This window comes from Bufo gargarizans, chromosome 4 (assembly GCF_014858855.1).
Source record: "Bufo gargarizans isolate SCDJY-AF-19 chromosome 4, ASM1485885v1, whole genome shotgun sequence".
In the NCBI taxonomy this organism is placed as follows: Eukaryota; Metazoa; Chordata; class Amphibia; order Anura; family Bufonidae; genus Bufo; species Bufo gargarizans.
Genome location: NC_058083.1, coordinates 286,910,342 through 287,032,099, shown reverse-complemented (window position 1 = coordinate 287,032,099; position 121,758 = coordinate 286,910,342). Strand labels below are relative to the sequence as shown.

At 44.7% G+C, this 121,758-nt stretch overlaps 1 protein-coding gene across 3 annotated transcripts; it reads left to right on the top strand.

The window, feature by feature from the left end:
- The first annotated feature begins 14,984 nt into the window (after window positions 1-14,984).
- On the top strand, window positions 14,985-65,111 carry SNX3 (sorting nexin 3). 3 transcript variants are annotated; one of them, XM_044289374.1, is made up of 5 exons: window positions 14,995-15,288; window positions 58,351-58,446; window positions 63,210-63,334; window positions 63,833-63,967; window positions 64,070-65,111. In XM_044289374.1, exons 1-4 carry the CDS (start codon window positions 15,127-15,129, stop codon window positions 63,936-63,938), a joined length of 489 nt encoding a protein of 162 aa, XP_044145309.1. In that variant the 5' UTR covers window positions 14,995-15,126; the 3' UTR covers window positions 63,939-63,967; window positions 64,070-65,111. The 3 variants fall into 3 exon arrangements, with proteins under 3 accessions (XP_044145310.1, XP_044145309.1, XP_044145308.1); XM_044289373.1 differs by having other exon boundaries at window positions 14,996-15,288; window positions 63,833-65,111; XM_044289375.1 differs by lacking the exon at window positions 63,210-63,334 and having other exon boundaries at window positions 14,985-15,288; window positions 63,833-65,111.
- Window positions 65,112-121,758: the final 56,647 nt, after the last annotated feature.

The following is a 121,758-nucleotide window of genomic DNA, read 5'->3' as shown; positions in this document are numbered from 1 at the left end:
TAACAACACTTTGTATTTATAGGAACAGCCAGTCAATGCCTTCCTACTACCTGTTTCAATCTTCCTCACAACGTTGCCATTTTTTTGCTTTTAGGGTTTCTATCAGGAAAGTATGATTTATGGTGTTTTTCTTATTTTGTTTTGCCACATGGACAATGAAGAACATCTAATAGTAAAATGTTTTTGGGGTAGAGTAGATACATAGCTAGATAATTGGATGGATATATCTTCCAGGTCTCCCACACTATAGGTAGAGATGTGACAGAAAACTGGTGCCAGCTCAGAGATAGCCGACCTTACAGGTGAACAGAAGAGCAGTCAGCTAGCCAGGTCAAAATCAGGAGAGCAAGTAGAAGCTATATCAGCAAACAAGTGGTTCAGCCTAAGGCTACATGCACACGAACGTTGTTTGTTTCCGTGTCCGTTCTTTTTTTTTTTTGCGGATAGGATGCTGTCCGCATCATTATGTCCGTTCCGTAGCTCCGCAAAAAAAATAGTGCATGTCCTATTTTTTTCTAGTTTGCGGACAAGTATAGGCATTATTACAATGGATCCGCCAAAAAAGCGGATCCGTTAAAAAAACGGATGCCATACGGACGACATCGGCAAAACACATACAGTCGTGTGCATGTAGCCTAAAGGTGGACTCACAGCCAGAATATTAGGCCGATTATCGGGAAAGTTCCTACGAATGCTCGTTCCTGATAATCTGTCCATCTAAAGGTAACTGAAGCTCACCTAAACAAACAAAATGCTCGTTCATGGGGTGAAATGATCATTCCCTTACGTCCTACCAGCAGCACAGATGGGGTTAACTGCCCCCCGTGGACTGGTAGGACCGGCGGAATGTTTAATGAGCCCAAAGAATAAACCAATAAAAGAACTCCAGCTCCCTTAAAGGGAGGGGTTCATCCCCCAGCCCACCGTGTTTTTTTCTGTCCTTTGGACAGGTGGACTGGCGAGTTTTACTCTCTCCTTGTTGAGAATTGGGGACGTTTTTTGACTCTTAGAGCCATGAGTGTTCCCCTTTTTTTCCAGTTGTTAGTGCGCTTATATTTGCGCCTCATTTTCTGCAAGTGGATTAGTTCTACTTGCCTCGGTCTCCCCCTGTGAGTCGGCAGCGCTCCGCTGCATGGCTGGTATGGGCGCCGCCATGACCGGAAGTGACGCGGGCCTAGCCGCGGCGTCACTTCCGGTCCCTCGGCCGGCCGTTCGGTCCTGACTGCAGAAATTCAGGATAAAGTACCGGCCGGTTTTTTTTCTTTCTCCAGGGGGGATGGAGGTGTGGTGGTGATCACCACTTATTCATTAACCTTCTCTTTTAGGGAAGGCTACAGCTGATGAATGGCAGTATCGTTAGGGGGAGGATTATTTTAACAAAGACCACTCCCCTGGGCGGAGCTACTCTATTTAAGCTCCCTGCTTCCATTCAGTCGGTCTCTGGCTGCGCTGCTCTTACAAGCAAGCTCCAGAGTCTCCTGCATTTCTGTGATATTTCTCTATCCAGACGGGATTTTTTTGCCTTTCAGAGCTTATTACTGACTCCTCTGGTTCGTGCTCCTAAAAATCATGGAGGGTTTTTCCCTTATTTCTTTTAGGATGTTTTGATTTTTTAATTGTTTTCCCTTTCTATTTTCAGCTATGGCCTCTCCCCAAGAGCCCAATCAGCTACGGAAAACAGCTACCAAGAGGAAACACCTGGCTTGCTATGACTGCAATACGCCTCTTGATGAGAGCTGCCCTTTCTCCAGGTGTGACAGTTGTCGTTCCACCACTGCTACTGAGCCTTCGATGCAGGACATGTACCAGTGGGCCAAAACTTATGTTGACGATTCCATTCAAGGGGTCGTACGTCTCCTTAATGAGAGGCTACCTGTTCCCTCCCAAGCTCCTATGGAGGTGAGCGGGGGCCCCGATAGGCCTTTACCCCTTTCTGTGGGGTCATCTTCTTCTGAGGAAGAAGAATCGACTTCTGGCTTTTTTCCACCGGAAAAGACTCAGAAGCTTCTGAGGTCCATCAGGTCGGGGGACCATGATGTTGACGTAGGGGAGTCTTCCGATCCCGCCTACCGGACCCAGCGGGTCTTTAGGGCAGATGAGACCCTTCTCTCTGTGATGCGCACAGAGTGGAAAAAGCCGGAAAAAGGCCCAGTCCTTACCAGGAAATTCAAACAAATGTTCCCAATGGCTAAACCCTTAGTGGAATCGTGGGGTTCCATTCCTAAGGTGGACATGGCAATTGCCAAGTTGTCCAGGCGCACTCTGGTTCCTGCAGACGATGGGTCTAGCCTGCAGGACCCTCTAGATAGAAGGACAGAGTGCACCCTTAGACGAGGTTACTCGGCTGCCGCCGCTTCCGCCTCGACTTCCATTGCTGCCACAGAGGTCTCGTCCTTCCTCAGAGCCAGGTTGAATCAGATCCAGACGGATGTCGACCAGAGTGTCTCTCGCGATGATATCCTCGCTGCCTTCAAGTCCGTCAATTTGGCCATGGACTTCCTATGTGACACAGCCCAACTTCAGTTAAAGTTGGCAGCCAAAACAATGGCTTTAGTATCTGCCGCTAGGAGACCTCTGTGGCTGAAACCTTGGAACGCAGATAATGCGTCCAAGTATAACCTCTGTGGGCTCCCCTTTGAACCTGGCCGTCTATTCGGATCTGAATTAGACACCATTATGGAGGGTCTTTCAGATAAAAAGGGGAAGAGTCTCCCCCAACAATCCTTTCGAGGCAGGGGTAGACAAGCCCGCGGGGGCCGGCCAGGACAGCAGGTTGGACGCAGAGATTGGGGGGGGCCGCCTAGAAAATTTTCTAGGCGCTCCCGTAAACCCACCAGGGAGGCAAAACAAACCTCCTGACTATGGGCCTCTCTGAGGCTCTTGGATAAGCCCTGCTATCCCTGTCGTTACACTTCTGGTTTTTCCCGTACCCCTTCTCCACCTCCCTCTAAGGGGGCGTCTTTTATCCAGACTCTTATGGGCCCAAGAAATCCCGCATCCTTGGGTCCAAAATATCGTTGCCATAGGCAATCTAATAGACCTTGTTTTTCTCCCCCCAGGAAGACTCATTGCTACTCGCAGTTTTTTGCCGGCCAGACAAAGAATCTTGGAGGTCTATGTTCAAGACTACCTTTCCAAGGGAACCCTGGAGGAGGTACCGGCAGGGGAGAAGGGTCTAGGGATTTATTCTCCAGTATACCTGGTTCCCAAGAAGACGGGAGATCTTCGGACGATCATAGATTGAATACTTCTCAATCCCTTTTTAAGGAGGACCAGATTCCACACGGAAACTATAAGGTCGGTCAGCCACCTCCTCAGCTCTGGGGAGGTGATGGCCATTCTGGACCTCAAGGCTGGGAAATTTTTCACGATCACGGTCCAGATACTAGGAGTAGGCAGACATCTCCAGTTTGCCGCCCCTCCCTTCGGAATCTCGTCTGCCCCCCTGACCTTCACCATGGTCATAGTATCGGTAGTGGCAGCATTGAGACTCCAAGATCTGACCATTGTCCCTTACTTGGACATCTGGCCTCTACTTTCCCATCTTCTTCATGTCGCATTTTTTCTTCTGCTCCACCTAGGTTGGATTGTCAACTGGCTGAAGTCGAACGTGAGCCCTTCGACTTCTATCCGTCATCTAGGATTCTTAGTCGACTCTCTGGAGATGTCCCTCCAGTTGACACCAGAAAGAAGAATGCGGATACAGGACCTAGTAAGGGTCCCTTATGTACCACAACGAGTCTCCATATGGACCCTCATGAAGATGGTGGGGCTCGTGTCAGCGACTGTGGATGCAGTCCCTTGAGCTTTATAGCACCTCCGGCCCCTTTAGTCGGAGGTCTTAAACAAACGGAACGGCAGCCCCCTGGGGCTAGATTCCCTGTGCCCCCTATTCAACCAGTCCCAACTTTCCCCCACAGGGTGGTTTTATCTACCACAGGGGAAGTCTATGACCCAACCAGCTTGGCTCATATTGACCATGGACGCGTCCCTAGTAGGCTGGGACGCTCATATAGACGGGTCCCCAGTTCGGGGATCCTGGTCTCCTCAGGAGTGGCATCTTTTTTCAAATCTCCACGAGATGTGTGCTATCCGGCTAGCCCTCCTTCACTTCGCCCCTCAGATTCGGGGCAAAGCAGTGAAAGTCCCGTTAGACAACAGGACTGTCGTGCTTTATATAGACAAGCAGGGAGGCACAAGATTCTTACCCCTTCCGTCTGTGATCGGGGTAATTCTGCGGTGGCCAGAGCTGAACTTATCCCATCTATCCGCCACTCACATCTGAGGCTCCTTCAACGTCATCACGCACCGCCTAAATTGCGGCCTATCGACCATGGAATGGTCACTACATCCGGAGATCTTCAAATAGTTAGTCCTCAGATGGGGGATGCCATAGGAGTATCTCATGGCAACCGAGTTCAACGCCAAGGTACAGAGGCTTTGTTCCCTAGACAGGGAGGACAACCCCCTGGCGATAGGCGCTCTGACAACACCGTGGAGGTTCAGGCTGGCGTACATCTTCCCTCCCCTTTCCATGATTCCGAGGGTATTGATGAAAATCCGTCAGGATCAGGCCTCGGTAATAGCCATCATACCATTTTGGCCCAAGAGATCCTGTTTTCCCAGCTCATTCAGATGAGTCGGGGACAATATTGGAGACTCCCCCCGGAGCAGACCCTGGTGTCATGGGACACGCATCTCTGCCCAGATCTGCACAGACTCAACCTGACAGCCTGGAGGTTGATCAGTCCCTTCCCAGAGTGGATGGGCTCTCTGAGTCGGTCCTGAGAACTTTATCGCATTCCAGAGCAGAGTCTACTAAAAAGGCCTACTCCCGGATCATGAGGATCTTCACCTCTTGGTGTAGCTCCAACCAGGTGGCGTTTGCAGATCCGCCCCTCGCAGCGATCTTACAGTTCCTTCAGGATGGGATGGACAGAGGTCTCGCCCCATCTACCCTAAAGGTCCAAGTGTTTGCCATCTCGGCCTGTCTTAACAGACCATATTCTCGGGACCCTCTCATCAAGCGCTTCCTTAAAGGAGCGGAAAGATTGAAGCCTACAATACTGAAACCCGTCCCTCAATGGGATTTGTCAGTTGTTCTCAGGGGGCTAGCATCCCCCCCCTTTGAACCCTTGGAGGAGGCAAGTTTTAAATTTTTAACACTTAAGATGGTCTTTCTTCTGGCCATAACTTCGGCCAAAAGAATTTCGGAGCTACAAGCTTTCTCCGCGTTATACCCATATACCATGTTTCTACAGGATAGGGTCCTTTTAAAATTTCTACCTTACTTTAGACCTAAGGTTTCAACCTTTCAGAATATTAATCAGGTAGTCTCTCTACCTGTATTACTCTCTGCCTCCTCCTCTGATGTCCCAGTGCGACATCCACTGGATATATCTAGATGCCTTCAGATCTATGTGGATAGATCCAAAGAATTCAGGTTGGATGAAAATCTCTTTATCCTGTTTGCCGGTAAGTCTAAAGGCCGTAAGGCGTCTAAAACGACTATTAGTCGCTGGGTCAAGGAAGCTATCAGGGAAGCTTTCACCTCTCAATCCTTAGATCCTCCGGAGTTTGTGAGGGCCCATTCTACAAGGGCCGTAGCTACCTCTGTTGCGGAGAGAAGTCTTCTCCCCCTAGAGTTGATCTGTAAGGCAGCTTCCTGGAGCTCTGAATCAACCTTCATCTCCCATTATAGGATTGATGCTAGGGTATCAGAGTTTTCGGCCTTTGGGCAGACAGTTCTTGCTTCTGCCGAGCATGAGGACCCTCCCTAGGGGATTCTTCTTGCTATCTCCCCATCTGTGCTGCTGGTAGGACGTAAGGGAATCGTTAATTTCTAACGATAATTTGTTTTCCCTTAGTCCTAACAGCAGCACACAAATTTCCCGCCCTAAAGCATTTTTTTCTTGTGATATACACGGTGGGCTGGGGGATGAACCCCTCCCTTTAAGGGAGCTGGAGTTCTTTTATTGGTTTATTCTTTGGGCTCATTAAACATTCCGCCGGTCCTACCAGTCCACGGGGGGCAGTTAACCCCATCTGTGCTGCTGTTAGGACTAAGGGAAAACAAATTATCGTTAGAAATTAACGATTGGTGCGGACACCTCAGCACTTTGCTGCCCAGTTGCAATGATTTTGTATGGGGACGAGCCATATATCACGAAGTAGGGGGAGGGGAGGAACACCAGAAAGACAACAGAAGGAAAATTACCAGGAACTAGGCCTCAAGACTAGGGAAAGGAAAACGGTAACCACCTAGGAAACCCTAAACCTAGCCCTGACTCCTGTCAGTATGACTAGGCTCTGAAGGTGGGAATATTCATACACCGTAAACCTAGGCCCTAGTAACCCTGAATATCCCTAGGAGTGACAGGGTCTGAGACTACTGGTACCTTCCCAGATAAACGAACCAGCATCTCCCTGAGGCCTAGTAAACAACAAGCAAATGGGAACAACAAAATGCAAAGAGAAGAACACTTATCTTCAATAGAAAATGAATGAGCAGGAACTCAGATGAGAACCACACACCAGCTCTTCCAACTCCAGGCAGATAATATCAACCTCATGGTAAGAAGTGTGAGTCTAGACTAAATAGAGGAGCAGTAATGACCACAAGCTACACCTGAGACAAGAGGTGTGGTCATTACCAACAACAACACTGCAACAAGTAAAAACCGAGAGGCTGTCAGTCTCTCAGATCTTATAACTTCTGTCACGGTAGGGATCATGACACCCTAGCACCCGCAATCACTCGTCCTCATACAGTGGAGGTGATTGCTGCTTGTAACTACAGCACTTCACCTCCACTTAATGAGCAGCTGACTGTCGGGAAGGAATCGACTTCCCCTCTGAGCCTGTAAATGAGCCTTTAGCCGGTACATGGAGGATATTGGGTGATGTTAAATACTTGTATTAGAAAAGACAAAAGTATTATAGCAGTAATACCTTCACTGGCTAACCATTCACTTCAATGGGATGGCTTCCTCCTGTTCAAGTGAATGGGGACGGCTTAGTTGTAATTACACCTGCTCACTGCTACAGTTTGCGACGGCTAGCAGGTAAACAATGAAGAGAAGGCAGCGCTTGTATTAATGCTGCTTTCTCTTCAAAAAGAGATTGGCGTGGGTGACAGGAGTTGGACCCCAAACAATCTGATACTGAAGACCTCAATATAAAAAAGTGGACAGCCCCTTGAAAGAAGATGATGCCCATAGATCAATGGCAGAAACAGAACGTCGGTAGGATGAAAGCCAGAGAGAAGCAATGTAGAAAGCATTGTTGCCTGCTTGGTAAATGTGTAACACAGTTTAACCAGAGTACTTAACCATTGCACAAAAAGATTAATCTATTGCTGTGTTTGTCACAGGGTTGAAACAGAACAATTAGGAATTAGTTATAATAGCTGAAGGGAAAAATATGCCTTGAAGCAAACCCAATGGGAAAATTTGAACTACAATGTATATTTGTAAGTTGATCGTCTTAATGATTGCCATTTAAATGGGTCGTCTAGTTTCAGAGCTGGACCCGGACATAAGTCCCCTTTCACTCATTTAGTATGTATTAGTGGAGCCTCCACCTAGCATACCCATGTGAAGCCCAGTACATCACTGTAAAGAAAGTAAAGAAAAAGACCTTGCCCTGCGCTACGCAGAGCAGCGCAAGGGGGAGCATCGGAGCAAGAAATGCTCCGATGCTCCACTCATACATGCTAAATGAGTGAAGGGGAGCTTATGCCCAGGTTCACCTCTGAACCCAGAAAACCCCTTTAATAAACCTCTGTAACTACTGTAGTACCAGAAAACCCATATAACTTCTTCACGCAATCTGACATACATTTACATTATTACCATGGACTAACTCGCTCATTACAGCCTGTTTGTATGTCAAGGTAAGTTGTGTGGGTACACCTGCCATCTACATAACAACCAGCAGGGGCTGATTGGGAACTTAAAGTGGCTCTGGAAAAAAAACTAAAAGTAGTCCCATGTTGTAAGTGGGTCCAAATTAACAGAGGGCAAAACAACAGAAGTAGTCGGGGCCAGCAATACCGTAGTACAGAACAAAATACTGCCCGAGCAGAACCAAATACCACAGTGCAGCACAAAATACTGCCCCAGCAGAACTAGATACCACAGTGCAGCACAAAATAGTGCCCCAGCAGAACCAGATACCACAGTGAAGCACAAAATACTGCCCCAGCAGAACTAGATACCACAGTGCAGCACAAAATACTGCCCCAGCAAAACTAGATCGCACAGTGCAGCACAAAATACTGCCCCAGCAGAACCAAATACCACACTGCAGCACAAAACACTGCCACTGGCACCACGGTATAAAACTGTATCATCGTCCTGAGGATGGCAATACTGTTGAATTCAAGAGGGCACTGTCACGGAAGGTGTACAGAAAATTAGAAGACACAAAATGAAGATCCGACTGACTGGATCCAAAACTAAGGAACAAAAGGGAGAGCCCTGCAACAGACATGGCTCTCTCCCTAACTGCTCAGCCTATGCAAAAATCTCAATGGTAGATGATCGCATATCCTCGTACCTCGACTGTATAACACCTGAACACCCTATAATAGTGAGGGGACACGACCACTGGCTCCCTACACTTGATACGGAGGGAGTCAGGGTCACCTGGGATCCAGCAAACAGGAGAACACAAATGAATGAACAAAACTTATCTGTAGAAGACTCAGTAGTAGCATCAGCATGCACACACTCCAGGAAGTTGTATAAACCGCAAAGTGATGCAGTATTGGAAGGGATTTAAAGCAAACCTGTCACCATGATTTTGCGCATAGAGCTGGGGACATGGGCTGCTAGATGGCCATTAGGACATCTGCAGTACCCAGGTCCCATAGCTCTCTGCGCATTTATTGTGTTAAAAAACAGTTTGATTGATATGTAAATGACCTGATATGAGTCCTGTAGCCGGAGATGAGTCAAGCGGAAAGGAGCCCAGCACCGCCCCGCGTCCTCCGAATCTCCTCCTTGCTGGCTGACGTCACAGAGCTGGAGCGCCGAAATCTCGCGATGCGCAAGCTAGCGCATGCGTAGTTCGTTCCCTGTGCTGATGCCAGTACAGGGAATGAACATGATGCCGACATCGCGAGATTTCGGCGCTCCAGCTCTGTGACGTCAGCCAGCAAGGAGGAGATTTGGAGGACGCGGAGCGGTGCTGGGCTCCTTTCCGCTGGACTCATCTCCGGATACAGGACTCATATCAGGTCATTTGCATATCAATCAAAACTGTTTTTTAACACAATAAAAGCGCAGAGAGCTATGGGACCTGGGTACTGCAGATGTGCTAGCGGCCATTTAGCAGCCCATGTCCCCAGCTCTATGCGCAAAATCATGGTGACAGGTTCCCTTTAAAGGGATGCAATCAATGCAACTACATGACAGCTGAGAGAGGCTAACGAGATGAGAAAATGAAAGCAAAACAAAAGGAACCTCAAGGAGGAGGTTCTGAAGGACGTCTGTCAGAGCTTCTCAGATGTCTGGTGGTGACAGGCACCTGCTGTTGCTGGCCAGGTGCATAAATGCCTGATGCTCCTACATTCATTAAAGCTGAGAACATCAGATCTTTATGTACCTGGATGGCAGCCATAAGGAGGGCTCTGACTGCCCCCTTGGCAACGGCCCACCAGGAAATTTCCCTCTATGATCTATGGCCAATCTGCCCATGACAAAGATAAATATTACAAGTAATTGAAGCTAAATGAGTTGGTCATATGTGCTGGAAACAGCTTGTAAAGCCACTTAGTAATACAGTGTTATTAGGGGATCTGATATCCTGCTCTCTATATTGCTTCCCCCTTGATTAGTTCAGTCTTCCTTACTGTCGATACAGAGCTCTCGTCCTGAAATGGCTGCAGATGGTGGGGCATATGACCAGACTCATCCATCACCAGCCTCCATTAACTATAATTGCGCATGGGAACAGAACATGCGCTGTACAGGGTAATCCAATAGACACGTCTGGTCACATGCCCCTCCATCAGTTGCTAATTCAGGACCAGAGGGCTATGCTGATAGTAAGGAAAATGTAAGTAATCATGGGGGAAGCATTGCAGAAAGCAGGAAATCTACTGAGCGACTTTATGTGTTATTTCCATCACATATGTGGAAGTAAAGAACCTTAGTTTTTTCCTCCTCACCTTCCAAAAGCCATAACTTTTTTATTGGGATAATATTTTGATAAATCATTAGATTGCTTCTCTCATGTACTCCAATGCATTAGCACTGAAGTGTATGAGAAATACACTATGCTCCGTGGAGGACAGAAGCTGCCGCACACTGAATCCGGTTCCCTCAGTTGCCGGGGTCATGTTTGACCATGGCATCTGAAGGGTTAAATGTCCACGATCAGCATTACCACCGGTCGTGGACATTAGTACCGGGTGCCTGTTGTTTAAAACAACAGGCATCCGGTGGCTATGGAGTCAACTCTGCTCGCGAGCAGACACCATCTTTAAAGTTCCAGCCAGCAGCGTACATGTATGGTGCTGGTTGGAAAGGGATTTAAAAAAACTAAACCCGCCATGTATTGAGCTCTATACACCCCTTCCCAGCATTATGATGTACATGTTTGTCAAATATCAGGAAGAGGTTAATAGTTTCTGTACATGTGGTTTTACTTCAAATTGATTTTGCAATACATTTTTTAGATGCACAATATAAGTATAGCAAAAAAGAGAGAATTAGGGTGTGTTCACACATACACTCAGTGACAAAAAATAAGGCACCAAGAAGGAGTTGTTGGAATGGAATGCTGCTTTCTATGTGTGACTGTAATGATGATACATGTACGGGATTACAATATTAGAATGTACTACTCACAGAATACCACCCAAATCTAAAATGTAGCCTTGATTTAAATTACAAAAATTACCCCACAATTGATATAAACAATAATAATCAGTATTTCACAATACGGGATGGGACAATATCATAGGCAGGGTAGTGGTGGTCAAATGGGAGCCTTTCTCTGATTCTCACCCTATACTATATAGCCCTGCCCCCGATAGGGGCGATCCCGTATTCAGGAACCTCCTAATAACCCTTGGATGGCCCTGAAGACGGATTATAGAGGCAGACCAAGATAAGGTGCCATAGAAGGGGTCTAGTCAATGACCTACTTTAAATGCACAAAATAATGAAGGCTGAGTACATCAAAATTAATAGTTGCTGAATACAAAACAATGAATGAATAGATGCCCAATGTAATTTCTGCAATATCGGATTATATCCTTATATGCAAAAAGACATCTTCAATTTCCGAAGATAGTTACATTCAGAGTATAGGTCCCTTCATACCAATGTGTTTCACCCAGTACATGGAATGGGCTCATCAGGGGACATCAATGCAGTATTTAAATAAGCATCAGAGAATTTTCGACCTAATGTTCAGCAATTTTGTCAATACCGATTGGTCATTCGGCAAAAAATAAACAATAATACGGTTGGGCTAGTGAGCCAACGCAAACCCCCCCAACACTTAGTGCCGGTAAATGAATATATAAGTATGTTGATATAGGATGCAAATTAGATATTACTCAACCAATTATCGTCCAAATAAAAGGTACTTGTGTGCCCCATATGTTTAACCCAAAGTGTTAGACCCCTTGCAGACGAGCGTGTCCGGATTAGGTCCAGATGCGTTCTGGGTGCATTGCGGCAAACCCGCGCGAGTAGGTACGCAATTGCAGTCAGTTTTGACTGCGATTGCGTTCCGTTGTTCAGTTTTTATTAAACTGAATGTGGTACCCAGACCCAAACTTCTTCACTGAAGTTCAGGTTTGGGTTCGGTGTTGTGAAGATATAATTATTTTCCCTTATACCATGGTTATAAGGGAAAATAATAGCATTCTTTAATACAGAATGCTTAATACAAGGTCAATTGAGGGTTAAAAAATAAATTAACTCACCTCCTCCAATTGATCGCGTAGCTGCCGGTCTCCTGTTCTTTCTTCAGGACCTGTAAAAGGACCTGTGGCGACTGAGTCACTGAGTCACTGAGCTCATCACATGATCCAATCCAATGTGATTGGACCATGTGATGTGAAGTCACCACAGGTCCTTTAGCCGGCAGCTCATGATTAAAGAAGTAAGAAGAGATCGGTAGCGATGCGATCAAGAGGAGGAGGTGAGTTAAACATTTTTTATTTTTTAACCCTCAATTGACCTTCTAGTAAGCATTCTGTATTAAAGAATGCTATTATTTTCCCTTATAGCCATGTTATAAGGGAAAATAATACAGTGAATAGACTTTCATCTTAGCAACCATACGTGAAAATCGCTCCACATCCGCACTTGCTTGCGATTTTCACGCAGCCCCATTCAGTTCTATGGGGCCTGCGTTGCGTGGAAGATGCACAATATAGAGCATGCTGCGATTTTCACGCAACGCACAAGTGATGCGTGAAAATCACCGCTCATGTGCACAGCCCTATAGAAATGAATGGGTCCGGTGAGGGTGCAATGCGTTCACCTCATGCATTGCACCCGCGCGGAAAACTCGACCATGTGAAAGGGGCCTTAGACAGGGTAGCCAGCCAGTGTGGTTGCTGCTCGGTAGCATAAGCGGGCCGCTCTGACATATTGTCTGTGTACATCGTCAGTCTGTATGGTCGAGTGGACAATATTAGAGTGAAAAGATACGTATATTGGGGAAAAACTGTACAACTGGAAGGAGGCTCTAGTAGCCCATTAGGTCGCCTCTCACCTGGACACAAGATGAGATACAGTTGGGTATGGAGGCATACAGGTTCTGTATGGTATCCTGCAGCACATTTGCCCACAGATGTCACAGCTGGGCCTGTAGACCCTACACACTGATAGGTTGCTGAAGCTGGTGTCCCTGCTGGTCTCATAAATGCTGGATTGGTGATAAATCTGGTGCCCGGGCAGGTCAAGGAAGTGTAGTAATCTGAAGGAGATATTCCTGGGAAACCCTTGCTGTCTGTGGATGAGCATTATCCTGCTGAGAAATGCCAGTTGGCAGCCCTGCCATTTAAGGCAACACATGGCCGTAGGATGTCCTGCACATATCGCTGTGTCCCTCATATACTTGTGGTGACTGACTGTCGTACACAATGGTTCCACAGATCATCAAACCAACAGTTGGGGCACTGTGGCACTCCACAGCAAAGGAAGGTTTGAAGCTCTTACCACAAAGCATCCATACTTGAACACGACCTTCATTGGATCCAAACCTGGATTCATTGCCTAAGACGATACAGTTCCAGTCTGTTGCAGTCCACTTTTCTCGTTAAAGGCACCACTGCAAATGAAGGTGACTGTGGCTGGCTGCCAATGGCAGGACACGTAATCAGCGCCATGACACCAAATTTCTTTCTGCTAAGGCTAGTCTTACACAAGCGTTCCATCGTTTCGGCAGGATCTCTGGATCCACCACCACCAGATGTTGCCTGGATGCATGCCGGCCCCATTACCTATAATGGAAGTTGATAAAGCGAGTAGCTTGAAGACATCTGGGCGGCAAACTCTGCAAAAATGAGTCGTGGCCTGGAGAAGTCAACTATGATGGATGGAAAAAAATAGAAAAGAGAAGACCTCTGAAGGAGATGTCACCTGAAAGTAACTAAATAACACTGTTATTCCTCCCATGCTACCAGAACACAGTGTGGATTTGTATGCAGACAATCTGAATGGAAATCGCATCAAAAACATGATAAAAAAATGCACATAAATCTGCACTATTTATTGTGTTTAAGTGCTATTATAGGTGCAGATTATATTAACAGTCCCATTGAAATCTGTGGAGAAAACCACTCAATATAAAGGCTTGTTCACACGACCGTTGCCCCTCCGTTGTCGTATTGCGGCCCGCATATGGGTTCGCAATACACGGGGCACCGGCTGTGTGCATTCCACATCACGGATGCGGACCTATTCACTTGAATGGGTCCGCAAATCCAGAGATGCTGTGCGGAACGGAACCACTACCGGAGTGCTTCCTGGGGTTCCGTGCCTCCGCACCGCAAAAAGATAGAACTTGCTTTATCTTTTTGCGGAATGGACGGATCCCCATGCGGCTGGCCCACGGTTGGTGCCCGCGGATTGCAGACCGCAATTTGCGGTCCACGGCACAGAGAGGCAACAGTCGTGTGAACGAGTCCCAAGGTGCAGAATCCCACAGACAATTGACAGGCTGTGGATTGTAAAATCCTCACAGCAGGTTCGTTTCCGTACATACAAAACATGCAAAGTGTACGTGAGATTTAGCACATTTCATGCACTTTGCTGGTACTGTATTACGCTGCGGTTATTCTCTGTGAATATCAATGGGGGAAAAAAGCCACGCAATTCACAACATCGGCACCTGTACACCGCAGCACGGTTTATACAGATTTTGCTGCGTTTCTGCACCAAAATCCACACGTGTTATATGTGGTTTACTGCAGATCTCGTCCTTTGCATTGAAAGCCCACACAAACCATTGACAGTCAATTTCCGCCCCGTGTAGATGATTTGCGGATTGACTGCGTGCGTGTGCATATGGCCTAAGGGAATTCATAGTGTCAAAACCGGCATGCAGAATTATTTTTTTCTGCTAAAAAACCCGAACACCTAAACTGATACGGAACACATATTTTCGTTTTGTTTTTGAACCAGTGTTTACCAGAATGTACACTGCATTTTCTGCATGTGGTTGTTGGTGCGGGTTTGCGCCAAAGAAGCACAAACATGTACCGAGCTGTTTTTGTACGCTTCCCATTCTTCTTTTTTCCACATAAAAGTGCTGCTTCCCATCGAAATGAATGGAAGGCTGTTTTGAGGTGTCTTTAGAGCTGATTTTGAGGCGTAAACGCTCTGATAAACTCAGTGTGAACTGGCCCTTCACAGTACGCAGCTCTGCCCTCAGCTCATGACAGACAGGAGGTACTACTAGCCCCTCACTCCTCAAGAGCGCGCTTATAAGCACGTGACCCCCGCGCGTCACGTGTGCAGGGCCGCCCGTCTTGTGCGCGCTGCTGCGTTCCTGTCACCTGACTGATCACGGCCGCCACTTCCGGCAGCTAACTGGACAGCGCCACATTCGTTTCGCCTAGGTCAGCAGCGTTCGTTTATCTGTCCCCCGTGACACATGGCTGAAACCGTGGTAGATACCCGCCGTCTGCACAGCAAACCGCAGAATCTGAACGACGCGTACGGTCCGCCAAGCAATTTCCTGGAGATAGATGTCAGGAACCCACAGACTGTCGGGGTGGGCCGAAACCGCTACACTACCTACGAGGTCCGGCTGAAGGTGAGGAGAGCTCGTGCCTGTCAGGGTGTGGAGGGCCCTGTACATACATGTCGGTATATGGGTAGTCATGTGACTCCTCTGTGGTCTGTCTGCTCCCCCACCCCTGTCAGTCCTCAAAGTGGCCCCCATACAGTACCATAACCAGGCAAAGGACATGAACAGGGCACGGTGCCACCCAGCATTCTCAGGTACAGAGGAAGGGAGCCTATGGGTGCAGCTGTATAGTGTATGTACACAGCTTCATTTGTCAGTGGTGTTTTCCTGACTTATGAACTGAACATTATGTAAAAAAGACATCTGACCGGCGTTATTTCATTTGCGTCAGGATGTCTAGAGATGGACGTGGGTATGTTCTTGTCTAGGGCAATGTATAATGGCTGCCATCCTGCCCCTGAGGTTATCAGTATCCTAGTAAGATACTGCACATAGCCCGCCTGATTCTTCACAAGGGGCCAGTCACACAAGCGTATTCCGGATCTGTTATTCGCATGTGTCATGGCCAAAACACAAGTTTAAAGGGTTGTCTGGCCTTGGGAGTCTCCGAACATAGAAAAATCTCACAATCGCCTGTCTGCAATCTCAGTGATGTTCCATTCCTGGTCGCAGGATCGGGAAGTGGCTTGGTCACAGTGACTTGGACACTACGTCACCAGTGAGTCTTGTGATTGGCTCCAGTGGGAGTGGGACCTAACCCTTTCCTGGTCCTGCGGGCGCAGGAGGACCACAGGCAGGTAAGTGGGGTTTTGTATGTTCAGGAACCCACTGGACAGCCTGGGCTCACAACTAGCATTGAGCGAACTTGTGTTTTAAGTTCGGCGTCCAAGGTTCGGGTTATCGGAGAATCCTGTTCTGGATTCTGTTACCACGTACCATAACGGAATTCTATGACGGCATGCACCACGGAAGCCTATAAGAGGCATTGCGTATTGGCCCGCATACACGTGATTGAGATTTCGAGTATTTCTGCTGCTGATGTGCCGTCGATCCGCTGGAGAATTGGCTAATCTGCAGCTTTTTCTGGGAGTAATTCCAGACTGATGACAGACTCCAGTCACTTGCTTTGGATGTGGAGTGTCATTGGATTTGGTTTTAGGTATGATATCCCCCTGAAGGGCGTATTGACCTGCCCAGTATTCAGGCAATACGAGAGCCAATGGAGGATAAACATGTTCATTGGCGCTCCTTTTCTCTGGTCTATTACACAGGCTGATGCAAAGTGGAGGCGGAGGAATGATCACTACCACAGTCATTCATCCCTCATTCTGTTCTATTTGTGATCGGCAGCACACTCCTGATGACACAGGGATTCTAATGAAGGATGCCTATCAGCCTATGAACAATTATACATGCCAATTATCAGCAACATGCTTTCCTATGAACCAGTGTTCCCGATAATTGGCTTGGCCCTAAAGCTGGCCATACACATTATACTTTTGATGTCCGAACCCGGCGGCACCCTAATGGGTTTGGGATGCTACCGACTCTCCCCCGACTGATGATGTAAGTGGAACCTTTTGTTCTCTGGGGAGATAAGCAGTCGCCAGAACTGTCTGGCAGCGTCTTCCTCCACCCCCCACATAAAGAGTTGTTGCGATACCAAATTTTTGATTCGGTTTCGATACCATGAAAAAGTATTGCGATACTCGATACCATTCGATACCACGCGAAAAAAATAAACAAAAAAAGCCACGTGCATTCCTCATTTTTAAAAATGGCGAATCGCGCAGTTTTTATTTTATTTTTTCTGTTCCGGCATTTACCACCTAGATTTTTTAAATATATTTTAATAGTTTGGACTTTTCTGACGTGGCGATGTAATATGTTTATTATTTATATATTTTATATGTGAAATTGGGAAAAGGGGGTGATTTATACTTCATATTTTAGTGGTTTTTTTTTTGTTTTGTTTTTTTACACTTTTTATTTAATAACTATTTCCCCCCTTAGGGGCTAGAACCTGGGATCTTTCGTCCCTTTTCCTATTCAGCCTGATAGATCTCTATCAGGGTGAATAGGACTCCACACTGTCCCTGCTGCTCTGTGCTTTGTGCACACAGCATCAGGGATGTTACCATGGCAACCAGGGCTTCTGTAGCGTCCTGGCTGCCATGGTAACCGATCGGAGCCCCAGGCTTACACAGCTGGGGCTCCGATCAGAAGCTGCCACTGCACCACCAATGAGGGGGAGGGGAGAGGTCCCTGTGGCCACTGCCACCAATGATTTTAATACTGGGGGGTTGAGAGGGGCCGGCGCACTGTGCCACCAATGGATTTTAATGGGATGGGGGGGTTGAGGGGGGGGGGCACACTGCACCACCAATGATAATTACCCCTTTATACAGGAGGCGGGTACTGGCAGATCAGCGGCAGTTAAGAGCCGCTGATCGCAGCTCCCTGTCAGGGGCAGGGTGCCGGCAATGCGATTCTGCTGCCGGCACCCGCCTCCTGTATGTATTAAAGACTGACTACTGTATATGAGTCCAGACTTTCACTATCAGGCCACACAGAGCGGCGCCCAGCGATGTCTCAGCACTCACCATTAGTCCTGGGCGCCGCTCCGTTCGCCTGCAGTGCTCCATTACTGTCTCCTGCTCCACATGCTGCTGATTACTATCGGAGCGATGGGAGGAGACATCAGATTCACTAGTGGGCGTTCCTTCTTCCTGGCTGTAGCGCTGTCCAAGCGCAGGGAGAAGGAACGCCCACTAGTGAAGCTGATGTCTCCTCCCATCGCTCCGATAATAATCAGCAGCATGTGGAGCAGGAGAGGAGACAGTAATGGGGCACTGCAGGCGAACGGAGCGGCGCCCAGGACTAATGGTGAGTGCTGAGACATCGCTGGGCGCCGCTCTGTGTGGAAATAATCCTATCATTGGTGGCGCAGTGCGCCCGCCCCTCCTACGCCCCTCTCTTCTCATTGCCGCCCCTCTCTTCTCATTGGTGGCAGCGGCAGCAGTACAGGGGGGAGGGAGGACAGCTTCCTTCTCCCCGTGCTGCTGAGAGAGAACATGAGCGCGCCGATAGCAGCGCGCTCATGTTCAGAGATACTAGACTGCGCAGAAGCGCAGCCCAGTATCGAAAAAACGGAAATCCCGGTATCGTATCGATACTGGGACAAAAGTATCGATTGGGTATCGAAATTTCGATACCCGCAACAACCCTTCCCACATAGCATTCATAAACATATTCTGTCGAGCTGAACATGTATGTGTATGGGCCGAACAATCAAATATTGTTATACAGCTAAAAAAGATATGAACCCGTGCAGGGGCAGTTTTATTTTATTGCATTGTTACTTATTTTCGGCTTAAAATCATTTTCTCAAAATTTCAACAGTTTCAGCCTAGCTACAGAGTATCTTAGTTTCAGTTTTACACTGAGTCCCGTCATATTGCCCATCTGACTGCCATTTATAGCCCGTATTCCTGACAGCTCACAGACACCCATTATAACTAAATTCATATCAAACTGTGTGATCAAGCCCTTGAAAAACAACATAGCGGGAACGGAGACACTCTGCAGCTAGGCTGACACTTAGAGGACCTGTCACCACACAGTGCAATCTGCAGGCAGCAGGTTATAGAGCAGGAGGAGCTGAGCAGAATGATAGTTTTGTAGCTAAAACATTCAGTAAAACCTGTTAGGGTACTTTCACACTATCATTATTATTTTCCATCGTAGGGGCTCAATACCAGAAAAGAACTGATCGGTTTTATCCCCATGCATTCTGAATGGAGAGCAATTCGTTCAGGATGTGTTCAGTTCAGTCTTTTTGACTTTGCAGGACGGAGATAAAACGGCAGCATGCTGCGGTATTATCTCCGTCCAAAATTCTGGAACACTTGCCTGAATGCCAGATCCAGCATTTTTTTCCATAGGAATGTATTAGTGCCAGATCCGGCATTCAAAATGCCGGATCTGTCCTTCCAGACCGAAAAAAAGGTGAAAAATACATAAATGCTGGATCCGTTTTTCTGGATGACACCGGAAAGACTGATCCGGCATTCCAATGCATTCGTAAGGCTACTTTCACACTAGCGTTCGTCGGTCCGCTCGTGAGCTCCATTTGAAGGGGCTCACGAGCGGACCCGAACGCAGCCGTCCAGCCCTGATGCAGTCTGAATGGAGCGGATCCGCTCAGACTGCTTGCAGCGTTCGGGTGTCCGCCTGGCCGCGCGGAGGCGTGCGGATCCGTCCAGACTTACAATGTAAGTCAATGGGGACGGATCCGTTTGAAGATGCCACAATGTGGCTCAATCTTCAAGCGGATCCGTCCCCCATTGACTTTACATTGAAAGTCTGGACGGATCCGTCCGAGGCTATTTTCACACTTAGCTTTTTTTTTGCCATTTTAATGCAGACGGATCCGTTCTGAACGGAGCCTCCGTCTGCATTATTATGAGCGGATCCGTTCAGAACGGATCCGCCCGAACGCTAGTGTGAAAGTAGCCTAAGTTGGCATACGGAACTGCTTGCCGGATCACACTGCCGCAAGTGTGAAAGTAACCTTACTCTGCATTTTCATGGTGACATGTTCTCTTTAACCCTTTAGGGCAAAAATAATTTTTAGCCCAGAATGATTGGAATGCAATCATAATAAAATTGCACCCCAACTATGTTTATAGTCTTTAATAGGGATGAGCGAACCCGAACTGTATAGTTCGGGTTCGTACCGAATTTTGGGGTGTCCGTGACACGGACCCGAACCCGGACATTTTCGTAAAAGTCCGGGTTCGGGTTCGGTGTTCGTCGCTTTCTTCGCGCTTTTGTGACGCTTTCTTGGCGCTTTTTGAAAGGCTGCAAAGCAGCCAATCAACAAGCGTCATACTACTTGCCCCAAGAGGCCATCACAGCCATGCCTACTATTGGCATGGCTGTGATTGGCCAGAGCACCATGTGACCCAGCCTCTATTTAAGCTGGAGTCACATAGCGCCGCCCGTCACTCTGCTCTGATTAGCGTAGGGAGAGGTTGCGGCTGCGACAGTAGGGCGAGATTAGGCAGATTAACTCCTCCAAAGGACTTGATTAACTGATCGATCTGCAGCTGTGGATCATTGAGCTGCTGATCCTCAATTGCTCACTGTTTTTAGGCTGCACAGACCGTTTGTCAGTCTCATTTTTCTGGGGTGATCGGCGGCCATTTTGTGTCTTGTGGTGCGCCAGCACAAGCTGCGACCAAGTGCATTTAACCCTCAATGGTGTGGTTGTTTTTTGGCTAAAGCCTACATCAGGGTGAAGCTGTGACACCAAGTGCATTTAACCAGCAATAGTCTGTTCATTTTTTGGCCATATACAAAATCAGGGGCAAGCTGCGCCTGTCACCAAGTGCATTTAACCCTCAATGGTGTGGTTGTTTTTTGGCTAAAGCCTACATCAGGGTGAAGCTGTCACACCAAGTGCATTTAACCAGCAATAGTCTGTTCATTTTTTGGCCATATACAAAATCAGGGGCAAGCTGCGCCTGTCACCAAGTGCATTTAACCCTCAATGGTGTGGTTGTTTTTTGGCTAAAGCCTACATCAGGGTGAAGCTGTCACACCAAGTGCATTTAACCAGCAATAGTCTGTTCATTTTTTGGCCATATACAAAATCAGGGGCAAGCTGCGCCTGTCACCAAGTGCATTTAACCCTCAATGGTGTGGTTGTTTTTTGGCTAAAGCCTACATCAGGGTGAAGCTGTCACACCAAGTGCATTTAACCAGCAATAGTCTGTTCATTTTTTGGCCATATCCCAGTCTAATTCTGTCACTAAATCCATACCGGTCACCCAGCGCCTAAATACTAGGCCTCAAATTTATATCCAGCTAAATCTGTCCCTAGTGCTGTAGCTGGGCGAGTTATTTAGTGTCCGTTCAAGCACATTTCTTGTTCTGGGTTGAAATACAATTCCCAATTTAGCAATTTCATAATTTAGTGGTTCCTGCTATATCAGAGCTCTTTGAAATCTATCCCAAAAAGGGTATATAATATTGAAGGTGCACATAGGGTCATTCAGAGTAACTTCACACACACCCGCTACTGTGTATTTCCAAGTCTAATTCTGTCACTAAATCCATACCGGTGACCCAGCGCCTAAATACTAGGCCTCAAATTTAATTCCCTCTAAATCTCTCGTTACCCACCGCTGTACTGTTGTTGCTGGGCAGAGTATTTAGTGTCCGTCAAAGCACATTTTTGTTCTGGGTTGAAGTACAATTCCCAATTTAGCAATTTCATAATTTAGTGGTTTCTGCTATATCAGAGCTATTTGAAATCTATCCCAAAAAGGGTATATAATATTGAAGGTGCACATAGGGTCATTCAGAATAACTTCACACACACCCGCTACTGTGTATTTCCAAGTCTAATTCTGTCACTAAACCCATACCTGTCACCCAGCGCCTAAATACTAGGCCTCAAATTTAATCCCTCTAAATCTCTCGTTACCGTTGTCCTGTTGTAGCTGGGAAAGTTATTTAGTGCCCGTCAAAGCACATTTTTTGTTCTGGGTTGAAGTACAATTCCCAATTTAGCAATTTCATAATTTAGTGGTTCTGCTATATCAGAGCTATTTGAAATCTATCCCAAAAAGGGTATATAATATTGAAGGTGCACATAGGGTCATTCAGAATAACTTCACACACACCCGCTACTGTGTATTTCCAAGTCTAATTCTGTCACTAAATCCATACCGGTGACCCAGCGCCTAAATACTAGGCCTCAAATTTAATTCCCTCTAAATCTCTCGTTACCACCGCTGTACTGTTGTTGCTGGGCAAGATATTTAGTGTCCGTCAAAGCACATTTTTTGTTCTGGGTTGAAGTACAATTCCCAATTTAGCAATTTCATAATTTAGTGGTTTCTGCTATATCAGAGCTATTTGAAATCTATCCCTAAAAGGGTATATAATATTGAAGGTGCACATAGGGTCATTCAGAATAACTTCACACACACCCGCTACTGTGTATTTCCAAGTCTAATTCTGTCACTAAACCCATACCTGTCACCCAGCGCCTAAATACTAGGCCTCAAATTTATATCCAGCTAAATCTGTCCCTAGTGCTGTAGCTGGGCAGAGTTATTTAGTGTCCGTTCAAGCACATTTCTTGTTCTGGGTTGAAATACAATTCCCAATTTAGCAATTTCATAATTTAGTGGTTCCTGCTATATCAGAGCTCTTTGAAATCTATCCCAAAAAGGGTATATAATATTGAAGGTGCACATAGGGTCATTCAGAGTAACTTCACACACACCCGCTACTGTGTATTTCCAAGTCTAATTCTGTCACTAAATCCATACCGGTGACCCAGCGCCTAAATACTAGGCCTCAAATTTAATTCCCTCTAAATCTCTCGTTACCCACCGCTGTACTGTTGTTGCTGGGCAAGATATTTAGTGTCCGTCAAAGCACATTTTTTGTTCTGGGTTGAAGTACAATTCCCAATTTAGCAATTTCATAATTTAGTGGTTTCTGCTATATCAGAGCTATTTGAAATCTATCCCTAAAAGGGTATATAATATTCAAGGTGCACATTGGGTCATTCAGAATAACTTCACACACACACGCTTCTGTGCATTTCCAAGTCTAATTCTGTCACTAAATCCATACCGGTCACCCAGCGCCTAAATACTAGGCCTCAAATTTATATCCCGCTGAATTTGAATACAATACATTGGGCCAAATAATATATTTGTTGTTGTGGTGAACCATAACAATGAGAAAAACATCTAGTAAGGGACGCGGACGTGGACATGGTCGTGGTGGTGTTAGTGGACCCTCTGGTGCTGGGAGAGGACGTGGCCGTTCTGCCACATCCACACGTCCTAGTGTACCAACTACCTCAGGTCCCAGTAGCCGCCAGAATTTACAGCGATATATGGTGGGGCCCAATGCCGTTCTAAGGATGGTAAGGCCTGAGCAGGTACAGGCATTAGTCAATTGGGTGGCCGACAGTGGATCCAGCACGTTCACATTATCTCCCACCCAGTCTTCTGCAGAAAGCGCACAGATGGCGCCTGAAAACCAACCCCATCAGTCTGTCACATCACCCCCATGCATACCAGGGAAACTGTCTCAGCCTCAAGTTATGCAGCAGTCTCTTATGCTGTTTGAAGACTCCGCTGGCAGGGTTTCCCAAGGGCATCCACCTAGCCCTTCCCCAGCGGTGAAAGACATAGAATGCACTGACGCACAACCACTTATGTTTCCTGATGATGAGGACATGGGAATACCACCTCAGCATGTCTCTGATGATGACGAAACACAGGTGCCAACTGCTGCGTCTTTCTGCAGTGTGCAGACTGAACAGGAGGTCAGGGATCAAGACTGGGTGGAAGACGATGCAGGGGACGATGAGGTCCTAGACCCCACATGGAATGAAGGTCGTGCCACTGACTTTCACAGTTCGGAGGAAGAGGCAGTGGTGAGACCGAGCCAACAGCGTAGCAAAAGAGGGAGCAGTGGGCAAAAGCAGAACACCCGCCGCCAAGAGACTCCGCCTGCTACTGACCGCCGCCATCTGGGACCGAGCACCCCAAAGGCAGCTTCAAGGAGTTCCCTGGCATGGCACTTCTTCAAACAATGTGCTGACGACAAGACCCGAGTGGTTTGCACGCTGTGCCATCAGAGCCTGAAGCGAGGCATTAACGTTCTGAACCTGAGCACAACCTGCATGACCAGGCACCTGCATGCAAAGCATGAACTGCAGTGGAGTAAACACCTTAAAACCAAGGAAGTCACTCAGGCTCCCCCTGCTACCTCTTCTGCTGCTGCCGCCTCGGCCTATTCTGCTGCTGCCGCCTCGGCCTCTTCCTCCGCCTCTGGAGGAACGTTGGCACCTGCCGCCCAGCAAACAGGGGATGTACCACCAACACCACCACCACCACCTCCGTCACCAAGCGTCTCAACCATGTCACACGCCAGCGTTCAGCTCTCCATCTCACAAACATTTGATAGAAAGCGTAAATTCCCACCTAGCCACCCTCGATCCCTGGCCCTGAATGCCAGCATTTCTAAACTACTGGCCTATGAAATGCTGTCATTTAGGCTGGTGGACACAGACAGCTTCAAACAGCTCATGTCGCTTGCTGTCCCACAGTATGTTGTTCCCAGCCGGCACTACTTCTCCAAGAGAGCCGTGCCTTCCCTGCACAACCAAGTATCCGATAAAATCAAGTGTGCACTGCGCAACGCCATCTGTAGCAAGGTCCACCTAACCACAGATACGTGGACCAGTAAGCACGGCCAGGGACGCTATATCTCCCTAACTGCACACTGGGTAAATGTAGTGGCAGCTGGGCCCCAGGCGGAGAGCTGTTTGGCGCACGTCCTTCCGCCGCCAAGGATCGCAGGGCAACATTCTTTGCCTCCTGTTGCCACCTCCTCCTTCTCGGCTTCCTCCTCCTCTTCTTCCACCTGCTCATCCAGTCAGCCACACACCTTCACCACCAACTTCAGCACAGCCCGGGGTAAACGTCAGCAGGCCATTCTGAAACTCATATGTTTGGGGGACAGGCCCCACACCGCACAGGAGTTGTGGCGGGGTATTGAACAACAGACCGACGAGTGGTTGCTGCCGGTGAGCCTCAAGCCCGGCCTGGTGGTGTGTGATAATGGGCGAAATCTCGTTGCAGCTCTGGGACTAGCCAATTTGACGCACATCCCTTGCTTGGCGCATGTGCTGAATTTGGTGGTGCAGAAGTTCATTCACAACTACCCCGACATGTCAGAGCTGCTGCATAAAGTGCGGGCCGTCTGTTCGCGCTTCCGGCGTTCACATCCTGCTGCTGCTCGCCTGTCTGCGCTACAGCGTAACTTCGGCCTTCCCGCTCACCGCCTCATATGCGACGTGCCCACCAGGTGGAACTCCACCTTGCACATGCTGGACAGACTGTGCGAGCAGCAGCAGGCCATAGTGGAGTTTCAGCTGCAGCACGCACGGGTCAGTCGCACTACAGAACAGCACCACTTCACCACCAATGACTGGGCCTCCATGCGAGACCTGTGTGCCCTGTTGCGCTGTTTCGAGTACTCCACCAACATGGCCAGTGGCGATGACACCGTTATCAGCGTTACAATACCACTTCTATGTCTCCTTGAGAAAACACTTAGGGCGATGATGGAAGAGGAGGTGGCCCAGGAGGAGGAGGAGGAGGAGGAGGAAGAGGGGTCATTTTTAGCACTTTCAGGCCAGTCTCTTCGAAGTGACTCAGAGGGAGGTTTTTGGCAACAGCAGAGGCCAGGTACAAATGTGGCCAGCCAGGGCCCACTACTGGAGGACGAGGAGGACGAGGATGAGGAGGAGGTGGAGGAGGATGAGGATGAAGCATGGTCACAGCGGGGTGGCACCCAACGCAGCTCGGGTCCATCACTGGTGCGTGGCTGGGGGGAAAGGCAGGACGATGACGATACGCCTCCCACAGAGGACAGCTTGTCCTTATCCCTGGGCAGCCTGGCACACATGAGCGACTACATGCTGCAGTGCCTGCGCAACGACAGCAGAGTTGCCCACATTTTAACCTGTGCGGACTACTGGGTTGCCACCCTGCTGGATCCACGCTACAAAGACAATGTGCCCACCTTACTTCCTGCACTGGAGCGTGATAGGAAGATGCGCGAGTACAAGCGCACGTTGGTAGACACGCTACTGAGAGCATTCCCAAATGTCACAGGGGAACAAGTGGAAGCCCAAGGCCAAGGCAGAGGAGGAGCAAGAGGTCGCCAAGGCAGCTGTGTCACGGCCAGCTCCTCTGAGGGCAGGGTTAGCATGGCAGAGATGTGGAAAACTTTTGTCAACACGCCACAGCTAACTGCACCACCACCTGATACGCAACGTGTTAGCAGGAGGCAACATTTCACTAACATGGTGGAACAGTACGTGTGCACACCCCTCCACGTACTGACTGATGGTTCGGCCCCATTCAACTTCTGGGTCTCTAAATTGTCCACGTGGCCAGAGCTAGCCTTTTATGCCTTGGAGGTGCTGGCCTGCCCGGCAGCCAGCGTTTTGTCTGAACGTGTATTCAGCACGGCAGGGGGCGTCATTACAGACAAACGCAGCCGCCTGTCTACAGCCAATGTGGACAAGCTGACGTTCATAAAAATGAACCAGGCATGGATCCCACAGGACCTGTCCGTCCCTTGTCCAGATTAGACATTAACTACCTCCCCATAACCATATATTATTGGACTCCAGGGCACTTCCTCATTCAATCCTATTTTTATTTTCATTTTACCATTATATTGCGAGGCTACCCAAAGTTGAATGAACCTCTCCTCTGCCTGTGTGCTAGGCCTAAATATATGCCAATGGACTGTTGCAGTGGTGGGTGACGTGAAGCCTCATTCTCTGCTATGACATGCAGACTGATTCTCTGCTGACATGAAGCCAGATCCTCTGTTACGGGAGCTCTCTCCTCTGCCTGGGTGCTGGGCCTAAATTTATGACAATTGACTGTTGCAGTGGTGGGTGACGTGAAGCCTGATTCTCTGCTATGATATGAAGACTGATTCTCTGCTGACATGAAGCCAGATTGTCTGTTACGGGACCTTTCTCCTCTGCCTGGGTTCTGGGCCTAAATTTATGAAAATTGACTGTTGCAGTGGTGGGTGACGTGAAGCCTGATTCTCTGCTATGATATGAAGACTGATTCTCTGCTGACATGAAGCCAGATTGTCTGTTACGGGACCTCTCTGCTCTGCCTGTGTGCTAGGCCTAAATATATGCCAATGGACTGTTGCAGTGGTGGCTGACGTGAAGCCTCATTCTCTGCTATGACATGCAGACTGATTCTCTGCTGTCATGAAGCCAGATTGTCTGTTACGGGACCTCTCTGCTCTGCCTGTGTGCTAGGCCTAAATATATGCCAATGGACTGTTGCAGTGGTGGGTGACGTGAAGCCTCATTCTCTGCTATGACATGCAGACTGATTCTCTGCTGACATGAAGCCAGATTGTCTGTTACGGGACCTCTCTGCTCTGCCTGTGTGCTAGGCCTAAATATATGCCAATGGACTGTTGCAGTGGTGGGTGACGTGAAGCCTCATTCTCTGCTATGACATGCAGACTGATTCTCTGCTGACATGAAGCCAGATTGTCTGTTACGGGACCTCTCTGCTCTGCCTGTGTGCTAGGCCTAAATATATGCCAATGGACTGTTGCAGTGGTGGGTGACGTGAAGCCTCATTCTCTGCTATGACATGCAGACTGATTCTCTGCTGACATGAAGCCAGATTGTCTGTTACGGGACCTCTCTGCTCTGCCTGTGTGCTAGGCCTAAATATATGCCAATGGACTGTTGCAGTGGTGGGTGACGTGAAGCCTCATTCTCTGCTATGACATGCAGACTGATTCTCTGCTGACATGAAGCCAGATCCTCTGTTACGGGAGCTCTCTCCTCTGCCTGGGTGCTGGGCCTAAATTTATGACAATTGACTGTTGCAGTGGTGGGTGACGTGAACCCTGATTCTCTGCTATGATATGAAGACTGATTCTCTGCTGACATGAAGCCAGATTGTCTGTTACGGGACCTTTCTCCTCTGCCTGGGTTCTGGGCCTAAATTTATGAAAATTGACTCTTACAGTGGTGGGTGACGTGAAGCCTGATTCTCTGCTATGATATGAAGACTGATTCTCTGCTGACATGAAGCCAGATTCTCTGTTACGGGACCTCTCTCCTCTGCCTGGGTGCTGGGTAGTGTTGAGCGCGAATATTCGAAAAGCAAATTTTTTTCGCGAATATCGCAACTTCGCGATTTCGCGAATATTTCGAATATAGTGCTATATATTCGTAAAAACGAATATTCGTTTTTTGTTTCCCCCCCCCCCCCCACAAAATTACAGTACACATATAATTGATTGTTTCCCAAAGGTCCAACAGCTCAGATCTTACTCACATTGCCTAGAAAGTGATTGAGGCGCGAATCTTCGTAAGGCGATTTTATTAGCGCACATGCGAATATCGGCACGTCCCAGAACAGAGGCAAAGGGCTTTGCATTCATACATTAGTGAATTGAGTTGCGAATCTTCGTAAGGCGATTTTATTAGCGCACATGCGAATATCTACACTTGTCCCAGAACAGAGGCAAAGGGCTTTGCATTCATACATTAGTGATTGAATTGAGCTGCGAATCTTCGTAAGGCGATTTTATTAACGCAAATGCAAATATCTACACTTGTCCCCAGAACAGAGAGGCAAAGGCCTGTGCATTCATATAGTATAGCACCATATTCGCGAATACGTAGAACTTCGTAAAAGTCGATTTACGAATATTCGTATTTTTTATTTTACTTTCCACCTTACAGATTACATTGATCTGTACTCTGTCAACTACTGTCATCACCCCCCACTGTATCTCGATTGATTCCCAAAAGTCTCACATTCCCTAGAAAGTGATTGAGGTGCGAATCTTCGTAAGGCGATTTTATTAGCGCACATGCGAATATCTACACTTGTCCCAGAACAGAGGCAAAGGGCATTGCATTCATACATTAGTGATTGAATTGAGTTGCGAATCTTCGTAAGGCGATTTCATTAGCGCACATGTGAATTTTGCATAGCATATGTATTATGCGATAATTCGAATTATCGCATATGCGAAATAATAACGAATTTGAATAATCGCGAATATTTTACGAATATTCTTTCGAATATTCACAAAATTTCGCGAATTCGAATATGGGACATGCCGCTCAACACTAGTGCTGGGCCTAAATTTATGACAATGGACTGTTGCAGTGGTGGGTGACGTGAAGCCTGATTCTCTGCTATGACATGCAGACTGATTCTCTGCTGACATGAAGCCAGATTCTCTGTTACGGGACCTCTCTCCTCTGCCTGTGTGTGTGCTGGGCCTAAATATATGCCAATGGACTGTTGCAGTGGTGGCTGACGTGAAGCCTCATTCTCTGCTATGACATGCAGACTGATTCTCTGCTGACATGAAGCCAGATTCTCTGTTACGGGACCTCTCTCCTCTGCCTGTGTGTGTGCTGGGCCTAAATATATGCCAATGGACTGTTGCAGTGGTGGCTGACGTGAAGCCTCATTCTCTGCTATGACATGCAGACTAATTCTCTGCTGACATGAAGACAGATTCTCTGTTACGGGACCTCCCTCCTCTGCCTGGGTGCTGGGCCTAAATATATGCCAATGGACTGTTGCAGTGGTGGCTGACGTGAAGCCTCATTCTCTGCTATGACATGCAGACTGATTCTCTGCTGACATGAAGCCAGATTCTCTGTTACGGGACCTCTCTCCTCTGCCTGTGTGTGTGCTGGGCCTAAATATATGCCAATGGACTGTTGCAGTGGTGGCTGACGTGAAGCCTCATTCTCTGCTATGACATGCAGACTGATTCTCTGCTGACATGAAGCCAGATTCTCTGTTACGGGACCTCTCTCCTCTGCCTGTGTGTGTGCTGGGCCTAAATATATGCCAATGGACTGTTGCAGTGGTGGCTGACGTGAAGCCTCATTCTCTGCTATGACATGCAGACTAATTCTCTGCTGACATGAAGACAGATTCTCTGTTACGGGACCTCCCTCCTCTGCCTGGGTGCTGGGCCTAAATATATGCCAATGGACTGTTGCAGTGGTGGCTGACGTGAAGCCTCATTCTCTGCTATGACATGCAGACTAATTCTCTGCTGACATGAAGACAGATTCTCTGTTACGGGACCTCTCTCCTCTGCCTGGGTGCCGGGGCCTAAATATCTGAGAATGGACTGTTCCAGTGGTGGGTGACGGGAAGCCAGATTCTCTGCTATGGAACCTCTCTCCAATTGATTTTGGTTAATTTTTATTTATTTAATTTTTATTTTAATTCATTTCCCTATCCACATTTGTTTGCAGGGGATTTACCTACATGTTGCTGCCTTTTGCAGCCCTCTAGCTCTTTCCTGGGCTGTTTTACAGCCTTTTTAGTGCCGAAAAGTTCGGGTCCCCATTGACTTCAATGGGGTTCGGGTTCGGGACGAAGTTCGGATCGGGTTCGGATCCCGAACCCGAACATTTCCGGGATGTTCGGCCGAACTTCTCGAACCCGAACATCCAGGTGTTCGCTCAACTCTAGTCTTTAACTCAACATTAAATTAAAAAAGAAACACAAAAAACTGCAATATTGCTAAGTTGTGGCAGTCAGATTGTGCAAGGTCCACTATCACAATGCTGAATATTGTATGATCCTGACTACAGCAGCCAGTGATATGGTTCTTATATCGGAGCCATCCACCAGTGATATCAGTGATAAATTGTATACCAACAGCTTGAGAGCCACATGCAGAGGCCTAGGAGCCATCTGCTGTTTGCAAGCCACTGGTTAGGCTGGGTTCACATCAAGTTTTTCCCATCCGTTTAAGGCTACTTTCACAATTGCGTTTCTATTTTCCGGTATTGAGATCCATCATGGGGTCTCAATACCGGGAAAAAACGCTTCCATTTTGTCCCCATTCCTTGTCAATGGGGACAAAATGTAACTTAACAGAACGGAGTGCTCCAAAATGCATTCCGTTCTTATACCGGAAAGCATGCTGCGGTTTGCTCTCCATCCTGGGATGCGGAGCAAGACGGATCCGGCATGACCCACAATGCAAGTCAATGGGGACGTATCAGTTTTCTCTGACACAATCTGGCACAATAGAAAACTGTTCAGTCTTCCGTTGACTTTCAATGATGTTCATGACGGATCCGTCTTGGCTATGTTACAGATAATACAAACGGATCCGTTCATAATGGATGCAGATGGTTGTATTATCAGTAACGGAAGTGTTTTTGCTGAACCCTGCTGGATCCAGTAAAAATGCTAGTGTGAAAGTAGCCTAATGTATATGTTAAACAGACGCCCCCTACTGATGACATATAGTTAAATATATATATATTTTTTTTTCCTGAACTGTATACGTCAAAAAGAGGCATAAAAACATGATGTAAACCCACCCTTGGTGCCACTGCTTTTGTAAATGAGAGCCAAACTTCATTTAGCCAGCAGTTGTCTCTCAACTCCTCATACTCATGCATGCTCGGCTCGGCCAAGCGTGCATGTGTTCTGAAAGGGAAGAAGGAAGAAAGCTGCTGCCAGACTCCTGTCCTTGGCTTATCTCCCCAAGAACAAAATTATTGGTTGGGCATTTGAAATCTAAGTGCCTGATCTTTGTCTCCCTTGATATCAGTCCTTGGGGAGAGTCTGGACACCTCGTTACTCATTCGGTGGCCTGAGGACATTGATGTGAATCATTGATTAAATTCAGCAGGAGGCAGACTGTAGGAATTGCCATGTAACCGCGGAATTATGGCCCTTTCCATTTTTGGCTTGTAGATGGCTGAAAGGGGCTGGACTTTGCTTAAAACGTTTTGGCTGAGCGTACTTAGGGCTCATGTGAAATACCGTATTTTTCTTCAGCGTGCGATCCAGTTTCATTTGGACAGATGGTGTGCTAACCCATAAATTCTTATCGGACGACCTGCAAATCCATCTTTTAGGCCTCTTGCACATGACCGTATGTATTTTGTGGTCCGCAAAAAATAGAGATGACGTCCGTGTGCATTCCGTATTTTATGGAACAGCTGGCCCCTAATAGAACAGTCCTATCCTTGTCCATTATGTGGACAATAATAGGACAAGTTCTATCTTTTAGTGGAATGGAGATATGGAAATGGAATGCACACGGAGTACATTCTGTATTTTTGCAGAACCATTGAAATGAATGGTCCCGCGAACTGAAACGACAAAAATGAAACTGACACGGAATTAAAAATACGTTCGTGTGCAAGATTAAACGGATCAACAAATCTCGGTACACGTCCTTTTGCAGCTGTAAATGGCACTTTTTATTTATGGGAGTGAGGTGGGAACAAAGTGGAATTCATATGGAAGCGAACCAAATGTCAGATATGGCTGTGTGCATGAGGCCTTAGGCTAGTGCTACACAGTGACACTGGTCGTGCGATGGCTGATGCAGCCAGGATGATCCCATAGAAATGAATGGGATCGCAGCCTGACTCTAAAAAAAACTCTCTCTGCAATCCCATTTATTTCGGTGCGATCACTGCTGCTCTGCTATCCTGGTCGTGGCTGTTGTCGAACTGTGTAGCCCTAACCTTATGGCGTCTTCACGGCAGATTTTGTTGCAGAAGTTTTCTGTGACTGAAAACCGGTTCCACTCGTCTGGATGAGATTTTTTGGCGGCAAGCCTCATTCAAGTGAATGGAACTGATGTTCAGACAGAGAAAGTTCTGCAGTGTGTGTGAAGGAACTTTGTCTATTGCAGACACAGCATTGCGGGAGGCAGTTTGCATTTGCCTTCCAGCCAGAGACTTGCCTGATCTAAGGTTTGTAGGAAAAAACATGTGAAATCAAAGGGTTTGTCTGACCCATTTAACGTAATAAAAGGAACGCCTCGTCTGTTTATCTGCGCTGGAGGTCCCATCTCTGCTGTTAACTGGAAGTTTGACATCCACTGTGTGATCACGTGCACCACTGCAGCCATTCACTGACCTCAGTTGTTACATGCCCTCTATTCCAGCATTGGGGGTTCTGGTTCCCTTTGGACCAGAAGTGTGACGTCCCATCTGTCCTCATGGGCCCATCTGCACCCATTCATCGGCTACATCCCCAAGCGACTTTTGACCACTAATGCCAGTGAATGGATGCAGAGGTGCACGTGACATTGGATGGGACTTCAGACTTCTGACTTACAGAAGCAGCAGGGGGTGACTTTATGTTGTTTGTGACATTGCATATCCTGGGTTGATTCTCTGGAAGATTTATTTCGGTATACTCTTTAACCGTTTCTTCCCCATTACCACAGCCTTATTATAGCTTGTTTTAGGCCATGTTGACACCAGTCATTGGATCCATAGCCTTACAGGGATTTCACAGGACATAGCCAAGGGTAAACTGAGATGATTTACCAACGTCTCATTTGTGTCTTCACCTTTAATATAAAGCGTGGAACTGTTTAATCATTAATTTCCTTCATTCCAGAGAACACGGCTCTGTATCTAGCTGTAGCCCCCTCCTCCCTCAAGGTAGTGCATAACCATGTGCATATACAGAGATATTTGATGACTGGACATGAACAGGTTAACTTTGGCTACTAGAGATCTCAGCTAGAGACCAGGTTGCTTGGTTAGTTGCTCTCACTGACCGCATCAAAATCTAGCCTCTCCCAGCAGAAGTGGGACTGAGAGCAGCCGTCATGTAACATTGCGGTGAGATTCTGAATGTGCCGGGGGTGGACGAGGCTAGTGTATGACTACTGGGAAGGGAGCAGATTACAGAGAGGCCTAGGTGGGTTAATGGAGAAAGTGCTGTTCCCATAGAAAGAAAGTTACTAATATAGTCTACTTCCCCATAATTCATGGATTGCCTGTTGTCCCAGAAGTTTGGAGCTTAGGGCTCATGCACACGGCCACGGTGTGTGTTTTTCTTCTTGCCGCATCCAGTCCTCGTTTTCACAGGTCGAATGTGGACCTATTCACTTCAGTGGGCCATCTGTATGTCTGTACCACAGCCCTGCAAAAAATATAGAGCATGTCCTATTCTTGTCCACTTTACAGACCAAGATAGCACTGTTCTATAGTTTTGTTCTGCAAACTGCAGAATGTACACAGTGGGTGTATCTAATTTGCAGACTGCAAAAGCAGCTACGGCTGTGTGCATGAGCCCTTTGTGTGCAGAGGCTATGTACACTGGTCATATTGAGATAATCGCCTCCCTAGAAGGTTGCCTCAGAGTATTGCGGGGTACGTATGTAGATTTGCAGACTGATAATGTGTAATATATCTCCTCTCACATGACCTAGTGATCACCATTTCATGACTGCTTACGTATGTAAAACATCTGTTTCAGGAAACTGAAGTGCTGTCCTCAGCTGTAAGAGACTGCGGAAGACCCATCTAGCATTTCTCTTAAAAGGCTATGGGGCAGCTTTTTTTTTTTTTTTTTTTTTTTTTTTTTTTTTTTTTATCATTGCCTTCTACGCATTTATTTTATCTTCATTAAAGGGCATCTGTCATCAGATTTGTACCCACTGAACTGTCTGACCTGTTGCATGTGCGCTTGGCAGCTAAAGGGGACTGTGTTGGTCCCATGTTCATATGTGCCCGCATTGCTGAGAAAATGATGAATGAGCCTCTAGGAGCAATGAGGGTGTTACCGTTACACCTAGGGGGTTCTGCTCTCTGCAACTGCACTTTGACAGGGCCAGGCAGTGGCAGTGTAAACTTATCAAACCTAGCCCTGTCAATTAGGGTACATTCACATGGCTATATAATTTTATCCGCATCCGTTCCACATTTTGCAGAATAGATGCGGATCCATTCATTTCTCTGGGTGAATAAAATGTGCGGCCAACGTTTAGTATGTTGTCCGCATCTGTATTTCCACATTTCTAGTCCGCAAAAAATATGAAGCTTGTACTACTATTGTCCGCACAGATTGGTCCGCAGCCCCATTCAAGTCAATGGATTCACAAATTGCAGATGACGTAAGGAATGGTTTCTGTAATTCATCCGTTTTTTACGAATCCGTTTCCGTATTTTTATAAGGCCTTAATTGTTTTTTTTTCTTTTTTTTAAATATTTTTTTCCTTCCGTTTTTTTGCAGACCAAAAAAAAACGGAAGACATACAGAACAAAAACGGAAGTCATTTGTCCACAAAATGCGGACACGCAGTTCCGTTATTTGCGGACTGCAAAACGGAAAGGATTACACACGGTCGTGTGAATGTACCCTTAAAGTGCAGAGGAAACGGCAGTTAGAGAGAGTAAAACTCTAGGTGTAATAGTAACGCCCTGTTGGACCTGAAGGAATGATTTACATATAGTAAAACATAACTTTTCTCAGTAATACGGGCCCATATGAACATGGGTTGATGTCTTCAGCTGCCAAGTGCAAATGTAACTGGTACCTATGAAACTGGCTGACCTATCTGCTGACAGATGCCCTCTAATACATCCATGTGCTTTTTGCATTTTTGGGGCTTCATAGAAATAAACGGATCTGCATGTGATCTGGAAAAAATGTGAATTGGGTTTGGAAGAAAATTATGATTGTGTGAATGAGGCCTAAAGAGGTTGTGCAGTGTTACAATATTGATGACCTATCCACAGTTTAGGACTTGTGCACGCAGTCATATGTATTTTGGGGTCTGCAAAACACAGATCCGCAAAAAATATGCATGAAGTCCGTGTGCATTACGTATTTTGTGGAACAAAAAAGCTGGCCCCTAATAGAACAGTCCTATTCTTGTCCATAATGCGGACAATAATAGGATATTTTTATTTTTTTGTTTTCTGGTATTGAGATCCGTCATAGCGGCTCAATACCAGAAAAAAACGCTTCAGTTTTGTCCCCGTTCATTGTCAATGGGGACTGAACTGAACGAAGCAGAATGCTCCAAAATGCATTCCATTCCGTTTTAGTTGCATTCCCATACCGGAGAGCAACCCACAACATGTTGTAGTTTGCTTTCCGTCCTGGGATGCGGAGCAAGACGGATCCGGCATTACCCCCAATGCAAGTCAATGGGGACTGATCCGTTTTCTCTGATACAATAGAAAACTGATCCGTCCCCATTTGACTTTCAATGGAGTTCATGACTGATCCGTCTTGGTTATGTTAAAGATAATACAACCAGATCTGTACATAACGGATGCAGACGGTTGTATTATCTGTAACGGAAGCGTTTTGCTGAACCCTGCCGGATCCAGCAAACATGCTAGTGTGAAAGTTGCCTAAGCTGTGATATCAGCAATTGTGAATGGTAGATCCGGTGTTGTCTGATCGATCTCTGTCTGGTCTAATATCTATCAACCTAATCCTGCCTGTAATGATAAGGAGATGACTGCTGAAAAGTGATCTGTACAAACCAAGAAGAAGCGCCTGTTGCCTTAGAGGCCAAGATTGTTTCAAGAATTCTTTAAAATATGCTTAAAGGGGTTCTGCAGTTTAAAACAAAAAACTGATCTATCCTCTGGACCCCCGCCAATCAGCTGTTTGAGAAGGCAGCGGCGCTGGCTGTAGTGCTTCGTCCTTCTCGCTGTTTACCACAGGCCCAGTGACATCACGACTAGTATCAATGGCCTGGGCGGGGCTAAGCTAAATTTAAGTGAACAGAGCTTGGCCCCGCCCATGCCATTGATACTAGTCGTGATGTCACTGGGCCTGCGGTAAACAGTGAGAAGGCCGTGGCCTTCTCAAACAGCTGATCGGCGGGGGTGTCGGGTGTCGGGACTGCAGAACCCCTTTAATATAAAAATATAGTTTAAACAATAGGTGATTTTCTGACGACCCTAGATTAGCAGTGAGGCAAGTTCTGTGCATGTGGATCTTGGATGCGCTTGGCTCGGGGTCCGCAGCGGCGCGCGTCCTCCGTTGTGCAGCTGTAGCACAGTGCGCTTCTTGCTTCACATATTCCACCTCTTTTGTTTGTTTTCCCAAGCTCACTTCTGATGCTCACTGCATTGAGATGCTCTTTTGAAAGTTAATTGGATATTAACATAAGCAATAAACAGTAAGCCAAAGTGAATAGCTTCTTTTTAAACTTTCAAACAACTATTTTAATGGAAATGTAAACCCAGCTGTATCAAGGCTACCTTGGCCTACTTGAAATGGCAGTATAAAAGTAGACTCCATGGTAACGGGGCAGCTTTATGTTTATGCCTATGACTAGTCAAGCAGGATGAAAGAAGCCCCGCAGTATTATTCATTATGTTCGTTGGCTTCTAAAAAGCATCCAGCAACAAAATAAAGTGCCACTTGACTCTCTTCTAATTTCCAGTGTCTTTTACTCTGTTTTTCCTTTATGTGAAGAGGTTGGGAGGGAAGGATTTTGGGGCCATGCAATTTGCGGTGACTTGCTGCAAGTTATAAACGTTATTTAAAAGCCATATTTGGCCATTTATTCCTGTGACATAGCCCACCGTGGATTATGATGTCACAGGCAACAGACTTAAACAGACGGTAAACTAATGGGGAGTTGGTCGTGCACCTCCAGGAAACAAAGAATGTCCTAAGCGAGATGTTGAGTGAAGAGGGCTTCAGAAAAGAGCTCCGATAGCTAGAGCTGTGTAATCCTGGCTCCATTGTTTCTGGCCAGCTTTTCCCACACTGGATCGTGTACTCTCCGACCAGCTCTGGAATGAGTTAGTGTGTTTCAGTACGCAGTATAAAGTTGTCAGAGCAGGATGGGGTCGGCGTATGAACGAAGCACATTTTTTACACCATTTCCAGCATGAATGTTAAAGGAGCTTTCTCATCTCCTAAAGTGATGGTGTGTTGCTAAAATATGCCATCACTTCGATTGGTGAGGGTCCACCAATCCTTTAGAGTGAATGGCATTACATTGCCTTTACTGATTGTCCCCTTCTACAGTAGCCCCCAACCTGACCAGGGAACTAGGCTGCAGCCCTTTTTTATTTGTATAGGGCCAATGGAGAGCTGTGTCCGGGAGCGACGGTGTGCAGGGAAAAATTAGGAGATGCAACTCTTTATTCTCAGGAACGGCAGGGGTTCTCATAGATTGAACCCCCTATCATAAAGTGATAGCATCCGGTTCAGATATGCCATCACTCCATGAATGGGGAAAAACCCTTTATTGCTAGTCTTAAATATTAATGATGACCTGCCCTCAGTATGTGACCGTTGGCGATCTTAACTCCCAACACCCCTGTCAATCCGCTTTTTGAAGAGGCTGTGGCGCTCTGCGTATAGGCCTCAATGCAGTTTACCAAGCACAGTGCCGTAGTTGGACAGCGGCTATGCTTGGTATCACTGCTCTGCCCCATTCACTTGAATGGGCTGAGCTGTGATGGGAAGGTCGAGGGTTCTGGGAGTTGGACCCCCACCAATCAGATTTTGATGACCTATTGACTTTTTTTTTTTTTGAGCCGATACTCTGAACTTTCTGTTCGATAGTCGATAATTTATACCAATATTTTATGTCATAATATAATATAGATTATATTAGTTGGTAGTCACTGAGGTGGTGGACATTTGCATTTGGAACTAGTATATTATAAATGTAAATTATAAATTAATAAAACGCTTAGTTGGTGGTCAATTTATAATAGTGCCAAATGCCAATTTCCACACCATCCCCCCCCCCCCCCCTTCTCACTGACTTTATTAACCCCTATCAGACCTCAGATGAATAAAATAAAAAAACTCCTCTTCATCTCCGGGTCTGGCGTCTCGCTCCACTGTGTTCTTAAGCCCACGCATCACTGTCACCTGACAGCGTGCAGAGTCAGGTCATAGTGCGTGCACTACGTCCTGATGCTGTACGGGATCAGGACAGTGCAGCACCGGCCCTATCAAAGAAGACCAGGGAGGGTGAGTATCGGAAGCGCTTGCTGCGCTTCTTCCCCGCTTCCGGACACCTTATGCATACTAGTGTGCGCTTCCATAATGGAGGCGCTCACTAGTATTCACTTTATACGCATTATCGGTATAGATGCCGAAACCGATGTCCAAAATATCAGTACGTCCGATAATCAGTCGATCCCTAGTAGTTACACATTTACAATATTCCAAATGAGTGCACTGTGAGCCGGAGGAAGAGTTGTGTGCTGCGAGAAGTGCGCTATGGCAATCTCTCCATGCCACATGCTGTGTTCCTAAATATAATAGTGACTAGGGCTGAAACGATTACTCTAATCGATTAACTCGACACAAAAAAAAAAATCCTTGCTGCAAATTTTGTGCCATGTGACCATGGAGTGAGAGTTAAGTGCTTGCTATTACTCACGCTTCATGGTCACTGACCCACTGGATCCTGACATACACATATTGTCAGGACACAGTGCACACACTATGACAATATGCTGTGTCACGTCAGGTCCCAGTGCAGCACTTGAAGAAGAGGATGGAAGATCTCTGGAGTGTCGGCAGTGCCCCTACAGGAAAGGTAAGTATTTTAGTTCACTGGCACTGTGGGGTGGACACTGATGGATAGTAGGAGGCGGAGTGGGGGAACTAATCGCACCGGGAGCAGCTGGTGGCATTGGAGGGGGAAATTTGGGCACTGGGGGGTGGAATGGCACTGGGGGAAGATGGTGGCACTGATGAAGGAACTAATTGCATTGGAGGGGGAACTGATAGCACTGGAGGGTAGGGTTGCAGGTATTGAAATTTCGATACCCAATCGATACTTTTGTCCCTGCGCCACCAATGATAGGACGACCTTTACCCACAAAAGGTAGTCTTTAACTTTTAATATAGGAGGCGGGTGCCCGCAGCAGAATCGCATAGCCGGCACCCTGCCTTTCACAGGGAGCTGCGATCAGTGGCAGTTAACCCCTCAGGTGTGGCACCCGAGGGGTTAACTGCCGCTGATTTGCTGTCAGTACCAGCCTCCTGTATTAAAGGTTAATTATCATTGGTGGCCCATCCCCAGTGTTAGAATCATTGGTGGCCCCTCAACACCCCCCCAGTATTAAAATCATTGGCGGCTCAGTGCCCCCTCAACCCCCCAATTATTAAAATCATTGGTGGCAGTGGCCACAGAGTCCCCTCACCTCCTCTCATTGGTGGTGCAGTGGCAGGTTCTTATCGGAGCCCCAGCAGTGTAATCCTGGGGCTCCGATCAGTTACCATGGCAGCCAGGACTCTACTGAAGCCCTGGCTGCCATAGTCTCCTCCCTGCTGCTGTGCACTATGCACAGGGCAGCAGGGAGAGTGTGAAGTCCTATTGACCCTGATAGATCTCTATCAGGGTGAATAGGACAAGGGATGAAAAAAATCCCAGGTTCTAGCCCCTAAGGGGGGAAATTGTTATTAAAAAAAAAAAAAAAAAGTGTTAAGTATAAATTACATATGTTTATTTATTGTTTATATATATTTTATATCAGATATTGCCTACTATTAAAGTAGAAAAAAATCTATGCGGTGAATGCCGGAACAGAAAAAAAATAACTGCACGATTCGCCATTTAAAAAAAATGCGCACTGCACGTGGTTTATTTTTATTTATTTTTTGAGTGGTATCGAGTATCGCAATACTTTTTTTATGGTATCAAAATCGAATAAAAAAATTTTGTATTGCAACAACTCTAACTGGAGGGGGAACTGATGGCAGGGGAGCTGATGAGGTTTTTATAGAAAACGTTCTTTTAATTAGCTTTTTCCTATTGGAGTACTCGCTTAATCATTGGATTAATCAGTAGAATACTTGATTACTAAAATAATCGATAGCTGCATCCCTAATAGCGACTGCTGCACCCCAACAAATATAATAGATACTTTGTCTCCTGAATACAGTAATGTCCTACTGTGCCCCCAGTAAAAGCAAAAATACATTTGCCCACGTCTGGCCACTGCAGGAGAAATGACTGGTTGTCCCCAGGCAATACCAGCTGAAGAACGGCCTTCCTCTGCTGGCGTTGAGGATATCACTTGATCCCGACAACCTCTTAAAGGGATTTTGTCACCTAGTTTTCGGTTATAGAGCTGCAGACATGCATGGCTAGATCGCCGCTAGCATGTCCGGAATATACCGAGTTTGCACATCGCAAGATTACGGCAATCTAACTGTGACGAAAGGAGGAGATTCGGAGGACATAGGCGGTGCTGGGCTCCTTCACAGGGGGGCGTGGCTGGGCACCAGGAAGGTACGAACAGCCCCTTGGGCTCCTTACAAAGCTCATTTATAAATCTCTAAAATCATTTTTTTAACAAAATAAAAGGACACAGCCCTATAGGATCAGTATATTGCGGACATGCTAGCGGCGATCTAGCCGTGCATGTCCGCAGCTCTATAACCGAAAACGAGGTGATAGAATCCCTTTAAAGCAGGCATCTCAAACTGCGGCCCTCCAGCTGTTGCAAAACTACAACTCCCAGCATGCCCGGACAGCCTACAGGTATCAGCCTACAGCTGGGCATTGTGGGAGTTGTAGTTTTACAACAGCTGTAGGGGATGCAGTTTCAGATGCCTGCATAAAGGGAACCTGTCAATTAGATTTTGTGTATAGAGCTGAGGACATGGGCTGCTAGATGGCCGCTAGCACATCCGCAATACCCAGTCCCCATAGCTCTGTGTGCTTTTATTGTATTAACAAAAAGATGAGATAGATGTATATGTAATAGAGGCTACTAACGTTTCCGGAGCCCAGCCATGCCCACTGTGAAGGAGCCCAGCATCCTCCGAATCGCCTCCTTTTATATATTCGTTTTTTTGACACAATAAAACACACAGGGCTATGGGGACTGGATATTGCGGATGTGCTAGTGGTGATCTAGCAGCGCATGTCCAATACCTAAAATCCAGCTGACAAGTTCCCTTTAAACTCCAGGAAATGCTGTCGGATGTAGAGCTTTAAATATGTTGACACAGAGCAACTAGTTATTGACATCCTGTAATTTTCATATCTTAGGGCTGAAGGTATCTGTAATGCACATACTGTCTTCATAAGTATATGGCAAGATGCAGAAGCTGGGAATTTCCAGTTTTGGTATAAAGTTAATGTGACTTATCTATGACAGCTATTTTTTTATTGACTGTACATAAAATTAACTCCTATAACTATTAATATGTCAAAAGTTCAGAATAAGGGAAACACATGGTAAAATGAGATGGATTGGCGCCTTTACCTCATTGCATTGTACACCTAAACTTGATCTGTTATTTCAGAGATTAACTTTATAGACTTCCGTACTCGGGTGTATGAAAATTCTTCTAAACCGTTTTCACAAGCTTGATCTTTGCAGGGTCACTAGAAGAGAGCAGCTAATCCCCTTTTTGTAAAGTAATTTGAGAGGAGCGAATTTGAAATGCAAAATATCACCTGCAGAAAACACTGAGCTGTGAAGACTCTCCATCCTTGGCGCGGGATGTTCTGGAGTTGAAGTCGGGTAAAAAGCCAGTAGAGATGTAATAGGAGAGACCCGATACCATTCTTAAGACCTTGCTTTCCTGCTGTGTGGGTGACCTCTCTTACGGAGAGAAAGCTGTTCTGCTGAGCTGCTTATGTCCAGGTTTGACTTCACCTTAATGAGGGGTTTGCTGCAAGTAATTAATCCCGACTCATGTTTTCACAGTTGGAGAGTTCAGTAATCCATAAAGAATGTGTGCTTGTGTTTAGTTTAAGGGTATGTCTTCATACCCGGGATAATATTCCAGGTTTGGTGTAATTTTAGTGTACAAACATGGGCTGCATGAAATGTGGTTAATTATCAATTGATAGGCACAATAAAACTGAATTCTACTGCATAGACATCATTTATCTTTCCAGAATTTTTTTTATTTTTTCATCTTGCAGCTAACCCATAGTGTATTGTAAGTTGTCACCTGATTCTATTTATCAGGTTAAACCTAAAGGGGTGTTCACATATGGGATATTTATGGCCGATCCACAGGATAGGCTTTAAATGTCCAATAGGTGCTGTTCCCACCTTTTGGGACCCACGTTTTCGCTCCAAATGGGCCCCGTCTCACCCAGCTGGGAATAAAGAGGTGGCCGTGCATGTACAGCTCTCGCCATTAATTTCAATTGCACTTCTGAAAACAGCAGTTTCGGACTCCTTGGCCATTCTCAGAAGTGCTATTGAAGTAAAATGCAGAGAGCTGAGCATAAGGATCCTCCTCTCTATTACTGGCAAAGGCCTCATGCACACGACCGTTGTGTGCATCCGTGGCCGTTGTGCCGTTTTCCGTTTTTTTTCACGGACCCATTGACTTTCAATGGGTCCGTGGAAAAATCGGAAAATGCACCGTTTGGCAGCCGCATCCGTGAGCCGTGTTTCCTGGCCGTGAAAAAAATATGACCTGTCCTATTTTTTTCACGGCCAACGGTTCACGGGCCCATTCAAGTCAATGGGTCCGTGAAAGAACACGGATGCACACAAGATTGGCATCCGTGTCCGTGATCCGTGGCCGTAGGTTTTAGTTTCATACAGACGGATCCGAAGATCCGTCTGCATAAAAGCTTTTTCTGATCTAAGTTTTCACTTCGTGAAAACTCATTTCCGACAGTATATTCTAACACAGAAGCGTTCCCATGGTGATGGGGACGCTTCTAGTTAGAATACACTGCAAACTTTGTACAAGACTCCCCCCTGCTGCCTGGCAGCACCCGATCTCTTACAGGGGGATATGATAGTACAATTAACCCCATCATATCCCCCTGTAAGAGATCAGGGCTGCCAGGCAGCAGGGGGCAGACCCCCCCCCCCCTCCCCAGTTTGAATATCATTGTGCGGCCCCCCCCCCTCCCCTGTTGTTAACTCGTTGGTGGCCAGTGTGCGCACCCCCCTCCCTCCCTCCCTCTATTGTTTTAATACATTGGGGCCAGTGTGCGCGCCCCCCCTCCCTCCCTCTATTGTTTTAATACATTGGGGCCAGTGTGCGCGCGCCCCCCCAACCCCCCCTCCCTCCCTCTATTGTTTTAATACATTGGGGCCAGTGTGCGCACCCCCCCAACCCCCCCTCCCTCCCTCTATTGTTTTAATACATTGGGGCCAGTGTGCGCACCCCCCCAACCCCCCCCCCCCCCCCTCCCTCCCTCTATTGTAATCATCATCGGTGGCAGCGGAGTAGAAGATTTTCATACTTACCTGCTTCTTGCTGCTGCGATGTCTGCGTCCGGCCGGGAGCTCCTCCTACTGGTAAGTGACAGGTCTGTGCGGCGCATTGCTGTCACTTACCAGTAGGAGGAGCTCCCGGCCGGACGCAGACATCGCAGCAGCAAGAAGCAGGTAAGTATGAAAATCTTCTACTCCGCTGCCACCGATGATGATTACAATAGAGGGAGGGAGGGGGGGGGGGTTGGGGGGGTGCGCACACTGGCCCCAATGTATTAAAACAATAGAGAGAGGGAGGGAGGGGGGGTTGGGGGGGCGCGCGCACACTGGCCCCAATGTATTAAAACAATAGAGGGAGGGAGGGGGGGGTTGGGGGGGCGCGCGCACACTGGCCCCAATGTATTAAAATAATAGAGGGGGGGTTGGGGGGCGCGCGCACACTGGCCCCAATGTATTAAAATAATAGAGGGGGGGTTGGGGGGCGCGCGCACACTGGCCCCAATGTATTAAAACAATAGAGGGAGGGAGGGGGGTGCACACTGGCCACCAACGAGTTAACAACAGGGGGGGGGGGGTCTGCCCCCTGCTGCCTGGCAGCACCTGCCAGGCAGCAGGGGGCAGTCATGTACACAGTTTTTTTGTATATTCTAACCTGAAGCGTCTCCATCACCATGGGAACGCCTCTGTGTTAGAATATACTGTCGGAAATGAGTTTCACGATGTAGCTCATATCCGACAGTATATTCTAACATAGAGGCGTTCCCATGGTGATGGGGACGCTACAAGTTAAAATATACCATCGGATTGGAGAAAACTCCAATCCGATGGTATAACAGAACTCCAGACTTTACATTGAAAGTCAATGGGGACGGATCCGTTTGAAATGGCACCATATTGTGTCAACATCAAACGGATCCGTCCCCATTGACTTGCATTGTAATTCAGGACGGATCCGTTTGGCTCCGCACGGCCAGGCGGACACCAAAATGACTTTTTTTTCATGTCCGTGGATCCTCCAAAAATCAAGGAAGACCCACGGACGAAAAAACGGTCACGGATCACGGACCCACGGACCCCGTTTTTGCGGGCCGTGAAAAAAAACTGTCGTGTGCATGAGGCCTAAGTGTAACAGGGCCCTGGTTCGGCTATACAGTATTTTTTGCTTTATAAGACTCGTCTAACCATAAGACACACCTTTGTTTTAATAGAGGAAAATATGTTGGGCTACATGCACACAAACGTTCGTTTTTGTGTCTGTTCCGGGTTTTTTTTATTTTTTTTTTGTGGATAGGATGCGGACCCATTCATTTCAATGGGTCCGCAAAAAATGCAGACCGCACACCGTGTGCTATCCGCATCCGTGTGTCCGTTCCGTAGTTCCGCCCAAAAAATAGAACATGTCCTATTCTTGTCTGTTTTAGCCATTGTTGCAATAGATCCGCAAAAAAAAGAAAAAAATGGATGGCATACAGATGTTATCTGTGTTTGTTTTTTTTTTGTGTTTTTTGTTTTTTTTAAAATATTTTTTTTATTTTATAATTATTTTTTTTTGGGGGGGGGGGGGAGATCTGTATTTTGTGGACCGCAAAACATGTAGCCTTAAGCTGACTTTAGATCGGACCCTCCCAATGTTAAGCAGATTTGAGATAAGACATGCAAATGCTATACAGGTGCAGCATTTTTCCTTAAGGGGTTGATCACTTTTCATTTGGCATATTCTTAGCTCTTAATCCGGGGCACACATAACTGATTAGCTGCGGATTTGCCATCACATCTGCACTTCTGCAGCATTGGACAGTACCAGCAAAGTAGACAAGAACTTCAGAGTTCTCATCCTAGTGCTGCATACAGTATTTTGGTCTTGAAATCCGCAGCATGGCAATTTATACAGTGGATTTTTCTTGCCAGTTTTACCTTTCTCAATGGAGAAGGTGAAAACTGCTGGCTTTTTCATAGCAAAAAGCACATGTAATGCCTTTTTTTTTTTTTTTTATGCAGTTTTTCCACTGGATTTTCCTTTGTGTGACCTTGGACTTAATCACACCACAGTGTACACTTACCTCGTGGTGCAGTGTAAAGTGTATGGAGCCGGCTCACACGCAGAGTCCTCTCCTTACACGCCAGGTGCCGGCTATTTAATGCAGCAAGCACCTGGCCACAATGACTGGTCACTTAACCCCTCAGATGCCTGATCAATAGCGATTGCGGTATCTGTGAGGTTAGGCTAGAGTTGTTGCGATACCAATTTTTTTTTTTGTTCCAGTGTTCACCAGATAGAAATTAGTTATATTTTAAGTTTTTAAGTTTGGACTTTTCAGACGTGGCAATTTGTGAGATGTATATTTATTTATTGTTTATATATTTTATATGTAAAATTGAGAAAGGGGGTGATTTATACTTAAAGGGGTTCTGCACTTTGTTTAAACTGATGATCTGTCCTCTGGATAGATCAGCTTCTGATCGGCGGGGGTCCAACACCTGAGACCCCCCGCCGATCAGCTGTATGAGAAGGCAGCAGCGCAGCGGCATTCTCACTGTTTACCGCTGGCCGAGTGACGTCACGACTAGTATCACTGGCCTGGGCGCGGCTAAGCTCCATTCCCTTGAATGGAGCTTGGCTCCGCCCAGGCCAGTTGATACAAGTCGGGACGTCACTCGGCCTGCGGTAAACAGTGAGAATGCCGCGGTGCTGCTGGAGCGCCGCTACCTTCTCAAACAACTGATAGGCGGAGGTCCTGGGTGTCGGATCCCTGCCGATCAGAAGCTGAGGATAGATTATCAGTTTAAACAAAGTGCAGAACCCCCTTTAATTTTTTTTTTTTTTTTTTTACTTTTTAAATTTTTTTTATTTAATAACTATTTCCCTCCTTAGGGGCTAGAACCGGGGATCTTTTCATCCCTTGTCCTATTCACCCTGATAGAGCTCTATTAGGGTGAATAGGACCTCAATCTCCCTGCTGCTCTGTGCTTTGTGCAAAGAGTTGACTATGGCAGCCAGGATTACGCTGCTGGGGCTCATATCAGAAGCTGCCACTGCACCACAAATGAGAAGGGGAGGGGACCCTGTGGCCACTGACACCAATGATTTTAATACTGGGGGTTTGAGGGGGGAGGGCGCACTGTGCCACCAATGATACTGAATCTTTAATACAGGAGGCGGGTACTGGCAGTAGATCACCGGCAGTTAACCCCACAGGTGCTGCACCAGAAGGGTTAACAGCTGCTGATCGCTGCTCCTTGTCAGAGGCAGGGTGCCGGCTATGTGATTCTGCTGCCGGCACCCGCCTCCTGTATTAAAAGTTAAAGACGACCTTTTATGGGTTCAGACTTTAAGTTAGCAGGCTACATAGAGCAGTGCCCAGGGATCTCCCTGCACTTACTATTCCTGGGCACCACTCCGTTTGCCCGCTGTGGCCCAGTTACCGTCTCCTGCTCCGTATGCTAATTACTACTTTTGGAGCAATGGGGAGGAGACATCAGCTTCTCTCCTGGGCGTTCCTTCTCCCTGGCTGTAGGGCTGTCCAATTGCAGCGCAGAACGTAACAGCCAGGGAGAAGGAAAGCCCAGGAGAAAAGCTGATGTCTTCTCCCCATTGCTCCGATAGTAGTAAATGGCATACGGAGTAGGAGACGATAACTGGGGCAGAGCAGGCGAACGGAGAAATAATAGTAAGTGCAGGGAGATCCCTGGGTGCCACTCTATGTAGCCTGCTAACGTAAAATCCGAACCCATGAAAAGTCCTGCTATCGTTGGTGGCGCAGTGCGCCCGCCCCTCTCTCCTCATTGGTGGCAGCTTCACAGGGGGGAGTGAGAGACTGCTGCCTTCTCCCCTTTGCTGCCACGCTCATGTTTTGTGATACTAGACTGCGCAGCCCAGTATAGAAAAAATGGAAATCCTGGTATCGTATCGATACGGGACAAAAGTATAGATATTTCGATACCCGCAACAACCCTAGGTTAGGCTACCTTCCTCAGTGAAATCGCGAGGCACTGATCGGTTACCTTGACAGCCTGGGCGCTGCTGAAGCTTCATGGTAATCTGCCTTCTAGGCTCAGCAAGTAGAGCCACAGAATCTGATTTCTATTATGGTGATTGGGACAAGGGCTCAAAAGATCCCAGGTTCTAGCCCCCTAATGGGGCTAAAAGTTATTGGTAAAAAACAGGTTGTTTAAAAAAAAAAAAATTGAGTCCCTCCTTCCAATTTTACATATAAAAATATATAAACAATAAAAAAATAAACATAGTTGACATTTTCTGACACAACAATGCCCATTATCAAAATATAATAATTTTCCTGCACGATGTACACCATAACAGATAAAAACTTGCGTTTTGCCTTTTTTTTTTTTTGGGTCACCTTTAAAACTCAAAACTTTGCATGTACTCAAAAATGGTACCAATAAAAACTACAGTTCATCCTGCAAAAGACATGCCCTCATACAGCTCGTGAACGGAAATATAAAAAAGTTATGGATGTCAGAAAATGACACTTCAAAGAAATGATTATTTTATTAAAGGAAACAAAACTATACAAATTTGGTATCGCCATAATCTTATTGATCCGCAGAATAAAAACATAATGTGATTTTTAGCGCACAGTGAACGCTGTAGTATCAAAACCTTGTCAGAATTGCGTTGTTTTTTTTTTTTTTTTTTTTTTTTTTTTTTTTTTTTTTATTTAACCTCACAAATAAATAATTTTTCTCATCTTTCAATACAGGACATGGTGAATTAAATGGTGCAGTTAAAACTATAAAAAATATAACTTATCCCGCAAAAAAATAAGCTCTCATATGTCTATATAAACAGAAAATGAAAAAAGTTATGGCTATTGGAATGTGGGGAGGAAGAAAATGAAAATGGGCCTGGTACTTAAAGGGGTTATCCCATGACTAATGTAAAAAATGAAAATCAGACATCATATAGTATATGACAATATTTTTCTAACAAATCTAGAATCAGCCCTGTACCTCACATGGGTCCAGAGATCTCTCCATTCATTGCTCTGCTAGATTTATATTAAGCTGGCAGCTCAAGGGGAGTGTCCTTTCTCAGGGGGCATGTCTTCTGTAGCTCTATCCCTATCACAGCTCGGGAGGCAGCTGAAGGATAAAACTGAGCATGTGCAACCTTCTCAGTGAGCCTGACAAAGAAAGAACAAACAGCAGGTGGCGCTATACAGATACATTTTATTGAAAAGTTCATGGGGAGTGTCTTTTCTGCTTCCTCTCAGGGGCGTGTCCATGCACTCCCAATCACAGCTCAAGAGGCAAGGATGATACTGAGCATGTGCGGCCTTCTCAGTGAGCAAGTCAACGAAATAAGAAAAAAACAGCAGATGGTTCTCTACAGATACATTTCGGTGAATTAGTCAGTGGCTATGCAAAATTTTTAATTACATGTAATTATAAAAGTATTCAGATACAGGTGCTGGTTTGAAAACTAGAATATTTTTTGTGGGACAACCCCTTTAAGGGGTTAATACACTGAAGTCTACTGGTTAGAGCATTTGCCTCCAATACAGAAGCTCCTGGGTCTAAGACTTGACACTAAAAATATAAAAGTAGAGCCAGAATAAAAGTTAAATAGCCCCCCCCCCCCTCATTGTGCTGACTCAAGGGGTTAAAGGGGTTTTCACATCTCATACATTAGAGGCATATCACTACCCCCCCCCCCCCCCCTGCAAAGTGAAGTTACGGCTGCCCTCCATTCCTTCCTATGGAAGTTCCGAAAATAGCCCAGGGCCGTGTATTATATAGAAAAAATGAATCAATAGACTGTTTACCTTTATAAAAACTCATCAGTTCCCCTGCCATCAGTCCCCAACACCCTTTGTTCCTCCCTGTGCCTTCAGCCCTCACCCACCCCAAGCCATGACCCCAGCATAGTGGCGCTGCTCCACAGCTCCTCCATTTTCTTCTCTGCGCGCTGTACTGACGTCAGTGTTGGGTCATAGTGCGCGCTCACGTGTCAGGATACAGTGCGATGCGGGTGACCACAGAGCGGTGAGTAATAGCAAGCGCTTCACTCCCGCTCCATGGTCACATGACACAAACGAATCCTCGATGCAAAAAATTAGCATCAAGGATTTTTTGTGTCGAATAACTTGATTCAATAGAGTAATCGTTGCAGCCCTACGTATTGCACAAGCACAGCCTTGTCTCCATTCACTTCTATGGAGCTGATGGAAGTAGCTGAGCCAGTGCTCTGCTGTTTTCAGCAGTCGCATAGAAATGAACACATATGCAGTCTGCTTTCCTTCACTTTGTGGGCTCCGTTCTAGAGAGGTGCGGTTCCCGCATCCGAGACCCACACCTATCAGACATTGGGGTCATATACTAGCAATATGCCCCCAATGTATGAGATTGGCCAACCCCTTTAAACCCTGTCTCTCCACAACTTCCTGTTGAGAGTGTGTGTGTGCGCGCACTGTGGATTAACTGTACAGGGTGCGTAAGAAGTCTCAACGTTGAGTTGCAACAAAAAACGGGAATGTTTCCTGTGATGCACAGCTATTTGAGGTGTTCAGTGATTTGTCCCTGCGCTGCTGTGGCGGGGACCTGATGCGTGACGAGGCTGCCCAATGCCCTGCATGGCAACGGGTCCTGCCTTCTACAGGTGCCAAGGAGATCCAGCCTCAGGCTGGGTCTCCTAGGCAACCTGTTTTGTGTACTACTCACTGTAGTACACGAACAGGAAATGCATTACAATAGAGGTGTATTGCAGAGTGTATCAGACCCCCAAAAGTTGAATTCCCAGAGTGGGACAGAAATAAAGTTTAAAAAAAAAAGTTTTTTATTCAAAACGCCCCTTTCCCCTGATATTGCCGCGTCCGTAACGACCGGCTCTGTAAATATATCGCATGATCCACCCCGTCTGATAGACACCATAAAAAAAAAAAAAACGGTGTAAAAACAAAAGCCATTTTTGTCACCTTGCATCACTAAAAGTGCAACACATAGCGATCAAAAAGGCGTATGCCCCCCAAAATAGTACCAATCTAACAGTCACCTCATCCCGCAAAAAATTAGCCCCTACATAGGACAATCGCCCAAAAAATAAAAAATAAATTATGGCTCTCAGACTACGGAGACACTAGAACATGATTTCTTTATTTTTTTCAAAAATGCTTTTATTGTAAAAAATTATATCTCCACGTTCGTAAAAACCTGCTGTAAAAAAATACTACATGACTTAACCCCTCAGGTGAACACCGTAAAAAAGAAAGTGTAAAAAAGCCAATTTTTGGGTCACCTTACACCACAAAAAGCGTAATGGCAAGCGATCAAAAAGTCATACGCACCTCAAAATTGGACCATTCAAACCGTCATCTCATCCCTCAAAAAATTATACTCTACCTAAGAGAATCGCCCAAAAAATAAAAAAAAACTATGGCTCTCAGACTATGGTGACACTAAAACATGATTTTATATATATTTCTTTGTTTAAAAAATTAGTGTATAAAACGTAAATAAAATAAGTATACATATTGGGTATCGCTTCGTCCATATCAACCTTCTCTATAAAAATATCAAATGATTTAACCCCTCAGGTGAACAGTTAAAAAATAAAATGGTGTATAAAAAAAAAAGCCGTTTTGTCACCTTAAATCACAAAGTGTAATAGCAAGCGATGAAAGTCATATGCATCCCAAAATTGTACCAATCAAACCGTCATCTCATACATAAAAAAAATGAGCCCCTACATAAGACCTTCACTCAAAAAAAAAAAAGGGCTTTCAGAATATGGAGACACTTTTCAAAAATGATTTATGTAAAACTGAAACAAACAAACCCCAAAAAGTTGTCATATTTGATGAACGTTGTAAATAAAAACAGTGGCAAAACAGCATTTTTTTTTATTTTTTTTCTTACCTTTCCTCACAAAAAGTGTAATATAGAGTAACCAAAAATCATCTGTACCTTAAAATAGTACCAACAAAACTACCAGCTTATCCCATAGTTTCCAAAATGTGGTCACTTTTTGTAGTTTCTACTCTAGGGGTGCATCAGGGGGTCTTCAAATGTGACATGGCAAGTTAAAATTATCCCAGTGAAATCTGCCCTCCAAAAACCATATGGCGTTCCTTTTCTTCTGCGCCCTGCCGTGTGGCCATACAGCAGTTTTTGACCACATATGGGGTGTTTCTGTAAACTACAGAATCGGGGCAATAAATTGAGTTTTGTTTTGAATGTTAACCCTTGCTTTGTTGGCAGGAAAAAATTTATTAAAATAGAAAATCTGTCAGTCGTGTTGGGTTAACAAAGTTTGTAAAATCAGTTTTGAATACCTTGAGGGGTGTAGTTTTTTAAATGGAGTAATGTTTGGGTGGTTTCTATTATGTAAGCCTCACAAAGTGACTTCAGACCTGAACTGGTCCTTAATAAGTGGGCTTTAGGAATTTTCTGAAAATTTTGCTTCTAAACTTATAAGCCTTTTAACGTCCCCAAAAAATAAAATGGCATTCACAAATTGATCCAAACATGAAGTAAACCTATTGTGAATGTAAAGTAGTAATTTTAGGAGGTATCACTATCTGTTTTAACCCCCTTAGGGACCCATGACATACCGGTACGTCATCTACCGGACCTTCTAAAAAAATTAGCATATTGTGATAAAGTTCATTATTTTCTGTAATGTACTGATAAACATTAGACTTTCATATATTTTAGATTCATTACACACCAACTGAAGTAGTTCAAGCCTTTTATTGTTTTAATATTGATGATTTTGGCATACAGCTCAGGAAATTTGGGTTTTCATATCTCAAAAAATTAGCATATTTCATCCGACCAATAAAAGAAAAGTGTTTTTAATACAAAAAAAGTCAACCTTCAAATAATTATGTTCAGTTATGCACTCAATACTTGGTCGGGAATCCTTTTGCAGAAATGACTGCTTCAATGCGGCGTGGCATGGAGGCAATCAGCCTGTGGCACTGCTGAGGTGTTATGGAGGCCCAGGATGCTTCGATAGCGGCCTTAAGCTCATCCAGAGTGTTTGGGTCTTGCGTCTCTCAACTTTCTCTTCCCAATATCCCACAGATTCTCTATGGGGTTCAGGTCAGGAGAGTTGGCAGGCCAATTGAGCACAGTAATACCATGGTCAGTAAACCATTTACCAGTGGTTTTGGCACTGTGAGCAGGTGCCAGGTCATGCTGAAAAATGAAATCTTCATCTCCATAAAGCTTTTCAGCAGATGGAAGCATGAAGTGCTCCAAAATCTCCTGATGGCTAGCTGCATTGACCCTGCCCTTGATAAAACAGTGGACCAACACCAGCAGCTGACATGGCACCCCAGACCATCATTGACTGTGGGTACTTGACACTGGACTTCACCAGTCTTCCTCCAGACTCTGGCACCTTGATTTCCGAATGACATGCAAAATTTGCTTTCATCCGGAAAAAGTACTTTGGACCACTGAGCTGCTTCTCTGTAGCCCAGGTCAGGCGCTTCTGCCGCTGTTTCTGGTTCAAAAGTGGCTTGACCTGGGGAATGCGGCACCTGTAGCCCATTTCCTGCACACGCCTGTACACGGTGGCTCTGGATGTTTCTACTCCATACTCGGTCCACTGCTTCCGCAGGTCCCCCAAGGTCTGGAATCGGTCCTTCTCCACAATCTTCCTCAGGGTCCGGTCACCTCTTCTCATTGTGCAGCGTTTTCTGCCACACTTTTTCCTTCCCACAGACTTCCCACTGAGGTGCACTCTGGGAACAGCCTATTCGTTCAGAAATTTCTTTCTGTGTCTTACCCTCTTGCTTGAGGGTGTCAATGATGGCCTTCTGGACAGCAGTCAGGTCGGCAGTCTTACCCATGATTGCGGTTTTGAGTAATGAACCAGGCTGGGAGTTTTTAAAAGCCTCAGGAATCTTTTGCAAGTGTTTAGAGTTAATTAGTTGATTCAGATGATTAGGTTAATAGCTCGTTTAGAGAACCTTTTTGTGATATGCTAATTTTTTGAGATAGGAATTTTGGGTTTTCATGAGCTGTATGCCAAAATCATCAATATTAAAACAATAAAAGGCTTGAACTACTTCAGTTGGTGTGTATTAGATTAGACCCCCAAAAGTTCAAGTCCCAAAGTGGGACAAAAAATGAAGTGAAAAAAAGTTGAAAAAATTTAGTTTTCCCCCAAAAAAATAAGTTTCAAGTAAAAATAAACACAAACGTAATTTTCCCCAAATTTTAAAAACATGATTTATTTTAAAATTGGTAAAAAATAGGGGGGGGGGGGGGAGAGTATACATATTGGGTATCGCCGTGTCCGTATCGACCGGCTCTTTAAACATATCACATGACCTAACCCCTCAGATAAACACAGTAAAATCGCCTTATCCCGCAAAAATGAGCCCCTACCTGAGACAATCGCCCAAAAAATAAAAAATAAATATAGCTCAGAATATGGAGGCACTAAAACGTCATTTTTTTTTATTTTTTTTGTTAAAAAAAAGCTGTTGTGTAAAACTTACCAAATATGTATACTTTTATTTATAAATATGTATACTTTTATTATTTATGTATCGCTGCGTTCGTTTCGACCGGCTCTATAAAAATATCACATGACCTAACCCCTCAGATGAACACCGTAAAAAATAAAAATAAATAAAAACTGTGCTAAATAAACCATTATTTGTCACCTTACATCACAAAAAGTGTAATGGCAAGCGATCAAAAAGTAATATGCACCCCAAAATAGTGCCAGTCAAACCGTCATCTCATCTCGCAAAAAATGAGACCCTACCTAAGATAGTCGCCCCAAAACTGAAAAAACTGTCTCTCAGAATACGGAGACACTAAAACATAATTTATGTATTTTTTGTTTCATATGATATTTGTGTGTAAAACTTACATAAATAAAAAAAGTACATATTGGGCATCGCCGCGTCCGTATCGACCAGCTCTATGAAAATATCACATGACCTAACCCCTCAGATGAACACCGTAAAAAATGTAAAATAAAAACTGTGCTAAATAAACCATTTTTTGTCACCTTACATAACAAAAAGTGTAATGGCAAGCGATCAAAAAGTCACACGCACCCCAAAATAGTGCCAATAAAACCATCATCTCATCCCGCAAAAATCATACCCTACCCAATGTAATCACCCAAAAACTGAAAAAATTATGGCTCTCAGACTATGGAAACACTAAAACATGATTTTTTATTTTATTTTTTTGCTTCAAAAAAGAAATCATTACAAGTGTAAAACGTACATAATTTTTTTAAAAAAAGTATACGTATTAGGTATCGCCGCATCCGTGACAACCTGATCTATAAAAATATCACATGATCTAACCTGTCAGATGAATGTTGTAAATAACAAAAAATAAAAACAGTGCCAAAACAGCTATTTCTTTTTATCTTGCCTCACGAAAAGTGTAATATAGAGCAACCAAAAATCATATGTACCCTAAACTAGTACCAACAATACTGCCACCCTATCCCGTAGTTTCTAAAATGGGGCCACTTTTTTGGAGTTTCTACTCTAGGGGTGCGTCAGGGGGGCTTCAAATAGGACATGGTGTCAAAAAGAACAGTCCAGCAAAATCTGCCTTCCAAAAACCGTATGGCATTCCTTCCTTCTGCTCTCTGCCGTGTGCCCGTACAGCAGTTTACGACTACAGAATCAGGGCCATAAATATGGAGTTTGGTTTGGCTGTTAACCCTTGCTTTGTAACCGGAAAAAAAATTATTAAAATGGAAAATCTGCCAAAAAAGTGACATTTTGAAATTGTATCTCTATTTTCCATTAATTCTTGTGCAACACCTAAAGGGCTAACAAAGTTAGTAAAATCAGCTTTGAATACCTTGAGGGGTGTAGTTTTATAGAATGGGGTCATTTTTGAGTGGTTTCTATTATGTAAGCCTCGCAAAGTGACTTCAGACCTGAACTGGTCCCTAAAAATTGGGTTTTTGAAAGTTTCTGAAAAATTTCAAGATTTGCTTCTAAACTTCTAAGCCTTGTAACATCCCCAAAAAATATCATTCCCAAAATGATCCAAACATGCAGTAGACATTTGGGGAATGTAAAGAAATAACTATTTTTGGCGGTATTACTATATATTATAGAAGTAGAGAAATTGAAACTTGGAAATTTGCAATTTTTTATAAATTTTTGGTAAATTTGGTATTTTTCTTATAAATAAAAATTTATTTTGATGGATTGCACCCGCACTGAATACCGACCCATTCATTTCAATGGGGCTGTTCACATGAGCGGTGATTTTTCACGTATCACTTGTGCGTTGCACAAAATTTAGCATGCTGCGATTTTTCACGCAACACAGGCCCCATAGAAATTAATGGGGTTGCATGAAAATCGCAAGCATCCACAAGCAAGTGCGGATGCAGTGCGATTTTTCTTACCCACGCACGGTTGCTAGGAGACGATCGGGATGGAGACCCGATCATTATTATTTTCCCTTATAACATGGTTTTAAGGGAAAATAGCATTCTGAATACAGCTTAGTAAAATAGCGCTGGAGGGATTAAAAAAAAAATTTAAAAAAATTTAACTCTCCTTAATCCACTTGATCGCGCAGCCGGCATCTCTTCTGTCTGTCTTCTGTGCTGTGTGCAGCAACAGGACCTGTGGTGACGTCACTCCGGTCATCACATGATCAATCACCATGGTAAAAGATCATGTGATGACCGGAGTGACGTCACCACAGGTCCTGTTGCTGCACACAGCACAGAAGACAGACAGAAGAGATGCCAGCTGCACGATCAAGTGGATTAAGGAGAGTTAAATTGTTTGTTTTTTAACCCCTCCAGCGCTATTTTACTATGCATTCTGTATTCAGAATGCTATTATTTTCCCTTATAACCATGTTATAAGGGAAAATAATACAATCTACAGAACACTGATCCCAAGCCCGAACTTCTGTGAAGAAGTTTGGGTACCAAACATGCTGATTTTTCTCACGCGCGTGCAAAACGCATTACAATGTTTTGCACTCGTGCGGAAAAATTGTGCATGTTCCCGCAACTCACCCGCATACTTTCCTGCAACGCCCGTGTGAAAGAGGCCTTAAAGGAAACCTGTCACCATGATTTTGCGCATAGAGCTGGGGACATGGGCTGCTAGATGGCCACTAGCACATCTGCAGTACCCAGGTCCCATAGCTCTCTACGCTTTTATTGTGTTAAAAAAACGTTTTGATTGATATGCAAATTTCCTGATATGAGTCCTGTAGCCGGAGATGAGTCAAGCGGAAAGGAGCCCAGCACCGCCCCGCGTCCTCTGAATCTCCTCCTTGCTGGCTGACGTCACAGAGCTGGATCGCCGAAATCTCGCGATGCGCGAGCTAGCGCATGCGTAGATTGTTCCCTGTGCTGATGCCAGTACAGGGAATGAACATGATGCCGACACTGCGCATGCTCTAGCTCGCGCATCGCGAGATTTCGGCGCTCCAGCTCTGTGACGTCAGCCAGCAAGGAGGAGATTCGGAGGACGCGGGCGGTGCTGGGCTCCTTTCCGCTTGACTCATCTCCGGCTACAGGACTCATATCAGGTAATTTGCATATCATTCAAAACGTTTTGTTAACACAATAAAAGCGCAGAGAGCTATGGGACCTGGGTACTGCAGATGTGCTAGTGGCCATCTAGCAGCCCATGTCCCCAGCTCTATGCGCAAAATCATGGTGACAGGTTTCCTTTAAAGTGACACTTGTCAGATTTGCTAATAATGGCCTGGTCCGTAAGGTGAAATAGGGCCGAGTCCTTAAGGGGTTAAAAGCAGAAAAATGTACATTTGTAAAGTTGCAAATTTTTCCACATTTTTGGTAAATTTGGTATTCTATAAATAAAAATGAAATATTTTGATTCAAATTTACTACTTTCATGAAGTACAATTTGGACGAAAAAACACCCAAACAATGGCCTGGATAAGTAAACGCGTTTTAAAGCTATCACCACATATAGTGACACATGTCAGATTTGCAAAAAGCAGTCTGGTCCTTAAGGTGAAAAATGGCCCAGTCCTTAAGGGAACACACAGTAGATGTGTTGCAGAAACTTGCTTCTGTGTATCTATCTCTAATCTCTAATCTCATTGCTTAATTTTGAACACAGCTACATCCCCAGTTATAAGAGGGTGTGCACACTTATGCAACCACATTATTTTAGTTTTTTTGTTTTCTTCCCTCCACCTAAAAGATTTCAGTTTGTTTTTCAATTGAGTGGTACAGTTTATAGGTCACATTAAAGGTGGAAAAAGTTCTGTTGAAACCTGACATTTTAACAGGGGTGTGTAGACTTTTTTTTTTTTTTAAATACATAACTGCATGTCATTGAAATTTATTTTTAGTCTGGTGCTTCTATGAAAAATCTAGAATATTTTTAGGAAAACACCTTTTAAGATGTTTGAACAACCAATTTTTTAATCCTTTTTCCTAAATGAATTAAATTATACCTTGATTTTTATTTCTGTCACAAAGACTAGATTTAAGATAGAATATGTGTGTGTGATATTAACTGCATTTGAGTTTTCTTAGTGCTCTTTTATTAAGATGACAGAATCCTACAGCAAGTGTTCTGCGATATTTTGTTTTACAGACTAACCTGCCAATTTTCAAACTGAAAGAATCTTGTGTCCGACGAAGATATAGTGATTTTGAGTGGCTAAGGAGTGAACTTGAAAGAGAAAGCAAGGTAAGCCACTAGTCTTCCTTTGTTCCGGATCTGATGCCATTCTTAGCATTAAAGTAGTTGTTCCAGATCTTGATACTGAAAGCCTATCCTCAGGAGAAAGCCTGTGTTATATCTGCCGATTTTTAGTGATCATCTTGCAGTGTAATACTGCCACCGATTGCCTGATGAACAAGCAAACGCTCGATCATCAGGCAATCCAAATCTTTTGAAATAAAAAATAAAAAAATAATAAAATTCTTTGCAGGCGGCAGATCGTGTTGTCCAATGGCGATCTGACACTAGCAAACCACTATACAGCATGGTGATGAGCGATGGCATAGCTATCGCTCCTCCCCATGCTGCAGCTGAGATCGCTGCATGTAATGGCAGCAGTCTCCTCCACTAGTAAGCAGGCGATTCCCAGAAGGGAAAGCTTCTTTCCCGACAATCGTCTGCCACATCAGTATCTGATCGGCGGAGGTCCTACTCCTGAAACCCTAGCTGATCAGCTGTTTGAAGACGCTGGCCTCCTTACCGCTTTCCAAGCACAACACGGTACATTGTACAGCGCCTGTGCTTGGTATTGCAGCTCAGGCCCGTTCATTTGAATGGGACGTAGTTGCACCTAGGCCATGTAGACAATGAACGTGCTGTCACAAGGAAGGGGCAGCAGCACTCGCCAGGGCACCCTGGCCTCTTCAGGTAGCTGATCGTAGGGGATGCTGCTAGTTGGAAAAGAAATGTAGTAATTCACCCAGCAGTAAAAATGTATTTAATTTTTGTTGGTTCTGTGTGAGAGCTTATTTCAGGGTGAGTTGTATTTTTATTTTTTTTATATACCATTTTGGGGTTATGATCTTTTTGAGCATTTTTATTTTTTTATTAAGCATTTTTGGGAGGTGAATCAACAAAAAAACTGCAGTATTTTTCTGGGGGCAATTTTTCTATTGTGCTAATTTTGAGCTAAAAATCATTAAAAATATGGAGCCCTTTTTCTGTACAGAGCTGAGATGCTCTAGTAGCAGCCTTTGGATTTTTTTTTGTCAGTCTGCTCATCTGATGGGCTCCTTATCTCGGTTCTCTGACCTTATAAACACTCATTATAGCTCAGTTCTTATCTGAATAAGGGCTCATGTACAAGACCGCATGCCCCCCGTGGCCGTATTGCGGCCCGCATACCGTGGGTCCGTAATACACCGACCTCCGCACCGCAAAAAAATAATGCATGCACTACTTTTGCAGTGTGGACCGTCGGATGCAGATGCCCCACGGTCTGTGCCCGTGCTGGGGACCGCAGTTTGCGGTCCCTAGCACGGGCACGGAGCCTTTGTGTTTGTGGGCATGAGCTCTAAGAGTGTGGCCTAAATCAGTAAACCTCTCAGTAAAGGCCCTTGCACACAGCGGCATAGATCGTGCACACGGGAGCACACAGCATCATAGATTACAATGATGTTGTGCACGTTGGGACGCCCACGGGACTATTGTCATAAGATCATATGAGTGCAGGACATTAGCCCTGTGGGCGGCCCGACGTCCACAGCATCACTGTGATCTATGATGCGGTATGCACGATCTATGCCGCTCACGGACGTATGTCTCAGAGGGCATACGGTCATGTGCAAGGGTCCTAATTTACCCTGGGTTCACACCTGAGCGTTTCTGAGACGCGCGTATTTGTTGCGCATTTTTATGCGCGTTTTTTGCAATAGTAAACGCGTGTTTGACTGCAGTGTTGTCCAATGAGTCTATGGGCCAAAACACGCGACAAACGCCCCAAAAAAAAGCTCAAGAACTTGTTTATGCGTCGGGCGTTTTACAGCGCGTTCAAACGCGCTGTAAAACGCTCAAGTGTGAACCAGGGCCATAGGGAAGCATTGGTTTTCATGTGTTGAGCGTTTTACAGCGCGTTTGAACGCGCTGTAAAACGCTCAGGTGTGAACTTAGGGTTAGAGATGAGGGTTATTAGATAACCGGCACAAGGGGAAAAATGAAAGTACCAGTCACACAGCTAGAAAATCAGTTATCCCTTTGTGACAGAACAGCTTAATAATTTTAATTAATATTTTAGCAAAAAAAAAGAGTAAAAGGCAATCATTAAAAATAAAAATTGCCTCCAAAGGTGTACATGGTGTGATCACCCATTCAGACATCCGCATGATTTTTTACGGATCCATGGATACATGGATCGGATCCACAAAACACATGCGGATGTCTGAATGGAGCCTTACAGGGGGGTTATCAATGACAGGGGGTGATCAGGGTGATCACCCCCCTGTAAGGCTCCATTCAGACATCCGCATGATTTTTTACGGATCCATGGATACATGGATCGGATCCACAAAACACATGCGGACGTCTGAATGGAGCCTTACAGGGGGGTTATCAATGACAGGGGGTGATCAGGGTGATCACCCCCCTGTAAGGCTCCATTCAGACATCCGCATGATTTTTTACGGATCCATGGATACATGGATCGGATCCACAAAACACATGCGGACGTCTGAATGGAGCCTTACAGGGGGGTTATCAATGACAGGGGGTGATCAGGGTGATCACCCCCTGTCACTGATCACCCCCCCTGTAAGGCTCCATTCAGACATCCGCATGATTTTTTACGGATCCATGGATACATTGATCGGATCCACAAAACACATGCGGACGTCTGAATGGAGCCTTACAGGGGGGTTATCACCCCCCTGTCACTGATCACCCCCCCTGTAAGGCTCCATTCAGACATCCACATGATTTTTTACGGATCCATGGATACATGGATCGGATCCACAAAACACATGCGGACGTCTGAATGGAGCCTTACAGGGGTTATCAATGACATGGGGTGATCAGGGAGTGTATATGGGTGATCACCCGCCTGTCATTGATCACCCCCCTGTAAGGCTCCATTCAGACGTCCGTATGCTTTTTGCGGATCCGATCCATGTATCCGTGGATCTGTAAAAATCATACGGACGTCTGAACTGAGCCTGACAGGGGGGTGATCAATGACAGGGGGGTGATCAGGGAGTTTATATGGGGTGATCATGGGTTTATAAGGGGTTAATAAGTGACGGGGGGGGGGGGGTGTAGTGTAGTGTTTGGTGCGACTGTACTGACCTACCGGAGTCCTCTGGTGGTCGATCCTAACAAAAGGGACCACCAGAGGACCAGGTAGGAGGTATATTAGACGCTGTTATGAAAACAGCGTCTAATATACCTGTTAGGGGTTAAAAAATTCGGATCTCCTGCCTGCCAGCGAGCGATCGCCGCTGGCAGGCTGGAGATCCACTCGCTTACCTTCCGTTCCTGTGAGCGCGCGCGCCTGTGTGCACGCATTCACAGGAAATCCCGGCCCTCGCGAGATGACGCGTATATGCGTCGTTGAGCGCAGGGCTGCCACCTCCGGACCGCACATCTGCGTTAGGCGGTCCGGAGGTGGTTAACCTTAAAGTGTAACTGTCATATTTATTTGCTAGTTTATTAGAGCTAGGCATGTATAGATGAGTTAGTCTGTCAATGATTGCCAAAAGATCTGTAATTACCTTATAATAACAGCTTTCATTAATGTCCTTTGTCCCTTTCCACTGCTCCCTTTTTAAAAGACCATTACTAGGACTTGTCTGTCTCCCAACGTAATGTAAACAGAAGACAAAGGGGCGATCCTTCACACTGCATGTCTGCATTAGGCTTTAGAGTGAGGAGGCGTGTCTCTCAGTAATCCAATCTGATTGGCTGGCAGGGAGCTGCTGGCTATAGCAAATGTGTATGTGAAGTGAGGGAAAGCGGTTTTGGCCTCAGAACTGGCAGAGGAGCCATCTTGAGAAGGTCTTTATATTGTAGAGGTTAAAACAGCCGTAACTAAGGGAAAAACAGTGGTATGTGAAGAAACTAAAGATTGCTTTATGGATAACGCTGCTGCAGCAGTAACAGACGCTAAAATTGTTTATTTTTTATTTATTTTATATGAAAACATGACTGTTGCACTTTAAGAGCAATTGTGGTCTCTTTACCAATTGATGAGAAATATTTAAAATCTGCCCAGAATGCTCAGTATACAACTGAATGATGCAGTGGATTCTTGATGGAATCTGCACCAGTAGCTCCTGTCAGGGCAAACATAGCCTTAAAGGGAACCTGTCATCAACTTTGTGCTGCCCATACTAACGGCAGTATAAAGTAGAGACAGGTGAGTTGATTTCAGCGGTCTGTCATTTATAAGTTAAAAATAAGTGGTTGCCGAGAACCAACATCACAATCGTTGCAGACTGAGCCTGGAAAAGAGTCCCGGCCACCTGAGAAGAGTCATGGTTATTCATGAAGTCCTGCTCTCCCTGCCCACCTGCTGATGATTGACAGGCTTCTACCTAGTTTTCTCCCTTTCTGTCTAGGAGAGAACTGCCAATCAGCAGGTGGGCGAGAGAGCAGGAGATTAGGAATAACCAGAACTCTTCTCATGTAGATTTAACTCTTTTCAAGGCCTGGGCTGCAATGATTATGATGCTGGTTCTCAGCAGCCACTTTCTTTTAGCTCATGAGTGACACACCGCTGAAATCAGCCTTTCTGTCACTAATGTATGCTGCCCTCAGTAAGGTCAGCATAACGTTGATGGCAGGTTTCCTTTAACGTTCTCTGTATTAATGTAAAGATAATAGATATGTTATTTATTTTTAATTTTTTGCAAATTGTGCCCATTCCCGATAACGCCACCAAACTGAAACAACTTGCCAAGGCTCGTAGGGCCTCAGGATGCTGCTCCATCTTTCCTGTTAATTTCTTCTGTTTTTCTTAGGTTGTGGTGCCCCCTCTACCTGGCAAGGCTCTTTTTCGACAGCTCCCATTCAGAGGAGATGAAGGGATCTTTGATGACTCTTTCATAGAGGAAAGAAAGCAAGGGCTTGAGCAATTTATAAACAAGTAAGTGTGATCCTCTGCGTCGCAGCCAGCAGGAAATGATTGTCATGTATAAAAGACTGCACCGCAGAGGGCCACAGTCTGTTCCCTGCATTGAATGAGTTAACACAAATCCTCCTTATTGCTGACCTTCTATTTGTTGTGTATAGTTAATGTATGCAGATTGCCTGTGAAATTGAAGGCGCTGAAACAAATGGTTCCGTGCTATACCATAGCTCTCCCCTGTTTCAACATATGCCCTATTGCAGGAACAATGCCGCTTACAAAGCCTGGGTAATCATTTACATTGATTGCAGATTGTAGCATTATCTGTACTTCTAAGATGTGCCCAGTTTATTTAATCATGTTATTCTTTACATCACTGATTTGATAAGAAACACCTTAATATTTCCATACACACTATGCAGTTTAGGTGTAAAGCTTGGATCTGCAGAGCAGAATTTCCCTTGGAATGATATGCTGTACTGTATAATGGCTGACATTATTTCTTCTCATTTGCAGAGTTGCTGGCCACCCTTTGGCACAGAACGAACGTTGCCTTCATATGTTTTTACAAGATGAAATTATAGACAGGAACTACACACCATCCAAAATAAGACAGGCTTAACGACTGGAAGCGAGTGAAATCCTATGACTGTAAAACATTATTTTATTATAGTGTTGGCATGTTACAATCTGCTGTAATAAATGTAACATACTAACCTCTATATTACTTTACAATGTTACTTTTAATTTCAGCTCTGGAATTGGGTGCAATTGCCACTGAAGTACATGATTACGCACACACTGAACCTCAAGGTGCTTGGACAGGACTCCCTGATGTCAGTTGTGATGTCCTACATATGTGTTTCTTACATGCTCTGAACCAAATTTAAACAAGTCCATGTTTCATAGCGCATGTTTATAGCACTACAGCAACGATTCAGGCTGTGAGAAGGGGCTCGTGTTCATAAAGGGTTACTTTAAGTGGGCGCATGTATCGTAAAACGAGTAATTCATCATGGAAAGACCACAGTGTTAACAGAGTTGTATTTAGTTGTGTTCAGGTCTTCCAGGAAAAGTCATGGAATGTGGGCTGTGAAGCTTGGCTGACATGAGCCTCTTGCTCTAAGAAATGTGAAAGTTCTTATTCTAGTCGGTCGTCTCTCATCAGGAATCTTGCAGCATCTTTGGCAGTCATTTTTTCCCGTCCTTTGTGGGCAGTGTCTCATTGTTTTGTCAATGCTTCTCATCTAGCGTTTTTTTTGTCCATGCTTATCATGATCTGTTTTGTCATTTGGAAAGTCATACAAATTCTGCCTTTTTGCGCTGAGGACTTGGATTAAATCATGTTTGTGTTGACGACCAACATCACTTTTCAGTAATCACTGATTTGATTGTAATAGATGCTCACTAGAGTTGGCTTTTTATCATAAAAGCTGCTTGTGAGGTTACCGGCATCTTGTTTTTAATTGGAAAACAACCAAGCAGCCACGTCATCTCTTCACGAATCATTTATCATACATATGTATATGTATCTAGACGTAATTAGTTTGGCAGCTAACTAGCACTAACAAAGACTCCCTAGAATGTTTCTGCTGTGTATTATCATATGCCACTGTCCTATTGTATTCTGTATATCTTAATGTGTAATCTTTACACACGGAAATTCTTCAAAGCTTGCAAAAGACTTTATAATAAATGTTAAAAAAAATTACTTTATAGAAGTATAAAACATCTTTATATGACTTGTCTAAATTTTTGAAATAAAAATATGGAAATAAAAATCTTTTATTTACAATGTGTTTATTTTATTTACAGTATTTTTTTCTGCATATCTAAAAATATATTTTTCGGCTTTTCTTTAAGGTAGTGGCATGTTTAACAGTTCACATTTTTACTTACCAAAATTTTTCTTTCCAAGAGTCCAGAGGCAGCACAGGAAAATGGTTAACTATCATTCTCCCGCTACTAGGACAGAAGCAAAACAGTAGTTTACTGCTCTTATTAAGAAGCAAAAAATGCATGATAATTACAGCAATTAAATAATTAAGTAAATTACCCCAAAATTCACTCCGTAAAACCCTTCAAGAATCAGAAAACAGATGTGTAAGGTCTCTTTCAGACTTGATATGAAGTCATCTGTTTTCCTGATGGTAAACATTGACGAGTTTTTAAACTGCCCACACATGGATGACTTCCACTTGCATGAATCAGACTTGTGGAAAAAATGGAAGATATTTGGTGAATTCTGAAATTTTCTCGGCAGGGATCAATGAGGAAAATCGCTTATGTGAATTTACTCATAGATTTTAATGCATCATAGTTACATAGTTAATACGGTTGAAAAAAGACATAAGTCCTTTAAGTTCAACCAAGGGATAGGTGGGGACACGAATCCCAGAAGGAAAGAAGACTCAAATTTCTACACATCTGCTGTGACCATGTCCTGAGGAAGTCTATTCCACAGATTCACAGTTCTTTTAGTAAAGAAGCTTTGACGCTTTTGGAGACTGAACCTTTTCTTCTCCAGTCGGAGGCAGTGCCCCCTTGTCTTTTGAGGGCATTTTTACATGGAACAGTTTTTCACTTTTTCTTTTTGTATGGCCCATTTATATATTTGTATAGGTTAATTATGTCTCCCCTTAGACGTCTCTTCTCAAGACTAAATAAATTACCGTATTTTTCGCCGTATAAGACGCACCGGCGTATAAGACGCACCTAGGTTTTTGGGGAGGAAAATAAGAAAAAAAATATTTTGAACTAATTGTGGTCTGTGGGTGATGCACTGTTATGGGGATCTGTGGATGACGCACTGTTATGGGGGATCTGTGGATGACACTTATAGGGGATCCTCTCTGGATGGCGCTGTTATGAGGATCTGTGTATGACAGTTATGGGGGGGATCTGTGGATGACACATATATAGCATCTTATGCTATGTGTCATCCACAGATCCCCTCCATAAGTGTGGGGGTCGCATTTGCTTTTATAATGGGGGTGGGGGTCGCATCTGCATTTATAATGACAGCGGGGCCCGTGCAGTGACTGTATTCTACTACACGGGCCCCGCTTACTGTACAATCATATCCCTAATACCGTAGTTAATTGTTGTGTGCACTGCATGTAAAAGCATAATGAGCGATGATGAGCGCTATTACTTACAATTAGAAGCGCTTGCCGTTCGGAGCAGGGAGGAGGGAGGAGGCAGGAGGCAGGCCGGGAGGACGGGCGCTGGCAGTGTGAGTCATCCGTCATGCGCCCACGCCGCCTGCTTCATTCATGAAGCAGGCGGCGCAGGCGCGTGACGTATGACTCACACTGCCAGCGCCCGTCCTCCCGGCCTGCCTCCTGCCTCCTCCCTCCTCCCTGCTCCGAACGGCAAGCGCTTCTAATTGTAAGTAATAGCGCTCATCATCGCTCATTATGCTTTTACATGCAGTGCACACAACAATTAACTACGGTATTAGGGATATGATTGTACAGTAAGCGGGGCCCGTGTAGTAGAATACAGTCACTGCACGGGCCCCGCTGTCATTATAAATGCAGATGCCGCCCCCAGCCCCTCCTCCCTCACAGCTGATATACCCGCCGCACGGCATCGCGGCGGGTGTATCATTGAAAACTAAGCAAAATCGGCTACATTCGCCGTATAAGACGCACTGCTATTTCCCCCCCACTTTTGGGGGGGAAAAAGTGCGTCTTATACGGCGAAAAATACGGTAAATACTTTTAATCTTTCTTCATAACAAAGACCCTCTATGCCCCTTATCAGTTTAGTCGCTCTCCTCTGTACTTTTTCCAGCTGTAGTTCGTCCTTTCTGTGGACTGGTGCCCAGAACTGAACTGCATATTCCAGGTGAGACCGCACCAACGCTATGTAAGGTGGTAATATTACATCCCTGCCCTGCGAGTCCATGCCTTGTTTAAATTAATGCATGGCAATACCCTGGTGGCCTTAGATGCAGCTGATTGACATTGTATGCTGTAATTTACTCTATCATCCACAAGGACACCCAAATCCTCTATAAGTGACTCCCCCATGGTTACATCACCTAGGACATATGAAGCACAGAGATTACTACCCAGATGCATAACTTTACATTTGTCCACATTGAACCTTATTTGCCAAGTTGATGTCAGTGTTCAAGTCAGCTTGTAGTATATGGACATCTTCCATAGACTGTACAGTTCTACATAGCCTAGTATCATCTGCAAAAATAGAAATGGTGCTATTAATCTCATCCTCGATATCATTAATAAGTAAATTAAATAATAAAATGCCCAGCGCTGAACCTTGGGGTACACCACTTATAACCCAGGACCATTGTGAATAGGAATCCACAATGCTCCACAACGCTCTGGACACTGTCCTTCAGCCAGTTATCAATCCAATTACAGACTATACTTTCCAAGCTTATGGACCTTACTTTACCTATTAAACGTCTATAAGGGACAGTATCAAAAGCCTTTGCAAAATCCAGAAACACTACATCCACAGCCGCCCCTCTGTCCAGACTACTACTCGCCTCATAAAAACAAATCAGGTTAGTCTGACAACTTCTGTCCTTGGTAAACCCATGTTGGTTATCGCTTATAATATTTACAGTTGCATACTCCTGTATATAGTCCCTTTAGGAGTCCTTCAAACATGCTTCCCACAACGGAAGTTAAACTTACTGGTCTATATTTACCTGCAGAGGACTTTGATCCTTTTTTGAATATGGGCACCACATTTGCCTTACGCCAATCACTTGCCACTGACACTACCTAGAGAATATTATAAACGGGCACAACTGAACTGAGCTCTTTTAAGCACTTTGGTGTAATCCATCTGGACCCGGAGCCTTGTTCACATTTACCCTATTTAACTTGTCTTGGACCATATCTACGGTTAGCCAATTGAGTATATCACTGGATGTACTAACTGCCTCAGCACCACAGATATCCGCTCCTTTCTCTTCTTTTGTGTATACAGAGCTAAAAATAAAAAACATTTTGTAACTCTGCCTTTTCCTTATCTTCAGTGACTACCCTCCTTTACCATTATTTAGGAGACCTACCTGCTCAGACCTAGGTTTTTTAGCATTTATATATTTAAAGAATGTTTGGGGATTTTTTTTTTTTTTTTTTGCTACCTGTTCTTCGTTTTTGTATTTTTGCTAATTTTATCTCATTTTTTACATATTTTATTAAGGCCTTTGTAATCTTCAAACGCTCCAGCTAACCCCTCAGATTTATTTTTGAAATGCCCTTTTTGTCTTTTTTTTTTCCTCTCAGAGCACTCCTCACATCCATGCACACGTCACCTCCTTTTCTATTGACCCTATCTTTCCTAAATAGTGTAAAGCCATCAATATTTACAGCCCAGTCATGTGAAGAGTACAAACCATGTCTTAGCCACACCAACTACATCTATATGTACTTCTCGTACCATATCCACCATTTTGCTAGCTAGACTTCTGGCATATACATTTTAAATTACGATTACCTGTAAAGTGAATATCCAGGATTTTTGGGTTACCTTGGCTGATGTTTGTATGTAACAAGTTCTTGTTACCAGCAGTTCTATTTTTCATAAGTGTATTGTTATGCCCAGTTTTCTCCCTACTTTCCTCGCTAACCCCAGCCCCCACTAAATCCCCACTGTCCCCTTCTATATCCCACTCTCTCGCTACACTATCTACCCCCTTATTAGTATGATCCTCCACCCTCCCCCCAGATCCTAGTTTAAAAGCTCCTCCAGCCGTCTAACCATTTTTTCCCCCAGGGCAGTTGCACCATCCCCATTAACCGCCTCCGGACCGCCTAACGCAGATGTGCGGTCCGGAGGCAGCAGCGCTGCGCACAACGACGCATATACGCGTCACTGGTATTGACCGTTAGGTTTTAGGTATAGTTTAGGTCCCTTGGTTAGGTAGTTAGCGCCCAGCCCACCGCACCGCAGTCCGTTATTCGCTGATTAGCGTATCGCTAATCAGCATTTGTACTTTTATAGTATCTGGAAGTGATCAAAACTGATCACGGTCAGATCTATAATAGTACTAGTGTCACTTTAGTTCGCCCTCCACCCAAAACGCAGTGTTTGCCCGATCAGGCCTGATCGGTCGCCCACACGTGCGTTCGCCCACACCCGCCCCACCGCAGTGACAAAAAAATATTTTTTTTTGATCACTGCACAATCACTTTACACGCACTGCGGCGTGATATTTTTTATCAACCGCAGCGGCCTCCGGGACTTCGCTAGCCTCCCCTTTGTAAGACAGGCTTGCTTTTTTTTTTCTTGGGTAGTCTCAGGGAATACCCCTAAATTTAGTTGCCCAAAATGTCAAACGGGGTATTCCTCTGAAGAGGCCTACAGGCTTCTGACCCAGTCGGATGAGGAGTGGGAACCCTCATCTGATGAATCCAGCGGGTCAGAATACGAACCTGTAGAAAGCAGTGGCTTTCTGACCCAAAGTTCGGACGAGGAGGCTGAGGTCCCTGATACCACCAGGCGTACCCGGCCCCGTGTCGCTAGACCACAGGTTGCGCAGGATCCGCTTCAAGAGCAGCAGAGTGGGGCTGGTGCTGTCGGATTACGTGGTGAGGCATACACCAGCAGCCCAGCCCTCCCTGGACCTAGTACCAGCACTGCCGTACAACCTGGTGAAGTAGCGAGCACCAGAAGGGCAGTTGAAGCTGGTACGGTGGCACGTGCAGTAGCTGTTCTTGACTGCGGAGCTTTTAGACATAGTTGTGGCCGAAACAAACAGGTATGCCACACAATTTATCACCGCTAACCCGGGAAGCTTTTATGCCCAGCCTTTCCGTGTGGAAACCAGTCCAAGTTTCCGAAATTAAAACTTTTCTGGGCCTCCTCCTCAACATGGGCCTGACAAAAAAAAGCATGAATTGCGGTCATATTGGTCCACGAACCCGATTTATCACATGCCCATGTTCTCTGCTGCTATGTCCAGGGCACGTTTTGAGGCCATCCTGCGTTTCCTGCACTTTAGTGACAACACCGCCTCCCGTCCCAGGGGCCACCCTGCTTTTGACCGGCTCCACAAAATTTGGCCCCTCATAGACCATTTCAACCAGAAATTTGCAGATATTTATACCCCAGAGCAAAACATCTGCGTAGACGAGTCCCTTATACATTTTACCGGGCGCCTTGGCTTCAAACAATACATCCCAAGCAAGCGCGCCCGGTATGGGGTCAAATTGTATAAGCTCTGTGAAAGGGCCACAGGCTATACCCACAAATTTCGGATCTATGAGGGAAAAGATCAGACCCTGGAGCCGGTCGGTTGCCCTGACTACCTGGGGAGCAGTGGGAAGACAGTTTGGGACTTGGTGTCACCCTTATTCGGCAAGGGGTACCATCTTTATGTGGACAATTTTTACACAAGTGTTGCCCTCTTTAGGCATTTGTTTCTAGAACGGATTGGCGCCTGTGGTACCACGCGAACTAGTCGCGCGGGCTTTCCCCAACGGCTCGTTACCACCAGTCTTGCAAGGGGGCAGAGGGCCGCACTGTGTAAAGAAGAACTGCTCGCGGTGAAATGGAGAGACAAGCGTGACGTTTACATGCTCTCCTCCATTCACGCAGACACGACAATACAAATTGAGCGAGCAACCCGTGTCATTGAAAAGCCCCTCTCAGTCCACGACTATAATTTGCTCATGGGAGGGGTGGACTTCAATGACCAGATGTTGTCTCCGTATTTAGTTTCCCGCAGAACCAGACGCTGGTATAAGAAGGTGTCTGTATATTTAATTCAATTGGCTCTGTACAATAGTTTTGTTCTCTACAGTAAGGCTGGGAGAACTGGATCCTTCCTCAAATTTCAGGAAGAGATCATCGAGAACCTCCTGTACCCAGGAGGTTCCGTGGCCCCATCCACCAGTGTAGTTAGCCGTCTACACGAGCGACATTTCCCCAATGTCGTTCCTGGTACCTCAACCCAACCGTCACCCCGAAAAAGATGTTGTGTCTGTAGCAGGAGTGGAATAAGGCGTGACACCCGCTATTTCTGTCCTAACCACTATGCTTTGGAGAGTGTTTCCGGAAGTACCACTCACAGGTACACTATTAGCATAGGGATCATCTCACCAGGACAGGCACACAGGGCTATTAGGGCCCATTCACTCACTGCTGCTGCAAACGTCTCCTTTCACATGGGACAAAGTGCATAACGCACTTCGCCACATCTTTGGGCGATTTGCGCTTTGCACATTGACCCATGGGGAAGGAGAGGTTTGTTCTATAAAGGTAAAAAAAAAAAAAAAAAAAAACACCAGTAAGCAAAAAGGTTAATGTTCAGTTAAAAAAGTTAAAGTTTATGTGTTCTGTTGCAAAGTTAATAAAATTATTGCGTTGCGGCCTGGTTTTTTCTTTTTATTTTATTTTTATTTTTTTACCTTCCATGTGGACCAACCGATCGACCAGCTGCAGCACCGATGTGCATTCTGACAGAAGCATTGCGCTGCTGTCAGATTACACGCAAGTCGGTGTATGCGGCGCTGCAAGACGGGATTTTCTCCTCTGCAGTAACAGATATGTTTGCCGAGGCATACGAGCTGAGGAGGAGGCGGCGTTCCTATGCTTTGGCAAACACTTTGTATATATATATATAAAAAAAAAAATCCCGGCAATGATTTATTCATCCACATCGATTGATGTGAATGGAGAAATCTGGTTTGCCAGGGCATACGAGCTAAGTGGGTATGGATGTAGGGCGGAGCTCCTATGTCCTGGCAGACGCCTTTCCCCTCCATTTTTTTTTTTTTTGGCAGAGATTTTTTCATCCACATTGATCGATGCGAATGAAGAAATCTGTGCCGTTCATTTTTTTCTTTCAGCCCAGAGGCTGAACGGAAAAAAAAATCTCGTTACCTGTATGCTCAATATAAGGAGAATAGCAGAAACTCCTAATGCTGGCCATACATGTAATGATTGCGGAGACCCTCAAATGCCAGGGCAGTACAAACACCCCACAACTGACCCCATTTTGGAAAGAAGACACCCCAAGGTATTTGCTGAGGGGCATATTGAGTCCATGAAAGATTTAAATTTTTGTCCTAAGTTAGCGGAAAGTGAGACTTTGTGAGAAAATAAAAATAAAAATCAATTTCCGCTAACTTATGCGAAAAAATTTTTTTTCGATGAACTTGCCAGGCCCCTCATTGGATACCTTGGGGTGTCTTCTTTCCAAAGTGGGGTCACATGTGGGGTATTTATACTGCCCTGGCTTTTTAGGGGTCCTAAAGCGTGAGAAGAAGCCTGGGATCCAAATGTCTAAAAATGCCCTCCTAAAAGGAATTTGGGCACCTTTGCGCATCTAGGCTGCAAAAAAGTGTCACACATCTGGTATCGCCGTACTCAGGAGAAGTTGGGGAATGTGTTTTGGGGTGTCATTTTACATATACCCATGCTGGGTGAGAAAAATATCTTGGTCAAATGCCAACTTTGTATAAAAAAATTGGAAAAGTTGTCTTTTGCCAGGATATTTCTCTCACCCAGCATGGGTATATGTAAAATGACACCCCAAAACACATTCCCCAACTTCTCCTGAGTACGGCGATACCAGATGTGTGACACTTTTTTGCAGCCAAGGTGGGCAAAGGGGCACATATTCCAAAGTGCACCTTTCGGATTTCGCAGGCCATTTTTTACACATTTTGATTGCAAAGTACTTCTCACACATTTGGGCCCCTAAATTGCCAGGGCAGTATAACTACCCCACAAGTGAACCCATTTTGGAAAGAAGACACCCCAAGGTATTCCGTGAGGGGCATGGCGAGTTCCTAGAATTTTTTATTTTTTGTCGCAAGTTAGTGGAATATGAGACTTTGTAAGGAAAAAAGAAAAAAAAAATCATCATTTTCCGCTAACTTGTGACAAAAAAAAAAATTCTAGGAACTCGCAGTGCCCCTCACGGAATACCTTAGGGTGTCTTCTTTCCAAAATGGGGTCACTTGTGGCGTAGTTATACTGCCCTGGCAATTTAGGGGCCCAAATGTGTGAGAAGTACCTTGCAATCAAAATGTGTAAAAAATGGCCTGCAAAATCCAAAAGGTGCACTTTGGAATATGTGCCCCTTTGCCCACCTTGGCAGCAAAAAAGTGTGACACATCTGGTATCGCCGTACTCAGGAGAAGTTGGGGAATGTGTTTTGGGGTGTCATTTTACATATATCCATGCTGGGTGAGAAAAATATCTTGGTCAAATGCCAACTTTGTATAACAAAATGGGAAAAGTTGTCTTTTGCCAAGATATTTCTCTCACCCAGCATGGGTATATGTCAAATGACACCCCAAAACACATTCCCCAACTTCTCCTGAGTACGGCGATACCAGATGTGTCACACTTTTTTGCTGCCAAGGTGGGCAAAGGGGCACATATTCCAAAGTGCACCTTTCGGATTTCACCGGTCATTTTTTACACATTTTGATTGCAAAGTTCTTCTCACACATTTGGGCCCCTAAATTGCCAGGGCAGTATAACTACCCCACAAGTGACCCCATTTTGGAAAGAAGACACCCCAAGGTATTCTGTGAGGGGCCTGGTGAGTTCCTAGAATTATTTTTTGTCGCAAGTTAGTGGAATATGAGACTTTGTAAGAAAAAAATAAAATAAAAAATCATCATCATTTTCCGCTAACTTGTGACAAAAAATAAAAAGTTCTATGAACTCACTATGCCCATCAGCGAATACCTTAGGGTGTCTACTTTCCGAAATGGGGTCATTTGTGGGGTTTTTCTACTGTTTGGGCATTGTAGAACCTCAGGAATCATGACAGGTGCTCAGAAAGTCAGAGCTGTTTCAAAAAGCGGAAATTCACATTTTTGTACCATAGTTTGTAAATGCTATAACTTTTACCCAAACCATTTTTTTTTTTGCCCAAACATTTTTTTTTTATCAAAGACATGTAGAACAATAAATTTGGCGAAAAATTTATATATGGATGTCGTTTTTTTTGCAAAATTTTACAGCTGAAAGTGAAAAATTTCATTTTTTTGCAAAAAAAATCGTTACATTTTGATTAATAACAAAAAAAGTAAAAATGTCAGCAGCAATAAAATACCACCAAATGAAAGCTCCATTAGTGAGAAGAAAAGGAGGTAAAATTCATTTGGGTGGTAAGTTGCATGACCGAGCGATAAACGGTGAAAGGAGTGTAGTGCCGAAGTGTAAAAAGTGCTCTGGTCATGAAGGGGGTTTCAGCTAGCGGGGCTGAAGTGGTTAAGGTGCAGCCCGTCCCTAGTGTAGAGCCTTTAACTGACCAAGAAGTCAGTATAGTTCTCCATGAACCCAAACCCTTCCTTCCTGCACCAGCTTCTGAGCCACTTATTTAACTTCTGTTGTGTCTCTGGTGACGCTCATGGCACTGGTAATATTTCTGAAGACCCTACTTTGGAGGTCTTAGATATGAGCTTCTCTCCTAGTTCCCTAAAATCCATTTTTAAGGACCTTCCATCTCCCCCTGACTTTGTCATTGGTGCCAATGTGAACCATGACCGCCGGTCTTACCCAGCCCCACCCAGCAATCTGTCAATCCGATCCACAATATGCCGAACCCGAGCACCTGGCAGACAACACACTGTTCGGCATTCACGGTCTTAGCGACAGATGACCCTGTCTGTCCTCTTAATAATAGAGTCCCCTACCACCAGCAACTGTCTGAACTTTGCTGCACTCCTTTTTCCATCCTTCCTGCAGCGGTCATTCTCCTGGTTGCTAGGAGAAACGCCCTGCTGCAGTGTTGCTGGCCCTGGGCTTTCATCTCTAATATATGCCAAAGAGGCATATTTACTAGGGCGTTCCAGCTCAGGACTAGCCTCCCTGGTACTTTTCCCTCTACCCCTTCTTACATTAACCCAACTGCTGACCTGATAGTCCTGATCTTGCCCTCCCCCTCCCACCTCCATTTCACTGTCTTTAATGCCCCTAAGTGTCTCAAGTTGCTTAATTAGATCCAAGATCTGGGCTTCCAAACATGCAACATGATTGCATCTAGTGCAAATGTATTCACCCTTGAAAGTCTCCTTCAAGGCACGCATACATTGCACAGGACACACTTGGTAGCATTGTTCATAGAGCACATGTTTAAATGGGAATAAACAGTAAGGCCCCATGCACACGGCCGTTGTTCACGGCCGTGTGCGGGCCGTGGAACCGCGGCCTGGATCCCTTCCTGTGAGCTGGAGCGCACGGCGTCACTGGTTGCTATGACGCCGTGCGCCCCCTGCTGCCGGCACAGTACAGTAATACACTGGTATAGATCATACCAGTGTAGTACTGTATTGCGGCGGCAGCAGGGAGCGCACGGCGTCATAGCAACCAGTGACGCCGTGCGCTCCAGCTCACAGGAAGGGATCCAGGCCGCGGTTCCACGGCCCGCACACGGCCGTGAACAACGGCCGTGTGCATGGGGCCTAAAGGAGTTAAGATTTAGACTGTCTGCTGCAGTTGGAGGAGTAACTAGAATCAAGCGAACAACACACAGGGAAAATCTCTAAAACCTTAGTTTCTTGCTCCTTGTCTTAAACTCTGGTTCTTTAAGTCCACTTATTCAGCAGCCCACTTAGTACAGCAAGCTTCAGGTAGAGCGAGCTCAGGAAGAGTTCTGTGGTGCAATTATAATAGCACCTGGAAGCACAAGCCACTCCCCTTAACCAAGCATAGAAAAAAAGGGGGGGGGTTTAAATGGCAGCACCAAAAGGCAAGTACTTAACTCTCAGGGACCTCCGCTTCAAGCCTCACTCAGGCACCTGCAATCACTCCCACGAAATCACACTCGGCACCAGAACCCGATTCTTTAACTCCACTTATTCAGCAGCCTACTAAGGCTACTTTCACACTTGCATTCTGGGTTCCGTTTGAAGGCTCTCACAAGCTGACCCGAACGGATCCGTACAGCCCCAATGCATTCTGAATGGATGCGGATCCGCTCAGAATGCATCAGTATGGCTCCGTTTGGCCTCCGTTCCGCTCAGCAGGCGGACACCCGAACGCAGCTTGCAGTGTTTTCGTGTCCACCTGGCCGTGCGGAGCCAAACGGATCCGTCCAGACTTACAATGCAAGTCAATGGGGATGGATCCGTTTGACGTTGACACAGTATGGTGCAATTGCAAACGGATCCGTCCCCCATTGACTTTCAATGTGAAGTCAGGAGTCCCTATTAATATACCATCGGATCAGAGTTTTCTCCAATCCGATGGTATATTTTAACTTGAAGCGTCCCCATCACCATGGGAATGCCTCTGTTAGAAAATACCATCGGATTTGAGTTACATCGTGAAAACTCAGATCCGACAGTATATTCTAACACAGGCGTTCCCATAGTGATGGGGACGCTTCAAGTTAGACTATACTGAGAACTGTGTACATAACTGCTGCCTGGCACCACCCAATCTCTTACAATGCCACCAATGATGGAGGGTGTGATTTTAATTAGGGCGGGGCGGGGCCGCACTGGCCACCAATGAATTTAATGGGAGGGAGGGAAGGGGGGGGTGGTGGCACTGGCCACCAATGAATTTAATACTGGGGAGGGAGAAAGGGATCGGGGGGCCGCACTGGCCACCAATGAATTTAATACTGGGGAGGGAGGGGGGTCCTGATCTCTTACAGGGGGCTATGATACGCACAATTAACCCCTCAGGGAAAAAAAAAAAAATTTGCACTTTCTATATTGTCCTTAGTAGCACATGAGACGGATATAAATCAACAGAAAATAGAATAAGTTGCTGTATCAAGCACCTGTCGAAGGGCTTTGTTTCCAGGGTGGTCATAACAATGGAAACGATCAGGATATAATGAAATGAATCCAGCCATCAAAGGAAACAATATGGGTAATAACAGTACATTAGTAAGTGTCTTGTATTAACTTTCTCTACATAATAAATGCTAATTGCTGAAGTGAGAAAACTCCTTTCCCTTACATCCTACCAGCAGCACAGATGGGGTTAACCACCCCCCGTGGACTGGTAGGGACGGCGGAATTATTAATGAGCCCAAGTAAATAAAACAATTAATCAATTAAGTATCCCCTATAAAGGAGGAAATGACCCCCAACCCACTTTTTTTTTTCTGTCCTCCCTGATAGGTGCTATTTCCCTGGGCTTTTTGCCCAGTCTTCTTTTAGGTCCTTTCGACAGCAGCTTACCTGCTGTCGGATCCGCGCGTTTGCGCTTTGTTTTAACGTGTCTCGGCGGCAACCTCGGTCCTGTTTTCTGCGGCCAATGGGCACCGCCATCTTCTGGAGGTGGCGGCGGAGTGGCTTCTGACGTCACTTCCGGGTTTTCCTCGCGGCGTGTTTCACATTCGCCGGGGATATTATTGGTGCTTTGTTCTTTGTCTGGCCCTTTTTTTCAGCTTCCTCCGGTCTGCCTCTTACCTTTTCTGCTTAGTAACATTTATTTTTAATATACAAATATTTTATTTTTATTTTCTTCCCATGGTGATGTCTTCTCCGCGGGATCCTGATAGCAGAAAGTCGGTTTCTAAGAGGAAGCATTTATCCTGCTACGATTGTAGCACTCCTTTGGAGGATATCTATCCCTACTCCAGGTGTGACCGCTGCCGTCCGAGGGTCCAAACTTCGGGTGAACCTACCATGCAGGTCATGTATGCATGGGTGAAGAGCTATGTGGATGGGTCCATCAAGGGAGTCGTGAACCTGCTTGATGAAAGGCTTCCTACTCCTGCTCAGACACCTATGGAGACCTCTGCTCCGGTGGAGAGACCCTCTGTGATCTCCTTAGTTTCTTCCTCCTCAGATGAGTTTCTTCCTCCAGAAAAGACACAAAAGCTACTTAAGTCCATCAGGTCGGGGGACCATGATGTTGACCCGGGGGAGTCTTCCGATCCTGCTAGTCGGGCACCACGTGTCTTTAAATCGGATGAGACCCTCCCCTCTGTCATGAGTGGAAGACACCTGAGAAAGGTCCGGTTCTAACCAAGAAATTTAGAACCATGTTCCTGATGGCTAAATCCTTGGTGGAATCATGGGGTTCCATTCCCAAGGTGGACATGGCTATTGCCAAATTGTCCAGACACACTCTGGTTCCAGCAGACGATGGGTCTAGTCTGCAGGATCCCCTTGACAGGAGAGCGGAGTACACTCTGAGAAGAGGTTACACGGCAGCCGCAGCATCTGCTTCTACAGCCATTGCTGCTACCAAGGTCTCTACGTTCCTCCGGACTCGCCTGAACCAGATTTAGACTGACGTGGATCAGAAGGTGTCTCGTGACGACATTCTGGCTGCCTTCAAGACCATTAACCTGGCTACGGATATCATGTGCAATACTGTGCAGCTTCCGCTGAAATTGGCGGCCAAATCCATGGCCCTTGTGTCAGCGGCCTGTAGGCCTTTGTGGCTTAAGCCTTGGGTCGCTTAAAACTCTTCTAAAAACAACTTATGTGGCCTTCCCTTTGAGCCCAGCCATTTGTTCAGCTCGGAGCTTGAGAGAATTATGGAAGGCCTATCAGATAAGAAGGGGAATTTACTTCCGCAGAGGTAGGTCTGGCCAGCAGTCAAGAAGGGGCTGGGGAGCACAGCGAAGGGATTCAAAGCGCTCTCACGAAGGACCCAAGGATAGAAAATCCACCTTCTGACTACGGGCCTCCTGGAGGCTCTTGGATGACTCCCGTTACACCTGCCGTCCTGCCAGAAAGCTTCCCCATTCCTCTGCCTCATCTACCCAACGGGGGCCGTCAAGGAGAATTGGATCCTAAAATTTTGAAAACCCTGGGTCCTGAATATTATCTCCGAGGGGTATTTAATCAATCTCATCTCTCTTCCTCCAGACAAGTTCATCAAGACCAAGCTATTACAAGCTGCCAAGCAGTCGGTTCTGGAGGCTTACATTCAGGACGTCATCCGCAAGGGGGCTCTGAAGGAGGTTCCGGCAGGGGAGCAGGGCTTAGGGATCTACTCACCAGTTTTTCTGGTTCCCAAGATGTCAGGAGATCTCCGGATGATTATCGATCTGCGGATTTCAATTGACATATAAGGAAGGTGAAGTTTCGTATGGAGACCATCAGGTCAGTATGCACTGCTTATCACCTGCCAAATAACATTCCTTCAGTCAGGCATTATGGTGACGGCATCATGCTGTGGGGGTGTTTTTCAGCGTCTGAGACAAGGAGACTGGTCAGGATTAAGGGAGAGCTGAATGGAGCAAAGCACAGAGATATTTTTAATGAAAACCTGTTCCAGTGTGCTATGGACCTCAGACTGGGCCGAAGGTTCACATCCAACAATACAACAAACGAGGGGCTTAGGGACTTAGGCCAGAGCCATGACTTGAACCCAAATATCGCTGGAGAGACCTGAATATTGCTCTCTATCAACTATCCCCATCCAACCTCACAGAGCTTGACAGGATCTTCACAAAAGAATGGCAGAAATTCCTAAGTGCGTTCCATGTGTGAGCGTGATCCTCTGTTATGGACACAGCTCATCTTGCAGGAGCACATAAGCATTATAATGATTTTTAATGCTGTGTATCTCTGCATGACTTTATTGCTACAGAATTATAGTGACAGCTTTATCAGTATGATTCTGACACATTGTACTTGATGTTAGTGGTGAATCTGAGTCAATATGTTTTACCTTTTATATATATAACAAAAATCAAAAATTTATAGAAAACTAGAAAAAAAATGGAATTTTCTAAATTTGAATTTCTCTGCTTTGAAGACAGATAGTGATACCCCATAAAATAGTTACCTCCTTCAGTACTGAGCCAATTTTTACCTTAACTCCCAGGCTGATTTTTGCAAATCTGACATGTCACTTTATGTGGTAATAACTTTGGAATGCCTTTACTTATCGAAGCCATTCTGAGATTATTTTCCTGTGACACATTGTACTTCATGACATCAACAATTTACCAAAAATTTTGAAAAATTCTCAATTTTCTAATTCAAATTTTTCTACTCTTAAAACAGATAAGTAATACCTCATAAAATTGTTATCAATCAACATTCCCCATATGTCTGCTTTATGTTGGCGTCATTTTGTAAAAATAATTGTATTTTTTTAGGACATTAGAATGCTTAGAACTTTGGAAACTATTTTTCAAATTTTCAACAAAATTTCCAAAATCATTTTTTTAAGCAACATTTTTTTAAGCACCAATTCAGTGATTTTGAGGGGCTTATGTAATGGAAACCATCCATAAATGACCCCATTTTAGAAACTATACCCCTCAAATTATTCAAAACTGATGTTACAAACTTTAACCCTTGAGGTGTTCCATAAGAATTAAAGGGAACCTGTCAGTGGCAAAAGCCAACCCACAACACCAGCAGTACCTTCAAGTAGCCGGCAGCAAGTTTCTAATGATGATTTTCTTACTGCATTCAGGAGTATGAAAAACATTATTTTATCTTCCGTCCGTGCTATTTTTCAGTCAGGCTTGAAATCAAGAGGGCCTCGGCCTCCTTGCTTCAAGTCAAGGTAACTGCGCTCCCTTCCATGCCCCTTCGCTGTGACTGAGAGCACTTATGGCCGACAGCCGGCTGGCTTTGCCCAACAGCTGGCTGTCAGCCATAGGGGGTCGTGTTTACCTTGACTTGAAGCAAGGAGACCGCTGCTCCCTTGACTTCAAGCCTGACTGGAGGTGAAATTTTAAAATTTCACTTTTTTTGTGGATTTTTTTTATGTTAATCAGTTTTTTTTCTTGCAACACAGCAAGGGTTAACAGCAAACAAAAACCGAAAATATTTATGAATCTGATTCTGCAGTTTACAGAAATACCCCATATGTGGCGGTAAACTGCCCTATGGGCATGTGGCAGTGGTCAGAAGGAAAGCAATGCCATATGGATTTTGGAGGCAGATTTTGCTAGAATGATTTTTAGGCACCATTTTGTATTTGAAGAGACCCTGACAGTGGAAACCCTCAAAAAGTGACCCCATTTTGGAAGCTCCATCCTTAAAGAATATATTAAGGGGGCTACTGAGCACTTTGGAAACAGCTGTGAAAATAAAGTTTCATTTCTTCCAATAAAATGTTGCTTTAGCCCCAAATTTTTCATTTTCACAAGGGGTAACAGGAAAAAAAAGCAACCCATAATTTGTTACCCACTTTCTCCTGAATATGGCAACACCCTATATGTTGTTGTAAACTGCTGAGGAGGCACATGGCAGGATTTAGAATAGAAGAAGCGCCATATGGCTTTTGCAGCGCAGATTTTGATAGATTGGTTTACGGGTGCCAGTGGCTTTTTTTTTTTAAGTGATTGTCTTATGTGGAGCTTATTTTTTGCAGGATGAGGTGACTTTTTCATTGGTACCATTTTGGGGTACATAAGACCTTTTTATCGCTTCGTATTACACTTTTAGTGAGGCAAGTAAAAAAAAAAAAATTGTTTTGGCATAGTTTAAATTTTTACCATCTCATGTGATATTATTATAGAGCAGGTTGTTATGAACGCGGCGATACCTAATATGTCTATCATTTTTATTTTTAAAGTTTTACACAACACAGTGAAAGCCTTTTTGAACAGAATAACATCTTTTGTGTTGCCTTTTTCTGAGAGTCATATTATTTTTTTTTTTGGGCCAATCGTCTTAGGTAGGGGTTAATTTTTTGCGGGATGAGATGACAGTTTGATTTGTACCATTTTGGGCTGAATACGCCTTTTTGATTGCTTGGTATTACAATTTTTGTGAGGTAAGGTGACCAAAAAATGGTTTTGGCACAGTTTTTTTTTGGTTACAGCATTCACCTGACGGGGTGGATCATGTGATATTTTTATAGAGCCGGTCGATACGGACACGGTGATACCTAATATGTATACTTAACTTTTTTTTTCACTATTTATTTCTTAAAAATTTTTTTACTTTATTTTGGGAAAAGGACCCTTTTTTTTAACTTGAAACAAATTTTTTTTGTAAAGCTTTACACTTACAACCTTCCTGCCTTTGAGATCCAGGGGGCTGGATCTCACAGGTTCACACGGAAGGCAGTCACGATGCCTAAGGAAGGGCTGCCTTCCCTGCAATTGGGTCCCCATCACAGCAGCGCAGGGACCCAATGTACACCCAGCAGGATACCGGCGCGGTCAGCAGGGGTCAAGTTATCAGTGACTACCTGAACCCTGCAGCTGATCGGATGGGCGCAGCTCCTGTGCCCACCTGATCAGAGCGCCGTAGCTATATGACACTGGGATTTGTGACCCTGTTCCCAGTGCTGTACATGTACGTTGCTGGTATCCTACGGGTTAAGTAACATTCCCTTTATGTCTACTTTATGTCTGTATCATTTAATAAACATCATTTTATTTTTTTAGGATTTTAGACTTAGAATTTTGGAAGTAAGTTTTAAAATTTGCTGAACCATCTTTTTTAAGGACCAATTCAGTTATAAAGTCACTTTGTGGGAATTACATAATATAAACCACCCATAAATTATGCCATTTCAGAAACTATACCCCTTAAATAACTCCAAACTGATTTTCCAAACTTTGTTAACCTTTTAGGTGTTCCACATGAATTAACCGCCCGACCGCCTAATGCAGGATTGCGTCCTGGCGGCGGACGGGTTATTCCTCCTGGACGCATCCGTGCGTCATCTCGCGAGACGCAAGATGACGCACCAAGCCGGCCCGCACATGCGCAGTGTGGGCCGGGAATCGTCGCAGGAGAAGTTCGTCACCAGCCTGCCAGCCAATGATCATCGCTGGCAGGCTGGTGACTTTTGAAAAATCAAATCAAAAGCCATTTAACACACTATATTTATAAATATAGTGTATTAAATAGCTTCTGTGCTCTCTGGTGGTTCCTTTTTGTCGGTTGGTCCCAGCAGAGACCACAGATAAACGGTAAGTGCACAAAACACCTCACATTTAGTCCCAGATCACCCCAATTAACCCCTTGATCACTCCTGTCAATCACTAGTGAAAGGGAAAAAAGTGATCAGTGTAAACTGTCACTTTTTTTTAACTAGTATTGTCGGTTAGGTTTTAGGTTAGTTTAGGCCCCTTTGTTAGGTAGTTAGCGTCGGTTAGAGCCCACCGCACCACAGTCGCTGATTCGCTGATTAGCGTACTGCTAATCAGCATTGGTACTTTTATGGTATCTGTAAGTGATCAGAGCTGATCACAGTCAGATCTATAAATAGTATTAGTGTCACCTTAGTTCGCCCTCCAACCAAAACGCAGTGTTTGCCCGATCAGGCCTGATCGGTCGCCCACACGTGCGTTCACCCACGCCGCACCGCCGCAGTGACAACATTTATTTTATTTTTTATCACTGCGCAATCCCTACACAAGCGCTGCGGCGATAAAAAAATCAGTTTTGATATTTTTTTATCAATCGCAGCGGCTTCCTGTACTTCGCTAGCCTCCCATTTGTAAGACAGGCTTGCTTTTTTTCTTGGGTAGTCTCAGGGAATACCCCCTAAATTTAGTTGACCAAATGGCAAGTAAGGGGTATTCTTCTGAAGAGGCCTACAGGCTTCTGACCCAGTCGCATGAGGAATGGGAACCCTCATCTGACAAATCCAGCGGGTCAGAATACGAACCCGTAGAAAGCAGTGGCAGTCTGACCCAAAGTTCGGACGATGAGGTTGAGGTCCCGGCCCCGTGTTGCTAGACCACAGGTTGCGCAGGATCGGCTTCAAGGGCAGCAGAGTGGGGCTGGCGCTGTTGGATTACGTGGTGAGGCATACACCAGCAACGCAGCCCATCCTGGACCTAGTACCAGCACTGCTGTAGAACACGGTGAAGGGCAGTTGAAGCTGGTACGGTGGCACGTGCATTAGTTCCCCCGTCGCAGCCACCGCACAGACAGGCCCGTAGAGCCCCTAGAATCCCTGAGGTGCTGGCAAACCCTGATTGGCAGCCCCCAACTTCAGCCGCACCAGTAGTTCCCCCTTTAACCGCCCAGTCTGGAGTTCGGGTTGAGACAGCTCAGATCGGATTGGCACTGTTTTTTTATTTTAGCTGTTCTTGACTGCGGAGCTCTTGGACTTAGTCGTGGCAGAAACAAACCGGTATGCCACTCAATTTATAGCCGCCAACCCTCGAAGATTTTATGCCCAGTCTTTCCGATGGAAACCTGTCCAAGTTTCCGAATTTTAAACTTTTCCGGGCCTTCTCCTAAACATGGGCCTAACAAAAAAGCATTAATTGCGGTCATATTGGTCCACGAACCCAATTCATCACATGTCCATGTTCTCTGCTGCCATGTCCAGGACACGATTTGAGACCATCCGGCGTTTCCTGCACTTTAGTGACAACAGCACCTGTCGTCCCAGAGGCCACCCAGCTTTTGACCGGCTCCACAAAATTCGGCCCCTCATAGACCACTTTAACACCAAATTTGCAGATTTGTATACCCCTGAGCAAAACATCTGCATAGACGAGTCCTTGATACATTTTACCGGGCACCTTGGCTTCAAACAATACATCTCAAGCAAGCGCGCCCGGTATGGGGTGAAATTGTATAAGCTCTGTGAAAGGGCCACAAGCTATATGCAAAACTTTTGAGTCTATGAGGGTAAAGATCAGACCCTGGATCCGGTCGGTTGCCCTGACTACCTGCGGAGCAGTGGGAAGACAGTCTGGGACTTGGTGTCACCCTTATTTGGCAAGGGGTACCATCTTTATGTGGATAATTTTTACACAAGTGTGCCCCTCTTCAAGCATTTGTTTCTAGAACAGATTGGCTGCTGTGGCACCACGCGACCTAGTCACCGGGGCTTCCCCCAACGGCTCGTTACCACCCATCTTGCTAGGGGGGAGAGGGCTGCCTTGTGTAACGAAGAACTGCTCGCGGTGAAATGGAGAGACAAGTGTGACGTTTACATGCTCTCCTCCATTCACCCAGACACGACAATACAAATTGAACGAGCAACCAGTGTCATTGAAAAGCCCCTCTGTGTCCACAACTATAATTTACTCATGGGAGGGGTGGACTTAAATGACCAGATGTTGGCTCCTTATTTACTTTCCCGCAGGACCAGACGCTGGTATAAGAAGGTGTCTGTATATCTAATTCAATTGGTGATATACAATAGTTTTGTTCTCTACAGTAAGGCTGGGAGAACAGGATCCTTCCTCAAATTTCAGGAAGAGATCATCTTCCGTGGTTCCGTGGCCCCATCCACCAGTGTAGTGAGCCGTCTACACGAGCGACATTTCCCCAATGTCATTGCTGGTACCTCAACCCAAGCGTCACCCCGAAAAATATGTTGTGTCTGTAGCAGGAGTGGTATAAGGCGTGACACCGGCTATTTCTGTCCTGACCACCCTGCCCTATGCTTAGAGGAGTGTTTCCGGAAGTACCACACACAGGTACACTTAGCATAGGGATTGCGTTACACAGGACAGGCACACAGGGCTCTTAGGGCCCTTTCACACAGAGCTGCTGCAAACCTCTCCTTTCACCTGGGACAAAGTGGATAATGTACTTCGCCACATCTCTGGGCGATTTGCGCTTTGCACATTGTCCCATGGGGAAGGAGAGGTTTGTCCTATAAAGGTAAAAATAAAATAAGAAAAGTTAATGTTCCAAAAGTTCAATAAAGTTTATAAAAGTTAATGTTCTGTTTCAAATGTTATATAAAGTTAATGTTAATAAATGTATTGCGTTGTGGCCTGTTTTTTTTTTTGTTTAGTTTTTTTACCTTCTAGGTGGACCAACCGATCGACCAGCTGCAGCACTGCTGTCAGATTACACAAAAGTCGGTGTATGCGGTGTGACGCGATGTCACGTCCCCGTCCGGATCTTATTAAAAAAATGACTGTCAGTTTAGAAAAAATTAACCACATCTAATGAGGGCCACATCTAATCAGGGAACAGGACGTCCATAAATGGTCGTTCCTGTAGCCCTTTGGAGACCACAGACTCTAATCACCTCCTGCTGAGATCACTTCACACCTCGGACAACTTCTAATAACAAACCCCAGCCCATACGTCTCCTGCCCACCTTGGAACCATGAAAATTAAACACATGCTAGTTGGCCCTTCCTTGCAGCCTGCTCAATTTACACATCAGAAGCAGAGATAGCTGGGAGGGAGGAGCGCATAGGAGGGACATGTGAACCGCGCTCTGAGAACCCCAAAAAGCATATTGGGGCTATATGGAATTATGACCCAAAAATGTAGGTACCCTCAAAATGCACCTCTCATCCAGAGGAACCACGAGAGTCCAAACTTGACAGCTCTGGGGTCTTCCCAGACTGGGAAATGGGTTACTAGTGACCTGGAAGGGAGAGAGGTGGGGTGTCACCCATAGAATCGTCCATAAATTCATGGGGGACCCAGCACAAGTGCCCGGTTTTTCATATTTATTACGCCGGCAAAGTTATGAACCATTTTTGTAAAATTAGGGAAAACTGGCCTGGCCAGCAGCAGGGAGGGGCAAACAAGCCCTCCCAAACCCTCCTTCAGGAACACCCACCGTGCAGCCCTTGGCCAGCGATTGGCTGGGCCATACCCCCTTACCCTCCCACAGAATGGGGCATAAAAGTCTGTGCGCAATGGGAGAGGAGAGCTTTTTGCCCTGTGGTGACATCGCCGATAGGCTGTCCGTTGGAACGTACGTTTGTGCCTGGATTTTGCATAGGCGAAATCCAAGATAGTATTTCTCTTTTTATCCCTGTTTATTTTCCACATGCTTCCCAGCTCGCTATTGTAATCTTTTCTGTAAATTTTTGTATGCATTGTTTGTTTCACTTCTGTGTTACTTATAGTAAAAGATATTTTCATATCTTTTAAATTGTCTCTCTCTTATTGCTCTAAGCCCCACTGCAACAAAGTACTCATACACCCTGAAGAGACCTACCTGTCTTATAGTCGACTGATATTCGAGACATAACTGTTTTATGATTCGATTGTGGTTAGCTTGTAGTGTGATAGCGGGGCTGATCTGTTAGTGGTCTGAACCCCTATACCTATAATTATAGAGTCGTTCACTCACGAACGTGGTGCAGCAAAAAATAAGGGGGGGTCCAGGATTGACTGTTTGGGTAATTCTGAATCTCCCCCCTGTCACGGTCCACCCTCGGTTGGGCTTTTCTCCACGCTGGGGCGTCCTGGTGGTCGGAAGTCTGATTTAAATGGGGGTGGTCGTGACATGCGGCGCTGCAAGACGAGCTTTCTCCTCTGCAGTAAAAAAGATAAGTTTGCCAAGGCTTATGAGCTGAGGGGCGGTGTTCATATGCTTTGGCAAACACTTTGTATATAAAAAAAATAATTCCGGCAATGATTTATTCATCCACATCGATTGATGTGAATGGAGAAATTGGGTTTGCCAGGGCATACGGGCTGAGTGGGTTTGGTTGTTGGGCAGAGCTCCTATGTCCTGGCTGACGCCTTTCCCTTTGTTTGTTTTTTTGCACATTTTTTGGCAGAGATTTTTTCATCCACATTGATCGATGCGAATGAAGAAATCTGTGGCGTTCATTTTTTCTTTCAGCCCAGAGGCTGAACGCAAAAAAAAAAATCTCATTACCCGTATGCTCAATATAAGGATAATAGCAGAAACTCTTAATGCTGGCCATACATGTAATGATTGTGGAGACCCTCAAATGCCAGGGCAGTACAAACACCCCACAAATGACCCCATTTTGGAAAGAAGACACCCCAAGGTATTTGCTGAGGGGCATATTGAGTCCATGAAAGATTGAACTTTTTGTCCCAAGTTAGTAGAAAAAGAGACTTTGTGAGAAAAAACAAAAAAAAAATCAATTTCTGCTAACTTGTGGCAAAAAAATAAATTCTTCTATGTACTCACCATGCCCCTCACGGAATACCTTGGGGTGTCTTCTTTCCAAAATGGGGTCACATGTCGGGTATTTATACTGCCCTGGCATTTTAGGGGTTGTGGCGAAACCAACCTCGCCACAGTGTTTTGGAGGGGGCTGTTTGAAGGCCTCTTGCCTCAGGATTATGGCCCATGCTAACTTTTGAACCCCTGAACCTATTCAAGTGAATTTTGGATAGGTTTGTCCCCCAAGTTATACTGTTTACATTGATGTAAGTTATATGTATGGACAATGTAACCTCACAAAGTTGTAACAATTTATAAGAAGTGTAACTTGTCAGCTTGGGAGGAATATGCTGGGTGTGGTTCTATTGTCCCATTGTGTGTTTGAATGGTGATGTCTGTCCTGTTGTCTCCACATGTGTATTGGCGATCTCCCCTTTGTCCTGAGAGATAATTGGATTGCCTTCGGTTGTCTCTGGGACAGAGAGGAGGAAACCATGATGCATTGTGGGGATGTGTTGTATCTGTTCTGTATTTGCAAAACTGTAATAAAAACCAGGCTGAGTGTGCCAGCACGTCAGACCACTGCTGACCCTCAAGACGGAGCCTTGTCTCGTTATTGGGGGGATTCCCTATATGCTGTTAGAGACTGATTGCCAGGAGTGTAAGCTGACTGTACGCTTTTCCTGTTCGTCTGCCGGCAGCTATTCGCGAGGTTCCAGTTTGGAGTGCTATTTTGTATCCAGTTCGGGAGGTTGGTGTTCTGCAGTAGCTGTGCCTGTCTCTCAGAAAGGGGCATATCGCCTAAACAGATCTTAACCCCTTGTCTGCTGAAACAGTCCGTTACATTGGTGGCAGCAGCGGGATCGTTGATCGTTCCTACAGCCAGAAGGACAGCTACAGGAGACACAATTTCTTTGGATTTTACAACTTAAGGGCAACGCATGTCTCAGTACAGCGACCCTAAAAGCACCAGAATGGAACCAGCAGTGGAGTACAGATACTCTGTTGAGGAATTTGACCGTATGATGTGGTTGCGGCTGAACTTCTTCAGACCCAATCCAGCTGAGAAATACGTGAAGTTCGTGAGGAGTCTAGTGTTCAAGACCCTACAATACCGGGCAGAAGGTGACGGCCAGCTGCCACGTTGGGTGGACCTCCATCGGAAGTTGCAGTTGCAGGATAGAGGGAGCCCAGTCTCCATTCCCCAGCGGCAGTGTGAAGTGCAGGGAGAGGAGAGCTGCATCCTCCCTCCCCAGCGGCAGGCTGAGTTACAGGGGGCAGAGGTAGTTGTTCCTGCCCCCCAGCAGCATAGTGATATGCCGGGAAGGCAGTGTGAAATGCAGGGAGAGGAGAGCAACGTCCTCCCTCCCCAGCGGCAGGCTGAGTTACAGGGGGCAGAGGTAGTTGTTCCTGCCCCCCAGCAGCAGCATGATTTTTTGGGAATTGGGAGCCCAGTCTCCATTCCCCAGCGGCAGGCGGAGTTACAGGGGGCAGAGACAGTCGGTCCTGTCCCCCAGCGGCAGAGTGTCCTACAGGGAATAGAGAGCCCAGTCTCCTTTCCCCAGCAGCAGGACACTGTATTGGGAGCGGAGGCGGTCGGTCGCCCTACCCAGCGGCTGGAAGTATGTATGGGAGAGGAGCTTGTTACCCCCTCTCCCCAGCAGCAGCTTAACACACCAGGGGGAGACAGTAAGCCCCACAACTGTGCAGATGGGACCGTGGTCTCTGCACTCACAGCACAGGGGGTAGGGACAGTCGGTCCTGTCCCCCAGCAACAGGGCTGTTTAGCCAAAGGGGAGACAGTCGGTTTCCCCCTCCAACAACCAGACTCCAACCAGGCTTCTTCCATGGTAACGTTGGCACCAGGGCAGAGTACCGCTGATACCTGCCCACAAAGCAACCTCCACTCCAAGCCAGGGAGCAACTCAGAGACCGGGAGTACCAGCTACCAATATAACCTTGGTGGATTCACTGGACAGAGACAGGCTGCTAAATTCAACAGGTCCAGTATTTGGTTGTGGGTGGGCTGCCAGACTAACTCAGGTACCGACCGGCGTGAGGTCAGGTATCTGGTTAGTCTTCCCTGGGGGGGGGGGGGGAGATGTGTGGCGAAACCAACCTCGCCACAGTGTTTTGGAGGGGGCTGTTTGAAGGCCTCTTGCCTCAGGATTATGGCCCATGCTAACTTTTGAACCCCTGAACCTATTCAAGTGAATTTTGGATAGGTTTGTCCCCCAAGTTATACTGTTTAAATTGATGTAAGTTATATGTATGGACAATGTAACCTCACAAAGTTGTAACAATGTATAATAAGTGTAACTTGTCAGCTTGGGAGGAATATGCTGGGTGTGGTTCTATTGTCCCATTGTCCCATTGTGTGTTTGAATGGTGATGTCTGTCCTGTTGTCTCCACATGTGTATTGGCGATCTCCCCTTTGTCCTGAGAGATTGGTTGCTGTATTTACATTGTGTGTGTTGTGAATTACTGATTGGTTGTATTTCAAAACCCTGTGGGCGGACCTGTATTTGCAACAACTGTAATAAAAACCAGGCTGAGTGTGCCAGCATGTCAGACCACTGCTGACCCTCAAGACGGAGCCTTGTCTCGTTATTGGGGGGATTCCCTATATGCTGTTAGAGACTGATTGCCAGGAGTGTAAGCTGACTGTACGCTTTTCCTGTTCGTCTGCCGGCAGCTATTCGCGAGGTTCCAGTTTGGAGTGCTATTTTGTATCCAGTTCGGGAGGTTGGTGTTCTGCAGTAGCTGTGCCTGTCTCTCAGAAAGGGGCATATCGCCTAAACGGATCTTAACCCCTTGTCTGCTGAAACAGTCCATTACAGGGGTCCTAAAACGTAAGAAGAAGTCTGGAATCCAAATGTCTAAAGGTGCCCTCCTAAAAGGTACTCATTGGAATTTGGGCCCCTTTGCGCACCTAGGCTGCAAAAAAGTGTCACACATGTGGTATCGCCGTACTCAGGAGAAGTAGGGAAATGTGTTTTGGGGTGTCTTTTTACATATACCCATGCCGGGTGAGAGAAATATCTCTGTCAAATGACAACTTTGTATAAAAAAATGGGAAAAATTTTCTTTTAGAGAGATATTTCTCTCACCCGGCATGGGTATATGTAAAAAGACACACCAAAACACATTGCCCAACTTCTCCTGAGTACGGCGGTACCACATGTGTGACACTTTTTTTGCAGCCAAGATGCGCAAAGGGGCCCAAATTCCAATGAGTACTTTCAGGATTTCACAGGGCATTTTTACGCATTTGGATTCCAAACTACTTCTCACGCTTTAGGTCCCCTAAAATGCAAGGGCAGTATAAATACCCCACATGTGACCCCATTTTGGAAAGAAGACACTCCAAGGTATTCCGTGAGGGGCATGGTGAGTTCATGTAAAATTTTATTTTTTTGTCACAAGTTAGTGGAATATGACTTTGTAAGGAAAAAATTATTAAATAAATACATTTTAAAAAAATCATTTTCCGCTAACTTGATGCCAAAAAAATAAATATTCTAGAAACTCGCCATGCCCCTCACGGAATACCTTGGGGTGTCTTCTTTCCAAAATGGGGTCATTTGTGGGATATTTATACTGCCCTGGCATTTTAGGGGCCCTTAAGCGTGAGAAGTAGTTTGGAATCCAAATGCGCAAAAATGCCCTGTGAAATCCTGAAAATACTCATTGGAATTTGGGCCCCTTTGCGCATCTTGGCTGCAAAACAGTGTCACACATGTGGTATCACCGTACTCGGGAGAAGTAGGGCAATGTGTTTTGGGGTGTATTTTTACATATACCCATGCTGGGTGAGAGAATTATCTCTGTCAAATGACAACTTTGTAAATAAAAATGGGAAAAGTTGTCTTTTAGAGAGATATTTCTCTCACCCAGCATGGGTATATGGAAAAAGACACACCAAAACACATTGCTCTACTTCTCCTGAGTACGGTAATACCACTTGTGTGACACTGTTTTGCAGCCAAGATGTGCAAAGGGGCCCAAATTCCAATAAGTACTTTCAGGATTTCACAGGGCATTTTTACGCATTTGGATTCCAAATTACTTCTCAAGCTTTAGGGCCCCTAAAATGCCAGGGCAGTATAAATACCCCACATGTGACCCCATTTTGGAAAGAAGACACCCCAAGGTATTCCATGAGGGGTATGGTGAGTTCATGTAAAATTTTATTTTTTGTCACAAGTTAGTGGAATATGAGACTTTGTAAGAAAAAAAAATCCGCTAACTTGTGACAAAAAATAAAAACTTCCATGAACTCACTATGCCCATCAGCGAATACCTTAGGGTGTCTACTTTCCGAAATGGGGTCATTTGTGTGGTGTTTCTACTGTCTGGGCATTGTAGAACCTCAGGAAACATGACAGGTGCTCAGAAAGTCAGAGCTGCTTCAAAATGCGGAAATTCACATTTTTGTACCATAGTTTGTAAACACTATAACTTTTACCCAAACCAATAAATATACACTTATTGCATTTTTTTTTTTATCAAAGACATGGGGAAGAATAAATTTAGAGAAAAATTTATATAGAAATGTAGTTTTATTTGAAAAATTTTACAACTGAAAGTGAAAAATGTCATTTTTTTGCAAATATTTCGGTCAATTCCGATTAATAACAAAAAAAGTAAAAATGTCAGCAGCAAAGAAATACCACCAAATGAAAGCTCTATTAGTCAGAAGAAAAGGAGGTAAAATTCATTTGGGTGGTAAGTTGTATGACCGAGCAATAAACCGTGAAAGTAGTGCAGTGCAGAATTGTAAAAAGTGGTCTGGTCATTAAGGGGGTTTAAGCTTGGGGAGCTGAGGTGGTTAAAGCAAAATGTAAGTGAAATGTAAAAATATTTTTTGGGGGGGAAGATTTTCTTTTTTAATTCATATTTCCTGTAACACAGCAAGGATTAAAAGCAAAACAACACGCAGATTTTGATGGAAGGGTGCAGTTAGTGCTTTGACCCAAGCATTTCATAGAGTTTAGAAACACTTGGCTCTGAAAATGAAAAATGCAATTTAATTTCCAATAAAATATTGCTTTAGCGCCAAATTTCTCATTTTCACAAGTGGTAACAGGAGAAAATTCACCCACATTTTTTTCCTGAATACAGCAACGCCCCATATGTTATCATAAACTGCTGTTTGGGGATGTGGCAGTATTCAGAAGGGAAGGTGCGGCATCTGGGTTTTCTAACATGGAATTTGCTGAAATTGTTTTTAGGTGCCATAAGATTTTATTTTTATTGTTGACTGAGCTGTGTGAGGGCTTGTTTGTAGCGGGACAAACTATATGGTTTTTGTACCTTTTTGGGGGTACAAATGACTTTTTGATCACTGTTTGAATATTTTTTTAGGACGGGAGGTGGGCAAAAATTGCAGCTCTGTCAATGTTTTTGTTTTATTGGCTTTCTCATATGGTATCTGCACTACCCACAAAGTTTGGGATATTTGACTTTCGGGTGAAATTCATGGAAAACCTATAAAGTTCACGCTATAGTGATAAATCATGAAAGTAGGGCATTTAAGGGGGGCGTGGCCTGAGCATGCAGCTGTGGACACACACATTTCAGAGCTCCCGAACCCTGGGCCCTTTTATCTGCTTCTAAAAGCAACGATTTGGATGTAACTGGCCTGAACAGAATGGTCAGACGTTCGGGCCACCATGGATCCACATATATGGCCTCAGAACCTCATATTGCGAGGTATTTCTCCGCCACGACGGCTCCTGTGCCAGAACCTCCCAAAATGGCGCCGATTGAGGAAGACGCAGCAGAGCCGACCGCTCCTTTGAACCAGGCTGTCAGCTTATCGGCTCATACACAAGCGGTCTCCCCATCGCAGCTGTCACTATCCTCAGACTGGCCTGCAGTGACTTCCGCAACCATAGGTCACACTTACCAGGCAAGAAGTCGTACGTCCAGACGGTCTTATAGTCCAAGATGGCGCCTGAGGGAGTGCAAGAGATGACTTCTCCCCCCGCTCCTACCTTCAAGGACTGTCTGCAGGACCCTGCCAAGCTGACATCCCATCAATTAGATGGTCACAAGAAAAGAGAAGCGCTCATAGGTAACGGTTAACAAGATACTATTACTTACTCCTAACCAGGATGAGTGTTTTTCTACTCACCTGGTTTGGTTGCACTATGTGTAGTGCAGTTGTGGAAGAGGTGGGTGGTGCTGCCGAGTATTGTCCAAATTGGCCATGGGCGGGGGCCAAGCCGCCATTTTGGTTCGTATTAGTGTATATAAAACGGAGCTCATCTGCACTGGGTCCGTGCGGCAAGCGGATGGACACAAGGTGCAATTCACAACCCAATTTTGGATACAAAGTATTTTTTATTTTGCAAAGACGACGCGTTTCGGGGTGCACAGGACCCCTTTATCAAGTCTGTATCCTTGTCACCGTAGGCTTACTGTGGGGCACGCCTGTGGAAATCCTTTTTCAAGGGAATAACAGTCGGTGCAGCTGAGGGATGCGGCCGTGGAGTATCCTGGTGTAGTAGCGCTTCTGCATGTGCAGTCTGCGGTGTCAGACTGCACGTGTAGAAGCGCTACTAACACCAGGATACTCCCCGGCCACATCCCTCTGCTGCACCGACTGTTATTCCCTTGAAAAAGGATTTCCTCAGGAGTGCCCCACAGTAAGCCTACGGTGACAAGGATACAGACTTGATAAAGGGGTCCTGTGCTCCCCAAAACGCGGCGTCTTTGCAAAATAAAAAATACTTTGTATCCAAAATTGGGTTGTGAATTGTGCCTTGTGTCCATCCACTTGCCGCACGGACCCAGTGCAAACGAGCTCCCTTTTATATAAGCTGACATCCCAGCAGTTGGCCCATGTGCCTTGCATTTCAGCCTATGGAGACCCGCATCTGCAGCCCTTTGTGACCACTCCTGGGTCCATGGACACAGATGAGACCTCCACACTTACCCGGGTGAGTGAGATGCATTGTGACGCCGCACCTAGGCCTCGTACCAGTATTTTGACGGCTTCGTCTCATCTTTCCTGCCGTTCTGAGACTCTGGCCCCACAGTCTGGTGGTATCCAAGCTCCGCTAATGGCCCAGCCGCATACACCTCAGCTACAGGCCCAAGGCTGCTCACAGACTGCAAATGGGGATGACTGGCCCTCTCAGATTCTGCCAGTGGATCTCCCCTATACTCCTGCTATTTTTCATCCCTCAGCTGTCTCTGATTCCTCAGGGGCTTCAACATCTGCCTGCTCTTTTCAAGGTAGACGTGCTAAACGTCCAAAGCTAAGGGATATATGGTCACTCCTTAGTATGCTCCCTACTAAAACAGATCTGGAGGCGATCATACAAAGGGTCGAGGCCAAACATGATCAGGCTATAGCAGAAGTCAAGGTTGACCTAACAGATATTTCTACTAAGTTGACTTCACAAGCTTAAGTTTCAATTGAGCTGGATGCCCGCCTTACTAATGTGGAAACAATCATTACCTCGCAGCAGGCCTTAAACAGACACCTACTTTTGCAGCTAGACGACCAGGAAAACAGGGGCCGACGTAATAATATCAAGCTACGTGGGATCCCTGAAGAGGTCCAAGCCACAGAATTACGGAAAGCGGTGTCCGCTATCTTCAACTCTCTTCTCGACAGACCCGAGGAGTCTGAAATAGAACTAGATAGAGTACACAGTGTCCTTGGCCCTAGGCGTTCAGAGAATTCGGCTCCACGTGATGTCTTATGTAGAGTTCACTTCTTCAGAGAAAAAGAGGAACTTTTACAAAGAGCCTGGAGACAGGGCCCTATAACATTCTCTGGATCACAGATTCAAATCCTACCTGATGTGTCTAGGAGAACCTTGCTTATGAGGCTCTCTCTCAAACCTCTCCTGCAAATTATCACCAATGCTGGGGCCACCTATTGTTGGGGCCACCCATTCCACCTGATAGTCTGTAAAAATGGATCTACATTTGCCTTACACTCCCCAGACCAGGCTGGAGAGCTTAGTCAGTTTCTGGACAGCCCACTCATCTCACTACCGGACTGGCTTGACGTTCCAGTTTTCTCATCTGCTGCAACTGGGCCCCCACCACGACTGAGAAGTGGAACCCAACAAGACTGTCCCCAAGTTCCACAATCTCCAGTATAGGGGACTCTCTTCTTCATAAATAGTTCCAGGTCCTATGGGTTGAGAAGAACCCTTGTTATGTGACCTACACTACTTGGTACTGTGCTAGATAGAAAGTGGATACAGAGAACGGAGTGTGGCACTGACATGTTCAACGGGTTTGTTTTTCCCGCTGGTAGTCGTTTAATTTTAGTCTTCCGCTGTCCTCTGTATCTCCTCTCTTAATTCTTTTATCGTTGCTTAAAAATGTCTGGGCCGGCGAAAGGGATGCTTTCTAGATAGCTCTCCTTCACAGCTACCCATAAGTCTTGGCTCGCTCGATTCGGGCTTACCGAGAATCACACAGTGGATAACATTTTCCACAGTCTTGTTTAATTTTGTTTTATCTGATCTGGGTTAGCCGGTTTAGATAATTGACCTTATAGGCATATTTGTTTTTTTTGTTGATTTAAATCTTCTGTACTGTTCATCTACCTTTTTGTCTCTTATCCTCCCCCCCCCCTATTGTCCTTTCTTTTATATCTTGCTTTTTTACAGGCCCTGACTATGTCCAAAATTACCTTTGCGTCAATCAATGCCAACGGGTTGAATACTCCTGAGAAACGTTCCTCCATTCTCCGGCTCCTGTGGTGTAAAACGGTACAAATTGCCTTCATTCAAGAGACTCATTTTCGCAGGGATCCAGATGCTTATCATAGCTGTTACAACGTATCAAAATCAAGAGGTGTGAGTATCCTTATTGCTAGATCCACCCCCTGGGAATTTCTGGACACTAGTTCAGATGACACTGGCAGGTTTCTGTTTGTCAAGGGTCGTATAGAAGGCCAGGTGTACACCTTGGCTAACATATACCTGCGCAATACTAAACAATTGAGGGCCCTAACTGGAATTCTATCTAAATTAGATGGTTTTGCAGAGGGCACACTCTTGGTCGGAGGAGACCTAAATGTCACTTTGGACCCACTTGTAGATGTTTCCAAGGGAACCTCTCATCTAGCCTACTCCTATATCTGTCGCATTAAAGGTCTTCTTCATATTTATCAGCTAGTAGATGTTTGGCAAGCAGTTAACCCTGAAGCTAGGGATTTCACATACTACTCTACGTCCAGAGTTGTCTACTCCAGATTGGACTATTTTTTGCTAAGACATTCGGCAGTTCCGCTCATCGCCTCTTCCTCAATTGATCCTATAACATTTTCGGATCACGCCATACTACATGTCTCCTTAAAATCCCCTCTTCTGTCTCCCAGATCTTGGCAATGAGTCGCTGTTACAGGATTTGGAAGTTTTTCAAGAAATTAGCTTAGCTCTTTCTCGCTATTTTGAGGAAAATCAAGTTAACAATGCCCTTACGGTGTGGGCTGCACACAAATGTGTGATACGGGGGGAGTTCATCAGACATGGAGCTCGGCGCAAGAAAGAGAGGGCATTGGAAATTTCCCAGATCCTAAAGGAAATTGCTGAACTGGAGCAGGTTCATAAACGCTCCCATGCGCAATTGGTTTGTTCAGCTCTTTTACTGGCCAGGGGTAAACTTAAAGACAAACTAGATATTAGTACGAAACTTATCCTCTCAAGGGGTAGAAGACATTTTTTCGAATATGGCAATAAATGTAGACTGTTGGCCAGATCATTACGTGAACAAAGAGCGAGGAATTATGTCCCCCGAATTGCGCCTCCACAAGTCCATGTTCTGAACAACCCTGATTCCATAACAGAGGCTTTCGCCCACTTTTATCAGAACCTATACAATCTCCCACAGTCTAGCCAAACTAGTTTATCCCTAGATCTAGCCATGCGTACATACCTGACCAGATCAGGTCTAACCAAACTTGCGGGAGATGCCTTTGAGGGTCTGAGTGGCCCGATTACTACTGAAGAAATTGGAGAGGCACTAAAATCAATGCAGCCTTGTAAAGAATTGGGCCCAGATGGCCTCCCAGCTTCATATTATGAGATATCTCCCCCTTCTCCAAATCCCTCTCACCAATGCCTTGAATAAAATAGGTTCGGGAAACCCCATCCCCAAGAATATGTTGCATGCACATATTACGGTTATCCATAAGGAGGGTAAGGACCTGACTGCCTGTGCTAGTTACCGCCCCATCTCGTTACTTAATGCTGACATTAAGTTATTTGCAAAGGTAATGGCCATACGTTTAGCCCCTTTCCTGCCAGATCTTATACATACCGAGCAGGTGGGTTTTATTCCTTCAAGGGAAGCGAGAGACAATACCACGAAAGTGTTGAACTTGATTTATCATGCTAAGATACAACGCTCTTCCCTCTGTCTTTTATCCACCGATGCCGAAAAGGCATTTGTCAGAGTGGGATGGCCTTGGTTACTTGCAGTGCTAAACCATGTGGGCATTGAGGGTTCGTTGTTATCATGGATCCGCTCTCTTTATTCCACGGCGTCCACAAAGGTTAATGGTGTGCTCTCGCCCCCCTTTGATATCAGGAATGGTACCCGCCAAGGGTGCCCTTTATCACCCTTAATTTTCATTGTTACCCTAGAACCCCTACTGAGGACAATTAGGGAAAACCCTGACATCTCGGGTTTGGTATGGACGATCAGGAATTCAAGATAGCGGCCTATGCGGATGATCTGATGTTTATGATTACCAAACCTCGGATCACCTTCCCTAACCTAATAGCTGAATTTAAGACGTTTCATAACCTATCCAATTTGAAAAATAACCTACACAAATCTGAGGCTCTTAATATATCCATCTCAAACTCCCTTGAAACTGAACTAGCGAATTCCTTCCCGTTCAAGTGGACGACAGGTGCCATTAGATACTTGGGTACGATGATCCCCAAGGATCTGAAGGGTCTGTTTTCCAGAAATTACACCCCTCTCCTGAGTCGGATTAGGGAAGACCTTAAGAGATGGTCCACAGGCCTATATACATGGTTTGGTCGGTGTGCCATCTTTAAAATTAATGTTCTCCCGCGCCTGTTATATCTATTCCAGACTCTTCCCATCCACGTACCAGCTAGTTTCTTTAATAGTGCACACCGTGACCTTTTTAAATTCATTTGGGCAGGAAGGAACCCGAGACTAACTAGATCCTTGCTACATATTCCGGGGGATAGGGGAGGGTTGGGGATACCTGACTTACAGAAATATCATGCTGCTTCCATGTTTCAGACTGGTGCTGACATGCTCCATTCAAACAATAGATCTCAATTAAACAACTCTCATCCCAGACCCCACTGGCTCTACTACCATGGACTGATAGGAAAACTCAGTCTACAATTTCCTCTCACCCGATCATTGGGTCAACTCTACTTCAATTCCACAAATACCAACACATTCTCATGATCTCTCCAACACCATCCCCAATGTTCCCTGTCCTGGGACACCCTGACTTCCCGGCGAGTGGTTTGGGAGGCCCATTTGTACAATGGTGATTGAGTGGTAGATGTCGCGTGCCTTTCTTTAGAACCTCCGGACGGTGGTTCACATATGCTGAACTTTTGGGGCTGTCTGTCCCCTGTACTCTCGGGCCGTGGAGACCTAGGCAATTACATTGCTTCCTTTCCTCTATTCCCTCTTCCCCGGGCTTTGATAGAGCTCTTACACCTTTTTAAAAAAACGTGCATAGGCTCAGGAGTATACCGCCAATCTCTCTCAGAACTCTACATAGGAAAATCAAGTTAACAATGCCCTTACGGTGTGGGCTGCACACAAATGTGTGATACGGGGGGAGTTCATCAGACATGGAGCTCGGCGCAAGAAAGAGAGGGCATTGGAAATTTCCCAGATCCTAAAGGAAATTGCTGAACTGGAGCAGGTTCATAAACGCTCCCATGCGCAATTGGTTTGTTCAGCTCTTTTACTGGCCAGGGGTAAACTTAAAGACAAACTAGATATTAGTACGAAACTTATCCTCTCAAGGGGTAGAAGACATTTTTTCGAATATGGCAATAAATGTAGACTGTTGGCCAGATCATTACGTGAACAAAGAGCGAGGAATTATGTCCCCCGAATTGCGCCTCCACAAGTCCATGTTCTGAACAACCCTGATTCCATAACAGAGGCTTTCGCCCACTTTTATCAGAACCTATACAATCTCCCACAGTCTAGCCAAACTAGTTTATCCCTAGATCTAGCCATGCGTACATACCTGACCAGATCAGGTCTAACCAAACTTGCGGGAGATGCCTTTGAGGGTCTGAGTGGCCCGATTACTACTGAAGAAATTGGAGAGGCACTAAAATCAATGCAGCCTTGTAAAGAATTGGGCCCAGATGGCCTCCCAGCTTCATATTATGAGATATCTCCCCCTTCTCCAAATCCCTCTCACCAATGCCTTGAATAAAATAGGTTCGGGAAACCCCATCCCCAAGAATATGTTGCATGCACATATTACGGTTATCCATAAGGAGGGTAAGGACCTGACTGCCTGTGCTAGTTACCGCCCCATCTCGTTACTTAATGCTGACATTAAGTTATTTGCAAAGGTAATGGCCATACGTTTAGCCCCTTTCCTGCCAGATCTTATACATACCGAGCAGGTGGGTTTTATTCCTTCAAGGGAAGCGAGAGACAATACCACGAAAGTGTTGAACTTGATTTATCATGCTAAGATACAACGCTCTTCCCTCTGTCTTTTATCCACCGATGCCGAAAAGGCATTTGACAGAGTGGGATGGCCTTGGTTACTTGCAGTGCTAAACCATGTGGGCATTGAGGGTTCGTTGTTATCATGGATCCGCTCTCTTTATTCCACGGCGTCCACAAAGGTTAATGGTGTGCTCTCGCCCCCCTTTGATATCAGGAATGGTACCCGCCAAGGGTGCCCTTTATCACCCTTAATTTTCATTGTTACCCTAGAACCCCTACTGAGGACAATTAGGGAAAACCCTGACATCTCGGGTTTGGTAGTGGACGATCAGGAATTCAAGATAGCGGCCTATGCGGATGATCTGATGTTTATGATTACCAAACCTCGGATCACCTTCCCTAACCTAATAGCTGAATTTAAGACGTTTCATAACCTATCCAATTTGAAAAATAACCTACACAAATCTGAGGCTCTTAATATATCCATCTCAAACTCCCTTGAAACTGAACTAGCGAATTCCTTCCCGTTCAAGTGGACGACAGGTGCCATTAGATACTTGGGTACGATGATCCCCAAGGATCTGAAGGGTCTGTTTTCCAGAAATTACACCCCTCTCCTGAGTCGGATTAGGGAAGACCTTAAGAGATGGTCCACAGGCCTATATACATGGTTTGGTCGGTGTGCCATCTTTAAAATTAATGTTCTCCCGCGCCTGTTATATCTATTCCAGACTCTTCCCATCCACGTACCAGCTAGTTTCTTTAATAGTGCACACCGTGACCTTTTTAAATTCATTTGGGCAGGAAGGAACCCGAGACTAACTAGATCCTTGCTACATATTCCGGGGGATAGGGGAGGGTTGGGGATACCTGACTTACAGAAATATCATGCTGCTTCCATGTTTCAGACTGGTGCTGACATGCTCCATTCAAACAATAGATCTCAATTAAACAACTCTCATCCCAGACCCCACTGGCTCTACTACCATGGACTGATAGGAAAACTCAGTCTACAATTTCCTCTCACCCGATCATTGGGTCAACTCTACTTCAATTCCACAAATACCAACACATTCTCATGATCTCTCCAACACCATCCCCAATGTTCCCTGTCCTGGGACACCCTGACTTCCCGGCGAGTGGTTTGGGAGGCCCATTTGTACAATGGTGATTGAGTGGTAGATGTCGCGTGCCTTTCTTTAGAACCTCCGGACGGTGGTTCACATATGCTGAACTTTTGGGGCTGTCTGTCCCCTGTACTCTCGGGCCGTGGAGACCTAGGCAATTACATTGCTTCCTTTCCTCTATTCCCTCTTCCCCGGGCTTTGATAGAGCTCTTACACCTTTTTAAAAAACGTGCATAGGCTCAGGAGTATACCGCCAATCTCTCTCAGAACTCTACATAGCGCTGGTAACGCCCGAAGCAGATTTTCGACCCCTCCTTCCTACACTGACAAGTGGATTCAGGATTTGCAAGTTGATATCTCCTCAGACCAATGGTTCAAAATATTCCAATTGGCTAAAAAATCCTCCATTGCTAGTAAGTATCAGGAGGCCAGTTATAAAATACCGTCAAGATGGTATTATGTCCCGACCCGTCTTCAAAGAATGTTTCCAACAACGTCCCCTCTGTGCTGGCGTTGCAAAACATCTGAAGGCTCGTTGCTTCATATTTTCTGGCAATGTGACAAAGTCAAGCATTTCTGGGAATCAATCCATAAGACCTTGGCATCTATTTTCTCTTTTCCCATACCAAACACGCCAGGGTTTTTCTTATTATTTCTCTCAGATTTACCCCTGAGCTTACTCTGCCGGTCCTGCCTGCACCATTTGGTCATTGCAGCTAGGTCCTGCATCCTGGTGAAATGGAAGTCTCCTACTCCACCATCCACCCAGCTTTGGATACAGAAAGTGGAAGAGATCAGGAGAATGGAGGAACTAACGGCATCCTTAAAGAATAATCATAAAGCTTTTTTTACTGCCCGGACCCCTTGGTTTGTCTTCCAGGATTCAATGGAATACCAATCCTTACTGGCTTGAAGGGGTAATTTCTATCATTGCCATCTGCTTAACCTTTTTCTTTTGCTCTCTTTTACCTTATGTGACCTACCCTTCCCTTTTGTGGGTTTGTCTTGTCATCTCCCCTGTATTGTTCAGTCTTATTTTTATGATTCTACCACTTTTTTGGTTTTCTTTTTCAAAATTCTGGATTAAGCCCTAATGTTTTGTACCGCTCATGGAGTGGTTTTTTTGCTTTTTCATGTTAATCATTCAATATGATGGCTATCATATCTTACATATAGTTAGACCTTGTTGACAAGATGTTACTTATGACCTTTTGTTGGCCCGGTGCCAACAAAAGGTCATAAGTACCCTAACAAATGACCCTATTTAATACTACCAGAAGATACCCCCATAGTGCCCCCCCCCCCATGGTGGTCCAACAGCATGGTGCCAAATAAAAAACTAAACTCAAATACTTACCTCCATGCAGCTGTCAGCAATGCAGTGCAGGCCTCTTCTGGACTGTTTCATGAGCTGTATGCAGCCCGGTTCAGGCGCCACGATATTGATTACATCATATATGACCATGAGAAAAGACGAGCTACATGGCCAAAACATTGTAGGTTGTGTACTCTCTCTTTGCTGCTTGGATGTTTTTTTTAAATAAAAATAAAAAAATAAATAAAAAAAATAAAAATTAAATAAAGACTGCATTTATCTGAGATTTGTATGCTGGAATATACCTTCTTTCATTTCGTTGGTCTAGGTCCACAGGCATTCCATGCATCTTAGTGGAGCCAGCAGGTGAGCTGTATTTTTTGGCTATTGAGGATGGTTAACACCATAACGGGGAAAAAAATAAATAAAATGTTCGACTCAATATTATTTTTTCGCCACTTTAACTCCCCAAATTTTTTTATAAAAAGTGAAATAGTCAAACACACAAAAACAACAAATTGTCCGACAAAAAATTAGCCCTCACACAGCTTTGTAGACATAAATATAAAAAAAGTTATGGGGGTCAGAATATGGAAAAAAAAAAAAATTAAGTATTAAAACTCAAGAAAAAGTATATGCACATTGTAAGCCCTTTTGGGAAGGGCCCTCTCTCTTTCTGTACCAGTTTGTAACTCGTCTTGTTCATGCTTAGTGCAGTTGTCTTTATTATGTGTGTATACCCCTTTTCATATGTACCGCGCTATGGAATGAATGGTGCTTTAATAATAAATAATAATAATAATATTATATGAGATAGGTGCTGTAATTATACTGACCCAGAGAAAGAAGGCAAGGGTGAGTTCGCACTTGCATTATGGCATTCTGTTATAAGTTCCGTTTATAATGGAATTCCCAGATGGAATGCAATGTTATACACAGCCAGGGATCTCAGCTAATCGGCCCAGGACCAATAACCCTCCTCTCCCCACAGTGCTTAATTAGTGAAGACACACCCCCACTCCCGTTTCAGGATGGCTGGCAGCAGCGCTGCCCTCTCCCGCTCTCCCCCACTGCGATCTCTTTCCAAATTTTCAGGAAATTTAGGTTTTTGTAATAAAGAAAGGTGATTTATTTTGACTCAAATTTACCACTATCCTGAAGTACAATGTGTCACAAGAAAACAATCTGAGAATGGCTTGGATAAGCAAAAGTGTTCCAAACTTATTACCACATAAAGTGACACGTCAGATTTCCAAAATTTGGCCTGGTCCTTAAGGTGAAAAATAGCTTGGTACTGAAGGGGTTAAGAGGCATTCCGTTGATCCGTCATAATAGAACTCTATGGGTAAGCATAACGGATCCGTCTGGTTTCTGTTATGCAGGACGAAAAACAAAGTCTTTGCAAGTACTATGGCTATAGTTAAGCCCATGCAGCGTCCCGAGACCTAATTTAAAGTGTCTGCATTAAGCCTGTCTGAATATAGTTTTACCCCCGTACAAATCACTAGTGAAACCACGCATGAAATACAGTGCAATTGGAAAACCTTCAGACCCTTTCACTTTTTTCACATTTTGTTATGTTATGTTGAGGCGTTGTGCAAATTATTATTTTTTAAATCAGTTTTTTTTTATTCATCTAAAAACAGAATTTTGCAAATGTATTAAAATGAAAAAAACTCAAATTTTGCATGGAAATAAGTATTCAGACACTTTAAATATAGCTCTTCGGGCCTCCCATTTTCTTCATCATATTTGAGATGTTTTTCCACCTATGGTAAATTTAGTTGGTTGAACATGATACATACCTGTCTATATAAGGTCTCACAGCTGACTGCATATCAGAGCACAAACCAAGCCATGGTATGGAAAGAACCGCCGTGGAGCTCCGAGACAGGATTGTGCAGAGGTACAGATCTGGAGCAGAGTGCAAAAAATGTCTGCTACACTGAAAGTTCTCAAGAGCAAAGTGACCTCCCTAATTCTTAAATGGCAAAAGTTTGGAACAACCAGGACTCTTCCTAGAGCTGTCTGCCCCACTAAACTAAGTAAATGGGGGGTGGTGGTGGGGGGGGGGGTTTGGCCTTGGTAAGAGAGGTGACAGAAAAAAAAACTGGTCACTCTGAGCTCCAAAGATCTTGTGTGCAACTTCCAGAAGGTCAACCATTACTGCAGCACTCCACCAATCTGGGCTTTATGGCAGAGTGGCTAGAGAGATGGAAAAAGCACCTAAAGGACTCTCAGACTGTGTGAAAACAAGATTCTCTGGTTTGAAGAAACAAAGAATGAACTTTTTGCCCTCAATTATAAGCTTCATGCCTAAATGAAACCAGGCACTGCTCAATACCATGCCTACAGTGAAGCATGGTGGTGGCAGCATCATGCTGTGGGGGTGTTTTTCAGCAGATGGGACAGGGAGACTGGTCAGAGTTGAGTGAAAGTTATTTTTTTTATGAAAACCTGATCCACAGTGCTCTGTATCTCAGGCTGGGCCAAATGCTTAACTTCTAAAAAGACAATGACCCTAAGCACACAGCACAACAAGACTGGTGGCTGCAATCACTGCCCAAGGTGCTTCAACTAAGTACTGAGTAAATGCTCTAAAACATTATGTCAATGCAATATTCTCATTTTAAAAAATTAGCAAAGATTTTGAACATTCTAAGTTCACGTCGTTATGGGGTACTGAGTGCAGAATGATGGGTAAAAATTAGAATTTCATTTTGTATAAGGTCACAACATAACAAAATATAAAAAGTGAAATGGTCTGAAGATTTTCCGAATGCACAGTATTTGTACCATTTTTGCCATAAGTGCAGAAGAAAGACAGAGTAGATTAAAGTGGATTCAAATTAGACTAAAGTACCCAAAAATATTATCAAAATTAGGGTTATTTATTCTAGAAAAAAAATGGCTGAGGTATGACCTCTAAATATAATAGGGTCATTACATGGGTCTCTCCCATGATCTTTTTATGTCTAGACCTGTTCTGTACAATAGCATCTTGTATAGTATCTAAGTAGTACAGCATCCTCTTTGTTTAGAGAAAAGAAGATTTCTACACCAACATAGAAAACAATTCTTTACGGTAAGAGCAGTGAGACTATGGTCAGATGAGGTTGTGATGGTGAACTCACAAAAAGAGACACTGTATGTTTTCATCCATGCACAGCGGGAGAAGCAGCAGCGGTGGTGCGGGGAGCAGGAGCACTGCAGGAAGCGGGGAAAGTATATTCCATGTGGGGGGCCCAGCACATGGGGGGACACTCTTTATACTTTTGGATAACTCCTTTAACATTCTGTGTATGAACACAACAAAAGTGAACTTGTACTTCAAATAAATAAAAATTGTACATTTTACAGTGGTCTTAGGGTACATCCACATATGTATGACATCCAACATTGATTTCCCTCTGGTACGGTACAGAAAAGCTGGAGGGAAACTGATATCAGAACTGATCCAATGGCTTTGTGTGGGATCCGTTTTGGCACCTGGCACATCAAATTGGCTATATAGAAAATGTAGCACTTTCAGGCTATTTACAACAGACTATTGCACAAAATACACAAAAATAACATTATTTCTGTCCAACTCCAGCAAAAAACAGCTGACTAGACATAAATGATGCACCCTTAAAGTGGTTTTCCAAGGCTTATCTGATAAGTGTGGGTCCAACACCTGGGGCGTCGGCCAATCAGCTGTTTGAGAAGACAGCAGCACTCACAGTAGCGCTGCGGCCTTCTCAAGCTTTACCTAGGCCAAGTGACAACACATTTATTGGTCACATGGCCTAGGAGCAGTTAAGCCCCATTGAAGTGAATGGGGCTGAGCTGCGATACCAACAATAGCTGCTATATAATGTACGGAGCTGTGCTTGGTGAGCAGGGAGAAGGCCGCAGCGCTCACAGGAGTGCAAGTGCCTTCTCAAACAGCTGATCGGTGGGGGCCCTGGGTATCAGATCCCCCACCTATCAGTATTTAAGTAGGAAAACTCTTTAAATCCTTGTGTATAGAACCATCGTGAAACCTTTCTTTTCACTTAGTATAATCCTGTACCCTTCTCCCAAAGCACTGTCTCCTTGTTTCAGTGCCAGGCTGCTGTAATCACAGGACTTTATTAATCTAAGAGGTTCCTCTACATGTACAGAGTGCGAACTGTGTGCTCTCCACCTTAGCAGCAAATAGGCTTTATTGTTGGTTACCTCTTTCTTTAAGTAGACTGGGAGACTACTCAGTGGTGTGTTCGCATATGTATTGTAAATAAGTATAGATATGGTTGTGCATGTACAGTTCTTGTGCTTTAGCCTGGGAGCTTTTCCAGATCATGTGATGCCTTACGCCACTACCGTGACAACTTGCAGTGGTTGACTGTGAATTTGACCATGTTAATGGCTGTTAACTATAAAGGACGGTCCTGAAAAACAAAAGATGTAGGTGATGACACCTGTACTGTGTAATCACAGTGGGCAAAGTAATGAGGAAGAGATAAAAGGTTTGGTGCCAATAGGAACAACAAGTATTTATGGATACGCTATGCCTATGGGAGCTGCTATTGGCCAGCAGGATTATTGGGCATGGAGCGTATTGTACCTATTGGGAATATGAAATGCTGGGGCCTAGAAAGACCTAATTCTTGCATGACAGTCATCTGTGGATGGCTGAAGGGAGGGATTGTTTGGTGCACCTCTGAAGGAAAGTGGTGATACTATTGTACTGAGTGGGGCTGAGACATAACTGGTGCAGATAGGGAACCACTTGTGAGACACCACCCTACTTAGTTCAAAACCAGGAGTGAAGCCTACTCAGACATATGATCTGCACCTGTTCTGTGTTTTTTGAACCACACCTAGTTTTGGCTCACAATAAGGCTACATTCACACGAATGTTGTTTTCCTCGGCATCCGAGTCGCATATTTTGCGGCTCAGATGTGGACCTATTCATTTTAATGGGAATGTGGAAAATGTGGTAGTTCCGCGTCCGTTATTCCATATGAGTAATCCGCAAAACAAATACAACATGTCCTAGTGTTGTCCGCAAAACATGTTCCGCGGCCCTATTCAAGTCAATGTGATAAAAGTGACATTTAAATTGCCCACTAGAATGTAGAAAATGTAATCACCCTGATAGAAGAGCGCCCAGAACTGTGGGACACCCGGAGTGACCTATATCATGACCGGTTAAAGAAGGATGCATCTTGGGATGAAGTGACCAAAGCCATGAGGTCTGCAGAATGGAGAAGAGCAGACACCAATGGTCATGCAGAGTTAGGTGATTGCAAACCATGTTACTTCTGTCACGACCCATGTTTAGCATGTCCAAGTGTTGTGTTTGCTGTAGTGTCCTGAAAAACTGTTATATCAGGAGCATTTGGGTATTGCATCATATTTTACTGTTGTTGGTGTGTTTGTCTTTAAATTTCGCACACCACACAGTAGTACTGTCCTTACTGAGTCCCTTGCACAGCAGTTATAGCCACTATGTGCATACATATTATGTTTTCTTTTGACATTTGGGCCCCTTATCAGAATTATATATGTGCACCTTGGCCAAAATTCTCGGCTGCTTTCTCTGCTTCTCACATACAGTACATTATTTGCATTTGGCCCAACATACTGCTACTGCTGCTGCAGTGTCCAATAGCGTACATTATCTCTATGCACCGCTCTCAATACACACACTTCACCTACAATATGTGACAGTAGCTTCCTATGCAGTTTTGTAGGCGTCGCTCCTGATGTAAATGTTTTATATACTCCAAAACTATTCCTTGCTTTACCAGATCCTTACACTTTCTTCTTGTCATGCCTACCACCACACAGCTCATTCTGTGACATGCCTTGGCTGTTATGTGTTGTAGGTGTACACACTTAAATATGTGACTGTTCAGCCTGACCAGGCACACTTGCTGTTCATGTTTGCCTGCACCATGCGGTTTGCTTGCTAATTTTTTGGGTTTTAATCTATGCAGTAAGGCAGGCAAAAACGCAATGGAACAGTTGTTGCAAACAGTTCCGTCGTGAGCTAGTAGAAATGGGCAGCAGTAGGGAGGGATTGTCCAAGAAGCACCCATATCTATACACTAAGCAACTGTGGTTCCTGCGCCCAGTCATGGAGTTGAGGCCGTAAGTGTATAACATTTTTTTTTTAAAGGGATTCAATGTTTGGTGTTATGTTAATATTGACATGCTAGCATAATCCTAGAGTGTCAATATCACGTTGTAGGGTCACTTACACATGGCTATACTGAATTCGATTTTTAGGGACAAACAGTACATCTGTTTACCTGTGCTAACTTCCAATAGATTCTTGTGTGTTCCACATCACAGGGCTGAAGTGCTTTCCAATCTTTTTAAGGTTTAAAACACATTTTGCCCACTGATATCGCACTTCCAACAAATAGAGGGGCATCACATACAGTGGAGTTTATCCAAGGATAAACAGGTTCTAGGCCAGAAAACTGGCATCAAAGTGGGCCCACAGACACTTTTCAGTGATTAGAATAAGTAACTGATGTATTTAAGGGATTAAAGGAATTTGGGCCTGTGATCGTGCACTGCTAACATACAGATTGTGATGCAGGACATCACCCTCTGTATGTTGGTATTGCGAGATCCCTTGGCCCAAATAATTTCAACACTTTCAAAAATTATTTACTTATTTTTATCATTCTAAAATGCGTGTCTGGCCACTTTGATGCCAGTTTTCATGTCCCTAATCTATTTGGGCCACGATGAACTCCACTGTGTCTGATATGGCACATGCCACTCTATATGTTTGAAGTGCTAGAACAGTGGGCCTACAGATTTTATTTCCTTAAATTACGCTTTTTGTGTGCAACTTTTATGCCCATTTTGGTATAATTTTTTCTATTTTCATGACGCTTGACACAGATTTAACGTTAAAGGGGTTCTGCAGTTTGTTTAAACTGATGATCTATCCTCTGAATAGATCAGCATCTCATCCGCGGGGGTACGACACTCGGGACCACCGCCAATCAGCTGTTTGAAAAGGCAGCGGCGCTCCAGCAGCGCCGCGGCCTTCTCACTGTTTACCGCTGGCCCAGTGACGTCACGACTAGTATCAACTGGCCTGGGCAGGGCTACGCTCCATTCAAGTGAGCGCCGCTGCCTTCTCAAACAGCTGATCGGAGGGGGTCCCGGGTGTCGGACCCCCGCCGATCAGATGCTGATGATCTATCCAGAGGATAGATTATCAGTTTAAACAAACTGCAGAACCCCTTTAAGGACACGTCAATGCCACTTTTTATGTTGCTGTTGATAATTTTTGCAATAATTTAATAAAGACACTTCCAAAAGTAAATGTGAAGAAGAAACTGGCATTATAAAAAAGCAACTTTAGCCTCCTTACCATTTCATCTTTGCATCTCTGAACAGATTGATTAATAAAGAACACCAGTCAGCACATTTGTACCAATGATACTGTCTGACCTGTTACATGTGCGTTTGGCAGCTGAAGGCATTGGTCCCATGTGCATATGTGTCCATATTTATGTTTCCAAATAAGTTTTATTAGATGGCAATGAGCCTCTAGGAGCAACAGTGGTGTTGCTGTTACACATAGAGGCTCTGCTCTCTCTGCAATTGCTGCGCTTGAATTGTCAGAGGCAGGCAGTAAAAACGTCATCACACCTGACCCTGTCAATCAAAGTGCAGAGAGGGCAGCATGTTCAGAGAGAGCTGAGCCTCTAGGTGTACTTGCAACACTCCTGTTGCTCCTAGAGGCTCATTTGCATCTAATAAGATTTCATTTTTCTCAGCAATGCGGCACATATGAACATGTAGCCAACACAGATGACTACAACTGCCAAGAGCACATGTAACAGGTCAGGCAGTGTCATAGGGACAGATCTGCTGACAGATGCCCTTTAGCTAAGGCATCACATTGTGACTTGTATGTGACCATTCCATCATCTTTCTTCAGATATGACCTAAGCACTGTCAAAATTATCAAGCTTGCCCATGCACTTACCGGTACATATTTTCCGTAAAACATTTGTGACGTACTTCAAATACACCTTTTGTCCCTGAATGGCCTTTTATCACAAGCTGCTTGGTCCCTAAATAGTATATAAATTTTCGTCATTTTTCAAAATGGTGTAATGTAGAAGTGGCTTTGTTGCCCCCAGCAAACTGTAATTTAGCACCTTTAAGATTTCAAAGGAGCTTGTCAAATTGAAAAAGTGGCATCTACTTGTTTGCTCTGGCCAACTAAGTCATTCCTACTGACAAACATTTGTGAAATTCCCCTGCTAGTGGTTTGGACATGACATATCTTGTCAACCTAAATTTTTTTGTTAGTAATGGCATAGCGTGCTTGAGTGCGGCAAATATTTTGTGTGGACAATAAGATTGGTCTTATTTCTTTGGCAAACAACCACTGAAAATGTGTTTCACAGTGTTTTGGGATGACATGTTCTACAGTGATATTTAGACATTTGATTGTGACTGTGTGTTTGACAGTTATTTTTGAAACAATATTCAAAATGAATGTTTGCATGTGGAACGGCCCTTTTTAAACTTCATTAGCATATTTTGGAAACTATGTTATGCATCTTTTTGTGTATTTAAAAAAAACATTGTTGTAAAAGTACAATGGGTATAATGGTGTTGGGCAGGGTTACAATTGGTGTACTCCATATGACACGCTGACCTGCAACACTATGCTCACTCGGTTTGCCTAACCAAAATTAAACAGTCCCTTTCTAAAGTTTATTTTGTCCTTTAGAACTGTAGACAGCCTGGACGAACCAAAGGGCGAAGCTTCGGACGTTCCCGCTGCCAAAGGTGTGCCACTTCAGGCCACTTCAGTAAGGAAGTTCAAGGGTTATGCTGCAGAAAGCCACGCAGAAGGAAAGCCTACCCAGCTCGGTGCAAATCCTCACCAGTCCAGAGGCTCTACCAAGGCCACTACCTCCCAGAAAACGCAGGGTTGTCCCTCAGGCTTATCCTGGTCTAGGTGCTCGTGAGATAATAGACAGTCAGGTCATGGAGTACCTTGCCCAGAAAAAGGACTGAGTAGGAATGTTAAAGGAGCTGGCACCATTGCTTAAACAGGTGCCTCCTCAACGACAGAGTCCCTGCATGGCATCACTTGCGATGGTACTGGAGATGTTTTCATCTCCATACCAAGGGGATATTGTGGCCCTGATTAATAGCGTCAGGCGCCAAGTCCTTGCCCCACCACCTCCTCCACAGCATCCACCATATGGGCAGCAGCCTCGATATGAAATGGGTGCTGATGCTTATTAACCATATCCCCAGGAGCCATATAGTGGCCCAGTTATGTCAGGGGGGTCTGACTCGGGCAATGTTCTCCCAGCTCCATCTTATGTTCTGCACTCCTTCACGCGTGAACTAATTGAGCCATAATTCTTTTTTATTTTAAGTTTATATTCTAATTGTAATTTCAGTTTATTTTTGTTGTATATTGTTGACCTTGGCTTATTTAAAATAGCCTAACCTTGGCACAACAAATTGACTACTGTTCTGTATTTTATTATACACATAAAAACCTTTTCTGTCCTAAGTTAGATGTGGGCAAGCTTTGGGGTAGCATTGAAAACAAGTGTTTGCCTCAACGCTTATTACCAATTTCTTTAAAGTTTCGTTGCCAGTTCTAAATTAAAATTTCTGGAATGAAAGGCAGATATGTTGAAGAAAAGACCCTTGAATCATGGCAAATGAAGTCACCTTTTTGGGGGAGAGAAGCGTTCCTTGCCGGACAGGCCCTGCTCACCAGAAGAGTATAATGATGCAATTACATAAAACAATATCATTAACAGGATAGGGCCAACCAATCACTTATGCCTTTTGTCAGCCTTCAATTGGGTCATTTTGGGACCAAAAAAGAACACCTTGGACATGATGTCATTTGCCACTTTTAAAGCACTCTGGCGCATTATGGCTTTCAATGGCATAGCAATCAATTGCACCATTGCCTGGGGAACACATTGCTGCATGTTACAGCAGCACGATCCTCTGGCAGCAAGCAAACAATTGCCAAGATGGACAACTAATGCATACGTATTCCTTAAAGAAATGTGTGTGTGTGTGTGTGTATAACAGGCTTTAGTGATAGTAATCATCTTTTTTGGTGTTGCCAACAAGCGTTCAGAGTGACGTTCTTTTTAAATCATCTGGTGGGGTATCTACAACAACAATAACCTTATAACCAATCCAAAGGATTGGGAGTTCATTTGTCTAAACTTTGCAAAAGGACAAAAGATTATCGTTTCACCCTCGCAGATTGTGGTGTGTAAACACAATCTGCGGCAGGGAAGAAATTTGGTGGAACAACAATGGGCTCAGGAAGTGCCCCTCAACCTACTCTTGAGAAGCTGTCGTCAATCACTACATGTAAATCCTGCTCTGCTCTCCTACTATACTAATCAGCAGATTGTCGTGAAGGAACCCTTTATTCATGCCAATTTGCTAGATATTGGTCCCCTGTAAAGGGACATTTACCGCAACATAATTTTTAAAATCCTATTTTTACAAATGATGTTTACAAAAAGGACAGGGCCAATGTTTGGGCCTGTAAAAAAGTAGCCCCAATACAACTTTCATGTTAGAAAATGGCACATCAACATTTGACAATTAATTTTACAAACAATAGATATCTGTTCTGGCTAAACTCTGGAACTCCAGCTATGTTATAAATACATATCCCAATATGTACCCTTGGTTGCCTCTTCTCGGAACTCCATACAAAATAATCAAACATAATTAGAGTTTGAGGTAAAACACTGCGGGAGTGCAAGAGGATACCTATCCCTGCCTAACATGTAAGATATTAACTTATGTTTGAGAAATTAACCTAAAAAAACAACAACACTGTACCCATATCACTTTATTATTCATACAGAGAAATACAGACGTGGACAAAATTGTTGGTACCCTTTGGTCAATGAAAGAAAAAGTCACAATGGTCACAGAAATAACTTTAATCTGACAAAAGTAATAATAAATTAAAATTCTATAAATGTTAACCAATGAAAGTCAGACATTGTTTTTCAACCATGCTTCAACAGAATTATGTAAAAAAATAAACTCATGAAACAGGCATGGACAAAAATGATGGTACCCCTAACTTAATATTTTGTTGCGCAACCTTTTGAGGCAATCACTGCAATCAAACGCTTCCTGTAACTGTCAATGAGACATCTGCACCTCTCAGCAGGTATTTTGGCCCACTCCTCATGAGCAAACTGCTCCAGTTGTGTCCGGTTTGAAGGGTGCCTTTTCCAGACTGCATGTTTCAGCTCCTTCCAAAGATGCTCAATAGGATTGAGGTCAGGGCTCATAGAAGGCCACTTTAGAATAGTCCAATTTTTTCCTCTTAGCCATTCTTGGGTGTTTTTAGCGGTGTGTTTTGGGTCATTGTCCTGTTGCAAGACCCATGACCTGCGACTGAGACCAAGCTTTCTGACACTGGCTAGTACATTTCTCTCTAGAATTCCTTGATAGTCTTGAGATTTCATTGTACCCTGCACAGATTCAAGACACCCTGTGCCAGACGCAGCAAAGCAGCCCCAGAACATAACAGAGCCTCCTCCATGTTTCACAGTAGGGACAGTGTTCTTTTCTTGATATGCTTCATTTTTTCGTCTGTGAACATACAGCTGATGTGCCTTGGCAAAAACTTCGATTTTTGTCTCATCTGTCCACAGGACTTTCTCCCAGAAGCTTTGTGGCTTGTCAACATGTAGTTTGGCATATTCCAGTCTTGCTTTTTTATGATTCGTTTTCAACAATGGTGTCCTCCTTGGTCGTCTCCCATGTAGTCCACTTTGGCTCAAACAACGACGGATGGTGCGATCTGACACTGATGTTCCTTGAGCATGAAGTTCACCTTGAATCTCTTTAGAAGTCTTTCTAGGCTCTTTTGTTACCATTCGGATTATCCGTCTCTTAGATTTGTCATCAATTTTCCTCCTGCGGCCACGTCCAGGGAGGTTGGCTACAGTCCCATGGATCTTAAACTTATGAATAATATGTGCAACTGTACTCACAGGAACATCTAGTTGCTTGGAGATGGTCTTATAGCCTTTACCTTTAACATGCTTGTCTATAATTTTCTTTCTGATCTCTTGAGACAGCTCTTTCCTTTGCTTCCTCTGGTCCATGTCGAGTGTGGTACACACCATATCACCAAACAACACAGTGATTACCTGGAGCCATATATATAGGCCCAATGGCTGATTACAAGGTTGTAGACACCTGTGATGCTAATTAGTGGACACACCTTGAATTAACATGTCCCTTTGGTCACATTATGTTCTGTGTTTTCTAGGGGTACCATCATTTTTGTCCATGCCTGTTTCATGAGTTTATTTTTTTACATAATTCTGTTGAAGCATGGTTGAAAAACAATGTCTGACTTTCATTGGTTAACATTTATAGAATTTTAATTTATTATTACTTTTGTCAGATTAAAGTTATTTCTGTGACCATTGTGACTTTTTCTTTCATTGACCAAAGGGTACCAACAATTTTGTCCACGTCTGTACATCTGTTTGTAATGAGGTATTAGAAGGTATCTTGTATAGACAAATGTCAAAAGGGATGCTTACAACCGTACTGTTTTAAAGTAAAATAACACAGCTCTAAAGACATATGAAATTTGCTTTTCCAAAACAGCTCAGCCCGCAAGCCCATGTCAAGGGTCCTCAGTCTCTTGCGAGTCCCTACACTAACTAACATATAAAGTATAACAAACTGTCCTCGTGGCTGATGAATAAGTATGCATAAAGTTCCTGAATTGCAATGCCAGTGAATCCTGGTGAAAATGTGTAGAATAACACAAGCTTGAACAACCAGGGTGGCATGGTCCGGATCCATGTGTATGGTTGTCATAAACACCCTCCACTTGGTAGAGAGTATTCCAAAAGCGCACTCAACATACCGACGGGCACAAGTCAACCGGTAGTTGAAAATACGCCTTCTGACATTCAAACCACGTCTTGGGAAAGGCCACATAACATGGGGAGTCAGTGCAAACCCTTCGTCAGCCATGATCACAAATGGAGCCGGCGAACCAGCAGATCCGGGCAGTCTTCTGGGCAAGCTGAATGGCATGAAGCCGCTCACCCATTTTAGAAGCACAAAAGATGCGAGCATCCGATATCAACTATTATAAAATTTGGCCAAGGCCAAAAGCACTATTGAAAAATATTGCTTATAATTGAAGAATCGGCTCCCTGAGTGGGGAGGCTTCTTAACACGAATATGTTTGCCATACAGTGGCCCAACGCAGTTTGGGAACTAAGCAGAAAAATTGAAGCCCTCAGTAATTCGAAGCTAATCCTCTGCTTTGGCTGTGTCGCAGCCAGATGACTTCACAAGTATACTCCACTATCCAAGAAATCGTTGAAATCACCAAAAGAAACTCAAAATGCAGGGACGCAAATGAGTGGCCAGTTGCAAGGAATTTCTGTTGAAAAAAAATGACACACATTTATTTGTGAAACATTATTAAGAGAAAAAAAGCATCACACACACCACATTGTGGGGACGATAACCGCATTGTGGAAGACAACAAGCGTGATGCTATCTAGCAGGGGCGTAGCTAGGTTAAAATATTCTGAGCCTGGGCCACTGATGTTTTGTCCCAGGCCCTGAATGTCCTGCTTGCCAGATAGATCCAACTGTATTGCTATCCTCAGGATGGCAATACAATTGAATCTAATGCACTGGAAGAGCTAAAGGACCTGTGGTCATATGACCAGTAAAATAGGCAGTGGTTGAGAAGGACTTATAATGGTGTCACCATCGTTTGACCAGTATAGGAGTGGATGGCAGTAAAGAGGAGAAGTCCTGGTGGAAGAAGCTGTGGTGATGTCTGCTACACCAGGAGAAGTAAGTGAAGGGAAAAGCAAAGGCATGGTGGGAGTTGTGGTTATTTATCTAGGACTGTACTGTATGTTAGGGCTGAAGGGAAGGATGTTATTTACATGGGATTGTATGTTGATTTACATGGGACTGTGTATTGGATGGGCTGAAGGTAGGGGAGTGATGTTATTTACATAGGACTGTATTTTGGATGGGGCAGGAGAGATGGTGTGATGTTATTTACACAGGACTGTAAGGATGGAGGGAGCAATATAACTACGGGGGCACTGCAGCGAGCATTATAAATACTGGGGGCACGTTAGGGTGAGCATTATAACAGTAGGGGGCAGTATGAATACAGAGGGCACTTCAGGGTGAGCATTATAACAGTAGGGGCAGTATAAATATAGAGGACATTAGGCGTTTTTATTACTACTGCAGGGACTTATAGATCCACCTTATTTCTACTAAGAGCACTATGGGGGCCTTATTACTGCTGAGGGGTCTGTAGATCGCTTTATTACCACTGAGGGCCTTATTTCTACTGGAGGCTCTGTGAGGGTATTATTAATACTGGAGGACTATTCTACTAATGGGGGCACTCTTGGGGAGCATTATCGCTGTTGGGGGTCCTGTAGGGGGCACTATTACTGATAAGGGCATTCTAAAAGGGAATTAAAATTGGTGGGACTATGAGGAGCACTATTACTAGGGGGGGGGGGACACTGTCTGTATGGCACTGTTATTTCTTCAGGATGGTATTTAGGGGTATTGGGGGGCACAGAGAGCAGCAGGATAACACTGTGGGGACCAGGTTGGGGGATGATGATAGAAATGTGAGGACGCTAAGATGTCTGTGTGTCACATTTTGCAGAGACGAGACGGCTAAAATAAGTTGTACGGACCAAATGGAGAAGATAATAACAGAGAAGATCATCAGAGGAGACATCACCTGGGAGCAGGGGCGTAACTACCATATCGGTAGACCATGCGACTGCTATGGGGCCCAGGGCAAGAGGGGGCCCAGTTGGGATCATCCCCTCTTCTACTGGTGGTGAAAACTTGGTCAGGACTCTACCCTCTAAAGGAACAACTTTAAGCAAATGAGGCAGCGGAAAAATGTCCCAAGGGTCATTAAAAGGGGTTTAGGCGCAAACCCTTCTGTCCTGTGTGGCAGTTTTGTGCTGCTATATATCAAGTACAGCAAAGTGCAGTGTGCGGGAAGGGGGGGGGGGGGGAGTGACTTAGAGAACTAGGCAATATTCATGTTTTGAGACCCTAGCAACGCCCCTGCTATCTAGCCAATAAACATATGCACTGTGGGCAATACATCCATTCATTCAGTGAAAGAGCTGTGGAATATGCTACATGTGAAGAAGGGCAATGCACAGGCAACAATCTCAAACTATCAAAATGACATGCCATGAACATGGTTTGGATGCAAAAACATGCGCAACCAACGCCATAAGAAAAAGGAGACTCCAAAGCCACAACCCCCCCCTCCCCAAAAAATAAAATAAAAAATGTGCAGGATGAAAAGTCATTCACACAACATGCACAGGGAACACACACTGAAATGTGCATGACCTAACAAACATTTTACCTCAGTGTGACGAATAGCCTTTCCTCTGGAGAAATTCTGCGCCTCATGTTGGTGTCCTGGAAAGTGAGGTCAGGACGGATAGACGACAGCAGGCGATCAAAGGTAGCCACTGACATCTAACAGAAACCAAAATAGTATCCGGGTGCTGACGAAGATCAGTGTGGAGGGTGTGAATGTGGCCCTTTCCGTACCATTTAGAAACAATGGGGTGAACCCAGAGTCTCCTCCTCCTCGGTTCCTCAACCAGCCCCGATGACTGCTGGCCGTATCGCCGAAAAAGAAGCCAGTGCAGTAGAACCTCATCCTCAGGGTCATCCTCCATAGTGAAACAAAGCCAGAAACTGCGGACCAAGCAATGGAATCAAACCAAGCTTTCTATGCTCTAAAAACCAGGAGAAAATGGCCACCAAACACTCAGGTGACCTACTTATATACCAGTTTCAGGGGGTGTATCTATTGAAATTCAGACAAATTCCTCCTTCCATTTTTTTTTTTGCGGTCCGCAAAAAAAACTGAACACATACTGAAACACAACGTCCGTTATATGCGGAAACATGGACATATTGATTAAGGACAACAGAAACTAACAAACAATATATGGAAACATTGAACCGCAAATTGCAGACCGCAAAACACCACGTTCATGTGAATGTAGCCTAACTGATGGAAATTACTGATTGAATAACTGAAGTGTGAACTCAGCCTTACAGACACAAGCAGCCTAAAATTACTGGTTCAGGTAGGATATCCAAGTTGTTCTATCTACCTACCTGTCACTTGATGTCTGTCTGCTCCTTCAGGAAGTAAAGGACTGCTGTAAGTCAAATCTCCTACTCTGGCCAATAATGAAATTAATGGAGTCTGAGGCTGCAAGTGGAAGATGCTAATAAACAGCATAGAGCACTATTTTAATTCTAGATTAGTAACGTAACACACTGGGATACATATTGTATGCAGGTTTTATGCTGTTTATGGTAGATATGCATTATATAGAGAAAAATTCTCATAAACATCTTAACCCCTTCCCGACTGCCCAATGTAAATGTACAATGGGAGTTAGGTATTTAAAGGGGTTCTCCAGGATTTAAAAAAATGAAAATACTTAAATATTATTTTATAATAAATATATTCACAAATACCTTTCAATACTTAGAATGGCTTGTCTTATCAGTACACACAAAACCTGTCCTAATCACACAGGAGGACAAGTTACTTCACCACAATGAGCCATAGTGCTGCCTCATCATCCTCTTTGCTCTGCTTGTCAGGAATCATGATCCTGAATACAGGTGAATCTCTGTGGGAATGGAGATGATGAGACATGAAAGGAGGGTGAGGTGTGGCTAATCAGCAGCAGCTTGTATGCAGTCTCCATTACCACAGCCTCTCCTGTCCGTCCTCTCTGTACTTCATGTCTCCTTATGAACTAAATTCCCCAGAGATTCGGCTAAAGTTCTTATCATCTATATTCAGGATCATAATCCCTGACAAGTAGAGAGGAGGAGGAGGCAGCTCTTTACCTCAGTGTTGTAAAGTAACTTGTCCTCATGTGTGATCAGGACAGGTTTTGTGTGAACTAATGGTACAGCGGCCATTTTGTTTCCCCTGATGATTGCTCCCCAGACAAAACGAGCCATTATAAATAATGAAAGGTATTTGAGAATATATTTATAATAAAGTAATATTTAACTATTTTTACTTTCTTAATTACCGGAGAACCCCTTTAAATATGGCACCCGCTTGAGAGCACCATAGCCGCCGGGTACCTTCTGTTTTAAATAGCAGACACCTGGGGTTTATGTATACAATTGATGATAACGTTGGTTGCACACATTTAACCACTCAGATGCCATAGTCAAATGTGACCACAGCATCTGGGATCTCAAAAACCCAGGAATATGCGCTCCCTAGCACGGAAAAGGGGATCCAGATGGTGTGTGTGGCAGCCCCGGTCTTCTTGATCCATAGGAACACAGTGAAATTCTTCTATACTCTAATGCTAATGCATTGGAGTCTATGATAGAAGAAATATAATGACTGTTTGTTCAAGTTCTGTAGGGGAACTATTAAAAAGTTTAAAAAGAAAACGTAAAAAAAAGTTTTAAAAATATTAAAAATATATATAAAAATTCAAATCACCCCCCTTTCCCCAAAATAAAAATAAATAATAAAAAAATTAAACATCATAGCCATCGCCACATGCAAAAAGCCCGTATGATTAAAATATAAAAGCGAATGGTGCACCATTTTTTGTCACTTCACCTCCCAAAAGGAATTGAATAAAAAGTGATCAAAAAGTCATACATACTCTAAAATGTTATTAATAAAAAGTACAGATTGTTCCACTAAAAATGAACTCTCACACAGCTCCTTACACATAAAAATAAAAAAGTTACTGGGGTCTTAATATAGCGATGCAAAAAAAAATTGTTCCAAAGTTTTTATTATTTTCAGTATTTAAAATGCTATTAAAACTATATAAATCTGATATCGAAATCGTACTGACCCAGAGAATGCAAACATAAATGGAGACCATTAGAAAGTACAACTTTTCCTGCAAAAAACAAGCCCCCATATGGCTATGAGAATGGAAAAATAAAAAATGTATAGGTCTGGGAAGGCAGGGAGTGAAAAACAAACAGAAAAAAACATGGCACAGTCATGAAGGGATTAAATATACATCTATTGTTTGTCTTCTCAAGCGTCATAGTATTTAAATACTGTACAGTATGTTTTCAACCTTTTCATCTGTAATATTGCTAGGGATTAGCGATTCGACTTCGAATGAAACATCCGAAGTCGATTCGCATAAAACTTTGTTTAAATACTGTATGGAGCGAGTGCTCTGTACAGTATTAGAATGCATTGGTTCAGATGAGCTGAAGTTATTACTTCGCGAAGTCTCGCGACACTTCGGGTAATAACTTCAAAAATAATTTTTTACTGTTAAAAAAACATTTCTCAAACTTGGGTTTGATTTGCTCACCCCTACTCATGAGCATGAGTTTATGGCTAGAACCAGTTTTAGAGAGCGTATAGTTCAAACTGATTTAGTTTTATTATTTTTTTTCAGTTATTAGATTTAACACTTTTTTTTACTGTCACACACCTGTAAAACTGCTGCTGTGAAAACACTAGGAAAAAATGATCATCCT

What these genes read in the sequence shown, in the direction of transcription:
- SNX3 (XM_044289374.1), top strand. Translation starts at nt 15,127, where the DNA reads ATGGCTGAAACCGTGGTAGATACCCGCCGTCTGCACAGCAAACCGCAG. An exon ending in AACTTGAAAGAGAAAGCAAG is followed by an intron (nt 58,447 to 63,209) that starts GTAAGCCACTAG and finishes TGTTTTTCTTAG; the next exon opens with GTTGTGGTGCCCCCTCTACC. An exon ending in CTTGAGCAATTTATAAACAA is followed by an intron (nt 63,335 to 63,832) that starts GTAAGTGTGATC and finishes TCTCATTTGCAG; the next exon opens with AGTTGCTGGCCACCCTTTGG.